This window comes from Vulpes vulpes, chromosome 8 (genome assembly GCF_048418805.1).
Source record: "Vulpes vulpes isolate BD-2025 chromosome 8, VulVul3, whole genome shotgun sequence".
Taxonomy (NCBI): Eukaryota; Metazoa; Chordata; class Mammalia; order Carnivora; family Canidae; genus Vulpes; species Vulpes vulpes.
Window position 1 is genome coordinate 76984522 of NC_132787.1, and position 140144 is coordinate 77124665.

Consider the following 140144-nt stretch of genomic DNA (forward strand, 5'->3'; position numbering starts at 1 on the left):
GGAGCTGGAAGAACTGGCCCGGACCCAAGTGAGAAGGGACCAGTGACCCCACTGGGCAGGCAGGAGTCAGAGAGAGGCCCCGGAAGTGGAAGAGGGTGGGAGTGTTTGGAGTAGGGAGGAGGGTGGGAGTGTTTGGAGTAGGGAGGAGGGTGGGAGTGTTTGGAGTAGGGAGGAACACAAAGGCAAAGGCAGAGGACTGTGGGTTCCAACCAGTGGGTGATGAATCTCTGTACCCCCTGGGTGGGCTTAAGAGTTTTGCAGTATCCGTTCTGATTCAAGCTCTACCTCCAATAGGCTGTGTGGCCATGGCAGGTCATTCAGCATCTTCTGGCCTCGGTTTATTCATCTGTAAAGTGGATTATCCTCCACCTCAGATCAGATGAAGTAACTGGTCTGACATGCCACATTTGGGCAAGCATTTCTAAATTCTTGCTGCTCATGAAATCTGCTGGGACAGGTGTGAGGACAGTGCGATGGGCTAGACCGCATATGAATTGTCCTTGAGAAGCTTAAACTCTACTGGGAAAAAAATAGCATTTTGCATTTATAAATATTTAGAGCTTAAAAAGTGTTCTTTAAGACATTGGCTTCACACCAAGCCCGGATGATGGGTAGAGTGGGAGTATTCGTTTTTGGCAGATGCCACACAGCTCAGGCGACCTCAGGTGTGGTTGGCTTAGAGGCACTTAATAAGTTAGTGGTGGGCCTAGAATTTGGGCTTCATTCCCCCAAACCTGGATCAGGCTTAGGGAGCTTAAGGAGGCCTTGATTTTCTGCCTCTGGGCCCAGCACTTTCCACATCTTCTCAGTATGTCTGATCAGTTGGGTAAAGAATATGTTGGCAAAGGCTGGCCTGTCCCTGGCAGGGTGTCATTCTCATCTCTGTCTCCCCTCAGGGCGGTTCTGTGCTGGGGCAGCAGCTTCAGGAGGAAGCCCAGAGGCTTCAAAACCTCTATCAGGAGCAGGTCCTCCCTCAGCAGAGCCTTGTGGTAAGTGTGCTAGCCCAGGGAGCCTGGAACTTGGGGAAGAAGAGAGGCAGGGAGGGGTAAAAGAGGAGGGAGGGGCAGCAATGTTCCTTCTCTGTGCATCCCTTCCCTTAATCAGCGCTGCTCTCTTCTCCACAGGCTAAGCTCAACCTCACCGTCAGGGCCCTGGCATCTTCAGCCCCGAACCTCCAGGTGGCTGCCAGGGATGGGGAGGAGGGGTGGTGGAGCAGGTGGACAACAGAGGGGAAAAGGAAGTAAGGGCCCTGCTAGCTTGGGGTCTTGTCTACTCTGTTGAGTCCCACTGGAGGTTGAGGGTAGGGGGTGGGAAGAAATGTGGGTGGATAGCAGATCCTTAAAGACCACTGTCTTTGGCCTCTGTGTCTTAGGTCCTAACACCCCCAACCCGAGGTGAGTGTGTGTGTGTCTGTGTATGTGTGTGTGTGTGTGTGTGTGTGTGTGTGTGTGTGTGTGTGTGTGACATGTTGGATTAATAGATGGATGAGTGAATGCATGGCTGTTCCCTGACTGAGCAGGGCACTGAATCAAGCCTCTCTCCTTTCCCTCAGATGGAAACCTCTAGTGTCTTGGACAAGGTCGCTTACCTAAAAGGAGAGTTGCCTACCTGGACCACCAGTATCTTGAGGAATGTGAGTGGGAGATGGGACGGGGCAGGAGGGTTGCCACATAGTCAGAGATGGACTCAGGTGCTAAAGCACGTGGAGCTTCCACCCAGACTTCTCCAGCCCTGTCCCCTCACCCTGGCTCCCAGGAAACCCAGCTTGGCCTGTGCTGTTGGTGTCAAGCATGGGGGATGGGGGTGCTGGTTCCTGGGACATCTGTCAGCCTTGGGCTCCTCTCTTTCCTGCAGGAAAGTGAGTGTTTCCTGATCCGGGAGATGGGTTACTTTTCCCAGTACGTGGCCTGGGTAAGAGAGGAGGTGAGTGGGAGTCCAGGACCTCCTGACCTGAAGCAGGCTCCTCGTCGCACCGGCTCTTCACACTGTTGCATCCCTTTTCTGTCTCCTACGGCCCCTCGGGGTGCCCTAGCTCTTCAGCTTTGAACCCAAACTCCCAAATCTGACAACTGCACCCCTACTTCCTGGTGGGGCTCTGCTCACTCAGCCTCTGCCACAGCCCTTCTCTGAGGCCTGGGTGCAAGCTGGGCCAGCCATGGCTCTCTAGAACATGCTGTCCACACCTTGCCCCCACGTCCTTCCTCATGCCGGACCCTTTGCCCAGTTCTCCAACCACACCTCCCCCTGAATGCCTATGCTGACATGGCCTCTGCAAGCTATCCAGTGCCCACACTAGTCAGGTGTGGTCCTGCTGAACCCCGAGTGTGCATGTGTATGTGCACGTGTATGCGGTGCGTGCGTGTGTGTGTGTGTGCATGCAAACATGGGAGTAGGGCCTCTCCAGTGAGAGTATGAATTTAGAAAAACGTCCTGGGCACATAGTAGGGGCTTAATACAGGCTGGTGAATGGGATGGAAAAGGCAGGAGTAGAGCAATGAGCCAGTGGCAGTGTGCTTCATCTCTATGTCTCTGCATCCACATGTCTGAGTACAGCTGTGCAGTGGCTCTCACCTGTGCCACTGGACCTGTCACTGTCCCTGTCAGCTTCTTTCTCTGAATATGGGGTGTACACCCATGGGTCTGAGTGTCTCTGCATGTACCTGCCTCGTGTTGACACTGCAGGTGACTCAGCACATTGCCACCTGCCAGCCTCTCTCCGGAGCCCTGGACAATGGCCGTGTGATCCTGTGTGACATGATGGCTGACCCCTGGGTGAGTGCCTCCAGCTCATAAGGGCTCATGGACATTGAGGCCCCCAGGAAGGGGCAGCATGAGCAGGGCCTGTGGTGAAGCGGGAGCCCTACCCCCAGGCCTACGCACCAGGCCTTCCCCTCAGCCCTGAGAATGCTTCCCTGTGCCTCACTGAGTCAGTGGGAGGACGTCTCTGCCTAGCCACAGCGAGCTGACCTCACATCCTCTGTTCTAGAATGCCTTCTGGTTCTGCCTGGCTTGGTGCACCTTCTTTCTGATCCCCAGCATCATCTTTGCTGTCAAGACCTCCAAATACCTTCATCCCGTTTGGAAACGCCTCAGGTGAGGAGGCTGCCAGGACTGAGGGGAACAGCAAGGGTCCAGGAAGGTCTAGTTGCTGGGTACTGACCCCTGCCACCCCCCCCCCCCCCGAGACCTCGCCAGTAGAGGAGGCTCACGCCTAGCTTAGCTCTGAAGAGTCACACACTCTGAGGAACTCCAGGACTAGAAAGTCCTTTCATATGTCCGCCCCATATCCTTCTTGCTGCAACACATCCACCCAGGCACAGCTTTTTGGAATTTTTCATACCCCTGGAAAACTTCTGAGGTGGGAAGATCAGGGCTCTGGGCTTGTACCTGTGTCAGGGCTGAAGGTCTATGCCTGCAGGCTCACTCACTCTCTTCGTGTGATGTCACAGCTCCACCAGCTCAGAGGAGACTCAGCTCTTCCACATCCCCCGGGTCACCTCCCTGAAGCTATAGGACCCAAGAAGGTGAGTTTCCACACCTCTCCATTCCTTGGTGCCAGGAGTGGGGAGTAGGAAGGGAAGGGAAGGGTTTGGGATCTGGGGTCTCTAAGGCCCAGGAGGGCAGGAAGGTTCTGAGACTTGGTGGGGTCTGAGTGTTAGATCTGGCCCATCCAGCCTGAGCCCTGCCGTCCCTATCTTCCCCCTCACCTGTTGGGTTCTTAATCCATAACAGGGATATTTGCTGCAAGGTGATGCCTGGGGCTGCCTTCCTTCAGCCCTGGCCTGGACCAGAGGACTTCTGTTGTTCTTGCTCACAGCCCAGACTGGCATCAGGCCTGGATTGCCTTTCAACTTTTGTCACCTGACCCCATTTTTCCTATTTCTTTCCCACCCCCTTGATGTTCATGAACCCCTTTTTTCATTCCCAAAAGCGCACTTAACTTTCGTTGAGCTACAGGAGCCAATAGCTTCTTCCAAGTGTTGATCCCTTATCCTCCTCGTGCAACATATTAGCACCAGGAAGAGCCTGTTCTCCACCTATTAGAACTGCCTCCTCACCCATGCGTGAGACAGAGGCCCTGTCCAACCCCATTCTGTCACTAGCTGCTCACCCCCTGTCCATGCCTCTCCCACTCCTCTCTAAGCTCCTGCCCCTTTCTGTCCTCTGACCTGCCTACCTGGCCCAGCTTCACTCTGCCCCAGCCCTCACATCCTCCCCCCAGGGAAACCTCTTTCCCTGCTTTGTCCCCTTTCTACCTTATCCCACTACCTTGCTGGTACCCAGGGACCCCTCCTCCCCAACCAAACTAATCACGTAAAGCCACCAAGCAGGCAAGGGTCCACCAGGGCTCTGCCTCATGGCCCTGGAGTGCTCCACTGCCCAGGGACCTGGACCCCCCCACAGGCCCTGGTCTGGATTTCTGGCCACCCCATGGGGTGAGGGAGGCCTATCTGAAGGCTGAGCCCCTTGCCTGCACCCTGGGATGGAAAGAGTGCTGTCATCCTGCAGCTCCTCTCTAAGCACTGGCTCCCTAGGAAGGGACCTGCGACTTGGGCCAGAGCGGGGGGTCACCCCCGGCTCCCCAAAAAGTAATCTCTTCGACAATCACCACTCAGCTTTCCAGGGGATCTCAGATCTGGTGGCCACAATTGGATTTTGAACTGTGGCCCTTACTCCTTCTATTCTATGCATGAAGCCTAGTCTATCCCTGTGCCCTTTTTGCATGCTGGATGCTGAGTTCCAGAAATGGAAAAGGAGGAAGAAAGAAAAGAGATGGACAAAACCTCAGATTCATTAAAGTATTCTCACTTCCTAAGCCATGGCCTTGGATCTTTGATACCAGCCCAGGCTAGGGCCCTATACGTAGTTGGTACTTAATGAGGTTTTTTTTGAAGAGGAGAATCCAAGACTTACCCTAGCAATCAGCAGATGGGGAGTGGGACACTCAAAACAGGCAGACCTGGCTGCACATCCACATGCTTGGTAGCTAGAACATGTTCTGTGTGTTCCCTAGACCTCAGTTTCTCCATTTCTAAATTGGAGAGAATAGTCCTGACTGCCGTCTAGGGCTATGAAAAATGTGACATTGCATGGAAAGCCCTTGGCAGGAGCCTGGCACAAAACAAATGCTCAGATGCTGCATCTTTGATGCAGGCATCCTTGAATGTAGCACAACTGCTTTTTTTTTTTTTTTTTTGGCTTTTCCCAAACCTTTTTGGCTTGTTTCTCATCTGCTACCCTATGCACCCCCCTGTGGCACCCTGAATATCAAGAATGAAACTGATTGGATAAAAATAGAAAGAGAAAACAATTATAAAAAATTTCTGGTTCTCTATCAAAATTCTCTACCTTATCCTTTATATATGTGAACATACTGCACATGGTAATTTTACAGTTTAATAACTTCCTAATATGGAAACTCTGAGTCTGTTTCTAGTGTCTGTTGTTTATCTTGGTTTTTCTAGGTTTTGCCTTGTCTCCTCAATATACTCGGTGATTTCTGATTGAATGGCACACATTATATCTGAAAACCTGTAGAAATAATCTGAGGCATAGGATGAAGTTATCCACCTCCACAAGGATTATGTTTACATGGCTTGGAATGTAACTTGGGATCCCATGTGTTGGGATCTAGCAAACCAGGATTATTTTAATCTACTTTTGGGACTGAGATGATTTGCAGTCCCTTGGAGTGCTGGTTTACTTCCAATTCTTTTATATTCTGGGAGTAGACCTCTTTGGGGTCCCCACACAGCATGAAAGATTTGCCAGGCACCCCCTCCCCTTCATGGGTCTAGTTTCTACCTCTTTAGTCCTAGAGGCTAACAGCTCTGCTCAGCACTTTTGGAGTGTCTTCAGGGATCAGTGGACCTCCCAGGGAGAAAGTAGCCCCAAATTCCAGGCACAGGTGTCTGGGTTTCCTTCTTTTCCAGATCTTGGCCCTATTGATTCTCTACTGCCTTGTTTGCTCTCAGATGCCTCCAATCAGACTTAGAGAAATATTTTGAGTAGCTTTTAAGTTGTCTTTAGTTGGGAATTTAGGCCAAATTACCTAGTTCACCACAATCAGAAGTAGCAGTTCTGCAAAATTAACAGCCCCCCCTGTCATATGCCCCCCCCCAACCTCCATGACTTGGGAAAGGCTGCCACTCATTGAATTTAGGATCCAGAGACCTTCATCCAGCCAACTGAACACTGTTCAAAGGAGCTTGGTTTGGAGAGCATCACTGTAGGCTCTGGTAACTGGGATGGGGGTGGCACTCAGCAGGTGACAGAGACGAAAATAGCCACAGAGAAAAATATATTACATATTTTCCCAGTTTTAAAGTGCTGGAGTCCTAAAATGCTAATCCCACTTTATGTGTGAAACAAAGCCCCTTTGTGGTAACATTCTCATCTGTTTTCATGACATTCTCTGAAGGCAGTAGGGATTTTCATCCTTGTTTCACTGTTGAACAAATGAAGCTCTGGAAAGCTACATGGCAGATTCAAAGTCTCACAAGTTGAAGCCCAGCCAGGCTTTGGATTCAGGTCCCCTGGTCCTGGTGGCCCTGGAGGTTTCCTTCTGGGGCTGCTGCCAGTTTCCATTCCCCACGGGTGTGTGGGAGGGAGGCCCTGTCTCCAAGGAGATTTGATCCAAGTGTCCTTGCTGTCCCTGTGGCAGCAGGGATGACAGATTGAAGGCCCTGGGACTTATGCCAGATGCTCCAGCCTGGCCATCCCAGAGCAAAGGCCCCGTGGGCCATGAGTGCCAGATTCTGCCAAAGAAATGCCACGTGGGCCAGGCCGTCTGAGGTCCCAGCTGGCTGGCCAGGGCAGTTCCAGCTGGCTCCAGTGTGCAAAGGAAGGGCCGTGTGGGAAGGGGCTGCTCAGGCTACCTGAGGGGACAAAGAAGGGTAACATTTATGGAGTTCTGAGAATGAACCAGGAAGTGTGCTAAGTACTTCACATTAATTAGCTCAGATGCAAGCTATTCACCTATTCATGATTGAGAAAACTAAGGCCCAAGGATACTGGATATGAGCTGAATAGAAGGGGCACAACTTATTCAGAGGCATCAACTGATGTTGGTGGCGTTTCCGGCAATATCTGAATTATCTGGAGTCAGCCTGTGTCCCAGCTCTGGGGCATCATGGACAGTGTCCCTCTTTTCCATCCTCCCAGAACCTGGACCTACTTTTCTCTCCTAGTGCCTTGTTTCTGCAAGCCGAAACACCAGGGATTGAAGTGGTGGATGGGCCTTCACACCATGTGCTGCCGGATCAAAGCCTCCTCCCTGTGGTGCACACCCCCCTACCCCCCACGCTCAGTCTTTCCTTGCTCTTCCTGGATGGGCCACTCCTAGAACAGTGAGCATTTGCCCATCTTACAAATGCTGCCCGAACACTGCAGCACCCTGGAGGAAGGTGGGGCGTGTGCTGAGAGCTGACCCACCTCAGCCCTGACCTCTGCCTAAGAGTGATGCAGAGTTTAGGTGGCCCGAAGCCTCACTGCACTGAGGATACCCAAGAGTCAGGTGGTGAGATTGGAGGAGGGATATTTTGAGGTGAGCAGAGTCCAAGGAGAGGGCTGGGATGCCCACCCTTCAGGCCAGAAGGAAGGGGGCTTCAGAGAGCTTCACGGTGGCCCCTGCTGTTTGAGAAATTACATAGACTGTGTCTCACCTCCCCCTGTATACTCTAGAGAGCTGGAGACAGGGTGGCTGCTGTGCTGTTACAGCCAAGGAAGGGACTGCTGGCCCAGGTGAGGGATCATGTGAGGGGGTCGGTGTGGGCTCTTAGACCAGGTCCCAGGAGGCTGCCTGAAGAGTAAACAGACCACAGTGACAGAAGGTGGAGTCCAGGCTCCTTGGCCACCTGAGGCCCCTGTGAAATAGGCTAGCCAGGGGCGTGGCCAGGCCCTGAGGACCCATGGAAGTACCTGCAGGAGGGAGGGGTGTAACTTTAAACCTCCCACAATAGGGCACAGTTGCTGGGCAGCTCCAGGTCCTGTGGGCCACAGCCCCTGCCCTGCCAACCACAGGCCTCACCCCACCAGAATGAGACTGTGTTATATGAGGTGAGGTGATGGAGAACTGTTGCATCCCCCCCCACCAAGCAGCTCCCTGGGCCTGCCACGCTTCCATCCCACCACCCGAGGGCGGGCAGAAAAGAAGAGATTTCAAGGATCAGTGGAAGACACAAATAAAGTGACAGTGACTTTCTAATTCCACAGCTGTGCTGTCTCCGCGTCATGGTGACACCCAGAGTGCTGTGGCAACCAGAAGGAGGCTGTTTTGGGGCAGCATACATTTCTTGAGCTCTTGTGTGGGGAGACCCAGACCCACCTCCACCCAGTGGGGCCTCGCTCACAGGCAGAGGCTCTTGGTAGGCTGAGGGCCCAAACCTGGAAACTGTATTGAGGATCTCTCTCTCTCTCTTTCTCTCTCCCTGCACCACCCCTCTTAGCCAGGGGCAAGCAGAGCCAGAGCCCAAAAATGAACCCAGGAAAAAGATAGAGTGGGGGCTCCATGGAGCCGGGTTCGGAGCACTAGAAGATGAGGAATTGGACTTGCTCACGAGTGGAGAGGATCGTGAGCAACAATTGAGGAAGGTCCAGAAGACCCAAGATTCGTGGGTGGAGGTGGTGTGGACCCCTCACCAAGGGGAGACTAGAGTATAGCCCCCAACCAGCTGAAAGTGCTGCCTCCTCTCAAATGTTGTACACAAGGAAACAGCCTTCCTCCAGGCTTGAAATGATCCCTTCCTCTCCCCCTCCCAAACTCCCCACCCTTGGGTTCCCCCTCCTACCCATCAATGTGAGGAAACCACAGCTGAAACCCGTCAGGCTGAAGTGTCTGCAGCCCACAAGGTGAGGCTCTCTTGCAGCCTTTCTTAATAACCTTTTTTGGGCCTGATACACTGCCAAGGAATCTGTGGAAACTCCCAGACTCTCTCCTGGGGAAAGTTCGCTGATGCCCACAAGCCCGCACCACTGTTAGGGCCTCTCAGCCCCACTGAGGCCCATGTGAGAGGGCAAGGATCATGGCAGGGACACACATACCCCAGATGGTGCTGTGCCACCTCACTGATGACAGCTGCAGTGGGAGGTCCCCAAGGCCCATGGGCATGGGGGCCTGGCAGGGGAGGGCAGCTGGCCTGTTTTGTTGCAGCTCAGAGCTCCTTACCCTGGAAGAAAGCATCGTGAGTAGTGAACGTTTGGTGGGTGTCCCAAGTAGCAAGTGGGTGATGCTGCAGAAGGTGGTGCTGGTCTGGGGACTGGGGTTCTTTGGTTCAGCTTCCTCCCAAGTGAGGCCAGGCCTCTCCCGGGTGACTTAGTGGGGACTTCTTAGCTGATGTATGGAACATGCAAGGTGGGGTGGGTTCTTATCCACATGGTCACTTTGGGATGAAAGGAACAGGCTGTGTATACTGGCTTTGCCACTTTCTGGCCTACAACCCTGGGCAAATCCCTCAACTTTTTTGGGTCTCACCTTCATCATTTGCAAAGTGACATCCCGACACTTTCCTCCCAAGGCCACTGTGAAGACAGAATGCTCGGTGAGTCCCTGCTTGTGGGAGCTTGTTCAGATCAAAGGTGGCAGTGAGCAAGGAGTTGGCCCGGAGAGCTTGGCCTGTGACCAACAGCTTCTCACCTTCTTTCCGGGGCTCCCAGTGGGAGGTCCAGCCTGTCCAGCAGGACAGGACACCTGGGCTGTCTCCTACCCTGGAAACAGTCCTCCTTGCCTCAGTGGCCCAATAACTCCAGACTATTTTCTTCCTCGGAGGATCTGAATGTTGGAGCTAATTGGTTGGCTCAAAAAAAAAGGGGGGGGGGGAGTGAAAATTCTCTCGTGCATGCTGCAAAGGAGGGGGGTGTCTCAGGCTCTGTTTCCATGGGAACTGCTGGCACAGGCTGGTTCCTCAGAGTGCAGAAAAGGGAAACTTGGCAGAGGTTTTGGGCACCTGGCTCCTGGGTAGTTTCCTAGGGCTAAGCAAATGGCCAGGAGTCCACCTCCTGAGGGACAGGAAGGATCCCCCTCCCAAACTCAGGGGCCTTTGCTTCTTTCCTCCACCACCACCATCCTCCAGGAGATTTGGCAAGGTCCCTCGGCCTCCCTAATATTGTCCCAATCTTGGACCCAGGTGGGGACAGATGATGGGCCCTGGAGGGACAGGCTGCCTTGGGATACAAGGAGCACAGGAGGGCTGCCCACTGCACAGCCCCATGTAGGATAAAAGGGAGACAGTTGAGGGTGTGTGTGGGGGGACAGATGAATGAGCTGGAAGGAGCCCTATGTGTAACCCAAGTAATGTGGCCCTGGCGGCTTTACTCTTTCCCGTGGTGAGCCCCCATCAGTGAGGTTAGAGACCCAGAATGATACCCTAGAAAGGATGCCCCAACACCAGGGATGGCCAGAGGATGTCTGCAGGGCAGCTGGAGGGACTCCAGGAAGACCCCAGGCCTCAGTGGAGCCAGATCCCTTTTTTAGCCCATCTGGACTAAATTGGCCTGAGGTTGTCTGTAGGGGCGGCAGGGAGGGAAGGGGCTGGCCTATTCCGGAACAGCCTCAGGGGAGGCCCTCCAGGACCCCCCCCAAACACCTCGTTGGTGCTGGAGCTCTCCGCACCCCCCACTCCACCCTCCTGTGACCAAGGCAGGGGAGCAGGGAGCGTGTGTTAGAGAAAGAGACAGACAGCGGGGGAGGCAGAGAGCCGCCAGCCCCGCAAGCAGGAGCAGGGGGCAGAGCCCAGCGCCAGGCAAAGGGGCTTCGCTAGGCTCAGGGGGTTGGATTAGGAACCATTTCTACCCAGAGTGGGCAGAGAGCCCGGGAGGGGGACTGCGATCTGTCGGAGAGGGAGGGGACGGAGGGGACGGAGGGGAGGGAGGGGAGGGGAAGAGAGAGGAAGGAGGCAGAGCAGAAGGGGTGGAGCGGGGAGAAGCAGGCGGGGCGGGAGGGGTGGGCAGGGGGCGGGCGAGGAGGCGCCTGGAACAATTACGTGTGGGTCCCAGCAAACATGAGGCAGCTGCCAGCCGGCCCCGCAGTCCTGCTCTCAGCTGCGAAGAGGGGAGGCCGGCAACAGTTTCCTCCGGCGCCCAGGATGCATCGGGCGAAGGTAGGCGCCGGCCGGGCTGGGGGCTCGCCCCGGGGTGGGGATGGAGGGCTTCGGTGGCCCTGGACCAGGGAGCCTGGTTGTGCTTGCTCCCTTGACCTCAAGCCCTGTTGTCCCCTGTAGGGTCACTTTTGAAAAAGTAAGTGTTGGGATGCCTAGTCTGGGGAGGCTAGAAGCCTGGGGCCCCCCTCTGGACAGGAGAGGCTTTAGGTGTCTGGGGGATAGAAGCTGGACAAGGGAGGACCTGGGGTCAAGCATGTGGCTGGTGCTGCTCTGTCAGTCCCTGGGGCAAGTGTCAGGGCAGCTGACCCTGACCCCGAGCCCCCCGGGGGCCCACAGCCCTTAGAGGTCGGGGAGGGCTGAGTGCTGGAAGGGGGGCGGTGCCTTAGGTTGAAGGCTGTGAGCAGTGAGTGCTTCTTTTAATTAATTGGGTAATTAATGAACACCACTTCCTAGTGGGCACTGAGCCCCCTGAGCAAGGACACACGATGCTCATGGTTCAGGCTGTACGGGGTTAGTGGGAGGCTGGAGAGAGAAGGCAAAGGACAACGCCTGGGACGGAGTTCAAGAAATAGTAGCAGGGTGTCGGGAAGGCTGAAGAATAATAAGTGAGGAAGAGCGAGGGACAGGGAGAGAAGCCGGTTCCCAGACTACAGTTCACACTCAGAAAATCCATCCTGATGCCTTGCGAGCGCCTCACATGTTTGGGCCAGTCTTGCTTGGGAAGGAAGAGGCAGCCTCAGGCTTAGAGCTGGCTGCTCCTAACAGGACTCCGGCTGGATTGAGCGAGGTGCTTGCATTTCTCTCTCATGCAAAAGTCCAGGAGGGAGGCCAGAGAGGGCTGGCATGGGGGGCCGGGGGGGGACACAGTCAGCCGGGACTCAGGCTCCATCTGTCTCACTGGCCTCCATCCTTGAGGTTACCTTAAAGTCCAACATCGCTGCTGGAGCTCCAGCCAGCACGTGTAGGCAACAGGAAGCAGAAAGAAGGATTGGGAAAGAGCCCTCAAATAAAATCAGGGTTTTGTGAGCAAGGAAGACTAGATATTGGGCTGGCATCTTGCAGTGTCCCCCTACCTTCACCCCCGCAGAGGTGGATTCCTGCCCGCAACCCCTCAAGGACAAGGGGCCCAGAGTTAGCTTGTGGGTGGGTCCAGGCCACATTCCCCAGAGCCTGCCTGGCCTACCCCTGCCCTCTCGGAGCCACCTCCCAGGGATGCCAGGAGGATCAGCAGAGGTGATGACATGAAACCCTTTGAGCCTGGTGACAGGGCACATTGCAAGGTGCCTTCTCTCCTATTACCTCAAGTCTCCCCAGCAATCTTCAGGGCAGGAGCAGAGTGTGACTTGTTACAGGCGTACATGCTACACACTCACTGCACACTCACGCCACAGCCATCACGGGTCCTGAACATCCACAGACCTCGGTATGAGTATGCACGGTACAAGCACGCCCCGTGACTGTGCCCACCGCTGACCTGTGCTGCATGCACGTGCATCTGGCCCTTTCCTTGGCCACTGTGACTCAATACTGCCCTCTGCACCCCCTACAACAGGCTTGGGCCCCAGGGGATCTCACTGTGTCTTGAGCTTGCTGGTGGCCTTCCTGTGGCTGGCCTGGCCAGAGCCTGGAGCGGGTCCCACACTTTCTGGTGCTGGGCCAGGCAGGGGCAGTGGTCCTAAGGAAGCCACTCCTGGGTTCCTCACCAGGGGGATTGTGAAAAATAGTCTTCGACTCTAGTGGTGGCGGGGACTGCAGTTCGGAGCACAGGCTGGGAGTTGGCCTGACTCCTTTGCCCTCAGCCGCCCGTCAGTCATGGTTGGCAGCTGCCCTGAATGACACCCCGTGGGTGTTCAGTCCCGCAGCCTCTCCGTGCAGTCCCTGGCCCTTTGTGGATATCCCGGGAGAGCAGGCACTGCCGCTTCCCCTTCTACAGACACCTAGGCTCTGAGAGGGGAGCAGCTTATGCAGCTTCAGCTCCGTGAGCTCTTAGGGGAAGGGAGCAGAGAGCAGCAGCAGGTCTCCTGTGGCAGGCACAAGCTGCTGTTCCAGGTCTTTAGAGAGTGAGGTCACACGCACTGGGAACCTCTACCTACCCGGCTTCCAGCCTTCTTGCACCGTGCATGTGGGAGGTGGGCCTGAATTTGCTCACCCATTTTCAAAGTGCTCAAAGCCCCAAATTGAGATGGGGAGTGAAGTGGCTCTGGCTGCTGCCCAGGTGGAGTCTGAGAGTAGGACAGGGCTGAGAAGCAGGAGCCCCGAGGTGGCCACTTCTCCCTGCAGGACCTCTCAACAGGCCCACACCCCTGCATTCTCTCCCTGGATCCCTGGGCAGCCCATGAGGTAGCTCTTGGTATTGTACCCACTCTACAGATGAGCACATGGATGTCTGCCCTGGATTGTAAGCTGCCAAGTGTTATGGCTGGAATTTGAATCCTGCTCCACTTACTCCAAAGCCCAGTTTCCTAGGGCTTGGTGGGAGGGCTGAGGGTTCCTGGGAGAAGGCTACAAACAGGGAGTGGCCTGCTTGTAATCTGGGGTCCCCTGGTTTGGCCATGTGACCTTGAGCCAGCCGCAGATCCCTCTCTGGGTTGTAGATCCCGAGCTGCAAAGGAAAGGGCCCCCATCTTTTTGAATTCAGGATCTCTTTTCTGATCAAAATCTTCCACAAGAGTGGGAAGTGCTCTGCTGATTCAGGCTGGCTTGGGGCCCATCTGCTCTCCCTGCCCCTCTCCAAGGCAGCTCTGGGAACGCCTGGGAGCAGCTGTGGAGGGAGCCCTGGATGTGGCCACTGTGAGGGACCTTGTTTGCAACCTTGTTTGTTTTCAAGGCAAAGAAAGGAGGGGGAACTTGGCAAGTCTTCGTCAGCGGGTCCTTGAGACAGGTGGCAGGGAGGAGGATACAGGGGAGGAGCAGGTCACCACCGGGTGCCATTCCCCCACCCCAGCTCCCTATCCCCACCTGATGTGTCCTCTGAACAGGTGCATCTGTCAGCTGTGATCAGCCTCCGTCCTAGGATGCCACAGAGCAGCCGCATCCAGGGAGACAGGAGGAGAACCAAAGGGACTTGCAGGCACCAGAGTTGGAGAGGGGGTAGCTAAGCTGAGCTTAGGCAGGACGGCTGAGAGGAGGCCTGTCCCACCTCCCAGTGCCCAGCCTCTCATCTTTGGTCTCCTACCTCAGGTCCCTGCCCAGCAGCCCCCTAACCCCACATACATGGGCCTGGGTGGTGCTCAGCTGGGCAAAGCAGCTGCTGGTCTTCATGAACCTCATTCCAGCTCTGCCCCCTGCCCCCAGCTGCCCATCCCCACCTCCAACACATGCCTCCAGGGCAAACAAAGGGTAAACCTGCGTCCACCTGCTGCTGGTGCCATGCCTCTGTGCCCAGTGCCCCCGCTGACTCTATTTTAAGATCCTCTCTCAAGACAGACATTCTGAGTAGTGACCTTAGACAGCCAGGTTCCATCCTCGACCTCACCCAGTTGACCCTGTGAGCTTGGGCAGGGTCCATCCCCTCTCTGAGCTTCAGTCTTCCCATTTGGGCCTTAGATACACTCAGCGCCTGCACTGGGCCCTCACCTGAGGCTGGTACCTTGTGCTGACCAGTGAGGGCTGGAAGTAGAGGTGGGGGACACTACCAAAAGTGCCGGGAGGCAGGTCTCATGCCCCATTCCACATGTACACACATATGTCCACTGGCTTGTCACAGAGCCCCCATCCCCAACATTTGGTATTGGAGAGGATGGTGGCCTGCAGAGGTAACATGGCTGTACCTTGTCAGCTGTTAACCTGGCTCTGCATCAGGAGGGTCTGGGCTCAGTCCCACCTCGTTAATGCATTAGCTGTGTGTCCTTGGACAAGTTAGTTGGCTCCTCTGTGCCACGGTCTTCTCATTTTCCTGAGGGGGAATATCAGCAACCTCCTAGATAAATGAGATCTTACACCAGCCTGCTTAGCACAGCCCAGGCATAGGGCAACAGCTCTGTAAATGGTTGGAGAGTTAATGTCACTTTTTTTCTGTTTACTGAGTAGAGCCTGGGAAGAGCACTCCAAAAGGAGTATGTCATCAATGAGCATGCTGAGTCCACTCCTGGGCTGATGAGGCCCCCCTCATGGCCTAGGCAGCACGGGCCAGGTGGGGAGCTTGTGTCCTAGCCCAGGTGGCAGCCATCAGACACAGGGCAGGGATGACCCGGTCCTCCCTTTCCCTGCTCCAGCATATGTGTGCTCGTGCAGGTGTTGGCAGGGACTCAGGACAGTCTCAGCTCCCCCCTCACCAGGCTAGCTGTCTGGCCAGCAGCTGTAGGTGCCCAGGGGTAGGTGGAGAATCGAGGCTCCCCAAAGCCTCCCCACCCCAAATCCTCGGGGCCTGCACGACACGACGCCCACTGCCACTTCCTGCCATCTGTCCCAAGTGATGGAAATAGAGCGAGCAACGAGGAGTGTTTGCTGGGGGAGCCAGCCTGTGCTGTGCAGTCCCCAGGATGGCATTGGGGCAGGGGGCAGGCAGCCCCACATCTGCATGTCCCCAGCTGGCCCAGATTCTGAGGCAGTCCTCCTAGGAGGGAGACTGAGAACCTGAGATCCTCTCCTCCCACAGGCAAGGCCCAGAGAACTTCCCCTTTGGTGGGATGAGCCCTCTAAACCTAGCAACACTTTTAGATCTACTGAGGAGCTTTATAAAAATAGAGCAGCACAGGCCCCACTCAATCAAATAATGTGCCCCCCCCCCCCCCCCCCGCGGCCAGATGTGGGGGAAGCTCCCAGGTGATTCTGATGTGCAGCAGCTGAGCAGAGGGAGTTGGCTGTCTCTCTGGAAATCACTGGGCCATCGCTTGGCCTGTCCCTTTCTCTGGACAGCAGACTTTACTCAGCATCAGAGGGATGGGGAATGTTGATAATCACGCTCCTGCTGGGGCTTTGTATGTCACCTCACTTAACCTTCCCCGTGGTCCTATAAGGGCATATTATTATCCCTATTTTACAGAAGAAACAAAGGTTCAGTGTGGTTGAGTAGCCTAGCCGGGAGATGACAGTCTGGGACTCGGGTCCTCGTCTGGCCGACTTGCAGACCCCTTCCTACTGTACTTGGTGGCCTTAAATAACATTAACCTGCCTGAGATCCCCCTCCCTGGCTAAGCATGTCTTCGGAGCCAGAATCCGGTGGGTCTTGGTGGTCCTTATGCAACATTCATGCTATTTCTCATCCATACTTGTAAATATTTGGGAACAATTAGCAATCACTTTTGCATACGCATTTACTCATATGACATTCCTTCTGAGGAAGGGAGCCTGGATGTTTTTAACTAGTGTTTATCAGGACCCTCCATGGCCTCCAGCCATGTACCCCCAACCCCCAACAGGCTGCCACATGCCCACAGGTAACCCCTGCCAAGCCTTCTCTGGGCTTGACTTTGGGGGTTCTCTGGAGCCCAGCTGACAAGAACCACAGAGGCAGAAGTGGCTGCTTGAAGGTCTTGCCTCGGGATACTCTTAGTGGCTTGATCAGATGAGGCCCCACAAGATGAAGCTGTGCCCACTGGGCCTTTCAGGAGGCTGCAAGGGGTGGGGACTCATGAGGTGGGATGTCTGAGCTCAGATCCTGGTAGTTTGTTTAAAATGATCCGGCGTCTCTCTATGGTGTGGTGGAAACACTCAGCTGATGGTGTTCCTCATGCAGAGTCCAGACCTTGCTCTGGGGCAGCTGGAAGGCATGATGGGTTGTCTGCCTCCTCCGCCTCTGTGGTGACAGATGTCACAGTTACTGGGGAGACCCCTTGTCCCCCCTACCACTACCCACATCTACAGCAGATCCTAAATACCCTCATATCTCTACGACCCACCCCACTGTCTGGGCCTGGCTCAGCACCCCTATTTCCTCCCCTGGATTTGGGCAGTCCTCAAGTTGGCCTCCCACCTCATTGTCCTCCACCCTTCCTCCACTCTCCAGTGGGCCACCTTTCTGAGACAAGTCTGACTGACACTAGCTGGGACTTGAGAGGGAGAGAAGAGTTGGGGTCAGGGTAAGCCCTGGCAGGAGGAGGCATCCCCCAAACCATCCAACTGACAGATCAGAGAACCATCTAGAAGAGTGCTAGCCAATAGAAGTGTCATGTGAGCCACAGGTGTCATGTTAAATGTTCAGGAAGGCACATTAAAGAAAGTTTTTTAAGTGAAATTATTTTTAATATATTTTATTTAACCCAATAAATATTATCATGTTGATAGGCAATCAATATAAAATGATTAATAAGCTATGTTACATTCTTTTAAGTAAGGCTTTTTAAAAAAGATTTTATTTATATTTTCATGTGAGACACAGAGACATAGCAGAGGGAGAAGCAGGCTCCCTGTGGGCAGCCCGATGTGGGATTCAATCTGAGGATCACGACCTGAGCCAAAGGCAGATCCTCAACCACTGAGCCACCCAGGTGCCCCCCAAGTAATCCAGTGTCTATTTGCATTGATGGCACATCTCAATTTGGACTACCCCCATTTCAAGTGTTCAATATCACAGGCAGCCAGAGACCACTGTCTGGGACAGCTCAGACCTGAGGGTCTCAGCATGGCTGCATCGATCGGGCCCCCCTGTCTCCAAGCTTCCTGGCTGTTGGTATTCTGCCTTCACTGACTTTGCCTTACCTACCACAATCTGTGTGATTGTTTTCTATTTTTTCTTTCACTCACATTTTAAATTTCAATAAATTCATTGAAAGGGGGATCTCTAAATCATTATTGTAAATGGAAAGGGGGGGCCATTGATGAAGGTGAAGGTAATGGGAAGGATGCCATGGAAATAAAACACCAGCATTAACCTCACCCCCACCCCCTGTGGCCTGCAGAGACTCTGAGCTGAGGCCACACCCCATCCCTGTAAAAGACAAGATGGAGATAGAGGAGCAGTCAAGGCATCTACTCCCACACCTCCTGGAGTCTAACTCCTGAACCAGATGGGAACATTTCCCAGGTGCCCAGTGGGACAGCTCCACCCCCAGGAACCCATATCCTCCAGCCAAAGCCCACCAGGACACACCTGAAGTTGGACAGTTAGATTGACTCCCCATCCATCCTGAGCGAGAGGACACACACCACGGGGGCTCCAGGCAAGCGTGGTAAGAGGGTGTGAGGAAGAACCTATTCTGGGATATGGGCTTCAGCTGGGGGATTTGAAGGACAGTCTAAGGAACCTCAATAAATTGGTGTGAGCATTAAATAAGACAGCATCTCCACACACCTAACCCAGTGCCTGGTCCACAGCAGGTACATCACCAGCTTGGTGTCCTCTCTGTCCCTCCCCTGCTCCCCACAGACCTAGACTTAGATGTGAGCTGAAACCCACCCCGATCCATCTGGCCACATAGGTGCCGCCAGTCTCAGTTCTGGGTTGTCAGGGAATGGCCCTGCCCACCTGCAGCCTCTGTCCTCCAGGGAACGCATGGGCCTCAAAGAAGGCTGCAGGTCCCTGGCAGCCCGGAATGCCCACACGTGCCAAGTGTGCCAATGGGGACTCCGTGTGACCTCGGGGCACAGATCCTCTGGCTTCATCGGTCTCTGTCATCCAACCCTGGCCACCCCGTGAGGCCCATGGAGGATGGAACATGGATGGCTCCATCCACTGTTGAAATAATGCCAGGATCAAGCAGGAGTGGGAGGAGAGGAATTCTCAATTAAATTAAGAAGAACATCAGGGGACTTTCATCTAGGCATTTGTAAATATTTCTTGAAGTTTTCCAGTGTGTGTATATATTGAATACTCTTTTTTGTTGGTATGTCGGTATTTTTTATTTGAAACTTGACTGAGATCATTGTGGAATCACGTGTGGTTGTGAGAATTAATGTAGAGAGCTCCTGGATGGAGGCTGCAGGCGGAGGGGCAGCGGAGCCAAGACGCCGGGCGAGCCTGCCTGGTGTGTGTGAAGAGCATGGGGCGGGCTGTTAGGGTCAGGGGTGCCCCGCCGACGGGGGCTTTGTAGATTGAACAGAGGCATTGGGGTTTTATTTGAAATGCAGTGAAGCCACTGGGGGTTCTTAGCAGGAGCTAAGATTTAATTCAAGCTGGAGTTTGCTCACTGATTCAGCTCCCTTCAATTCTATCACCTTTTAGAACAGAGGCGTCTTGGGGTGAAGGGGTGGATGTGTCACCTCTCAGGGCTCCCTTCTTTCTATGCCTGGGAGCTTCCAAATCAGGAGCAGGGTGCCCAGAGTGGCCACTAACATTTCCAGACAACCCAGGCGGACCCTCTCCCAGACAGACAAGGGCCAAATATTCCTGAGGATGACCTATGGTCAGGTGTCCCTCCCGCCCTCCCCCATGGTCCTCCTGGCAGTCGTCCACTGTGGGGCCTGTCTCAGCCACTGTGGGCCCTCCTATCCTCTGTGAGGACCCCTCCCCACTTCACAGAGGGAAGCCATCGTAGACCCTGCCTGGGGGCTCACGGGCTCCTGCCCCCACTACGCCCAGCCCCCTGCTTCAGGGAGGACACACATACTGGGGTTCCGTGGTCCGGGAGAGTATTGGACATTCACAGACTGTTACTCTGACATGGTTAGGGGCCTGGGGAACCCCTCAGCCTCCGGGGCCTGGCCCCAGGAAGGCTACGCGGTACAGCCTGCGGCTGGCACCACCTGAACTTTAGAACCAGGAGACCACAAGTACAGAGAGGCCCTGGCGTGCCCCCAAACTTCTCCTGGAGTTCGTATCTTTAAAGTGGGAATGGTGGGGCCTACCTTGTGGGATTGTCATGATGATGAGACCTCATTGAGGCCCAGAATAAAAGGCGCAGCCGGAGCCCTCTGCCCTGCCAGTGGGTCTTCCCAACCTTTCCTGGAGGCCCCCATCCGGGTCTCTCCCCCATTAGTTGGGCCTGGTCTGCACGACAATCCTCATGAGGAGCCACGGGCTCCACGAGGACGGCCCCTGCCAGCCAGCACCGCCAGCATTGTCCTAGGAGAGACAGGGCTCCAAATGACAGCTCCTGGTCCCAATAGAGGCTCTGAGGCCCTCTGCAGTTTTTCCTTCTAACATTTTCCGCTAAGCCCAGCTGCAGAGCCTACGGCAAAGAACTGATGAAGTAATGGAGCACCAGCTGCCCATCTTCCCCCTACCCCCTTCCTGGACAGAAATAAAGGCTTTATTCATTGAAGCCATTTCTCTCCTGAATAGGATCATTAATAATGGAGAAGGTGCCTCTCTGACACAGCCAGGGCAGGACCTATGTGTATGTGTGCGCGTGCTAATATGTGTGTGCATGTGTGTACAGGGGGCGTCCCTCAGCCTCTCTGGTACCCTGAGACCCCGGGCCACCCCTGCTCACCCTCTCTTTCTGCCCCACCAGGCTAGTGTGTGCTTGCCCTCGCTGCAGCTCCAGGCACCGCTGAACCCGCCCATTGCCAGGGCAAATCTCAGAGAAGAGAAGGAATGTGGAGGGTGTTGCTGAGCATGTATGTCTGGGGGGTGGGTTGGAGGCTGACAGCTATAGAGGCAGCACTTGCAACAGAGAAGGCCCCAGAAATCAGGCTAAGGGGTGTGGATGTCACCCTGTCTAGGCAGCCACTTCACCAAAAGCTGACCGAGAGGCAGACTGTCCAGCTCTAAACATGACTGGGCCCATGGAGCCATGAGCCAACCCAGCATCTGGAGTTTTCTCCTGCCTAACAGGAGTCTGTGGGTTGCAGCAGACCAGTTTCCCTCAGTTCAGGGGACATTGGAGGGATTTTCTTCTTCCCCATGTTCAGGAAAGCCATACTGAAAACATGAGAGAGACTTGACGTCCAGATGCTTGCTTTCCTGGCTCCTCTTGCAGCCAGGGAGGAGGCATATGACCTGTGCTGGGACTGCAGATTCCTCTACTCTTAACCTTGAACCTAGAGCTAGGGACTCAACTGAGAAGACCCCCAGAGCAGCCTCCAGGTCCTAGGGGCAACAGGGCCATGAGACCAGTGGGGGTCCCAGGCCCAGAGCCCCCAGGATGGAAGCATGAGCAGCAGGGGCCAGGGTGCTCAGCTGCAGCAGATGAGCTCTCGCTGCCCTCTTTTGGGGGGGTGACTGTGGCTGAGGGCTGGCTGTCCCTCTGCTTGCTCTTTGCTGTGGTTCGTCTTCCAAGCCTGGCTCTGTGTGTTTTCTGGGGAGACTGTGGCTGGCCCAGGCCCTCCTCTGCTGCCAATTCCTTTCCCGTTGTCATCAGCCTGGGTCAGTCTCTGCTTGCGCCTGAGAGCTGACCAATGCAGGGGCTGGGTTTGGGGCCCTGGGTCTGCAGAACTTGCCCAACTGCACGTCTGTATTTTTGCTTTGGGGAGCCACATACTTTTCAGGACTCTACTAAGGTAGCACATGTGAAACTCTACAACCCTGGAAAGATATCACCAACTTGCCACCTTGGTGGTCATTGTCCCAGCCAACCAACCCAACCGCTCAGAACTGGTGCCCATGCAGGGGTGCTTCCTCCTACAGCTGGAACGCAGGCCACATGTCATGGGTCAAGTGAATCTGGGGCAAGACTCTGGGGGGAATGGAGGACAATTTTGCCCAGGAGACTGGGGCCGGCCTGGAGGTCCTCGCTGAGCAAGGGCTCAGGGCTACTCTACCTGTTTCTGCTGCAGGAAGCAATGAAGGTGTCAGATGGCAGCCTCCTGGGGGACCCCGGGCGCACACCGCTAAGCAAGAAGGAGGGCGTCAAGTGGCAGAGGCCCCGGCTCACCCGCCAGGCCCTGATGCGGTGCTGTCTGGTCAAGTGGATCCTATCCAGTGCAGCCCCACAGGGCTCAGGTAGGGGATGGGGCGGGCTGGGATGAGGGCAGGGGTGGGGGTGGGGTGTCTTTTTGGAGCTCTCTTCTATCTGAGTCCTCAGAGGCCACCCTGGGACCCCAGCCCAGGCCATGCCATCTCCATCTTTGTTGGGAGATAATGTTTTCATTCATTCATGCTTTTCCCCATTAATCCAAGCAAGGCACTGAGCTCAAAGCAGGCCCTGTAGAGGGTGGGGACAGAGGATTGGGCTTGTGCTGGGGTGTCCCACCTGGGTTGCTGGGAGGCTAGAGCCAGGCATCAGAGTCTGACAGGCCCGGCTTGCTCTTGCCTACCTTTTGGCGGGTAACCTGGGCAGCTCCTGCCTCCTTCCGAAGTCCTCTGTAAAAAGGATGAGCAGCAATGTGTGCAGAGGCCCAGTGAGGAGGAAACGTCGGTCCTAGTCCCTCTTGGGTCCTGCCCAGGGCACCCCAGCGGCTGTGCTGGCTCTTCACCTCGGGCAGGACTGCGGATGTTCCTGAGGGGCTCAGGCAATGGCTCTCTGTGCTTGCCCTTGGTGCTATTTATTTGCCGAGTGTGACAGAGCAAGGGATGCACAGATGGCCTCATGCAGCCCCTGTTCTCTCACACATACACACGCCACAGTCACACCTGTGCACGCCTACCGACACACCTGTGCCTCCACCACACACCCATGCGCACACCCACCCACCACACACACACACAAGCACATGCACTGCTCACACCCACGTGCATACACCCACATACATGTGATCTCATACACAAGGTGCGCAGGAGAGTCTTAAAGGAAAAAGGCAGCTGTGAGCCCTGACAGCCTGTCCTGTTTGTTGTCTCAGACACTCTCTGTAGGATTTCCAGGGAGCCTCAGGCCTCTGATGGGAAAATGGGCATAAACCAGGGCCCCAGGCTCCCAGGCTGGATGCGGGAAGAGAGAAGGGAAAGGCCGGAGGGGCCCACAGTGGGCCAGGGACTGGCTGCCACTTCCAAGACTCCTGTCCTTTATGGACAATCGCACTTTGGGATGCTCCCAGCCCCTCCTGACCATTCCAGCACCCCCTTCTGCTGTGTCCCAGAGTCCCTGTCACTTTGTGTTTTCAGCCGACCTTTGCTCCAGACTCCTAACCCTTCAACCCTTTACTTCCATTTTGTTCTGTGCTGAGGCCTTTCACAGAAGCACTAGTGCATATGAATATGTATGTGGGGTCCGGGCGCTCCCCAGCTCCCTGGGGTTATGATGGGGGACTAGATTTTGCCTGTGGTGGAAATGTGAAGTCACTAAAAGTTCACACAAACAGCTCACCTGGGAAGCTCACACCTTTACAGTGCTGTTAGTTCTGCAGCAAGGTCAAACAACTCCATTTGCTCTCAGGACAGAAACCCAAGAGCAGAGGTGGGCCACGGCCCTATGGCCCTGTGGTGTGGCCAGCTGTGTGCGCGAAGGGGCCGAGTCTGTTCCAACTGACACAGCTTGTGCTACTTGAGTCTTGAATACCCCGCGGGTCTTGCCCCCCAGGCAGTTTTTTTTTAAGCGGCTCCACATCCAATGTGGGGCTTGAACTGACCCCAAGATCAAGAGTCACGAGTTATATTGAGTGAGCCAGCCAGGCGCCCCCTCCAGGTTTTTCTTTGCAACAGCGCAAGACCATCACCTCAGTGTTCCGCACCGTCTCTTCCTGATCCTCTCCACTCCGCACCCCTGTCTGACCCCCATGCTTCTTCCCTGCTGAGCCCTGTCTCCAACTTCCAACTCTGTAGGCTGGAGTATGATTGGGGCTGGAGTATGATGTGCCACCTCCTAGCTGGGGCTTTTTGCACCCCCAGGTGTGGGTGGACATGGAGGAAAGTAAGCTGGGGGGTGGGTGTGGTATGTTCAAGGTCACAAGAAGACCTTGCATATACCCCACCTTTAGCTCAGGGCAATTCCCGGAGGCCAGGAACCTGTGCTGAACTGTCAGGGTGTGTTTGCTGGACTGGTCACAGCCCAGAGCATTGGGTGCCAGAGTGGGGGTGGGCAGAGCAGGGCCCAGGACGCCATCCACAGTTTGGGCCCAGCCAGGTGCATTGCCCTGCATGGACATGTTCCCCAGACACTGTGCCAGGCACTAGGAGGCCACGTGAAGCATGGGAAAACCAGATCCTATTTCATTGTATGAGGTAGGCACTCATTACTAGTCAACTGAAGCTCAGGGAGGTCACGTGAGTCAGCATGTCACAAGTGTCAGGGGCTGAGCAAGGGCTCTGACCTGGAGCATCTTCCATATGCTCCAGGCAGGGCAACCCCTACCCCCCATGTGTGTCTTCCATGTCTTTTCTCTTGGGGAAACCTGTAGCATCTCTGGAGGCAACAGCCACGTCACAGACTAAGGAGCCAAGACCCCAGGGCCACCCTTGTCTCCATGAGGCATGGCTCCTTGTATGCCCCTCAGGGGTGGCACTGCTGGTGTAGTCACACCGAGGGCTTTGTGTGCATGTGAAATGCTAAACTGTGCACAGATGAGGTGCTTCTGCTCCTTCAGAAGGCTCTGGGTGCAGAGAACAATCGGTGCCATTCAGTGTCGCTCTGTCCTTGAGCTCAGCGAGGCCCGGCCATGGTGTCCTGAGCAGTGGGTGCCTGTGGAAGCCAGGCATAAGGCCAATACCCTACACCCTTGTTGTCAGGGGTTTTTCCATTCAGAAGAAGCAGGTCAGAGAGACAGATTTCTGGAACAGCTTGGAGGAAGAAGCCAAGGCCCAGTAAAGCATACAGATGTCCCCGAGGTTCAGGCGACCTTGTCAGGTGGGGCCCGGGAATCAAGAAGCCAATGGCTGCACCAGCTGCTGCTATGCCTGGCAGTCCCTTCCGGGCTGCGAAGGCCCCACATGGTGTTGGGAGCTGGTCTGCAGCAGTGGCCTCTGAGATGGGCCTGGGAGCCAGGGAGTACAGGGCAGGCGGCATGACGGAGGAGCACCCATCCTAGGCGGAAAAGTGTGTCCCTCAACAACATTGGGGAGCCCATTCTTAGTGACCCAGAGGCTGGGACTCTGACCCACTCTGCGTTGTTTCCCTAGCATCTAAAATTCCTTTCTGTCAGGATACCAGAACATCTCTCTGGGAGCATGGCTACGCCATTAACTGGATAGACCGGCTTCTCAGGTCTGGCTCCCCGTGAAGACAGCAGGACTGGGTTTCTTCAACTATAAAACTATCACAGAATAACCTGGGGTCTTGGCAGCAGACCACTGAATCCAGGCTGGCTGGTTTAATCAGAGAGGTATTTACTCTAGACTGTTGGGAAGTTCACAGCAATTCTGGGGGACCAGAGAAGGAAGCCTGGGCCCTGCCTGCCACCCCAGGAAGTGCCCCCACTTCCCTAGCTGTTCTGGTGGGAACACTGGAGCAGCAGCCACAGGCTCCCATGTGTTATGTGCAACTGTCCTTACACAAACAAATTCTTGCCCCCTCCCCCAAGGCAGAGACCCAAATTTTCATCCACCACCGCATTCATCTCTGGGTAACTCACTTCTCTTGGGATTCCATAAAGCCCATGGTAAGATCATAAAGCCACTGGCACCCTGATTTTAAAAAGTGGTAGTAGAAAGGTATGAGGGCAAAATGTAAATTAACTTGTCTATAATCTGTAAGGATATATAAATATACACTGACAGAATTTTAACATATTTGAAGCACCAAGATATGTGTCACATTGTGTTTCAAACTGAGATGCCAGATCAGATGCAAAGTTTCAAGGATTTATCTGAAAACTGGCCACGTGGCCTTTGAAGCTTTCACCCTTATCAAAAGTTTAGAAAGTTGGATAGTTGGAGTTGCCAGGTGCGGGGAGATGATTAGTGAAGAGGATTTCTCTGGAGAGAGTGTACTGGGTCCAAACTCTGAAGTTGAGAGAGCGATGTTTTGTCACCTAACAAAATACCCCCAAATACCACCATTTTGTTTCCTCTCATGTCTATGGATGAGAAATTTAGGCAGGCTTCCCAGGATGGTTCTCCCACTCCACATGGCATTGACTATGATTATTCACTTGCTTTTGTTTAGTTGGTGGCTGGGCTGGGCCAAGACCGTTCCACACATGTGCCTGTGTCTCTCCACAGAGCTTCTTGGACTTGATCACCACATAGCCGTCCCCAGTATAAGGGGGCTGGCTTCCAAGAGGGGTGTTCCAGTAAGAAAAGGCAAAAGGGCTCTTGAGGCCTAGGATCCAGAACTCACATAGTATCATTTCCACTGAATGTTATTGGTCACAACAAGCCCTAAGCATAGCCCAGATTTGAGGGGAATAGAAATAGACTACCTTTCCATGGAGTTGTGGTAGGAAATTTGTGACTGTCTATAAGGCCTCAGTTAAGGGTCCTTGGTGGAGTGATCCAAACTTTCATTCCCCCGGGATCTGAGTTCTTGGTCATCCTGCCTGTAACATCCCACTAACATTTATCCCTGTATTCGGCAAAATTAATAAATTCCCTGGGGAAGTCAGTAAATTTGGGACATATCACTCCCCTCCCCCACCTCATGTAGCTGCAACCTTCTCCCCTGGATCCTCAGGCTCATTCAAACCAACACCCACTATATCAATTCGGCTAAGTGGTATGAGGAGCCCAAAATGGCCAGGTGGCAGCCTCAGTCTCCAGCCTAGAAGATGCTTCCCTTAAGGAAGAATCCCTAAAACCTCTAATCTGGAGCCCAGAGTATTAGAGATGGGAAGCAAAAATGGAGGAGGGGGTTGTTGAGGGCTGCTATGAGGGCTGACTGTCATCCTCTTGGTTTCTGGATCCATCATTCTGCTAGAGAAGCAGCATATTCAGTAGCACATCCCAGCACCTGAGAGGACAGCATCTGAATAACCTCATGGCTGGTGCTCAGACCAGGTCTACAGTAGGCTCTTCCACTGCTCAGTAAGGCCAGCTGCTTCTGGCTGTGGGGAATATGATAAGGTCAGTGGGTCTTGCAAACACTGGCCTTTGGCCATACTTCTTTGTTATCACATGAGTCCCTTGGTTGGTAGCAATGGTGTGTGGGACACTGTGATGGGTGATGGTGTTGGCAGAAGCAGGGCAGGCAGGGATGAAGGTTCATATGCAGAATGAATGTCAGTTCCAGAGAGGATAAGTGGTGGTCCTGCCAGGAAGAAAGGGTACAGTGTAGCTGACCTGCCAACTGGCGGCTGGCTTGTCACCCTGCTGGCAGGTTGGGTACTCAACAACAGCTGTAGCCACATCAGCCTGGTGAGAAGTTCTTTTACTGAACCCCTAAGTAATCTTAGATCATATGACACTTTGTTGGTGAGCAGTGCCAGGCAGCAAGGAATACAGGCTGCCAGGCCATCTTGTCTACCTGGCTACTGAGCTCTTTCTCAGGCCTGGTGCCCTTTGGACAGCAATTACCATGTTTCCTCTTTCCTTTCCTCCACCACCCTGACTCCTGAACAAATGTTTCTCACAGCTGTCCATGAGTGAGCATAATCCTACCCCAGACCTTCTCTTCTTCCAGGAAATGTGGGCAAGCATATGTATTCAACACTCTGCCCATCAGGAAGATTCCCCTTCTCCATCATCCTTCCCTGCTGAGTGGGCCACCATGTCAACCTACTGTTGGTGCCAGCATTTCTTGTAGCTCCGTCTATAAATTACATATAAATGCTTTTCTCTTCATTTTTAAAAAATATTTTATTTATTCATGAGAGACACAGAGAGAGAGAGAGAGAGAGAGAGGCAGAGACACAGGCAGAGGGAGAAGCAGGCTCCTTGCAGGGAGCCTGACGTGGGACTCGATCCCGGGTCTCCAGGATCAGGCCCTGGGCTGAAGGCAGCGCTAAACTGCTGAGCCACCGGGGCTTCCCTGCTTTTCTCTTCAGATGGTCTTAGGGGCTCCCCATGAGGTCACAGATACGGGTTGAGAGGAAGCTGGCAGTGCAGCAAGTTCCATGGGGGCCTGAGTCACTTGCTATACACTTACCTGAGCCCTTCAGACCCTCTGCTCCTGTGCTCAGACATTGCATCTGCACATGATGATGGAGTGCTGCACACACACGTATAGGCCTTTAGAGCTGAGGGAGAGGTTGATACTCAGTGCCTGATGGGCAGCTGAGGTCCATGCTACCTGGTGTCCCTCAGACATTCCATCTCCATGAGAACCAATAGTGAGCTGCTAGCTCCATGTCAAAAGAAAATCTTTGCCAAAGAAAGCATGGTTTTACTCAAAACCTAGGGAGACCATGGAGTCTACTGGGAACTGTCATTGGCCCTGCAGAGCATGCTACCTTGCCTTAAATGCAGGGTAGGCTACTGAATGTGCACGGTTATCAGGCCCAAGGGGGCAGAGCTGCTTTTTTTTTTTTTTTAGAGATTTTATTTACTTATTCATGAGAAACACACAGAGAGAGAGAGAGAGAGAGAGAGAGGCAGAAACATAGGCAGAGGGAGAAGCAGGCTCCCTACAGGGAACCCAATGGAGGACTCGATCCCGGATCCCAGGATCACACCCTGAGCCTAAAGCAGATGCTCAACCACTGAGCCACCCAGGCATCCCAGGGGCAGAGCTGCCTGTATGCAGCCTGACCTGCTGCACAGCCTCGTCTACTCCCAGTAAAGCAAACAGTCTGGAGCAGCGTGCTTCATGGTGGTACACAGGAAGGCCATCCCACACTGCACTTCCTTTTACCAGCTGGAGTGCAAGGTGCAAGAGTTTGTCTTTCACTTTGGAGGGAATATTTTGACTTGGCTGCACTTGCATATAACAGAAACCCCAAATAACAGTGGCTTAATTTAGACAGAAATATGAGAAATCTGGGTTAAGCAGTGGCTGGCACTAGTTTAGCAGCTTGGGAATGTCAGAATCAAGGTTTTTTTGGGGGTATTTTTGTCCTTTTCCTCACAGCCCCAAAGTAGTTGCTTTGGCTCCAGCCATAATGGCTTCATCCTAGGCAAGGGGAAGGAGAAACTGGGTGGAAGGAGGAAATGGTAGTGCCTATATCAGGAAAGCACACTCTCAGGGAAATCTCTGGAAGATTTATGCCTGCATATCACTGGCCAGAACTGAGCCACCTTGACTGAAAGGAAGTGGGGGAATGTTGGTTTTTAAAACTGGGCACATTTCCACCTCCAATAGAATCTGAATTCTGTAGGTAAAAAAGAGAAGGAGAACGAGTACTGACATGGCATTCTCGGCCACACATACCTTGTGAGGTTGTTTTGATGACTGAATGCACTGGTGGCCAGAAGGATCTGAGCAAACTGCCTGGTACATATTAGGTGCCCAGCAAGTGTGGGGCTGAGGGGGAGGGACAGCAGTTTCTGCCCGGTCATATATTTGTTTTCCTCTACCCTTCTCGTCAGAGGGACCCCTTCCCATGTCCCCATTCTCCACTCTAGGACATCAACAGCACTGTAGTCTGGTGTCAGTGAGCAGAGACCAGAGGTCAAGAAATAGCCAAAGTCAGGGCCTCACCCACCCCCCCAGCTCTGCCCAGGGCCCCCTGACCCCTGAGCTTCCCAGGCAGAAGCCTGGATGGGAGCAGGCTGCTCCCTTTCTGGCTGCAGAGAAGCCCTGGGACATGGGTGAGGCCCCTTGCAGTGAGATCACACTCTCACCCAAATATCACACCAGTGGCACCTCCTCCACTGGTGCTGAGAGCTCAGAAGCAATGCCCAACCCCACCCTCACCCCCTTCCCAGCCCAAGAAGCTGCAGGAGCCCTTCTGTCTCCAGGAAGAGTGAACTCTGGGGTCCTGGGAAGCCAGAGCCAGGCACAAGGTGAAGGGGCTGGCCTGAGGATAGGAGTAGAGGCTGCTACAGGAGGTGCTGGTCAGGCCCTGGGGGCTCTGCGCTGAGGGCTGAGGGGCAGGTGGTCCTGGGGAAGGCTGAGGGAGCAGGAGGCAGAAACAGAGGACAGAGAAGGGAAGGGAAGTCCAGAGAGGCCAAGACACTGAGGGTCAGGTTGAGACCAAGACAGTGGGGAGAGAACATTCTAAAGGAAGGCTCTGAATGTCAGGTTGGAGAGAGGCAGGCAGAGAACAGAGCAGGCTGGGGGTGGCCTGCACTGTGGCTGGTCACACAGAGCTGAGGGCAGGAGCTGGGGCCCCCAGGATGGGGCCAGGCCCAGGAGTGGTGGGGCGCCGGGAGACCCCAGGCCCAGCCCGGGGGCCTGCTCTGAGGCTTCAGGAGTGCCACCATGGCTGCAAGAAACACCTGGGAGACATCATCAGCTTCTTCTTCCGCTTCATCTCTGGGAACCTGGCTCGAGGTGAGGGCTGCTTTGATAGGACCAGCTAAGGGAGCAAAAAGAAGCAGGTTTGGGACTCAGGACCAATGTGCCTGCCTCGAGTGGGGCAGGGGCAATCAGAGGGGGCAGTGGCCCTGAGAGCAGAGCTGGAAGGAACCCCCTGGCTCGGGGAGCCCTGCCCTCTGACCTGCAGGCCGTGAGTCCCAAGCCAGGGCTCCTGTACTCTTCGGGCCTGGGGAGGGAAAGGAGGTGGGAGGGGGTTTCCTTCTCCAGGTGCACAGACTCAGGCTCAGCCTGGCTGGGAGGGAGCAGGAGGCTTTGGGGCCAGCCCACCTGCCTTGCACACACTGATCCCCTCACCCCGGCCTCTCCCCTCTTTCCTCCCCTCCCCAGAGCCCTCTCCTGCTCCACCAAAGAGATGTGTGACTCCTGCAGTGAGGAGTGAGGGAAGTGCTTGATCAGTGACCACCATATTTTAAAATCTATAAAACCAACCAACCTGGAATTTTTGGCAGGGATACAATGGGGCCTCCAGGCTCAGGACTGGGGAGGAGCCCTGTGTGGGAGTGACAGGTGCCACTTCTCCTCTGCCTCCTCTGCCCCTCATCAGGATGAGTGCTCAAGGGCTAAGCAGGACAAAGACCCAGGATCAGCCATGGGGACCAGAAGGCAGGCACAGGGAGAGGGGCTTCTGTGCTTCGGGACTTGGTGTTTTCTTGGCCAGGTGTGCTGGGGAAGGTGGTGTTGGGAGCTCCAGACACTGAAAGGGGAAACCTCAACAGCTCCAGGCTTCTGGGTCCTTTTGTCTTATCCTGTTATTGGAGGGATATGAAGGAAATTAGGCTAAAGTAATTGCATGATTCTCTAAAGAGATATCAAATGAAATCCCTAACACATAAACATGAGTCAGTGTAGACATGTGATATATTGGCTTTCTAGCCAAAGATGAAAAAAAAAAAAGTACTTTCTGCTGCCTAAAGATGTTCAGAGACACTGAGGGACAATGTGCCAATACTGAGTGGGGCTGGACAAACGCTTGACCTTTTGTCCCCTCTCTGGAGGGTAGGGGCATTGTCCCTTGCTCTTCCTCCCTGCCCTGCCCTGAGCATCTGGCACAAAGCCTGGAACATGAAATCCTTGTCAAATTAATGAATAATATTTTAAGAAGAATAAAAGCACAAAATTTAGCATATAATCAAACATCAGTCATCTCAAAATCGATCAAATAGTAATGGTTTTAAATACTCAAAAGCTGGGATACCTGGGTGGCTCAGTGGTTGAGCATCTGCCTTTGGCTCAGGGTCCTAGGATTGAGTCCCACATCAGGCTCCCCACAGGGAGCCTGCTTCTCCCTCTGCCTATGTCTCTGTCTCTCTCTGTGTGTCTCTCATGAATAAATGAAATCTTAAAAAATAAATACTCAAAAGCTATAATAGATCTCTAGGAATAAGAAGACACGATTCTGATCTAATGAGGTTTGCAGAGGGAGATCAGATGGAGGTCTGAGTCTGAAGCAGGGGTGGCAACCTCACGGGCCTCTAATGGGGGACTCAGGCCAATGTTGCTGCAGGAAGTCGGAGCCCAGTCATAGCCAGCTTTTCAAAAGCAACAGAAGATCTGTCTCTGCTGGGGTTGCCCCTTAGCCCCTCCTCCCACCTGCTGACCTTCCCCACCCCAGGCAGTCACTGTGGGGGACGATGGAACTTTGCAGATGGTAGGCTACTTCTCTGGGAGTGGAGACCCCTGAGGGTCAGGCTTAGTGGGAGAGGGATGTGCCTGGAGTTACCAAGTCTCTGGCCAGGACCTCACTAGTTACTTCTGCTGGTTGGTCCTGCTTGTTCCTGCTGGTTGGTGATCTTGAGCACCTCTCCTGCCATGGCGGCCTGGGCTCTTCACCTGTCCTAGGGGGATATGTGTCACAGTACCTGCTATACAGGGCTACTAGGAGAGTCAGCAAGACCCCTTGCTTACTGGGTTTCAGTGAATGGGAGTCTTTATTACCCAATAGCTTCATGTACCTTTTTCAAACCTTTTTACATGCTTGATCCTCTTGCAGGCTCATGGAGGCTTTTTCTCACTCCCTTTGTGTGTCTCTCTGTCTCAGTCTGTCTTGAAAGGAGGAAAGAGGCTACAGGTCAGTGTCACCTAAGAGTATAATCTGCCTCCCTAGGCTTCAGGCTCCTCATCTGACCAGAAAAAAAAAAGAAAAGAAAAGACACAAAGACTTGAGCTTGCTTGCCTACTTCTGAGCTCCTTCCAGGTCAGGTTGGGATGCTGGTTCTGGGATTCACAGTAAGTGGGGGTACAGGGGACAATCTGGGACCAGGGAGCAAAGGAGGGCAAGAGCAGGCTGGTGTGAACACTGAGATGCTGCTAAAACACAACCTTTGGCCACCAGTGTCTGGAATAAGCCAGTGGAGGTGGTGATTCCTTGTTACCTCTGTCCCTGTCCATCTTCCCTCTGTGAATGCCCTTCACTGTCCTTGGGAGAAATTCTGTTCAGGTCCTGTGGGCATCTTTCAGGTGTTAGTGGGTCCTCAGGGAATCCTGTCTGGGCCAGATCAGAATTCTGATCTTACCCACAGGGTCTGAGGGCGTTCTGCAGAAATGCATCCTCTGCTTCCAGGACCGTCACCTGGTGGGTGTCCAGTTCCCTCCTCTTACCCTGGCTGCCTCTGGCCATTGTAGCCATGGCTGCCCCCTGACCTCCTCCAGGTGTTGGTCAGACCCACCTGGCCCCAGGAACACATGCCCAGACCCCAACAGGCTTCCTGGAAGCCCCTCATTGGACAGAGGACTAAAGCCACCTTGGTGTAGGAGGAGGATAAAATACACAGCACACCAACCAACCTTTCCAGAGATGTTCCCTTTCTCTTCTCCACCAACCTTTTCCTTCTCTGCCCCCTGGTGGGGTGAAGAAGGGTGGATCACAGGACCGGTTACCTAGTCCCTTAGTATGACCTGCAGAGTGGTCTCGGCCATTGGAGCCTCTGCCCAAATTCAAGGAAAGTCACATTTAACACCTGGATTTGAGACATGGAGTCCACGTCAAGACGGGGGAGAGCCCTATCTTCTGAGCCACTCGCCACACACTGCCCAGGCCCAAGGCTCCCAGGGACAAGGCATGGGGCAGTGGCAGGGAAGGGCCAGGAGCCAGGAAAGAGGGCCTGTGCTTCCGATTGAGGACACAAAGCCTTGAGGTTCCAGACAAAGCTGGGCACAGCTGGCTTGCATTGTCAAAGCATCATTCTCTGTGTGTTAAAAATATCGTTCTTCCACAAATAGACAGTGAGTATGTGTCAAGGTTCTATTGAAGTACTTAATAAGGAAACCAGCAGAATGACAAAGCTGATTCAAAAGAGAAAGAAACACAAGGATTTTTAGAGAGGGTGGAAATAAAAGGGACACTGACATATGACCTCTCAGGCTGAAACTAAGAAAGATCCAGGGCAGGGAGACAGCCACCCGAGGGGTTATCTTCTTTGCCAGAGAGAAGAGGAAATCATCACCTCTTATCAGTTTTATAGGCTTGTAAAATGTTTGGGACCTCATCAATTATACTGCCTGCTTCTGCTCCCCTGCAGAGTCTGATGCTCTGGGCAGGCATTGGACAATGCCCTAGCAGGACTGAGAGGCTGTGCAACACTCTCTGCACCTTATTCCCACAGTTTTTAAGCAGAATACCATCTCTGGCACTCACAGCTGATCAAAGGTAAACTGAGGCACGTTAAAAATCTCAAGAGTTTGTTTGAGCATGCATCAATTCAAACAGGGCAGCGCTTACCAGAAGGTGGTTAGGACTGCTCCACGGACAGGAGCGAGGGGAAGGGTTTTATAAGGAAGATACAGAAGTAAAGCAAGGAAATATTTGATCGGCCATGGCTTAATTGGTCGCCTTCTGTGGAAAAGCCCGGTTGGCTGTTTGTGATTGGTTGGTCTTAAATTGCCTTGACTCTGGCTTAGGTTTGGGTTGGGTTGCATAGAGCCAAGGCATTAGAGACACCACAGTCCAGTGGCCTCCTTGTTTCATCTCCTTAACAATTCCTCCCCTTTCGGCCATCCTTCATACATGAGGGATTAACTGACAAATGGACATTACTGGCGCCCTCAGCCACCCTCGGGGTTAAGTTCTGATCTTGTCATGAAACACAGATTATGATGTCAGGATGCGGAAGAACCACGTTTGCTGTTCATCTCATTGTTCATCTTGTTTCTGTTTCTCCAAGCATAGTGAGACCATCTGATGTACTTCTGATGGCTGTGAATCCATATTTCAGACCCTCGAGAGAACACAGTGTGCCAGGGAGATCACAGTGATAACTCTCAGGAGAATAATACCAAGAGATTGAAGTGTGAGAGAATGTGTCTGAAGGGGCATCAACCTGTTTTAGCCAAGTGCTTTGTTTGCTAATTTTTTGTGTTTGAATGTCTGCTATACCGAGGCATCGATCCAGGTACAGCAGAAGGTAACTGCTCTATGGCACAGACTCCTTGCTCAGCCAACAAGCAATTCAACAAGCAAAGCAATTCTGTTATCTAAAACACTTTATCGGCTTAAAATAAAACCATGCCAAGAGGCATATTTTGGGTGGCATCTTTTGCTGCCCTTTATTCCCTCCCTTTGAAATCCCTCCAAGAAGTTTCACAGCCTAGGGTTTGAGTTGGTGGACTGTGCCATCCCACTGAATGCATCGCTTAGTGCTGAGAATAGATCAGTTCAGTTAAATAGTTGTGTCTTATTTCAGAAAGAGGTACCCAGGGGGTTCCCAAACCTAGGCCTAGATGGTGCAATCAGGTGTTTAGTAAAAGGCATTTCTGTGGAAGCAAAAGAAAAACAAAGGTTAATGGTTAGAGAAGAGTATAAACCAGAGCCTAGAGGGGAGCCAATCCAGAAGATTTCTAGATGTTGGGCTCCTAAACATACAACTCAAAGCATCATCTTTTATAGTTTGGACGTCTCTGGTGGTGTCATCCATGATATGGAGAGCTTTCTTTCTTTCTTCTTTAAAGATTTATTTATTTGAGAGAGAATGAGAGTGAGAGAGATCACAGAAGGAGAAGGAGAAGCAGACACCCCATTGAACAAGGAGCTCGATGTAGGGCTCCATCCCAGGACCCTGCAGGGATCATGACCTGAGCCAAAGGCAGAAGCTTAACTGACTGAGCCACCCATGTGCCCCTATGGTGAACTTTCTGAGCAACAGGCACAAAGCTTATCCATACATGAGCCGTTGTGATCATTTCTCTAAAGTTTATATCTAGTTGTCTAGCATTGGTTGGCAGGGCTTCAAGGAAAGGGCAATTTTCGTTCTTAATGAATCTAAGTCAGAGGAAGAAAATTAGAAACATTAGTTTGGAAAGCTGTAGCCAGATTTCAGAGAAAAATCAGAAGAATTTAGGATCCAGGCCAGGTTACAGGTAGATAACAAACCTCAAAGGCAATGAACGGGACTGGAATTTGATATCCACAGGGGTATGTGATAGTTTTCTACAGAAACTATAATTTTACAGAAACATAGTTTTTCTCTCAATTACCCAATTTCTAGTAAAGAAAATTAGACAAATTTGTTTGCAAAATAAGTTGTCTCATTAAATTTGGCCTGATAATTTATATAAGAATGACAAGAATAGTGATTTTACATATATCCTTAAATATAACGTTCCAGTTAAAGCTCGGCCATATCTAAGGGACTTTATTGGATACATTAAGTCATTCCTGGTTTATTAGATTTTTTAAAGCCTCATTAATCTGAGAAGTCAATCCAAGGACTTGCCCAATTGTGCCCTGTTAGGAGAACAGATTCTTATTGAACTTAACAAAAGCCTGCATTGTCTTGAAAAATAAGAACAGCCAGTATGAGTTTCTGGATTCTGGTGGAGTCAGGCAGAGAGAAAAAAATTAATATACTATTATTATTATATATTATGTAATAATAATTTATATGTTCTATATTTGTTTACAAAGAATACTTTACCAAATTGCGGTGTTATAACTTTTTTAAAAAGGAAAAGAAGCATTTTTTAAATCCAGAAAACAAAACGTTGAAAAATCGGCCATGCCTCAAAGTAATAAGATTTATCATTATCCTCATCCCATTCAGTCCCACATCATTAATTCTTTTTATTTTAAAGATTTATTTATTTATTTATTTATTAGAGAGAGAGCAGAGGGAGCAACAGAGGTACAGAATCTCCAACAGATTCCCCACTGAGCACAGAGGCTTACTGAGGGCCCCATCCTATATGACCCTGAGGTCATCAGCTGAGCTGGAATCAAGAGTCTGGATGCGTAACTGACTGAGCCACCTGGGCGCCCCTCAAATCATTAATTCTTGATCCTCAGCAGTTTTACGATGCCATCATTTTTCCCACTACGGCTCTCACAGTTTAGTGGTATAATCTTGAAGTTATTAGGGATCTGTAGCTGGCAGAATTCTTTCCATGAAGCTCTTTGTAAAGGAAGCCCTTCTGCAAAAGCATTGGAGTAAAACAATAACTGTGTATAAATATCAAAAGACTTAAACGTGGCTATGGTTAGGGATGCTTGGGTGGCTCAGTGATTGAACATCTGCCTTTGGCTCAGGGTGTGATCTGGGATCCTGGGATCCAGTCCTGCACTGGGCTCCCTACAGGGAGCCTGCTTCTCCCTCTGCCTGTGTCTCTGCCTTTCTCTCTGTGTTTCTCATGAATAAGTAAATAAAATCTTAAAAAAAAAAAAAAGTGGCCATGGTTAAATATCTGAGGAGAGTTCTTATAATGCTGCTAATGAGGGATTTTCATTATTTCTTTGACATACATTTTAAAATAATAACTAGCATTATGATTGATAACATGATACCAGGACACATGAGATCTCTAGGAATTTCATATAATTTCTGGAACATGTAACATCAGTAACATGTATCCATACAAATATAACTTAAAGAAGGCTTAGCATTACTTCTTTGACAATTCTTTCCACTTAATGTAACACATCAAATAAGCTTAATTTGTTTTATGGCTCTCTTTTTTAAGAAAAGAGAACTAGGGCAGCCCAGGTGGTTCAGCAGTTTAGCGCCGCTTTCTGTCCAGGGTCTGATCCTGGAGACTCCGGATTGAGTCCCATGTCGGGCTCCCTGCATGGAGCCTGCTTCTCCCTCTGCCTGTGTCTCTGCCTCTCTCTCTCTCTCTGTGTCTCTCATGAATAAATAAATAAAATCTTAAAAAAAGAAATAAGAAAAGAGAACTAATCTGTTGAGATGTTCTAGAGTCCTCTGGAGAATTCCAAGGTAGCTTAAGGCCAAAAAGACTTCATGTAGAATTTGATTATAGGAAGTTTATAAAAGGTTTATTTATATCAAAAGGTTTGAAAAGTTGATTAAATATGATCTTGATAATCTAGTCGACCAAAGTGATAAAGACTACTAAGGCAAATGAGGTTTTATGAAATAAACACACACAAAAAAACCTTAGCTCTTTTAATAGTAAAGACTCCTTTCTCCCAATTAATCAAGGACCTTATAAAAAGAACACAAGAAATTACTTTGGTAAAATTCAATCTTTGCTTTCCAGGTGGATTATCCAAAGGTGAAGGAAAACTCTTCAGAATCTCTTATCAAGAGCAGGCCTATCATCCAAGAATACTTTGTTCTTTTAACAAATGAAAGATAATTACATTTTAATTTTGCATAGGCATACTATTACTATTAAAGCTTATTTTAAAAATCCTTCTAATAAATCCATTCGATGTCAGCCAACCTGACCACATGAGATTTTCCTCTCTGTCTCTTCCCACTTTCCAGATTCATTTAGTTTTTGTCCTTCATTCTCTTGCTTCTCATTTTGAAATGACCAGTTAGTCTACTGCAGGGCAAAATAACTCTGTTTTCCCTTAACAAAAACACATTTTCATATTTTATATCTTTTCTTACCAAAAATACGTCCTACTTTCCTTGCATGCAGAGTTGTTTCTCTCATTATTTCTAGTGGTTTTGATTATGTATATCAGACGTTTTAACCCTTAGAAACCCTAATGTCTAGTTAAACTAAGGAGTGAGCACTTGTGGATAGTTATACCAGCATTCTATAGATTGGCAAACTTATTAGTACATTTCATAATTTCTAGGAGCATACTCTTCCTCATAGTAAATTTTTCCACATGGCACAAAACATGTATATTGACAGAAATCTCTTCAGTTGGTCTGCATTAAGAAGCCAAAGGTAGACAAGCCTAGGTTCGAGTAATGAGTCCTCAGTATTTTATCTTATTAGGAAACTATTGAGAAAGGCAGTCTCATGCCCCACAATCTTTGATGGCCACTCCACCACCTAAGAGAGGGCCTTAGGCCTGGAACACTTCCTTACCAAGAGGGAAAAAGCTCACACAGCCTGTGTTGGGCTTATCACCTTTCATGGGCATATCCCTCCTTGTTTACCTTTCTGAGTATTCTTTTGTCTCTGCTTAAAGTGTGTGCATCATATGGTACGTGGACAACCCAGGGTTATATCTGTCCTCCGCAGGGAGGGGCAAGGAGGGATGAGAGGGGTGCTCATAATAGTTCCACTGCAGCATGAGAAGGGTGCTCATAATGGTTCAGTTGCCCTGTATCAGCTACCAGGAGAGACCTCTAGCCTTGCGGGAATGATGTCTACTCTGGAAGCTCATCTTGCTCTGTCTCTTCTCTATGTAAGTGAAGTGTTGTTCCACCTGATGCTTGGCTGATTTGTGTTTTCACTGGCAACTCTGATCCCAAGATGCAGTGGGCAGAAGTGGTTAGAGACCTCTAAGTGGAACTGGTAACCTGTGCTCTGTGCCCTATTCTGTTGGGATTGGTAACAAAAAATAGGTGGGCTTTGAATTGCCTTAAGAGCTGCATTTCTGTTCTTGCAAAGACAAACTGGATTGTAGTCTGACTGATACCAAGGGGCTGGATCCACCCAGCCAGCCACATAATGTTCAACTTGCTTCTTTATATCAGAGAGAATATTTCCAGCTAAGATGGAAATCAAGAGTCCTACATTCTAGATTTAGAGCGGTCTTTGGGATATTTTAACTGTTTCACAAAGGCTTCATATTGCTATCCTTCCCTTTTAGCTTTGAAGGCATTTAAAAAGTTCCTGTCAGGTTCTGAATATAGGTCTCCAGTTTTGCCACCTTCTTGTCCATAAAAGTCCTCTTAAAAAATTCTTTCAAATATCTTAATCAGGCTTGCTTTGGGACAAACAGCAAATATTCCTGGCCATGTTAACTCTTTAAAAGGGACCATTTTGGGCAGCCCAGGTGGCTCAGCAGTTTAGTGCCACCTTCGGCCCAGGGTGTGATCCTGGAGACCTGGGATCAAGTCCTACAGTGGGCTCCCTGCATGGAGCCTGCTTCTCCCTCTGCCTGTGTCTCTACCTCTCTCTGTGTCTCTCATGAATAAATAAATTAAAATTTTTAAAAAATAAAAGGGACCATTTTGATTAATTTAGTCTTAGAAGCTTCTGTATACCAATCCAAAATGCATCTCACTGTTTTGGGGAAGTTTGGGACCTTTTTTTCTCTAGGGCATCTCATAAATGGATAAACTTATTTAGGTTAAAAGTCCCCCACTGTGGCCATTGTAATTCCAGATTTTCTTTGATAAGCTTAACCCCCTTGATCAGACAAATTCAGGGTCTGGGCCCATGATTTTCATGCATTTAGTTAGCCAGAGTCCTAAATGGAGGAGTCCCAGACTCTCTTAACTTGAAAAAAACCTGTTTTCTCCTCTCCTTCCTTTAAAACAAAATTATATTTACCTGAGGCCTCACCCTGGGTTCCATCCTGTTTCAGTAGGATGCAGTCTGGTTGAAGCTGGAGAGCTCATCATGTTTAAGTTGGACCCTGTCTGTTAAAATAAATGCTTAAATGAAGTCAGAGAGCTGATAATGCAAAAGCTGAGAAGCTTCATCTTCTGTGAGGGACTTACCCATGACCTTCATTCAGGCACAGGAAGAAAGCAGTGAGCACACAAGGCTCAGCAGGTTGCCTACACCTAGCTGCTTGCTGCTCCCAAGGCCCACCAGGGTCTCCTTTGGATTCCACTTCTGACACCAGAGCTGTTAAAAGGTAAACTGAGGCCCACTACAATTTTCAAGCTTATTTGAGCCTACATTAATTTGAATCGGGTAATGCCAAACCAAAGATGGTTGAGAGCACTCCATCCATTGGAGCTAGGGGAGAGGTTTTTTTGTTTTGTTTTGTTTTTTAAAGAATATACAGAAGCAAGGCAAGGAACTTATTTGACTGACCATAGCTTAAGCCATTGCCTTATTTGGGAAAGCCTAGTTGGCTCTTTGTGATTTGCTCTTTAGTTTTGTTGTCTCAGATTCAGGTTCCTTGGGCTTAGGTTTTGGTTTGCTTCCACAGGCTACCAAGGCATTAGAGCCATCCCAGCCTAATGGCCTCCTTGTTTGAATACTTTAACATAACTCTGCACAGAGCAAATGGCTTCGTACCTCTCAGCTTCTTCATCTGTAAGAGGGTCATAGGAATAACCAGGTCATGAAGAAGGTTATTGTCAGCTGCACATGAAAACCTTTGCACCGGTGAAGTGGGCTTTTACCTTCTCCATTTAACTACCATGGGGGCTCCCGTACTGGCTGGCTGTGTACTGGTGTGTGACTTTGGGCACGTGACGTGGTCTCTATGAACCTGTTTCCTTAGCCACTGAACAGGTACGATAGTGGTTTCAAGGGTTCTACCAGAGCCTGTAAAAGACAAGAGCAGTGCTACTCCTTGTGATTTCAGTGGCAGGGCTGAGATCATGGGGACTTACTGTGTGACTCACAGCTTCAATTTCTTCCTTTCTGGGCTTCAGTTTCCTTATCTGGGAAGTAAGAGCTGGAGAGGGCAATTTTCAAGGTCAAGGACCAATTATAAATTTTGTGCTTTCCCCCCAAACTCTTTAACCAGACACAGGGACCTGGGAACTTGGTGTGCATTTTTGGGTCCTGGATCCTGGGCAAGGTCTGCCTTAGGACTACTGCCCACTCCTGTCCTTTCCTGGCTAGATGTTCTCTCCAGGTCCTGAAAGACTCTGTGCCCTTTTGCCACTCAAAGAGCCTCCCAAACCTCTCCCCAGGGCCTTGCTAAGGAATGAACTTCAGTTCATTAAAAGCCAACTGTGAGTAGTTTGATGCTCTTCCTCGGCTTGAGTGGGGAAGGCTCTCCAGACAGATATGATGGGCTGCTGAGGTCCCTGCCTCTGCCTGCCTGGCCTCCCCCTTGCCTGCTTCCAAATGGTCAGATCAGAATGGGTAGGAGAGGGGTGGCTGGGGATGCAAAGAGAGGGTTGGCAGGAAAGGCACTGACTGGGAAGGTGAGCGGGGGGTGCCCCACAGCATCAAGGGCACCACACACACACACACACACACTATGCTGGGAAAGAGTTCTGGCACAGGAATGTGGTGATGGGGCCCAAGTCCCTGTCCTCTTGGGTGGAGGCGGGTTGGGGGTGATTTGGGGTGGTGGGGAGGAAAAACAGGAATAGCTTCCAGATGCTCCAGGATGGGAGGAAATGTTTGTGCTGGCCTGTGGCTGCTCAGGAAAAATAAAATCTTGGTGACTGAGCGACTGAGGCTCCAGGCAGATGGTCACAGGCTGGATTGCCTGGTGGATTGGCCCAGCCCCTTCCTGCTCCCCTCCACACACCAAGGGTAAGATCTCCCTTGGGGCAGGTATTTCCCCATAAATCCACCAGGGGGCAGCAGGAACACACGTCTGCCACACCGGACCATTTTAATCTTTAGTCACCAGCTCCGCATTCTCCTGACACCAGCTCTTCCCGCTTCCCCTCCTGCCTCCGCAGTTTCTCACCTTTGGAGCATAGGGACAGAGGGATCTGGAGTTCCTGGGCTTCCACCTCCCTTTCCGGACACATCGTGGCTCCTGATGTCCTGAGCTAAGCCCAGGACAGGCTAGGATCCTCTCCCCAGCAGGCCTCCCCTCCTGTCTGCTGCCCATGACGGGCCTGCCCCAGGCGCTAGGACTCAGTGTGCCTTCGGGTGGCAATTGTTCCTTCTTGGATCATCCCCAGAGGCCTCAGGAAGGCAGAGTGACTCCTAGTTGTTACATAGGCAAGCCGTCTTTAGCCATCCTCCTCGGGTGTGGATCAGGGGACAGATTCAGGAAGGGGTCGTGTCCATACCCTGGGCTTGTGTCTGATGTGGGGTGGCGGGTTACCTACAGTGATCTAATACGGATGCTTCCCAAAGCAGACAGAGCAGGCTCCTGACCACCCATCGTAGGCTGGTACAGGTTTCCCAAGTGAAATGAAGAAAGATAGGTGGTGAACTGACTGTAAACTAACTGTATTCCCTTTCAGTGGTTCACATCTTCATTTCTTCTGAAATAATGCTGAAGAGAGATGGCAGCTAGGATTTTTAACATATTTTTTTAAATGATCTTGCATTGCAAAATAAAGATGAAACGTTTATGGCCTCTTCCAAATTTGCGGGGAAACATGAAGGGGTCTATACAAGCCTGACTAACGCTGGCTGGTGGAGAGGGGGGCTCCAGTGGTGGGGGTGGTAGGCAGAGGCCAGGGACAAGGTGGGGAGGGCGGATGTCTTGGCTGCGACCTGGGAGAACATTCTCTCCACCACTCTTCAGAGCAAGGGGCAGCCCTGAAGCAATTCACAGGCTTGGGGCTCCCCCTCTGGTGGCCAAGAGCTGTCTGTCCCAGAGAATTGGGCCTGAGCGGCAACCAGAATCCTGGTAATAGAGTGAGGAGTGGCAGATGACACAGTCCTCAGAATAGTGCAACCGGAGCAGGTGAATGAGTGTGAGGGAGTGAGTGGAAGGAAGAAAGGAACAACCAAGGAAGCAATCATTTAGGAGTATTGACCCGCATAGTCCATCAGGAGGGAGGAAGCCTCATACCACCCTCAAGTTTTCAAAAAGAGAACAGCAGTGAATGGAAGGGTTGGCAGAAACCAGTAAGCCGTGAGCATCTTGGGACCTGAGCACGGTGACTGCATGTGGAGGGGCCCCAGCCAGGGAGGAGGCTCATGGGGCCAAGGCCACCATCATCCCCTACCCCTAAATGGAAGGGCCGCTCAAGGAGCCTGGGGACACAGGTCAGGCTGGTGGAGAGGGCAGGGCCTTGGGCTGGAGTATGCAGGCCCAGGGAAGACAGACTCCCCCCACCCCTTTTCCTGACCCAAAGCCAGTGGTCCCAGCAGAGAGCACCAGAGCGTAGTCCTCATTACTGCTCACTCCTTGCTTCCTTTTCTCACTTCTGCCTCTCCCATCTGAGGTCTCTCCCTGGAGGTAGCCCCTGCAGGGCATACTCCACTCAGCAAGCAGCCAGAGGAGACTTTGCAAACGTAAGTGAGTCATCCTCCTGCCCAAACCCTTCAGTGGTTTCCCTTGAACCTTAAATAAATTCAGGGCCCTGCTCTTCCTCAGCAGTGTGTCAGTGCCTGCATCCTCTCCACCTAGAGCATCTGCACAGGTGGTCTTTCTCCCCCTTCAGGCTTCCGTTTAAACATCACCTCCTCAGGGGACTGGCCCCATCATGTCACCGCAGGGCCAGCACACACCAGGTGCCTGACCAAACAGCATTCTGTGAAGACTGCTCTTGGTTTTGGGGATTCCAGCCAGACTGTCCACTAGGCCTCAAGCTTTCCTGCATATGCAGAAGTAGCAAGACTTCAGGAGGCTGCCCATCCAATTCAGTTCCAGGGATCAACTTGCCCACCATTAATGGCCAATGGCCACCCAGGATACCATTGTCCCCCTTGCATTTAAGGATCCCAATCCAATGGCTCTGAGGTGACATATAGGCTCCCTGCCCGCCCTTCAAGGAAATGCACGTGCTTGTACCCAATATGCTTCGAGGTAGGGTCACTGTCTCTGTTTATAGCCAGTTTGCAGAGAGGCTTCTGAGCGCTGGCTATGGCCAGAACAAGAGGCTGGGGGAGGTGAGAAGGGAACTGCAGGGGGCAGAGCATACTCCCTGGGCCCTCAGCTATCCTTACTCTGACCCAGCTTGGTGAACATCACCATAAACCCCACCTTCTCAGAGCACCTGAGACTTGGGGAAAATCTTGCCCATCTGTCCATCCGTCCATCCATCCATCCATCCATCCATCCAGTATACATCCACGAAGCACCGCTGAGCCTGGCACAGGTTGGGAGGGAAGAGGAGCTGGGAGGCCTTCCCTTCTGCCCTCCCCCACCTTGCAAGGCCTTCTCTGAGCGCTACCCTCACACACCTGGGAAGCTGCCGTGGTTGGGCTACAGGGCCAGGCTTGAGCTGGCAGTATTTGGGGACCCGCTGCCAGCCTGTGCTCGACAAACCTGGAGCTTCAGGAGCCCTGCATCTTCCGGAGGGATGGGAGCAGAAGCAAGGCTCTAGGTCTGGTTTGTCCTTGCCACCTCCCCCACAACCCCCCATCTTCCCTGGGCCTGGGAAAATGAAGCAAATAATGGTGGCAGACTCTACACCTCCCCATTCCCTGGGGCCACAACCCCCCATCTTCCCTGGGCCTGGGAAAATGAAGCAAATAATGGTGGCAGACTCTACACCACCCCATTCCCTGGGGCCTTCATCTTGGGCCAACTTAGTTCCCAAGGCACAAAAGGGGAAACTGAGGCCTGGAAAGGAAATGGGAGCTGTCCAAGGTCATGTAGCTCTGGGAACTCTCAGGTCAATGCTCTTTTCTCTACACCCCACCCCCCAACCTCCACCCCATAAACTGTCTTAGCCTCAGGGTCCGGGCTTGAGAAGCACAAGGGGCCAAGAGAGAGGCTGAGGGCTCTGTCCCAGCACTTGGAAGAGGCAGGTAGAGTACGCTGTGGGCAGCTGCGCCATTTCCAAGCACTGAATATGCACAAGGGAAGTAGTTGAGTTGAGTCTGTGGGAAGGCTGGAAGCCAAAATGTGTGGCTTGGCTGCACTTGTACGTGCGTGCTTGGGTGTGTGTGAGTGTGTGCACACACTTGCGACCCACATGCCCTTTATGATCAGGGTGGGCTTTGGGACTGCCTGTGTGTTGGGTAAGGTGTCAGGTGCTATTATTAAAGCAACATCCTCAGTCCTCGACCAGGAGGTCCCTAGAGATGGCCAACTGACCCCTGGCCTGTGCAAGCCCCCTCAGAGCCAGGATCTCAGGGCCAGTGGGCAGAACACGCCCTGGCAGAGGAGTAAACAGAAGCCGGCTTCTCCAGCTGTGGCCTTTGCCAGTATGTAGATGTGTCCTCGGGCATGTAGGCTGCTGGCTGGGGGCCAGGCCACCTCTTGGTGGTGGAGATGCCATAGAAGAGGAGAGGGCAGAGAGCGGGTCTCAGCATAGCCCAGAGGTTTCTAGAAAGGGTAGGAGGGGCCTGGACTGTAGGTCTGGCTCTGCTGCTTACCAGCTGTATGACCTAGGGCAAGTCACTTTACCTCTCTGAGCCTTAGTTTCCTTGTCAGTAAAATGAGGAGTGACGACAGAACTTTCCTTTCTAGGCTGAGGCAAGGATTGAGTAAGATACAGACATAACGTAGGAGTGCCCAGCACACGATGAGTGCACAGTAAATGCTCTGGCTCCTGGCTTGAGGCTGAGCCTCAGAGTGGCCCCAGCCTGCCGCGACACACTGATATGGCTGTCATCGAGAGTACCTGGCTTCTGAGACTCAGCCTCATCTTGCATTTTAATTAAGAGTCCAGGGTAAGACCAGGACACCAGCATCTGCTCACATGCAGTCCTCCACCCGGACCCACTGGGCCTGGGCCCGCCTGACTCACACTTGACAGTGTCAGCCACCCTGGGTGTTGCACTGGGAGCGCTCACGCGCCCCGAGGTGGGCCTCAGCAGCCCATTTTACAGATGAGTCCTGTGGTTCCGGGAGGTTGGGCAACCTGCCCAGGGTGACCTAGCCAGGAGCGCCCGGCTGTATCTGATTCCGCAGCCCGTGCGCTTGGGGAGCCTCTGCATGGGGGACACCGGGAGGAGCTCGAAGCTGCAGCCCTGGGTGGGCCTGCGGGGGGCCGCCGGGCAGGGACCCCTGTGTTAAGTGCGTGGCTGGCGCACACATTCACAGTTAAGCCGAGTAAATATTTACAGCCATTATTGCAATTGATTGCCTTCGATCCTGTGTGCTGCTGTGAGAGAGGCCTGCTTACTCATGCTTTCTTAAAAACAGCCTCTTCTCTCACACGTCTTTAATAATTCAGCTCCTAATTGTCTCCAAACGCAAACCTGAAAATGCTAACTCAGGGCCTTTGTCCCTGGGCTGCTCCATCTCCCGTCCTCCTTGCTGGGGGTTGGGGGGGGGGGGGACTCACCCCTTTTCTGCGGCAGACCCAGGCCTCCAGGCCCCGCCTGTGACCGCTTCCGGGAGGGGCTCAGCCTGCTGGCTGCCAGTGTGCCCCACCTCTGGCTGTTGGCAGCAGCCCTGAGCAAGAGAGCCTTGGAGTAACTGAGTTGCAGGGCTGAGTGGGGAGGAGTCAGGAGCAGGAAGGTGTGGCTGTGGCTCCCCAGGGAGCCCTGCAGGCTGAAGAGTAAGGGGGGCAGGAGGGAGGACCTGGGGGCAGCTTGAGGTGACCACGGAGGCCAACCCTGAAAGGGTCTCACTTGAGACCAGTGCCCTCAAGGGACACACTTGAGGCCAGAAACTGCTCCTGCCCTGGGCTAGGCGGGTAGGTGGCTGGTGTTGCTCCCTGGCACCCCCTGGGGGCCATCTCCATAACGGGGAGTCTGGGAGAGTGGATGGTGTCCCAGACCTGCCCTCCTGGCAGCGTGACTGGGGCTCCTAATAGCACCACTCTGAGCTCTACTTCCCTTCTTCCTCCAGGCCCAATCACGGGAACACAGGGGTTCTAAGAACATTTGCCTAACCTTCCCCCTAAGCAGAACATCTGCCCGCTGAAATCCTCATGGCTATGAGGGCCAGGTCCGGTGAGGCAGACACCATGGCAGGTGCAGCAAGGAGGGAACCGGTCTGTGATGGCCCGACCTGGCCCAGTGGCCAACACTGCAGAGGGTCTCTGGGCCAGAGCACCAGGACTGTGGCTCTCAGTCCCTGTGAGGTCCCTGGGCTTAAGAGGGATCCATATAAACATAGGGGACTCCTCCATCCTCCAGCTCCAGGCCAAGACCACCCAGCTGTACATTCATTTATCAAGCTATCAAGCTTTTTGGCCAGGTGCTGTCCTGGGCCCTGGGGAAGTAGAAGGGATCTAAGATCAAAATCTCTTTAGTTTATAGGCTATAAAATGAGGCTGATATATAAATTATATATTTGAAAGTAATAGGGCTCCAGAAATTACACAGCACAAGGAAAAGGGGCAGAGGGCTCAGGGAAGGGCTTGGAGGGAATGTGTGACATTTGAACAGAGATGTGAAGCGGGGAGAGAAGAGCCTAAGGGAAAGCTTTTCAGGTGAAGGGACGGCATAGGCCAAAGCCAGAGGTGGGGGCAAGTGAACATGTCTGGAGAACTGGGAGATGCTCAAAGAGGTCACGGGTCAGGGCAGAGTAGAGAGGATCTGTGTGAAGCCCAATGTGGGAGGCTTTAGCTGTTGGTGGGAGTAAGGCGGAACCCAGGGATTTGAGCAGAGCAGTGTAGGGAGCCCAGGAGCCACCTCCAGCTCTGAGCCAACCCTCCTGCTGCTGCTGTGGGAGGGTGGCAGTGTGCTTGTGGCAATCAGGCACACAAGCTGGGGCAAGGTGCAAGTGATGGAGGTGATGAGAAGGAGGCTGGTCCTGAAGGCATTTGAGGGTGGAGCTGAAAGGATTTGCCAACAGATAAGTGGTAGGATGTAAGAGAAAGAGAGGAGGTTAAAGATAATGGTGAGGTCAAGATATTTGTCCTGAGCATCTGGAGATCTAAGCAATTGTTCAGGGTGGTGGGAAACGGAGGAGCAGGCCTGGCGTGGGATGCGGGAGGTGGAGTGCTGGAGGTGGTTCCTCAGCTGTAGCTCATTAAGTTTGAGACATCTAAGGACATTCTAATAGAAGTGTTGAGGCAGTTGGCAGTTGGGACATGGGATACTTGGGGACTGGAGAGAGAAAGTTGGGGACTGAAGAGAGAAAGTTGAGAATACACGGGATTTTTAATTTAATTTTATTTATTTATGAGAGACACACAGAGAGAGGGGCAGAGACATAGGCAGAGGGAGAAGCAGGCTCCCTGCAGGGAGAGACTGATGTGGGACTTGATCCTGGAACTCCAGGATCACGCCCTGAGGGAGGGCAGATGCTCAACCGCTGAGCCATCCAGGCATCCCCATACATGGGGTTTAAAGCCAAGGGCCTAGCCAGGTACACACACGGAAAGGTCTCTGGCTCCTATGCCCATCCCCTGACATCTGCAGAAGGTTTCTATTGTTTATTCTATTCAAAAAAGCACTTATCCATGTTCTGGAAAGTGACTTTCATCTTGTTCTAACCATTGGTTGTGATGAGGGCCCCCAGGTTTTCATGCTTCTTGATCTCTATGTGGGCCCTTGGCACTGCTAGGCCTAGCATAGCAGGAGTACCCACTGGCCAGGGCAGGCACTTGGCCCATCCGGGCCAATGAGAACCCTTTCCAGATCCTTTGACAGTGAATGGCCCTGTGTCTGGAGCAGAGATACAGTGACACAGAGGCATGGCAGCTTCTAGTACCCAAGAATAGAGCCATGTGGAAGAAGCCATTTGGGTGTGAGAGGTGGAGAACAGTCTGAACCCACGTTTCTGGTCATTCCTGTCCTTTTTCTCTTCCTGTGGTTTGGTTTAAGAGTAAATAAATCCCTTTGCCTGAGCCAATTTGATCAAGGGAGCCCTAATCTCAGCCATCAGATGGAGAGAAGAGGCAGGGACAAGAGCGCCTGGGGAGGTTCAGAACACAAGGGCAACACAGATTCTCCTAAGCCCTGGGAAGACTGACTACCCCCAACCAGGCCTACAAGGAGCACAGGACACACAGGTAACCGGTTTCAGAGGCCAGGGCCACATGCAGTGCTGATTGAGGTCAGTACTGACAGATCAGTACTGGTGATCTGATACTACTGAGTGCATCGTTTAAATAGATATATAGGGCCTGTATGGGTTCACCTGGATTCCTGACAGAGGTCTGACTATTGGTTTCCTTGATTGTTGATTCCTCCACTAAGAAACTTAGGGAAACAATGAATATATGGGTGAGGTTCATGCACAGCCAAGTTGGGTGGTTTTGGGGTTTGTGGTTCAGGGCCTCCTCCCCATCCTTTCCTTGTATTCTGGGTACAGCCTCCACGAGGGCCCTTGTTTGGGACCCAGTAAAGCATCCCTACCAAAGGATAAACCAAATGGCACACAACTGTGGAGCAGGATCCAGTGGGCATCTCTGCTTGGGAGCTTGGCGAGTATCACCTTCACACTTCCTCATTGCATACACCCTGGGAAAGGAGGTGGTTAGGAGGATTGAGAGCCTGCAGGTACTTTACTTACATTAGATAAGGGAGATCAGGCCAAGTGACCACAGTACACACTTGCTTCCAGTTCTCCCTGGAGGGACAGAAAAGATAACCAGAAAAGAATGAAGAGGGGTACCTTTGGTGAGCCAGAAATTGTGAGGAATCCCCAAAAAGGCAGAAAGCAGATGGGATCACACCAAAGAGAGAAGCCAAGGAAAACATAGTGCAAAGGTGTGTCGAAAATGCCGTGGCTTTCAGACTTGGGTAGGTGGCGACAGAGGGCAGAAGGGGTGCAGAAGTAGGATCTTCCGGGGAAGAAACCCCCTCGCCCCTCCACCAATCCCTTGTCTTTGCACAAGGGTGCCTACCCCGGATCAGAGCTAAGTTTGGGCATGTGGACTCATGTGGCATGAGCAGTGCCCAGGGTGCCTGGCAATGTTCAGGGAGCACGGAGAGCCTAGTCCCAGAAGACGAGCCACAGGTACACCCTATGCATCAGCCACCCCACCCTGCCTCACCCTCCCTCCAGGGATAGAGCCACATGTACTTTACACGTAGACCCTGGACCAGTGCCTGAGAGCCACCCAACATTTGAGGAAAACCAACACCATCAAAGAGAGGCATTAAGCTCAGAGAAATGAAGAAGCAACACCCAAATCAACAAGAGTTATACTAAGACAAACAAAAGCAAAAGAACAGAATAAGGATCATAAATGCCCTCAGAGATCCAAGAGAATATTATATACGTACAAGAGAATTACAATCTTGGAAGGAAAGCGGATTGCTGAAATATGGGAATGTGTCCTGGATGAGTGAATAGCAGAATGGTTGCCCTAAAAAACAAATTAATGAGCTTGACTCTGTAGCCTAGAATTTCCATCAAGTTATAATTACTGAAAGAGAAAAAGATGAAAATATGACAAAGAATTGAGTCATGGGGCAGTTCTCGCAGTTTCAACTTGCAACTAAGAGGAATAAACAGGGATGGAGAGAACAGAGAGGAGGAAATACCTGTTCAGAGAAACTATGGGAGTCATTTCATTTACTCTTCCAGCAATGCAGTGAGGGACCCCGGGGAGAATGAAGTGATTTCCCTGGGGCCCCACAGCTATCCAGAGGATCCACTCCTGGTTCAGCCTCCCCCCTCCCCACTGAGCTGGGGGCCACACTAAAGGAAACGTGCTGGCTGTCCTGAGAGCTGACATGGTAGGATAGTGTTTCTCCAAGTGGGGCCCATGGGATAGTAGCATATGGCACGTGATCAGGGAGCCTGTGGTCAAATACATTTGAGAAGTACTAGTCAGATGAGAGTAAACAAATTTTGTTTTTGTGACCTTTGGGAAGACTTTTGGCCTCGACTTTCCTATCTGTTCAGTGGGACTCATAATTACATCCCCGGCTGTCTCCCAGGGTTTTTTTTTTTTTTTTTAAAGATAGATTTATTTATTTATTTATTTATTTATTTATTTATTCATGATAGACAGACAGAGAGAGAGAGAGAGGCAGAGACAGAAGCAGGCTCCATGCCGGGAGCCCGAGGTGGGACTCGATCCCGGGACTACAGGATTGCACCCTGGGCCAAAGGCAGGTGCTAAACCTCTGAGCCACCCAGGGATCCCCTGTCTTCTAGGTTTTAAGGCTCAAAAGAAACAATGCGTGTGACATTGCATGTACGATTGTACAAATATAAACTATCCTGGCTTGTGTGAGTCCCGTCCCTAAGCCCTCTGTCTACTTGTGCTTCAGCCTGTGATGTGCAGCTGTACAGACTCAGCTTCTCAAACATCATTTGGAAATTTGCTCCCCAGAGTCTATTCTTTCGGTAAAAAGGCTTGTGGTGAGAGGAGACAAGGGTGTTCACTGCAGGGCATGTGTGTCTGAGCCTTGAGCCCTGGCCCTCAGGTAAAGCAGGACAGCTGGAATCCATCTGCCACCATGTCAGCAGGAGTGGGGCTGTGTGTGTGCCTCCCACCCCTCAGGCTGCTGCCCTGTGTCTTCTAGATACTTAAATCTGGGGGGCTGAGGGCTGAAGAAGGAGACTTGACCAAGGAGTTGAGAGGCCTGGGCTCTTGTCCCCACTATGCTACTGTGTGACTTCACAGCCCCCTGCTGGGTCTTACTTGTTTCATCTGTGAAATGAAAGGAAATCACTGCAGCCTCTCCTACCCCCAACCTGGTCATGCAGCAGCTAGAGAGGTCATTATAAGGAAGAAGGCAGGGCAGGGACAGCAGAGGAGGGAACAAATGCCTCATTGCCCTTGAGATAAAGCCCTTTCTGAACCCTTACCTTGACCCTTGACTTCCTGGCCTCTGGCTGGCCCTGCCTCTGTCCCCTGATCCTATGGCCTCTTAATACCAGTTTGCAGTCTGACCCACCCGCACCCTCCCAACCTTGACCTGCTCGCTCCAGGTCACACTCTCCTGCCCTGGAGCTACATGGTCAAATCCTCTTGACATTCCTCTTTGCCTTCAGACCTGGGCTTGGAAGTGTTCCAGCTCCTCTGGGAAATCTGTCCTGGGCCTTGGGTTGAGATGGAGATCTCCGCAATATGTCTTCCACCACCGTCTTTGGCCTGCCCCATTATAATTATCTCACAATCTGTCTCCCCCTCTAGAATGTATGCTCCTTGAAGCCAGCAGCCACGTGTGACATGTTTAATGCTGTATATTCTAGGCACAGAATAGACAGTAAAATATTTGTTGAATGAATAAATGCATGAATGAGCCTGGCCTCCTTCTAATTCTGAAATCCTATGTCTCTCTGGATTGAAGAGAGTTTCTTTTTATTTTTTTTTTCTTTAGATTTTATTTATTTATTCATGAGACACACACACACACACACACACACACACACACACACACACACAGAGGCAGAGACACAGGCAGAGGAAGAAGTAGGCTCCCTGCAAGGAGCCCCACATGGGACTTGATCCCCAGTCTCCAGGATCACGCCCTGAGCTGAAGGTGGCGCTAAACCACTGAGCCACTGGGGTTTCCTTTTGAAACCCTGAAAAGAGTTTCAAAAACCACTTTTCCTCCTCTGGGCCTAGCAAACAGACTTCTCTGGTTCCTGATCCCTCTTGTACAATGGCCTTGCAAGCCATCTGAGAAGGGAGATGTTGGACTGTTGCTGAGGACCTTCTTGGAGCCCTATGCTTCTGGAGAGTACTAGGAGGGGCAATTCCTGCATTGTTAGTCATGAGTGGGAATAGTAACAGAGGTGTGAAAATGAGACAATGTTATGCACATGAGTGTCTAGGAGAGTGGCTGGCATATATTAAATGCTCAGTATATGAAGCTGCTACTATTCTTATTCTCCAATTCCTTCACTTCACTGAGCTCAGGGAGAAGTATGGATTGGCTGACTTCCCAGCTTGAGGGAGGAGGCAAGGGTGGATCTCAGATCTGGGATTTTCAGCTCCCAGCCCAGGGCTCTGGCTTCTCCACTGCTGCTTCCCATCTCAGACCCCAAGGTTTTGGTTCCAAGCCATTCGTCTGCATCAAGCTGATGCAGGGCATCTGGAATCAGCACACCTCCCTGAGCTGCCAGAGGCCACTACAAGAGCTGAGACACCAACACCAAGCATCCCGGATGGAAATTCCCCAAGACACCCTTGGGCCCTCAGCTTGAGAACAAACAAAGAAATGCTTATGTCCAGACTTCTTCACAGATCAGCAGCAAGGATATGACTTCAGAGCACTTAGCATCAGTGTCATAAAACATGAGGATTGATGACCCCGTGTGACTGGGGTGAATGCCAGGGAGAACAACCAGACTCGGAGTTGGCCAACAATGCTTCCTGTGTATATTTGGTGCACAGGGTCCCGGCCTAGATTCAGCAGAGCATTAAAATGACATGATGCTAATTAACATGGGCATGGAGCCCCTGTCATGTGCATGGGTACACCTGATTCTCACGACAATATGACGGGGTGGGCCAGGGGCTAAGGAATGTTTATCCCCCTTTGGAGATGAGGAAACCAAGGCCCAGGGAGGTGAGAAGCAATATAGGTTAGGTGATACAGCCTTTGATCTCCTGATTACCTGATTCTCTTGCCAACACAGAGAGGTGGGAAAGCCAAGTTCAGCCAAGAAAAATTCATTTGCCCAAAGAAACATGGTTGACATTGTATAAACTATAAGTGTCTGCAGTGAGGTTGCTTAGAAGAACTATACATGGCCTTAACCAGTCCTATCATCCTGAGACTGGTTGGTTCATCTGGCCTGGACCTGTAGGGTAAGAAAAGACATAGGAAGAGACTATAATTCCTCCAAATGATAAAGGGAATAGGAATCTTCTATCACAGGGATGTAAGGAGTGGCATAAGGGGCTCTGAAGACAAGGCACCCTCAATTGCCTCTTTCCAAAACCTGTTCACTATTGCTAGACTCTTGTGAATCCTTGGGACAGTAGATGGAGATTTGGATATGCCTTGTGTGCAGATACAGGAATGAAGAGAGATCCTCTCTTCCTGGCCAATGTGTAATCAAACATGGTCATTGGGTAATTGAAAGAGTTTTCCTAAGTAGGCAGTGAAGAGTCTACTGTTTCATAGTGACAGTTGGAGACATGTCCACATGCCAAGCAGCTCAGTTCTCTCATGCCTTCTCAGTCATTCTAGACCATGAGAATCATAAGAAGAAGAATTGCTCAATTAAGGAACATGAAGTTCCTTTCCTTCCAGAGACCACTGGTCCTATTCTGGGGATTCTCAAGATGCTGAGAGATCCCATGATGCCTGTGAAGGGCAAAAGCTTATTCCCAGAGGCTGATTCCGACATGGTAAACTCCATCTCTATAGCTAGTGGAATGTGTCTACTGATGACAAAAATCTCTCAGTTTTTGTGTAACTCAGAGTATCTTGACTTGCCCTTCATTTTTGAAAGACATTTTTACTGGGTATTGAATTATAGGTTGACCAGTTATTTCTCTTTGAGCACTTTCAAAAAATGTTATTCCACTATATTCTGGCTTCTATGGTTTTTGTCACGAATACCATCATTTGTATTATGTCCCTGAATGTCTTTTTTTTCTCTAGATGCCTTTGAGATTTTTTCTCTACCTTTAGTGTTCAGCTGTTTGACCATTATATGCCTAGCTGTGGTCTTCTTTGTATTTATTCTACTTTGTGTTTTTTTTTTAGAGCTTATTGAAAACACAATTTGATATCTTTCATGAATTTTGGGAATTTTTCTGCCATTGCTTCTTCAAATTCTGATTCTGTCTCTTGCTCTCTCTCTGCTTCTTCTGGGACTCCAATTACACATTTGTTGGGCTTATTTACTTTGTCCCACATCTTCCTTATATTCTTTTCTGTTTTTTTTTTCTCTGACGTTCATTTATAGTCCATTCACACTTACTGTAATTATTGATGTGGTTGGATTTTCATAGGTCATTTGCTACTTGTTTTCTATTTGTCTCTTTTTTATTCTCTGTTCTTCCTTTACTGCCATCTGTACTGTGAAACATATATTTTTAGTGTATCATTTTAATTCCTCTGTTGGTTTTTAACACTGAATTATTTCTACTTCCTCGCTTAGTAGATCTTTTGGGGATTATGATATAATTTTAATTTATAACAGTTTACTTCAGAATAATATTAACTTAATTCCAGTAAAATATAAAAGCATTCCTCCAATATATTTTCTTTTTTCTCTCCTCCCATATGCTATTAACATCACATATATCACATTCATATATGTTATAAGCCAACGCATACAGTGTTATAAGTATTGGTTTGTGCAAACATATCTTTTAAAGAAATTAAGAGTAAAAACAAGAAAAAGTTATATCTACTCAGTCTTTTTTTCTTAAAAGATTTTATTTATTTATTTATTTATTTATTTATTTATTTATTTATTTATTTAACAAAGAGAGCACCAGCAGTGGGAGCAGTAAGCAGAGGAAGAGAGAGAAGCAGGCTCCCTGTGGAGCAGGGAGCCCAATATGGAGCTCAATCCCAGCACCCTGGCATCATGACCTGAGCCAAAGAGAGATGCCCAACTAACTGAGCCCCCCAGGTACCCCTTCTTAAAATACTTTATTTGCAAGGGGAGAAGAAGAGGAGGATGAAGAGGGACACACAGACTCCTCACTGAGTGCAGAGCCCAACGGGGGGCTCAAAATTAAGAGTTGGACACTCAACCAACAGAGCCACTAGGTGCTCCTTTACTCACTCTTTTACATTTTTTCACAGAATATAAGTTGCTGGCACCCTTCATTTTCCCCCCTGTGGATTTGAATTACTTTCTTTCAGCCTGAGGGACTTCCTTAAGTATTTTATTATTTTTTTATTTTTTTTTTATTTTTTAAGATTGTATTTATTTATTCATGAGAGAGAGAGAGAGAGGCAGAGACACAGGCAGGGGGAGAAGCAGGTTCTCTGCAGGAAGCCCAATGCAAAATTCAATCCCAGGACCCCGGGATCACAAACTGAGCTGAAGACAGATGCTCAACCACTGAGCCCCCCAGGTGTACCGCTTTAGTATTTCTTCTAAGGCAAGTCTGCTAGCAATGCACTCTGTCTTTGTTTGTCTGGGAATGTCTTTATTTTGTCTTCATTTCTGAAGGATGGTTTTAGCTAGATGAAGAATTTTTGGTTGATAGTTTTTTTTTTTCTTTCAGCTCCTTGAGTATGTCATTCTACTGATTTCCAGCTATTTCCATTATTTCAAATGAGAAGACAGCTCTTAATCATATTTTTCCCAGTGTGTGATGTGTCATTTTTCTCTTGCTGCTTTCAAGATTTTCTCTTTGTCTTTGTATTTCAACTGTTTGATTGTGATGTATATGGGTAGTGATATCTTCATGTTTACCACATTTGGAGTTTTTTGAGCTTCTTGTATATGGAGATTTATGTTTTCCATCAAATTTGGGAATTTTTGGCTATTATTTATTCACAGGTTTTCTTTGCTTCTCTTTCACTCTCTTCTTTTCTTCCAGGACTCTCAATCACATTTATGTTAGTATATTTAATATTGGCCTACAGGTATCTTAGAATCATTTCATTTTTCTTCAATTTTTTTTCTCTTTGTTCTTCAGATTGGATAATTTCTATTGATCTATCTTCAAGTTTACTGATTCTTTTTTTCTGCTAGCTCATATCTGCTATTGAGTCCCTCTAATGAATTTTTAAATTTCAGTTATTTCACTTCTCATCTCCAGAATTTCCATTCATTTCTTTTATATTTCTGCCACTATATTGAGATTCTTCATTCACTATGTCATTGATCACACTTTAAGTCTTTAAATATGGCTCTTTAGTTCTTTGAATATATTTACGATAGCTGCTTTGAAGTTTTTCACTGCTAAATCCAACATCTCACCATACTCAGAGACAGTTTCTACTGACTATTTATTTCTGAAGCATGAGTCACATTTTCTTGTTTCTTGGCATGTCTTGCAATTTTTATTTAACACTGGGTCAGGCATATGTGCAGCTTCATGTGGTAGATGGTGTCTGCTTCCTCTGCAGGTCACCTGTGTTGTCAGGGTTGGAGGCAGTGAGAGACAGATGTGGGTTCCAGCTTGTTTTCACTTTTTCTCACTTCATATCCATCCTTTTCCCCTCTATTCTGATCCTGCTGACCTCCAGCAACTTCGGGCATATATAGAGACAACAGCCTTCCATGGACTTCTTACCCAGCACCCCCAATTGCATAAGGTCTTGTTCTTATTATAAAGCCTCTATTCCTTATCACTCTATATTCTATGTTCTATATCTATATTCTGGATCAGTCATAGTGGTTTTGCTTCCATGATCAATCCTAATGATGCAAATTTCCAATTCTCTGTTGAAATTTAAGCTTCACCTTTTCATTCATTTTGTCCATTTCTTTTTCTATTTTTGAAAACATACTAATTATAGTTATTGTGAAGTCCTTATCTACAAACTCCAAAATCTCAGTCATACCTGTGTTTCTATAAAGTTCATGATCAGCCACTTTTCCTTCTTCTACACATGTCTCATACTTTTTTATCGCATGCTGAATGATATGCTTGTTATGCATGTGAATGATATGTTGCATGGGCTCTGGGTTAGCTTCTGTCCCTTGAAAGAGTGTTGAGTTTAGTTTTGGCAGGCAGTTAATCTCCTGGCAAACCACACTCATCCTGTGAAAGCTTGCATTTAGGCTTTGCTAAGGTATATCTGTTTTAACTTTCTTCTTATTTATAGAATGTAGCTCTTAAGTCACTGTTGTAATTCTAAAGTATGGCCTTTCTGGGACCTAAACAGAAAGCCTAAGTTGTTCACCAGTTATTTGGCTGAGCTCAACCTTCAGTATTTCCTCAGGCTTGTATAAATTCCAAAATCTCTGTTTAGCTATTAGTTCCCTCAGCCACTATTCTCTATAAGCCCTCTTGGAGTCTCTCTATGCTCATGAAGAGCCTAACAATTGACCAAGGGATCCAAGAGATGTTTTCATAGGGGTCTGTTCCTTCTCTGTAGCTCCCTCATTTCCAGACACTTGCCCTCTCAAATCATGGCTGCCTTAGCAATCCTGAAGTCTGATCTCTATTTCCTCCATCCAGTGTGACCACCATGCTAGGAGGTTTTGCTGCCCGGCATTTTGGAAAATGTGCTCAGAAATAAAGAAGAAGTGAATGTGGGGATCATGTAATAGGATTCTCAAGGATCATTGCCCTATGTTAATTGATGTCCAGTGCCCACATATAGTTGCTTTACATGTTTTGTCCAGATTTTATAGTTGTTTCCATCGATAAGGCAAATGTGATGCCAGCTACTTCATCATAATTGGAATCTTCCTTTTCTGCACTCAATAGGGCTGAGAGAGGTAATGTCATTTGTATAGGTAAAACACAGATGTGTTCAAACTCACCTATGTTCTTGCTTATTCTCTGAGTGTCGATAACATGTACAATGAATTCCTTTCTCTGTGATAATAACAGAAGCTTCAGCCCTTACTGAATACCTCAAAAGGGTGAAAGGCACTGTTCTAAGTACTTTACATGCAGTAATTTATTTTACACTCATAATCACTCTGTGACATGGGTATTATCATTCTCATTTATAGTTGCAGAAACTGAGTCTTGTTGAAGCTAAGTTACTTGCCCAAGGTCACATGGCTAATAAGTGGAAAGCTAGGGTTTGAACCCAGGCAGTTTGTCTTCAAAGTCTGCACTATTAAGCAATATGCTACACAGTCATTTAAAAACAATCTCGGGCAACCCCAGTAGCTTAGCGGTTTAGCACCACCGTCAACCTGGGGTGTGATCCTGGAGATCCAGAATTGAGTCCCACATCAGGCTCCCTGCGTGGAGCCTGCTTCTCCCTCTGCCTGTGTCTCTGCCTCTCTGTGTGTGTGTCTCTCATGAATAAATAAATAAAATCTTTTAAAAAACCCAATCTCAATATTTAAAAACTTGTTATAGAGGCACCTGTGTGGCACAGTTGGTTAAGTGTCCAACTCTTGGTTTGGCTCAGGCCATGATCTCAGGCTCATGGGATCAAGCCCCATGTTGGACTTCACACTCAGCATGGAGTCTGCTTCAGATTCTTTCTCCCTCTCTCTCTCTGCCCCTCCCATTCATGCTCTCCCTTGCGCTCTCTCTCAAATAAATAAATAAATAAATCTTTGAAAAAGAATTTCTTGTTATAAGTTAAAAGAAAAATCACTGTAGGAGCAGAGCCTTAAAAATTAGGCTCTGCTAGGCTGCATTTGGAATATGCAGAATCTATAGGCTTCCTTCATTTCTGTCAATGAAGTTCCCTCCTTTCCAGTTCTTCAGCCTTTACCAAGGTGCAGGCAACCTTCATCTTTCACCCAAGCTCTTCCCTGTCCTCATCATAGGCTTCTCTGCCTACAGGCTTGTTCTTAAAGCAGCAGGGCCAGAGAGGAAAGGCAGGAAGCTAAGCTAAGGAGTGCTGGTGAGGACTGGGGCCAAGAAAACCAACCCAACCATTGGGCTGGAGGATAGAATAACCTGGAGGTGGTGAGGAGAGCAGCAGAACAAAGAGCTGCATTCCTCAGCTGGGGACTGAACATTTATTTTTTATTTTTATTTTTTTTAAAGATTTCATTTATTTATTCACAGGAGACACACAGAGAGGCAGAGATATAGGCAGAGGGAGAAGCAGGCTCCATGCAGGAAGCCCGATGCGGGACTCGATCCCAGGACTCTAGGATCACGCTGTGGGATGAAGGCAGACACTAAACCGCCAAGCCACCCAAGGACCCCCTGGGGACTGAACATTTAGAAGGAAGCTCCAAGTAGCAAGAGTGGCATCTGGCAACTGGCAAGTAGCAGGCAGACATTAGGCAAGGCAGGGGCCCAACAGAGTCAGTGGTCAGCACACGAGGTGGATGGGGGGGCAGGGGTTGTGGGGCACATCACTCATTTCTCTGTGGTACTGCCTTCAGGATATATTCAAACCCCAGCTTTGCCTCTTATCAGTGGTGAGCACCTCTGATATACACAGTGGTATATATCTCTTAAGCCTCAGTTTCTCCTCAGCTTCATGGAACAGAAAACCTGAGTAATGGTGACTTAAATGAGATCAAGATTTAGTTTTCTCAAGCAATAACAAATCCAGATGAATGTAGTTGTTAGGTTTAGTTTGGCAGCTCAAGTCATCATAATTCAGTAAACTGTGTCCTTCTCTCCTGGCTCTAGGTATAGCTATCATAACCCATTCCAGAAAGAAGTGAAGAGAAATAGCCAAAAAAGGGCATATGACACTGAGTCTGTCCCACTCCTTCAAGGTGGTTTCCTAGGAGCCCCACTCAATGACTTCTGCTTATAGCTCACTGGCCCAAACTGTGTCATATGGCCACCTCTAGCCACAAAGGAAGCTGGGAATGTAGTTTTTCAGCAGAGTGCATTGTTGCCCTCAACAAGATTAAGATTGTGTTAGAGAGAAAGAAGGGAAGAATAGATCCTAAGTCTATGCAACCAGAAGTCTCTGCCACAGGGGTAATGGTGTTATTTCCTCCATAATTAGGGTCGACATGAAGATGAAACCAGGTAATTCTTGTAAAGAATCTCTCAGATACCTGGCTCAGTCCATAGCAGGGAATATTCTCAAATTTGAGGAATTTTTCAAATAGCCCACCTAAGAAAGTTCTCCACAAGAAATTGACTGTAGAGTGCTCACCAGGACCACCCACAAAGTGAGGGCACAATAAATATTTGTGGCATTGTCTTATCTAAGCCCCATCCAAGGAGAGAGCATTCGTTGAGACTGGTGAAACATAGTCTGAAGTAGGGCGTTGGGAAGTGTGCCCTCCTCTGGGACCATAGAGCTTTCCAAGTTTTCTGCTAGTGCAAGTTAGGAAGGCCAAGAGTTATTGTGGGTCTTGATTATTCACAGGATTTTTGGGGCCAGACTTCTACCACACGGTAATTCCCTCAAAGACTTGGTCAGTTTCTGGTCCATTTTCTTCTAGTTGGTTCTGTGTTCAGTGACCACTACCAAAGTTCTTTTCTGAATACAGTTCTCCCATAGCTACTTTATTTCTTGGCTTTCTTGTTCTACCCATTTCTGTCTCTCACTTGAGGCCGTTTCTGTTTGCCTGAAAATTTGGCTGATAAATCTTAAAGGACCTTTGAAAAATGCTTTCTGCAACCATCTCATTTCTGTTGTTTGGTCCAAAAGTATTTCCTTTTCCAACATTGTGAAGACTTCAATATCTCATATCTTCTTCTTCCTTTCTACCTCTATTTTCTTTTATTTTTTTTTAAAAAAAAGATTTTATTTATTCATTTGAGAAAGAGAGAGAGTGCAAGCATGCAGAGGGAAGGGCGGAGGGAGAAGCAGGCTCCCCACTGAGCAGGGTCTGATCCCAGGACACTAGGATCATGACCTGAGCTGAAGGCAGACGCTTAACTGACTGAGCCACGCAGGCACCCCTCTACCTCTATTTTCAAAATAGCCAGCTCTCACCTCACTTCATTTCTTTCTTTAAGAGATTTTTAAAAGTTTCTTTCTCCCTTAACATCTCAGGGTGAGTGCTCCAGCTTGGTGGACGGTTCTGTTCCATGTGGTCATTCAGGGAGTCAAGTCCCTTCCACCTTGTAGCTCCACCCCCTCCTCCCCTTCCAGACTTGTCATCATCTGCATGGCTGAGGCTGGTCATCGACATGTCTGGGTCCCAGCCAGCAAGAAAAGAGAAGAATGATAAGGAGACTCACTCACTGACAAGGCCTCCATCCCCAGAGCAGCACCCATCCTTTCTACTGTTAAGAACTTAGTCATATGGCCACAACTAATTGCAAAAGGGTCTGAGAAATGCTGTCACCACTGAGCAACCATGTGCCTAGTTAAAGCTTTTTTACTATAGAAGAGAGGCAAATGAATTTTGGTGGAGAGCTAACAGTATTTTCTACAGTAGTGCTCTCATTCCTCTTGCCAACAAGAGATTTAGGCATGACACGTGAAATAATTCCAGCCACGAAACACAAGGAAGTGTTCATGAGAAGCTTAATGGGTAAGTCTTCTTCACTATAAAAAAGAGAGAGAGAGACATAGGAAGAGATGAACTTGTCTTTTCCAGGACACTGTCATGTTAGGATGTGATGTCTAGAACTAGGCATCCATCTTGTGTCATGAGGGGAGCTGGTTGTGGGTAAGGTTGACTCCTATCCTATGGTGTCCCCTCCAAGGTGTTTCTGGCTCTGAGGAAGTGGGCATCTATAGGAACAGAGTCCCTCATGCTTGTCTTGGGTTGCTTTCACATCCATTGGCTTGTTGATTCTCACAGCTCATTGTTTGACAGGCAGGTAAATGTCACCAAGCGAACCCACATTATAAGAAGGAAAGGGAATCTCAGAGAGGTGGTGTGCCTTGGCTAACTCTGCTGGTTAGGGTTAGAACTAGGGATGTGGCCCTGGTTCTCTTGGGCTTCCAGTCTGGTGCTCTTGTTAGTGATACCAAGACAGCCTCTGCTGAAATAATTGGAGGAAAAGCATTGTCTGACATCCCATTAGTTATCTATAAATACATTGAGGCAGGTGCTACTTATACCTTCAGAAAATTTACAGTCTGGTGGGAGAACAGAAGCAAATAAACGAACACATAAGTAAATAGCTAAACTCACATTTTGAGACCTGCAAAGAGGGAAGGGGACTAGCAGAGACTAATAAAGGCAAACAGGTCAGGGAAGACACTCCACAGAAGTGACATTTAAGCTGGGACCCAAAGGACAAGTAGGCACTAATTAGCTGGGTGAAAAGGAAGAGGAGGAAGAGGAAGTAGAGCCTGCAGATCTCAGGGAAGAGCATGTGCAGAGATCTGGAGCCTTGGGCCTATTCAGGTAGCTGCAGGTGTGGCTGGGGTCATGTGAACAAGGGAAAGGAGGACCACACTGGTGTAGAGGGGCAAGGCAGGATTGAATTAAAATCGCAGGCTATGGAGCTAGAATATTTGAGTTCAAATCCTGATACTGTGTAGTATAAGCTGTGTGCCCTTAAGCAAAGAATTAGCCACTCTGTGCTTCAATTTCTTCTTCTTGTCAAGTCCCTGCCTTACTGGGAGCTGCGAGAAATGAAGATAAATGGTATTGTACTGCCTGGTACATAGTGAATTCTTAGTAAATGTCAGCTGCTCTTATAGGTCATATTAAGGATTTGGTCTTTGTTCTATGAGTAATGGGGGTTGCATCAATCAAGACCCTTTGGTTGCAAGGAACAGCAGCCCACCTCACATTGGGGTAAGCAACAATAGGGAGACTTACTGGCTCATGTAACTGAAAGATATATAGGTTTAGGTGTGCCATTAGGCACAGCCGGGTCAAGGCATATAACATTGTCAACTGGGCTGAGGCCATTCATATTTTGTTCTGCTTTCTCAAGAAATAACTTCATTCTCCAGCCTGCTGGCCCCACATGGTGCCAGGGTGGCCATTCAGCTGCCACAGTGAAAAAGAGCATCTCTCTCCTGCTTTCCCAGGGCCAGTCATAGAGGTATCTCATTGTCCTGGCTCCTAGCTGGTGAGCTATGGCAGCTGCAGCTACCTGGTGACAGTGGAGCCGAGAGGAATGAGCAAGAGGCACAGTGCCAGGGTTTGTTGGTAGACTGGGCAGGAGTGGGCCAGGAAGATTCCAGGCTAACCCAGGGTTTGGGCCTGAGCAGCTAAGACAAGGAGTGTGAAGGAGGGGCAGGTTTAGGGAAGGTTGATAGTTTAGCTTCGAATGCATTGCATTTGAGGGGCCTTGGGACATCCATGGGGAAGAGTCCTAGAGGCATTTCTTTGGGATGAGGAACTCTACTCATGGACATTCTTGTCTGGTTCCTATGAATATGAGAAGGAGAGATAAATTGAATAATGACTATTCTGTCGACTAGAATGCTCTAGAACCAAGGGTGGCTTGTTCTCTGCAGGAGTTGAGAACTTGCTGAGCTGTTTGCTGGGCATGGGTCCCTCAAACAGTATGTGTGGCCCAGTCTCTCCTTTAAAAGTCAAAAGATCTTTTGACATCCTTGGGCAGCTGGATGGTTAGTAGGCTGGGGCACCCAACTAATGTTGGTCAATCTGACATGGTGCCACCCCACAGAAGCTGACAGTGCAGTGTGGTAAGAGATGAGAAGCACGAGATGACATGGAAGATGTCTGGGCAGACAGCCAAAACACAATGGCAGAATGGCATGGCCCAGGCAGCGGAGGCCATGGCGGTTCTGAGGAGAAGGGGGTTGATGCAGGGCTGGCATAAGCTGGGGAGGCTTCCTGGAGGTGGAACTGGAGTGGTATCAATATTCTAGGCATAGGAAGACCATGACCTCAGGTGTGGGGTGCAAGGCTAGGTTTGGGGTGTGCCCCAGCCTTCCCCAAACAGCTGGAGGTCTAAAAACTTTCTAAACTGGGCCAGGACACCAGAGCTCCCAGAGCCTCCCAGACATCCTGAGGTCTTCAAGTGAGAGCTCAGGACTCTCCAGCCTTCTACTATCACCTGGGGTGGAGCGAGTGGCTCTCTCCACATCGCCCCTCATCTTTGCCCACTCCTAAGGCAGTCCTCAGCACCCCGCGCTGTGGAGATTTCTCTGGATGTGCCCCTCCCCTAAGGCAGGGAGCTGGCGGGGAGCCCTGTCAACACCCAGAATGCCCCCTGCCACAGGAGGCACTTGGGGGATATTAGGGAGGGGGCAGGTGGGAAAGGCCTGGCCTGGCACTTCATCGGTGTGGGGAGGATGTATGGGGTCTAGGGGCTTGTCTGCCAGCTTCTCTGCCCAGGTCCTGTGGAAGTGGAGAGTGTGATGGGGCCATCAGCCCAGCCTCAGTGGACCTGGCTGGCCCTAGAACTGGCATGCACCAAGCTAGTGAGTGAGCGGGGGAGTCAGCTTCCCATCCATTAGGCCCATGGCCCAGGCTGCTAATGCCGAGCGGACATTCTGCTCTCATCCCTGGTATCCACTTAGGCATCGTTAATATTTTACACCGCATAGCCAGGGGATCAATGTCTCATTTATAGCTCAGTGTTTATGAGCAGTCATTGAAGCTTTCCCAGGGAAGATGCTCAGGAGCACCAGGGGAAACTGAGGCAGGGAAGGAGGGGTGGACCAGCCTCAGGAAGACCCTTCATATGGCTTCCTTTGCTTGCCCACTTCTCTATCCCCCTATCTATCTCACATCTGGTACCCTGTACATACCCCGCTCCAAGAACACATCTTAAGGAGCCATCAGAGCCTGTGACACAGGCCAGCCCTTGTCTCACTTGATCCTTTACAAGCCCCTCCCTGGAGAGGCTGGCTTGTCATCCCCATTTTAGGCAACAGGCTTAGAGAGGTTAATGTACTTTTAACCAGACCATTGATTGAGGATTAGTGGCAACTAGCTGGGACCTACAGGCTAGACTTCACTCAGCTCGTAAAGTGTGTAAATTAGAGTACAGGAGGGGTTTGAGCCTTTCTAGACTTAATACACTTTAGCAACTCATGTGCTGCCACAGAGCCATGCTCTCTGGCGATCATTGGCGTCTCTGCTTAGAACTCTTGCTTTGGTCAGTGGAGGCTCACCACATGCCCACTTAAATGCAATTGAAAGCTGTGCATTTACAGTTCTTTAAAAATATCTCCAATAACTCAGACTTTTAACCAGGTGTGTTAAATACTGAGGTGGAACCACACAGGCCAGAAGAAACCCAGCAGCCTCTCTCCCCTCCTCTTCCACTGGAAACCGTGCGGTATGCTGGGCCACGACTGCTCTGGAACCCAGGAGACCTGGGCTGCACCTGCGCCCCTTCCCTAGTCCACCCTCTAGGTCTTGGTTTCCTTAACTGGAAAGTGGGCAAGAGAAAGCCCACCGCGGCGGCCCTTAAGGATTACAAGTAAACATAAAGGCTTGGTTCCTGTATGCCAGCTCCAGAGGGACCCTTGGCCGTGCACACTCCGGCTCTCCCGTCCCCCTCCCCCCCCCCCCCCCCCCGGCCACCCGGGCACCAAGGGGGCACAGAACACATTCAGCATTTGTTGAACGAATGACCGAGTGGGTAGCAGAGGCTCACGATGGAAGCTACTAGTGCTCGGGCCCTAGGTCCAAGCAGGCGTGGAGCGGGGCTGGATTTCCCCTCCCCTAAGGCAGCGGGAGCGGGAGAACTGGAGAACTTGGCGTGCGAAGCAGCCCCTGCTTCCCGCCCTCTAAGGCCCGGGCGCGGGCGAGGACGCCTGCTGAGAGCCGTGCCCGCCGGAGGGCAGCAGAGAGCCGCGGCTCCTGCCTGGGGTCCGCGAGTTCGCGGACTTGGGAGGGTTCCCGGGCTCCGCCCTGCCACGCCCACTCCTCTCGCTTGGCTTTCTCCTTCCTCTCGGACCCAGCGCCCCCGGGCTGGAGGGAGCGGTCCACAAACGAGCTGGCGCTCCTGGGCACTGCCCGCGCGTTGCACCTGGCATCCCTTTAGCTCTTTCCTACAGCCGGAAAGGCAGGCATGCACCAGCCCCTCCGTGTGGAGGAGGAGTCTGCAAGTCCGTGACTCGACCAAGGTCATGCTGCAGAATCAGGGGTGGAACTCGGTTCCGTAGTCTCTAATGCCAAAACCCACACTTCTCCAAAAGCCTGGCGCGCACGTGCGTTTCCGGAACTGGGTAACTTTGGATACCAACTTTTTGCATTTGCATCGGGGGCCAGACCAGGGCCAAGTTCAGTCTCGAGCGGAGAGCTGACGGTGCGGGAAACAGCCCGGGGCGAGAGGGTTTCCCGACCCCCGAAGGCCGGCTCCGCTGGCGGGCGGGGCGGGGCGCGGTGGGGGCGGGCTCCGCACCCCTCAGCCCGGAGTCTGGAGCCCCGACTCCTCGCGGCTGAGCGGTGCTGCGGCTCCCTTCCTCTCTGGCCCGCGGCGCCCCCCGCGCCCTCCCCAGCCACTCCGCCCCGCACCGGTAGGTGGAGGTACCCGCCGGCCGCGCGGCCTCCCGGGGGCGGGCTGGGCGGCGGTGGCGGAGCGCCAGGCGCGGTCGGGGGGCTGGGCCGCGCGGGGCGGGGCCACCTCCCTCCGCCCCTTCCCGGGCTGGCGCGGGGGGGCCGCGGGGACGCCTCCTCGGGTGGTCGCCGCGCCTAGGCCAATGAGCGCGCGGGGAGCCGCGATGGAGGCTGGGGCGGCCGGGAGCGCCCGGGACCCCCGCCGCCGCCGCGCCCCCGCGCCCCCGCGCCCGCGGGGCTGGAGAGGGGGCGAAGGAGGCGCGGCGCCTCGCCGGCCATGGAGGCGTCTCTGGCCCGCGTCGGCCGCCCGAGCTGCGCTCCGCGCCGCCGCCGCCGCGCCTCGAAGTTTGCCGGCTGACTCGGAAAGTTGCGCTCGGGCTCCGCCGCCGCGCCGCGTCCACCTCCGGGCCTGCCCAGTCCGCCGCCGCCCTCCGCGGGGCCGCGGCCCCGTCCACACCCGCAGCCCCGCCTGCCGGGGGATGTGAGCCGCGGCCTCCCCCAGAGGCCGCGCGGGCTGCACCGGCCCCGGCGCCTCCCGAGGCTCGCGCGGGCGAGGGGCACGGCCCGGCCCCAGGAGCTCGGGTCGCCATGGGCATCCAGGGCATGGAGCTGTGCGCCATGGCCGTGGTGGTGCTGCTGTTCATCGCCGTCCTCAAGCAGTTCGGCATCCTGGAGCCCATGTCCATGGAAGGTAACGCGTGGCCCCGCGCGCTCCGCCGGGCCCCGGTGCGCAGGGAGGGAGCCGCAGTCGCGCTCCGGGGCACGGGTCCGCGGGTCTGGCCCGGGCGGCCCTGCCCCCGCCGCCTTGGCCGCCGTCCCCTCGGACTCCCGAGGGCTGGTCCAGGACTAAGCGGACGGAGGCCAGGGGCTCCGAGGGGCTCCAGAGGGGCCGGAGCTGCGGCGCTTGGGGTGGGCGTGAGCTAGATGCCTGGTGACACCCTGAGCCACCCTAGGCCTGCGGGTCCTGGCCGCCCCGGGTGAGCATAGCCAGCCTGGGCCTCCCGTTGGCGGGAGGTGGCTCAGGGTGAGGATGACTGGAAGGATCTTCATCCCAGGGTGAAGATGGTGGCAAGTGATAAGAGACCTCAGCCACATCATGGGACTGCCCCTTTCGCTTCCACCCGCATCCCTAGGCAAGGCTCAGGCCCACGGGATCAGTAACCAAATCCTCAGGCGCCACATTTCTGTCCCAATAAAATATTAACTGAGGAGACAGACCTGCTCTTAAGTCAGACAGTGGACAGCCTCCCTGGGACCCCTGAGAGGCACCCTGGGAGCTGCTTCCCAACCTTGGATACCTCCCTAAGACTTCTGAGCAGGTTAGGAGGAGGAGCCCCTCTAGGGCACACCCATTCTGAAGGGGACCTTGACCCACTGGGATGTAACTCCCCCTCTACCCAGTTCCCCGGAGGCAGTTGCAGCCCCTACCTCTGTACTGTGCAGACGGGCTGGCCTGTCCTGTGCCTGTTACCTATGCTCCCTTGCTGTCCTCTCAGGGGAGGATGGGCTTCCTGCCTGCCTCAGCACTCTGCTGACCTTGCCAGGCTCCTGCTCCCGGGACTGAAACCCAGAGGTCTAGGCAGGAGAGGAGGGAAGAACGTGTCCTTGCCTCTGAACTGCCTGGCAGCTCCTCCAGCCTGAGGATGTGCCCCAAACCCCCGCCAAGGGCTACCAAGGACGGGAAGGGGCACAGGGCCTGGAAGCAAGGCCCTTCCTCCATTTTGCCTTTGGAACCTAAAGCAGACTCTTTACCTGACATCCATGACTGTGTGCCCCTAAGAAGCCATCAGGCTCCATCACACCTCTTCTGGATGAGTTCTCCTGCCCAGAGAGAAGAGACATATTCAAGGTGGTTCTGAGAGGTGCCACTGTAAGCTTTAAATTTTACTTGGAGAGGAAAATTGCCCAAGCGAGGCCTGTGCTTGTCTGGATGCTGACCCTGACTGGGGAATCCAGTACAGGGGATTTGGTGGGAAACGGATTTGCTCTGGATGAGGTAGAGGGATAAGCATCCTGCACTACTGTGCCCCTGAGGACCTATGCCTCCCATAGGGCACTAGTCTGTCCTGTAACCCCTCTCCTTTGCCCATGTGAAGTCTGTGATGGGTGTGAGGAGTGGTTGGTACTCAGGGAAGCCATGGCCCCTAATGGATCTTCCCCATTTCCTGGCCCCTCTCAGGTCACCAAGGGGCTGAGAGCACTCATGGCCTCATTCTACTTGGTACTGCAAAACCTTCCTGAGTGAGCCAGTTCCCTCACAGGGCTGGGCCTATGAAATGTGCTGTTGTGATTTCTAAGGAAAGGGGATTTCTTTACAAAGAAAGAAAATACTTGGCTGGTATGCACAAGACTACAGATGCTGGATTCAACCTGCTAAAAAACCCACTTGGGGCTCTACTGAGTTTCTCTTTGCTGGTGCAGTTGCCCACTTGGGCCCCCTTGGAGTTCTGATGTCTCGATGTAGTGAGAGGAGTGTAGAGCCTCAGTGTCAGCCAGGTCTTAGCTGGGATCCTGTCACTCACACATGCTGGCTAGATAAGCTCCCTTCACCTTTCTGAACCTCAATTTTATTACCTGTAAAGTGGGCTGTGTGGCAGACTTATAGCACCATTCTTGGCGTATAAGAGCACAAACTTTGTGAACCATTGACATCATGAGTGATTAGCAATGGAGTGATTACTCGTAGTGACAGGACTGATTCATGGTCAAAAAGATTCTCTCACTCAAATGGGCCTCCTCTCCTGCATCAGAGGGAGGGAGTTATAAGTTCCAGTGTTCCATGTTGATGGGAAGTGGTGTCCTTTAAGTAAGTGCCTGGCAGGCCCATTGGCCAGGCAGCGTCTGAGGGTCAGTGTCTGAGGGAGCCCAGGCCTTGTGGCCCCAGCCTGGTTGGGAGCTGGTACTGAGGGAAGAGAGCTGGTGCCCAGCTCCCCGCAGGCATGCGTGGATTCAGTCGTGTGTCTCCTGTCCTCCCGGAGCCTCCGTAGTTCCCATCTGTGAGCCGCCAGGGTTATGATGCCCCTGGGATTGTTAGGAACTAATGGATCTGGGTTCTAGGCATGCAGCCTTCTAGAAGTACATGCAGAGGCTGAAAGGCCCTCTGTCTGCTTCTGGGTGACTCCGTGGGGCAGTTCCAGCCTGGTTTGGCCACTAGCTTACCAAGTGACTTTGGTGCATTAAATATTCTTAAGCCTTAATTTCCTTATCTGTAGAATGAGGACAAAAGAATATGTTCCGCTATCTGCTTCACAGGGGTGTAGTGAACTAAAGCACTGCACAACTTAAAAGCTGAACTCAAGTCTAAGGGACTCACAGGGTGGGTGGGGCACACAGGTACAAAGTGACTCGGGGCTGGGAACACTTGGTGCTTGTCTGCAAGCCCTGACACCAGACCTTTTTGTCTACATTTGTGCCCAAGGCTTGACTTTGGTCACTGCCTCTTATCTCAGTTCACATATCCTAAGTTCTAGACGAGTAGCTCTCAACTGAGGGCAATTTTGCTCTCCAGTGGAAATTTGGTAATGTCTGAAGACATTTTTGATCATCACAATTGGGGAGAGGGTACTATGGGCATCTAGCAGGTAGAGGCCAGCAATGCTGCTAAACATCCCACAATGAACAGGATGGCCCCCACAAGAAAAAACGATTAGGCCCCAGTGTCAGTAGGGAGGTTGAGAAACCTTGTTCTGGAAGGAGCACTGGGAGCTAGGTGGCCAGGAGCTAGGACAGCTGCTTCTCAGCCTTGACTTACTCACTGACATGCTGTCATTAACTTGGACAAGTCACTTTTCTTACCTGAGCTCTGTTTGCTCATCTGTAATGGGGTGTTTGTTGGAGGGGAGGTACCATCTCGCCTGGGAACAATCCCTGACCCTCCTGGCTCCCTGCCCCTGTGGCTTGTGTTAGGTGATGCTCTTCTGAGATTTTCTGTGTCCACATCCTCACCCCACCTGGGCTTTCTGAGGGGGTCAGTGACTTGTGTATATACACTTGTGACCCTAGAGTGTGCCTATCACTCCCTGGTAAACAGCGGGTATTGAGTAAGTGTAAATTATATGCCATCACCAGCATACATTCTCTGGGCACCCTTTGTGTGCCAGGCTGTATGAGACCCCACCAGGAGCACAGGTAACGCAGAGTCTTGGCCCTCCCCTTAGGATACCCCTGGGCAGATGCCCTCTGAGGGGAGGACCCTCTGGCTGGGGGTGGGGACAGGGAGGCGGAATTGTTACAGGGGGTGTGTAGGTGGGTGAAGAGACAGAGGCGTGAAGAGGAGAATGGGGGGCGCCCAGGTGGAGGTATGCATGGCCAGCCCGACTCACCAGCCCTCTGCAGTGGCCCTCTGTGCACAGCTGCCTGCAGAGCCCTGGCAGGCACAGGTGGCCTGGGAACCTGCACGGTCCGCAGCTGACTCCGGGCTCCAAGCAAGGCCCAAGGGAGTGGCAGTTACTCCTGCTCTTTCTCTTGCTCATCTTCTCCATCCAGCACCCTCTTCTGCCTTTGCTGAGGCCTGCGGTTACTACATATCCTGGCTGCCCTTTCTCTTGGCAGGGTCTCCCATGCTCTATAACCTGCAAGTCCCTTGGCCTAGGTGGCCTCTAGGCAGTTTCCAGATCTGATGCTGATAGTAGTGGCAGCAGCCCACATCTAGTGAGTTCTCTCCTGGGGTGTATTGTAATCTTGTCCTCAACAGCAGGCCCATTCTAGAGATGAGGAAGCTGAGGCTCGGGGAGGCTAAGTCACTAAACTGAGGTTACCCAGCCAGGGAGTGGCAGAGCCAGGACTTTTACAAACTCCGGCACACCCGTCCTGGATGCCTCTCTAACTCCACACCACCGAGGAGCCATAGACACGTCCCAGCCTCTTACAGCACGTGTCAGCAACCCAGAGCGGAGACAGCTGCCTGGGTACAAATCCAAAGTGTCCCTTGTTGAGCCTAAGTGTGTGGCTGTGTGCAAACTCGTAAAGCAATGCCCAGCACAGAGTAAGCACTTTATAAGTATTACCTCTTGTTACTTCTTGCCAAAAATGCCCTGGCTCCAGTTCCCCCCAGTGTCATACATCACTACCGTGTACTAGAAGTTAGTGGGAGAGGCGGATGCACTTGACAGGTCCTTCGTCGTGATAGGCGGACTTCCTTATGTGCTCTGTGAGGTCCACCCAACTGGATGGCCGGAGACTCCCGGGCTGGGCCCTGGGAAAGGGAAGGGGAGAGGTGGGCTCCAGGTGGGTGGCTTCTGTGGGGCAGGGAGGTGGTCTGGAGCTGAGCCTGAGCCTGATGCTGCTGTAGGATGGGGGATTTGAACAAAGCCCCTTCCCTGCCCCCCTGAGTGCCTCAGTTGTGGTGTATCTAGTGGTTTCATAGCCCCTTAGCCATGGAATCTCGGACAGAGTCTTAAATAGAAGCCCAGTACCACTGACAGAAAAGGTACTGCTAGCATTGGAAGGGGAATCTTGCCCTGCAGTGGTCTCTGGGGCTCCTCGGGGGGACCTCCAGGTCTAGGGGTCACCTGACCAGCAGGGGCTATCAGGGCTGACATCTGCCAGCCAGGTAGGAGGGATTGGAGCCAGCCAGTGTGGACAGCACTGTGAAAGAGTTTTGCTGCAATGGGGAACTGGGATGGGTGCTGGCTGGCAAGCAAGAAGGTGCAAGAGAAGGTCTTATAGCCGCTTCCAGGGGAGCCTGGCAAAGGTGAAGGCAGCCCAGGGGGCTTCACCAGGCTCATGCACTCAGGAGGCAAAAAAAATGCCTCTCACCCAGGACCTGGTGCATCTTTGATTTGGAACCACCTTTTCCAAGTCCCTACAGGTGCATCCTGCCCAGAAGGGGCCATGTGGCATGGGGTCAGGATCAAGGACTGGAACTTCAGCTCCCTGGGAGGAGAGCCCAGTTTGTGATTTGTCAGGTTGTTGTATAACTTGGAGACATTTTGCTTTAGAACGCCAACAATAACAACAACAATTTTTTAAGAACAAATTTTTAAAAGCCTCATGCTTTCACTCCTTTAACAAAATATTTGTTTGATGGAGAGGTTATCATGATGGGGGGTAAATAGTGTCCAGGACAAGCCTCTGGAAGGGCGAGAGGAAGGCTGAGCCCAGGGAGAGGTGAAAGGGAGACAGGAGAAACAGGCCAACTTCCCAATCTGGCCAAGTACAGCTCCTCAGGGGTTTGTAGGAAAACTGTAGAAAATGCTTGTTTAGATCCATTAATCACCAGACCCCCCTGTAATTGCAGAGGGTGATGTGACACCCCTGGCAGGTCCTAAGAGGTCTGGCTGCATCTCTGCTGAAACAAAGCAGGGGGATAAGCCTGGGATTTCTCTTGTGGATGAGCCAGGAGAGGTCTCCAGTGTCCCCTGAGAGCACATGGGGTGCCTGGCATTGGGCCAGATGCTGTGGGAGTCAAGATGAAGAAGCCAGGTCCCCTGTACCTAAGACAGTTCCAGACAGTTCCAGTTCCTTGGTACATATGTGTGTAGAGGGGGTGAAAAGAAAGGGGGAGTTGGGATGGGGGTAAGGGGGTGAGATCTCCCTTCTTCTTCTTGTAAGACCACCAATCCTATTGGATGAGTGCCGCCCCCTAGGACTTCATCTTACCATAATTACCTCCCAAGCTGTATCTCCAAATATAGTCACATTGGCTTAAGGCTTCAACATACGAATTTTGGGGAGATACAACTCAGTCCATAGCACCCGTAAACATAGAAGTATGCATCTGGCGGGGAATCATAGCCAAATGAAGAAAAGTAGAACAGAGATGAGAGAAAGATAGGCATGGTGGGGGGTGGCACCTCAGAGGAGGTAACATTTGAACAGATGAAGGAGGTGTGGGTTCTGAGGGAAAAGCAGTTGAGTGAGAGAGGATAGCAACTGGGGGCCCTGCAGAGGGAATGTGGTGGGCTGGAGGGGTGCAAGGGGCCAGAATGGCTGGAGCAGAGGGAGCACAGGCAGAGACATGAAAGATGAGGTCAGAGCTGGGCCGGGGAAGGGGCCTGGGGGTAGCGTGCATTTATTGGCTATTTACTGTTGGGTTTTTTTTTTTTAAGATTTTATTTATTTATTCATGAGAGACCCAGAAAGAGGCAGAGACATAGGCAGAAGGAGAAGCAGGCTCCCTGCGGGGAGCCCGATGCAGGACTGGATCCCGGGACCCCAGGATCACGACCTGAGCCGAAGGCAGGTGCTTAACCACTGAGCCACCCAGGTTATTGGTTATTTTTATATTCAGAGCTTGGGGGAGGCTGTTGAACAGAGGAATGCACAGGGCATGTTTTCAGCAGCTTCCTTCAGCACTATTTGCAAACTAGACCTAGGGGACCCAGGGCAGAAGCAGGGCAACACACCAGAAGAGGTGATGGAGCCTTGGACCAGCGTGGGGCCAGTGGAAGTAGCAGAAGGTCTAGAGGTGAGGTGCATATTGAGAGTTAGAGCTGGCTGGCCACACGTGTGGGTTGAGCGCTGGGAGGAAGGTCTGCGCCCAGAGTTTTGGCCTAAGCTCCCAACAGGATGAAGTTGCCGTCCCCTGAGCTGGGGAAGGCTGTGGGTGGAACAGGTTCTGGGAGGAAGATCAGGAGCTCAGTTTGGAAATGCTCCATTTGAGAACCACCTAGACATCCAAGTGCAGATGGCAAGCAGGCGAGTGAGTCTGGAGCTGCGGGCAAAGTTAGCCCACATTCCCCAAAGGAGACTTGACTTTTAAAGAAGCTTTCAGATTTTGCAGATTTAATAAATGTTACCTTTTTTTCCTTGTTGTTCTCAGATGTGTTTTTCATGCTAATTATTTTGAACACCTCTTTGTGTACCTATCACCTTTTTCAGTTTGCTCATCTCTAACTTGCCCATGTATATCCTTCAGCCATTTCTTTTGGGATTGCTGTCTTTTTCTTATCTTCCAAATGTCCTATTTTGTCCAGACCACAGGTATATTCTCTCTCTCTCGTTTTCTCTTGCTCTGGGTACTTAAAAAAATTTATTATTATTTTTTAATTTTTATTTATTTATTAGAGAGAGAATGAGCTCAAGTGAGGGAGGAGCGCAGAGGGAGAGGACCTCAAGCATACTCCATTCTGAGTGCAGTGCCCCACACGGGGCTTGATCTCACAATCCTGAGGTCACCACCTGAGCCTAAATCAAGAGCCTGACACTCAACTGACTGAGCCACTCAGGCGCCCCTCTAATTACTTTTAAACATTTTAGTTAACCTCTAACAAATTCAAATATACATTTGATACATATATTAAAAAGAATAATAAACACTAATGAGCTACCTTCCCCACCCCCAGAACTAGGACCCCACCAGCCTGCCTCTCTCTGAGTTTCTCCCCTCCCACCCCACAGAGATTACCACTAGCCAGATTTGCACCTGTGGTTACTGGATTTTTGTTCTTATATATAATTTTATTTCTTACTATCCCTCCCTACAAATTATTTGGTTATTCTTGGATTTGAATTTTGCAACAAACGGAATCACACTGGTCTCCTAGGACTGGTTTTTCATCCAATAATCCGTTTCTAGGACGCATCCATATTGCTGTGTGTTATGGTTCACTCACTGCTATAGGACATTTCATCCAGTGGATGGCCCACAGTCTATGTATCTGCTTTATTAACAGCGAGCAAGTTGATTCAAGCTACTGTTATTGTAGAGTGTTGGGGTGGTGGCTCTTCTGCAAGTCTCCTGGGCATTGTTTCTCTAGCACTCTGTCTAGGGGAGGGTTACCTCACCGTAGGGTATGCAGATGTGTGCAGCATTAGAATGAAAATGCAAATACTTCCCCACTGTGCCTGCTTGTACCAGTTATGCATGCGCCCTAGCATGCTGAAAAGTTACCGTTGTACCTGGGTGGCTCAGTCAGTTAGGCATCTGCCTTCGGCTCAGGTCATGGTCCTGGGGTCCTGGGATGGAGCCCCATGTGCTCAGCAGGAAGTCTGCTTTTCCCTCTCTCTCTTCTCCTTACCCCCTGAAAGTACTCTCGCTTGCCCTGTCTCTCTCTCTCAAATGAATAAATTTAAAAATCTTAAAAAAAAAAATTACCATTGACTTCCTTCCTCTCCCCAGCCAGCACTTAGCATTGGTCAGCCTTCTAATTTCATTTTATTATTTCCTGCCAATCTGGCTGTTGCATTTTCAATGTAATTTGCATTTTCCTTTTTATTAATGAGGTTGAGCCATCTTTCATACATTTATTCATCTTTCCCAGTTTCCTTTTTTGATGATTACTCTAGATAGTCTTCTTTTGACTATTTTAAACACTGTACACTGTCTTCTCCCATTCTGCTGAGTGTCTAGAACTGTTCATGCTGCCCTTTTTTGAATAGAAATCTTTAATTGTGATGTAATCAAATTCATCAATTTTTTTCCTTGATGGTTTGAACATTTGGAGCTTGAAGAAATCTTTCCCCATCCTTAGGTAAGCAAGAGATTCTTTTACATTTTAACTCTATAACTTACCTTTCACATTTGGGTCTCTAGTTTATCTAGAGCCCACTTTTGCATGTGGCGTAAGAAAGGGATCCAGGGGGTATCTGGGTGACTCAGTGGTTGAGCATTTGCCTTTGGCTCAGGTCATGAACCCCAGGTCCTGGGATCAAGTCTGCATCGGGCTCCCTGCATGGAGTCTACTGTTCCCCTCTGCCTATGCCTCTGCCTCTCTCTCGTTGTCTCTTATGAATAAATAAATAAAATCTTTTAAAAAGGGAGGGTATCCAGTTTTCTATGCTGAGCCAGTTTTCCTAAAACCACCTACTAGACAATTTGAGACTTCCACAAATCTTCTGTGATGTTCCTGCTATACCTCAGTCTCTTTGAGCTCTCTGGTCTGTTTTTTGGTGTGTTTGTCTGTTCTTATACCAGCCACACAACTTTTTATTATAGTGACTATGTGTATGTATTAGCATTTCATAGGGGAAAAATCCTTCTTTTCCTTTCTAGATTTTTATGGATTTTTGTTCCTCCATATACATTTCAGAGTAATTTTATCAAGGTCCTCAAAAAGCCCAACTGGATTTTTAATTGAGATTGTGTGGAATTTACAGATTCCTGTGGGGGAGAAGTGGCATCTTTATATTATGTGGTCCTATCTAAGATGGAATGTCTCATTTATTCAGATTACCTTTCTATATAGAAACCCTTTGAGTTTTGGTTAATACTTAGATAGTTTTGAGTTTTTATTGCTATCATGAATTGGTATATTTTTAATTATATTTTATAGGTGGTTATTACTAGAGTAGAAAATTGCTATTGATTTTTGTAAATTAATCTTATGTCTGGCAACCTTACTAACTCTCATGTATATTAATTCTTTTGGTCCCTGTAGGGACCAAACATCTACAAGTAATGTTAGTTTTATCCTTTACTTCCCAATTATTATATTATTTCTTTCTTTCTTTCTTGAAATTTCCTTAGAGCATTGGCAGGATATCAATTAGTGGTGATTGTAGCCAACCTTGGCCAGTCCCAAATCTTAAAGGGAATGTGTCTAAGCCTCTGACATTCAATCTAATATTTTCTGTAAATAAATATGTAACTTGCAAATATAAGCTACATCAAGTTAAGAAAGTTCCCTTTAATCCTAGTTTGCTTAAAGTTTTTGTTTGTTTAATTACAAAGAGATGTGAATGTTTATCAAATACCTTTTCTGTATTAAGGTTTTCTTTTTTTTTTTTTAATTTTTATTTATTTATGATAGTCACACAGAGAGAGAGAGAGAGAGAGAGGCAGAGACACAGGCAGAGGGAGAAGCAGGCTCCATGCACCGGGAGCCTGACGTGGGATTCGATCCCGGGTCTCCAGGATCGTGCCCTGGGCCAAACGCAGGCGCCAAACCGCTGCGCCACCCAGGGATCCCTGTATTAAGGTTTTCATGTGATTTTTCCCTCCACAGAAAACCTTGATCATGGTGTACTGGTTTTTAGTACAATTGGATTCAATTAGCTAATATTTTGTTTGAGGTTATATCAAAAGTGAAATGGGCATGTAATTTTCTCTGTTTGCTATTCCAGCTTTATTGAGATATAATTGACATTTAACATTGTATAGGGGCACCTGGCTCCATTTGTTGAGCATCCAAATCTTGATTTCAACTCAGGTCATGATCTCAGGTTGTGGGATCAATCCCCAAGTGGGGCTCTGCATTCAGATGCAATTTGCTTGGGATTCTCTTCCTTTGCCCCCCCCCCCAATAAATAAATAAATAAATAAATAAATAAATAAATAAATAAATAAATAAATAACAAAAATTATATAAATTTATGAAATTGTTACTATAATAAGGTTAATTAATGCATCCATAATCTCACATAATTACCCTTTTGTGTGCAGGGGGGTAGTGAGAACATTTAAGATCTATTATTTTAGCAACTTTTAAGTACACAACACAGTATTATTAACTATAGTCAACATGCTTTACATAGACCCCCATAACTTACTCATTTGGTAACTGCAAGTTTGTGCCCTGTGACCAATACCTCCTCGTTTCCCCCATCCCTCTGCCCTGGCAAACACCAATCTACTCTCTGTGTCTATAAATTTGGTTTTTTTTTTAGATTCCACATGTACATGAGATCATATAGTATTTGTCTTTCTATGCCCTGACTTACTTCACTTAGCATTATGCCCTCAAGGTCCATCCAGTGTCACTGTAATTTTCATTCTTATATGGCCTTTCTATGATTTAGGAGTCAGGACTAGTATATTGATCACTGGCCTAGCAATATGGGGATCACTGGTGATTCTTTAAAAAGCATTTTGTGTGGACTGGTGGGGTCAGTGCCCCATAGGACTAAGTTCAAGGGAGAATAAGAGATGAAGTAGAGACAGTGAGTTAAAGAAGAGAAGAAAGAAATAGCTGGAAGGGACAGTAGGGTCAAGGAAGAAATAGAAGCAAATTTGGGAATTTTTGTTTTATTTTTTGACCCTTAGGGATAGAGGATTAAGTTATTTCATATTCTTTAGTTCGTGGGACATTATCAGTTTTGACTCATTTAAAACACCTTTCTTATTTTATTTTTTCCCTTTATCCCCCCATTTCCTTCTACTTATTTTAGTTTCTATTTCATTTGTTTCTAATCTACATACAGTAGAGTTCCCCTTTTTTGGTGTCCAGTTCTATGAATTTTGACAAATGCATAGTAATGTAACCACTGCTACAGTCAAGGTATAGAACAATTCCATCACACAAAAGAATCTCTCCTGCTGCCTTTTTTGTCATCTACATGTCCCTTGTGCCACAGCCCCTGCACCCACTGATAGATTGTCTTTCCCTATGATTTCCATGATTTTATCTTTTCCAGAATGTCACTTAAGTGGAGTCATACATTGCATGGTCTGGATTTGTTCACTTAGCTAGTGCGTTTGAGGTCCATCCATGTTGCTGAACCAATAAAGGTATTCTAATGTATGAATGCCAACACACTGTTTATCCATTCACTGGTTGAAGGCCATTCCGGTTATTTCCAGCTTTGGGTGATTGCAAATGAAGTTGCTCTACATATTTGCATAAATAGTATTGTGTAACTATAATAGGTTTCGTTTCATTTCGGTACCCAGGAGTAGGAATTCTGGGTTGCATGGCCAAGTGTATGTTTCTAAGAAACTGCCAAACAATGATTTCTAGACAGGCAGTACCATTTTCATTCCCACCAGCAAAGTGTAATGGTTTCAGTTACTCCACATCCTTACCAGCCCTTGGTATTGTCAATATTTGTCAGTTAAGTGATTCTAAGAGGTATGTAGTAGTATTTCCTTGCGGTTTTAATTTGTATTTCCACAATTGCAGGTGGTGTTAAGCACCTTTTTATATGCTTGTTTGCCACCTGTAAGTCCTGTAGGTCAAGTGTCTGGATAAAGTTCTTCATATAATCTGGATATATGATTTGCAAATATTTTCTCCTAGTCTGTAGTTTACCTTTTTATCTCTTTTATTTCTTGAAGAGTGAAAGTTTTGTTATTAAAAAGTACGGTTTATCACAAAATAAAACCAAATCAAAAGTGCAACTTATCAGTTTTTCTTTTGTGGATCATGCTATTGGTATTGTGTCTAAGAACTCTTTTCTTAAACCTAGGCCATAAAGATTTCCTCCTATTTTTTTCCTGAAAGTTTTATAGTTTTATGTCTTATGTTTAAATCAAATCTGTGCTCTGTTTTGAGTTAATTTTTGTATGAGACGTACGGCCCATGTACCATGGATATATATATACCATACATGGGGTCCTGGCCTATGGCTTGCTTATTGGGTTTCTTAATAACTTTATTGGTTTTTCCTCTATGTTTGTCTGTTTCTTTTTCACTGATTTTCACTCCTATTTTTATTATCTCCTTTTTTCTAATAACTTTGAGCTTAATTTGCTCCTTTCCTGGATTCTGAAAAGTGTAGATCTAGAAATTTATATCATTGACTTTATATCTTTTTCCATGGTAATGAAGTAATTTAAAGCTCTGAATTTCCCTCTGAAGGCCAGTTTACCTGAATCCAGAAAATTTTGGTATGTTGAATTTATATGATCATTCAGTGCAAAATATTTCAAGACTCTCCTTGTGATTTTCCTTCTCCGACTTATGGGCATATTAGAAGTGTGTTAATTTCCAAGAATTTGGGATTTTTTACCTATCTCGTTTTTTTGGGTTTTTTTGGACTTTGATTTAATACCATTGTGGTCAGAGTTTTGCTTTATATTCCAGCATCTGATATATGTGGGAAGCACAGGATGTGCTCCTGAGAAGAATGTGTATCCTAGTTGTTAGGCATAGGGTACTATAAATATTAATTTGATCAAATTCGTTGATAGTGTTTTTCAAATCTTGTGTATCTTTACTTGTACCATTTACTGGAAAAAGGTGTTAAGATCTTCAACCTTAACTGTGGTTTATCTGTTTCTCCTTTTAGTTTTGAATTTTTTTGCTTCACATATTTTAAAGTTATTGGATATATGTATATATTTCATATTGCTCTGTCTTCTTGATGAATTAATCCTTGTATCATTATAAAATGTTGCTCTTTGTCTTTAGTAGTACCCTTTGTCTTGAAGTCTACTTTTTCTATTACTAATAGAGCCACAGCAGTTTTCTTATCCCATTCCACTCTTTCACTTTCCATCTGTTGCTGTGATTTAAGGGTATCCTTTTTATAAGTAGCCTATAGTTGGGTCTTGCTTTTTCATCCACTCTGAAATGTCTGCCTCTTAGTTGAAGTAAGCAACTGATTTTTAACATCCATTTATGCTGCTGTGTCCCTTCAATCTACTGCATGGTCTGTGGTGTGCACCCCCCCATGTTGTGCCCACCCATCCTGCCTGTGATGGACTCCTGGGAGGTCTCCAGCATCCCTGTCAAAAATACCATTGCCATGAACATCCTTGCACAGCCCCCTGGCTGGCTCAGATTCTATTTGGGATGTTTACCCAGAGTAGACTGGCTGGCTTGCAAGGTTTGCCTATACTTAATTTGACTAAGGATTGCCAGATTTAACAATATGTCCACATGGTGATGGGAATGATCCAGAAGGGAGAGCAAAAAGATGATGAGGAAGGAGGAAAGAGTGGGGAGGCTTGGTGCAGCCACATGCTCGAAAGAGTGGGGCTGGGACCCACTGTACAGGTGGAGGGGTTTACCTCAGCTGGGAACCTGGGCAGTTCATTCCCAGAGAAGGAGGGAAAGCAGTTGTTTGGGCCACTACAGGTAGATGAGTAGATGTCGGGGTGGGAGCTTGGAGAAGTTTTCTTCTGTGGCTTCTGTTTTCTCAGTGATCTAGGAAGCAACCTGACAAAGGATGGGGGTGGAGGCACTGGGAATTAAGAGAGAAGGAAGGTATGAAAAAGTTGTCTTGGAGATCAGGAGCATGGATGGCCCAAGGCAATAGAGCCTGATTGCTGGGCACTTTGCAGGGCATGGTGGCCCTTAGCGAGAGGTAGCGGTACTCATGGGAGGGGCCTGGGTTCAGGGCAGCTCCAGGCAGGGCTCAGTGGACTCCGGTTAGCAGTGTTCCTTGTCTGGTACTGCGCTGGGCTCTGTGGGCACAAGATGGGCAGTGCAGGGAGGCTCACAGTGCTCACCCTGCAGGGGGAGCCAGTGAGCAGCTATGAGATAATCATGGGCTTCCAGGGGCCACCAGGGGAGGCCAGGGGTGGTGACAGTGCCCTGGGGATGGTGCTCTCCATTTCAGTGGGAAGTTCTGTAATTATATGAACATGCCTTTTAGCAAGGCGCTCAGTGCTGTTCTGTCTATAGCTTGATTTTGTGTTGTAGAAGTAATTCATACTGTACCAAAAGAAATAAGAAAAATGTAAAAAAAAAATCATAAATAAAAAAGTAAAGAACACCTGAAATTTGCCTCCCCCACCAAAGGTAATCATGGTCCTTCCCCTATGGGCCTGTGAGGTCTGACCTCCTACTTAAATGTGAATGACACTGTCACACCAAATGCAGCCAAACAGCAGCATGTTAGGCTGGATGGGCCAAAAGTGGTGACCTCCTCATTCCTGAGAGAAATCAGAGAGGGCAGCATGGAGGAGGTAGTCCAGGAATTGGGTCTCAAAGGCTGAGGTCCCTTGAGTTTGTCTTGCTGTCTTTCTTCCTCCCATCTCCCTTTGTTTAGTGTCTCTCTAGAATAAGGCCAGCTCCCACCCCCATCCCACATGTGGCTGAGAGGGTGGACACAGTCTAGATGAGGCAAGTGGGAGGTGGGGGCTACTCCCTGTGAGGAGCAGAGTAGCCATGAGGCACAACTCCTGAGTGTGTGTCATTCTACCACAGCCGCGCCATTTGTGCAGTGCACAGCCTGTGAGGCCAAACGTGGTAGTCATGTAAGGAGAGTCCCTCCACCCCTACTTTAGCCCATGGCCTGGTGCCCACACCGGAACAAGAGGAGGAGCAGGGGCACTTGTTCCACCCACCCTGGGTCTCTGCCCCCTTCCAGATAGCAGCGACAGCGAGCTGGAGCTGTCCACGGTGCGCCACCAGCCAGAGGGACTGGACCAGCTGCAGGCACAGACCAAGTTCACCAAGAAGGAGCTACAGTCCCTCTACAGGGGCTTCAAAAACGTGAGTGTTACCCATCCTTCCGGGAGAGGCCCTGATCCACTTCGCCCTCCTGTCCCAGGCTCCAGGAAGGAGGAACGCTGGCCCAGAGAGACCTTCTAGAAACTTCTCCATGGCACAGCAAATATCCTAGGGGCCTTTATAGATCTTATGTTTTGTGGAAGAGCTATCTGGGGGTGGGTCATGTCCCAGAATCAGTATTCTGAAGGCACCATCCTCCTTTCTGTGTGTTCCCAGTCCTGGTACAGGGGAGGAGTGTGGAGGAACCAACTGCCACTGTCCCACCCACTTATCCCTCCTGCATTACCATGCCCCAACACCAGTTTTTCCCCAGTTCCCAGGCTCATAGAGCTCAGGTGGCAGTATCCCCAGAGGGAGGAGAGAAGCCAGGCTCTGTGGAGTTTGGGCATGGGGCTGGGGATGGCCAAGGTCGCTGAAGGGTGGCTCCCTGCCGCAGGAGTGTCCCACGGGCCTGGTGGATGAAGACACCTTCAAGCTCATTTACTCCCAGTTCTTCCCTCAGGGAGGTGAGTCTGAGGCCAGGCCCCCTGGCTCTCCCCCAAACCCCCCATGGCCCCACTGTGGCAGCTCTACAAACAGTAGGTGTCACTTTTACTGGGAGGGGATCCTTGCCTTTGGCCTTTTTGCCTGCCGGAGGCCTGGTGTTGCCTCTGCCCTGTCGGAAGGGCAGGGAAGTCCAGCTCAGGATGCAGCTGGACCCCACAGCGGGGCTGCCTGGAGTGGGAGACCCAGAACACCCCAGTGCTCACCCTTGCTCTCCCCAGATGCCACCACTTACGCACACTTCCTCTTCAACGCCTTCGATGCCGATGGGAATGGGGCCATCCACTTTGAGGTAGGTCCCCCTTGACCCCTCCTGTATCCCCTGCCCCCTGTAGCCCTTGAGGGGAAGGTGGGGGGTCTCTCTGCCCTGGTGCCTCTCTTGGGCCTTTCAGAGGCCCAGACAAAATCCTGGGCATAAATGGTCCAGGGTGTCATCCCGAGAAGGAGCAGACTATGCTCAGCTGGCCCTGGGCCTAACTGTGGACTTAGGGAAATGTGACGTTGCCGCCTGGCCACCCTGTTCTCACTCATCCTCCTCTTCCATTCCAGCCCCACCAAGCCAAAGGAGCATCTAAGGCACTCTGAGGTGGTAGGAACCCAATGCGAATTGGCATTTGGAAAGGGGGCGAGGCTTCCTCTGGGGTCTGTGCTCCTGGCAGGGTTTCAGACACTCAGCCCCAGAATTTAGCCCTGGCCACAAAACAGGTGGGGCAGCCAGCCTGAGCAGAGCGGCAAGTGTAGCGTGCTGTGGCGTGCCTGCCTCAGACAGCTGCCCCCCAGGAGGGCCCTGCCGGGACTGTGTGGGGCAGGCGAGCAGGCTGGCCGAGCTGTGGGCTCCACCTCGGCTTGGCCACACGGGACCCATTGAGAGAGGCCCCGTCTGTGGAGCCCAAGCCCCTAAAAATAGCTGCAGGCGAAAAGCTGAAACCTCTTTGGACGGGAGAACCTTGCTGAGAGCCCGGCCTGATCGATAACCACCCTGCTCCGCTTCCAGGGCCAAGGGCAGCTGACAGGAAGGCAGAGGAACAGGCAGGCGGGCTCAGAAAGCCCCTGGACGAGCCGGGGTGTAATAATAACCTGTCGGTAATGCCTCTCAGTTTATTTTTATGCCTCGGCCAGCCTGCACACTGACACGGGGGCCGAGCGGGCGGGGCAGCCCGAGGCCACAGCCTTGCCCTGGGACCGCAGGGGCCCCCTCCCTCCCCAGGCTGCAGTCTCGGGGCTGCCGCCTGTGTAAGTGTACGCTGTCATCATCTTTTCTGTCTTCGCTAATACCTGCACACGGTAAAAACCCAAGCACCGCAACGGTAGACGGGGAGAACTGATTGTCCTCCACTGTGACCAGGCTCTTGTGTATCCTTTGGGGGGCAGTTAAGATTTCCAGGAATGAAGTGTGAAGAGGAATCTGTGAGGAACCCAGGCAGGGCTTTGCGAGATAGTTTTCCTTGTTCAGAAATCAGCTGATCGAACAGCTCACCAGAGTCCCATTGTACGCCCCCATGGGTATCAGGAGGGTCCTGTGGTCTTTGCTCTCGCTCCCCTGAGGGAGGGGTCTTGTGGTCCCTTTGAGGTGGTGGGTGGTGGGTCTCTGTGGGGTGTGCATCAGTGGCTTAGTTGCCGGCACTGCTGCTGAAGCCCATCTGCTGGGCGCCTTCTCAGAAAGTCAGGCATCTCTGGCATCATCCCGGGCCTTCTTCATGCTTCTTTGCCATGAAATCAGGTCCTCTGGTTTCACATGGGTATGCTTGTTTATCTTGAAGACCTTCTTGATTTCAGTGTTCTTCTCTAGGAAAGCTTTTTCAGAGAGGAGGGCACATATGTCCCCAAGGACCTTCCAATCAGCAGGGCCTAATGCTGGGTGCACCAAGGTTTGGGATTCCTGTGACAGGAAGGACTGCAAGAGGTGGGGGTGACTCTGGGCCTACCGGAGACTGAATCTTTCCATGTGCCCCTAAAACAAAGTCAGGTCAGCTTATTGATATTTATAATGATCCCAATTCTTGTTATAGATTCTTGAGAGAAAAGACACATGTTAGCTAAAATGTATTGATGTGGTAAAAAAAATTTCAGTTCCCTACCCTTACCAAAAAGAGTACCAGAAAACAAAACGGCACACAGGCCAACCTCATCTTTGCCAAGTGGGAACAGCGGTCCCATGTCCCACCTCGGGCCCGCCTGCTATTCTGTTCCTCTTGGGTCCTCTGGGGTTTGCTCACAGGAGGGAGCCTGGTGTTGGCCTCCGCAGCCCAGGCACAGCCTTGTGCTTACAGGTGGTGGTGGGCCAGAACCCACCATGCCATCCAGGGCCTTTCTCATTCAACCCACTCATTGTGCCAGCACACTGCTGCTCCTTTGGAGAGTTGGGGCCAGTCATGTCTGGAGGAAGGTGTGGCCGCCTCTCCCTGAGCTCCCTCTGCGGTAACCCACTCCCTGTGTCATTCGTTGGCTAAACCTCATGTGACTGCAGTAACCAGAGAGGATGCAAGCCCATAATCACACACTGTGTTCCCCCTGCTCCCAGCTGAGCTCCTGCTATGTGTGCTCTACTGGAGCACATCTCCATTCTCCATTTTCATGTTCTTATGTGCACCTAGGGGTGTCTTAGCCTGGGAATGGAGACCTGTATCACTGTGCCACAGCAGAGCCCCTCATCCTCCCCCTCCCCAGGCTCTGCCTCTGGGACAGCCGCGGACCAGGGGCTGTGGATGTGATGGACTTCATCTGCCTTGGAGTTAAGATCAAGGAGTTACAACTAGTGACAGTCTCATATGAAATTGCCCTTGTAGGGCTGGACATTTAGAACTACCAGGTACTCTGGCTTGCGCTGGCAGGACATGGGGTCATCTGTGTGTTATGGAGGATGAGCCAGTGGCCTCGCAGGGGACATTCCCACTCATCTCTGTGCTAGTTCCATCCCCACTGTTCTACCTACACGCTCAGGGACACAGAATGGAGACGTTCCTTGGCTGTGGCTGACTAGGAGGGCTCTCAGGCGGCAGGCCTGGGATTATGAAGATAAGACGGAGTGAGGGGCAGTGCTGCTGGCACCCTCCTGTGGCCTACATGAGAAGCGAGGCCCTGTGCAGTCCTCCCTATTCCCTGCTGCCTTGAGTGGGGCTCCATACCTTTGCCTCAATCCCTAGGACGTGATTTCAGGGACATCGTACCTCTTCACTAAATCATGCACAAGCTTTAGGGATGATCCCCCAAACCTGGGCATGTAAGAACTATCATCTGTTTCTCCTGTTTCTCCATTTTCGTGTTCTTTACTTACAATCACATGGCTGACTTTATGAGCCCAGCAGATTTACAGGATGGGCTTTGGAAACCCAGCAGTGAACCACCAACCCACACAGCTGTTGTAGCCAGTTGCCATTGTTTGTGTCCATGACTCCTAGGCACATACGTGTTGCCCTTTCCTGGCTGCCCGGTCTCAGACTTCCGGCTCGCTGTTTGGGGGTGGGGGTAAGGAGTTGGACCTCCCATGTGCATACATGCCTTTCCTATCATCCCCTGGCTTTCTGGAACTGTAGGATTCAGGCAAAACAAGGATGGTGGTTTACTCTCATGGCGTGAATTGGATGCCCAGCGGAGTGAGTCTTCTGATAAACTGAGTCTGTTGTCCTTTCTCTCGCACCTATTGTCATTTTGCCTCCAGTGAACAATGGTCCTGATATTTGACTTGCCTGGGGGTGTGATCTCATCATTAATTCATCCCCAGGCCTTTCTCCAGTCATTGGAACAGGCATCTCCTGGGAGACGGGGCTAGCTCCCCAGGCTGTTTCCCCAGGCTTGGGTCTCCTGGTTCCAGAATTCCTCATCTTCTCCTGTTTTATCCTCTTTCTTCAGGGGTGCAGCTTCTAGCAGCTTTCTGCAGCTTCCTATGAAAGAGTATATGGGAGGTCACTTAGCTGTCTGGAAGCATCTTCACTGTATTCTTGCTCTTGCTTGATACATTGTGTTGGACCAAAAGCTGTTGCTGCCAAAGGCAAAGCATCCTGCATCCTGACCCTGTGTACAGGGCCTGATTTTGTTTTTTTCTGTTTGGCTGGGTTTTTCTCTCTGAAAGCTTGTAGGATCCTGTTTTTGCACCCGGTTTGCTGAAATGCCATCTGACTGGTACCTGCAGGCAGCACTGCGGGCTGTTTCCACTGTGCGTGGCCTCGGCAGGAGCTGGACACTCCCCCAGCCTTCCATTCTGGGGAGTCCTTCCGTACTTCTCTGGTCTGCTTTCCTCCATTTCCTCTGTGTCTCCCTGGAACTCCTGCTGTACGAGCAGTGGTTCCTCCATGGTGGATCTCTTGTGATCCTCTTTTCTGTTTTCCAGCTTTTTTGCCTTTTTCACACAACTTTACAGAAGATTCCACTTGCTCTTCCAAACCTTCTTCTGAGGCTGTCATTTTGCTTTCTTATTTTTAATTTCCAAGAGCTCTTTCTTGTTTTCAATCATTCCCATTTTGTAGCATGCTATTTGTATTTTAGGGGTGACAGATTTCTAATCTCTGCTTCTAGTAATTTTTGTTGAGGTTTTTTTCCTCCTGGAATAAATTTTGTTCCTCCAGATTGCTTCCCTATTTCCCTTTGTCTCTCTCAGGTACAGGCCTCAGAGTCAGAAAATCTGATGTTTGAGTGGCAGCCCAGCCCTTTGGGGCACAGCCGGGGCTCCCTGCAGTCTATCATCCTCCACTCCCTGATCGAGACAGCCCTTCTCTGTTTCCTTCTCTCAGAATAACCTGGGAGGACCCCATGGGGCAGGGAAGGCTCAACCTGCAGGCTTTCCGGGAAGTAGAAGAAAGGGCTTGCTTTCTACCAACTGTTAGAGCAGTTGGACTTTTCACACGGATGCTGCTGGAACATTCATGTCTTGTAACATTATAATAAATTATCTGCCATGCCTCAGAAGTGACTGCAGCACACGGGTATGTCACAACCCCAGAGCTGAGCACTGTTAGTTTAGCTTTTAAACTCTAAGTTTTCAAAAAAAAAAAAATAAATAAATAAACTCTAAGTTTTCAAGCACCTTGACATGCAGATACTTGGTAAACTAAAAGTAGAGCACTCCTCTTTGTTAGAAGAGCACCCCCAGGTCTTCTCTATCAGTAGCCGTGCATTAAATGGGTCTAAGACACGATGAATTTGAATATCTTTATTTGAGATCAGTACCAACCACCATGCCATCCCCAATACACACACACACACACACACACACACACACGCTCACACACCCGTACATACACGCACATGCACATACTCACACGGTGTTGACCTAACAGACACCGTCTGCCTGCACTATAACACAGGCTCCTCGTGTAGAGGCGTGAAGCCACATAGAAAACTGGAAATAAAATCTGGGCTCTGGGCTGTCACTCCTCACCCTCCCCTCCCTCCTTAGGACTTTGTGGTCGGCCTCTCCATCCTCCTGCGAGGAACAGTCCATGAGAAGCTGAAGTGGGCCTTTAACCTCTATGACATTAACAAGGACGGCTATATCACCAAAGAGGTACAGGATGGGGGGGCTCCCTGCCCCTCTCCCTCACTGCTGCTTCACACTCCCAGCCTCTCTCCTCTACTCTCCTGCTGTCCCAGCTGTCCTGTCTCCCTTTCCTGTTCAGAGACATGACTCTCAGCCCAGCGCTGGAGGGGAGAGCAGCTAGGGGGGGCTCTCTTCCTCTCCAGGCTCTTGTTCATGGACACCTGGGTGCAGGGAGCATGGAGCTTGTGTGGCCCTCACTATACATCTTGAACTAGTTCAACAAATGTTCTTAGATTATTCTTTCTCACAGGGAAGTCCTGAGGGAGACACAAGTGGAGAAGCTGGGGACAGAGGGCAGGAGGAGCTGGCCTTGGCTTCCACCAGTCAAGGGGGCAGTGTGGTCCCTTAAGGCAGGTGGGAGTCCTCACCATAGGCCTACAATCAGGTTTTGGTTAGCCCAATCATTTTTTGGTATATGAAATAGTCGCTATAGTTTCAAATTTTAGAGATGGCACATCAAAATCTCTCTCCAACTTCTGGAGTCAGAGGCTTGCACTGCCTACGCTAGATGGGAGTGAGCTCATCTCTCTCCAGCTGGGGCACCCTCCTGCTCACTCACTGCTGCCCTGGAGGTGCCGTCCACCCTCTGATGGGGCCCCTTCCCTTGGGCCCTGGTACCTCCTTACGTCCTTGCAGCCAGGCTCATGCCAGCCCCTCTGGCCTCCAGGAGATGCTGGCCATTATGAAGTCCATCTATGACATGATGGGCCGCCACACCTACCCTATCCTGCGGGAGGACGCACCTCTGGAGCACGTGGAGAGGTTCTTCCAGGTGAGAGCTCTAGCCCCGGACTTGAGGGGAAGGGCAGATAGAGGAGGGAGGGGTTCCTCCTCTTAGGACAACCCTGCAAGCCACTCCCCTCTGTGAGCCCCCGTCCTGCCATGAGGAGGTTAAACTTGCATCCCCTACCTGGTCAGGATCCCAGTGAACAAATGAAAACATCATCCCCACTCCCCGATCCACTGAACCTCATCTCAGGGCAGGCCAGGGCTTGTGGATTCAATGGGGCTGACACACCAGGCCAGTGTTCTGGTGCCTTCCAAGAGCCCTCCCAGCTCCTCCAGAAAAACAATGCAAGAGGACTGGGGTTGGGAGTAACCTTGCTCTGTGTCCAGGGCGAGAAAGGGACTAAAGTTTCCACCTCCCATGTACTGGTGGTCCCTGTGCCTTGGTAGCCCCATCTGCCCTGGCTGCCTGTCAGGGAGATGAGGGGGTCAGAGGAGCATGGGGATGCATTCTGGGAAGTGTAAGCCCAAGGAAGCTGCTGGGAAATGGCTGGGTGTGGGGAGCAGGCTGGCGAGATGCCAGAGAGGTCAGCTGTGCCACAACGGTAGCTGAGGAGGGCACTTTATATGGCCTGGATCCAGAGTACAAGCCAGAGGGGACAAGTTGGGATGGAGCAGACCCAGAGACTCACTGAGGGCTTGGCTTGAGTTGCAGAAAATGGACCGGAATCAAGATGGGGTGGTGACCATTGATGAATTCCTGGAGACCTGTCAGAAGGTAGGTGGCATTAGGGGTTGAGGATACTCAGGGTCCCCTGCCAGTCCCCAAACCCCTCCTAACCTCCAAACTCCATGTTTGCACTTTCCTCTGAGCCCGTCCCATTGCCACCAGCTCCTGCCAGCCCTCAGTCCAAGGGCATGCCATTCCTCAGACTGCCCCATAATGCCTCACATCAGAGGGGACAGACATGGGCCAATGGGAGGATGATGGGCCCTGTGGCCCTCAGTACAGGGTCACACTGTGATCAAGGTGCCTGGAGGATCCCCCAGCATTGCCATGGATCTTCCTCTTCAGAGCACCCTTGGGGCCTGTGACCTGTGCTTCCACTGGCCTTAGCCACCAGCATCACTCCCAGATTGGCCTCTCAGGTATCTCTGGCCTCCATCTGAGTGCAGCCAGGGAAATGTGTCCATCAGCAAGTAAGAAGCCCCCAGATGGGCTTGCAGTCAGACTCTGGGGCTGAAGACAGGCTGGGCCTGACCAGCTGCCCCTTCACTCAGTGAGACAGAGTGATCACTGTAGGGTTCCGAGTACCCAGCAAGAATCTGCTCAAGGTAGGAGCAATTTGGGCACTGCCCTGCCCTGTCCACCCAGGGTCTGACCAGGCCTCTCATCCCTCTTCTCTCTCCACACAGGATGAGAACATCATGAGCTCCATGCAGCTGTTTGAGAACGTCATCTAGGACATGTCGGTGGGGAGGGGTCCTTGGGTGGCCACTGCCACCTCTGCCCCCAAAGAAATCTCAGTCCTGCCAGGAGCAGCCTCCATGAGAAACTTTTTTTCTAATATATTTGCAAAACGTGAACAGTTTCCTCTAGACACACACACACACACACACACACACACACAGAGCCCATTCCTTTGGGCTGGTAGAGGGGGTGCAGAGGTCAGGGAGGGACTGAGTCTGGCTGGGAGTTGGATCCAGGTGATGGGAGCCAGACTACCCCAGCCAGCCCCTGTCTAGGCCCGGGGGGGTGGGGCTGCCTCTGGAGGGGGCACTGAAACAGCAGTGTTTGCAGGCTGCTGGCCATGGGGTGCTGCCAGGAAGGAGCTCAAGATCCCCTACAGCAGAGGGTCCGGTCTCCAAAATAAAGGCCCCTCTGGTGTGTGTCCCCTTGCCCCTCCCTCCTACTACCTTTCCTTCTCACCACACATGGGCCAAGTTCTGGGAGCTACTCTGGCCTTCTTGTCCTTTAACCACTCCCTGCCCACTGACTGCACTCCCAGGACTTCACCACAGGACAAGAGGGGGCAGGCAGCGGGATCAAGAGAATTGGGACTAGGAGAGAGAGGTAGTAATGGAGACAGCCTGCTGTTTCCTGGAAATGCTTCCTTGGATTCCCAGGAATTGCCTGCCACTCCACTGGCAAGCCCCAGTGGTAAGGGGCCACTGGACACTTTTTTCCATCCTGGGAAGGGGGCCTTTCAGGCTCAGGGATTGGGTTTCTTGGTGGAGAATCAGGGGGACTGTCTGCCAAGTCCACTGAAATGGAAGAAGCCTTCCCTGCCCTAGGCCTAGCTCAGTGGGAATGAAGTGGGTGGGGCCACCGTACCCCTCTGGCACTAGAGTATTCCACCCCAAGGTCATTATAGGTTCTAAGAAGAGGTCACAAGGCTCAGGGACTGGCAGCCAGGGAGCCCAGGTGGCAGAGCAGGCCTCCTTTCTGAGCAGCTCACCTTCCGCGGCCCCCCACTACCACTTCCTGATTAGGGTCCTCTAGCAGTGTGGTCACCCCTCTCTACACAGCTCATCCAACCCCATACACAAAGCACAAGCACCCAGAGCAGCTCAGGTGGCAGCCCACAATGCAAGCCAAGGACACTTGTTCCAAGATCAGGCCCTCCTAGTGGGCTGAGGCCTGGGTTGCGATGGCCCCGATGCAGGTAGCTCTGGGCAGGAAGCATAGGGTCAGTTCTGTACCTCAGAGCAGTGCGGGCTCGAAGCCCGTCCCCAGCCCAGCCCGGCCCAGCTCACCAACGTTCAAAAGCACAAACCGTAGGGACTCTCCCTGTCTGGGTTCTGCTCTGGGGATGGAGGCTGATGTCAGCCTGAAGGCAGAGCCAAGAATGAGAACTGAGGGGCCTGAGGCAGAGTGGTAGGTCAACAGAAACCTCCAGGAAAGAGAGAGAGGCTGCTCTCATTGGCTCAGGCCTCCCCAAGAAGGAACCCAGTACCCCCCCGGTAGCGTGGGCCTTTCTGAGGAACATTCCCGTACAATACATTCCACCGGCTGCCACCCCCTCTCTGCTCAGGCCTGGCCCAAGGGTGAGCAGGGCCCTCAAAGGAAAGGTGGAATGGCGGAGGCCATGGCAATTGGCCTGGTTTGTCCACAGGGACCCCCTGGCATCCACACCACACAGGTGGCCCTCTCCCTCAGAGTTGTACTGACACCCCATCTCCAGTTTGACTGGGGTGGAGGAGTCTTTCTTCCCTCCTCCAGGAGGGCATCAGCTTTCCCTGGCTCAGGGATCTTCTCCCCCTCCGCCCACCCCCAGCCCCTCCCAGCTGGTGTAGCTGTGCTTCTAAGGGGCCGAGGCCATAGGAGAGTGTCACCACCATGCCCCTGCCCCCTCTTGGCCTTGGGCCAGACTGGCTGCACGTCCAAGCAGGAGGGGTCTGTCTCCCACACTGGGATGCGGACTGGCCGCATGTCTGCATGGCAGAAGCGTCTCCCTTGGGTGCAGCCTGGGAAGGTGGTTCCTGTTCTCAGCGCCCACCAATATTCAGTCCTGTATATTTTAATAAAATAAACTTGACAAAGAAGAGGGACTTTTGTTGGCTTTATCCCAACTCTGGATTTCAGTCCAGCCCCTCCTATCCCTGCTGCTATTAGCCATGGCTCCTGCCCAGTGCGGTGCTCGTAAATGTTTAACATTCCCTGAATTGTAGCATTGCCAATTTCCATGCTCATTTTATTTCAAGCTCCCACTGTGATGTCACTGAAGGTGGAGCCAGGAAGAGATGCCCACAGTTGGGAAGCCTTTACCAGAAGCTCCAGCCCTGCAACCTCTGCAAAGCCAGTGGAGCAGGCTGACTTTTTGAGGTGCCATTTGTATTTCATTCCCAGACCTTTTTTTTTTTTTCCAGTTCCAAGAAGTCCTTTCTGCTGTGTCCCCTTGGCTGGAGGGTGCAGGTTACAGGGCAGAAGCAGAATCTGCCTGAAGACATCTTTTTTTTTCCTGGCTTTATTTTCAAAAGTGTAAACTCGTGAGAGTTTATGCTAGGGGAGGAGTAAGAAATGAGAACCTGGCAGGTAGGAGAGGAAGGGGTTTTCCCAACTCAAGGATGGGGAGGAGGGGGATCCCTGGGTGGCGCAGCGGTTTGGCGCCTGCCTTTGGCCCAGGGCGCGATCCTGGAGACCCGGGATCGAGTCCCACATCAGGCTCCCGGTGCATGGAGCCTGCTTCTCCCTCCGCCTGTGTCTCTGCCTCTCTCTCTCTCTCTCTCTCTCTCTGTGACTATCATAAATAAATTAAAAAAAAAAAAAAAAAGGATGGGGAGGAGGGAAGTTCCGGGGTGATCTGCAGTGCTTTAAGAACCAGACCCCATACCATGTGACATCACCTCCACAGTGAACACAGACCCAAGCCTCCATGAGTCACCAGGTTTGGCTGATGGGGCATCTCAGCAGTAGTTGGGAGGACAGATGACAGGAATCCACTTCCACCACCACACACACCAAAGTCTCCACTCCACTTGTACCCCAGGGGCTTGGCACAATCCAGGTAAGGAAGCCCTGAACTTACTGTCCAGGATGAGATATCCTGCATTTGCCATGGGCTAACCACCATGCTGAGCATGTTCACTCTGGTCACAGCCTAAAGGGCACAGATGGGAAAGCTGAGTTAAAAGATATTAGGACCGCTCAGTCATTGAAGAATGGAACCAAGCAGGTAGCTCTAGGCTGGGTTTAAGCACTGAATTGCCTACTTCATGATGGTCTACAGAGCTGAGAGTTGGGAAAGCCCATCTATCCATCATCCATCCGTGATCCATTCTCCATCATCATCTATTTGTATATCTGTTTTTCCACTCATTTCCTCAGCACCTTCCTGACCTGGACACAGTACATAGGTGGTGACCAGGCTATGCCTTCTGTGTAGCTGGGTGGCAGTGAGGAATCCAAAGGAGCCCTGGGATCAGGGATAGAAGATAGTCCTGACCTGAGCCATAACATTTATGTGGCCTTGGACAAGTCTCATCCTCTCTCTCTCTCTCTCTTTCTCTCTCTCTCTCTGGATATTGGTGTAGACGAGAGGAGGGAACACTTTCCAACTCATTTTAAGGAGTGGTATTACCTGGATTTTTTTTTTTTTAATATCAGTCATGGATAGGATAAGAAAGAAAAATCACAGGACATTCTCAACTACAAAAGAAAGATGTAAAAAATCAGAATATCAGTAAACTCATTTCAACAATGTATGTTATATGTACATGGTATATGTAATATAACAGATTTGGGTTTATCCCAGAAATGCAAGGTTTAAATAAAAAATATAGGCACTTTAGTTTCCAATAACATAGAGTGTCTAGGTAACTAGATTATTCCTTCTACTAAAAACAACCAAAAATCTAGAATAAAATAATTTCTTAGATGCATCATTGAACTGGGCAAAAGGTAAAGCATTCTTGAACCAGGAACTAAGTGGATGTGGAAATTTAGAAATGTAAGTAGAGCCCTGAAAGGAATTTTTTTTAAGCAGGTGAGCTTGGCTGTGTTTGGTTTCACATCTTTCCAAAGCCTAAGGTATAAGAGATAAAGCCCAGGAACGATCTGGGTGAGGAGTCTATCAAGAAATCCTTTCTATAGTGAACTGGGGGCCCCAGTTACACCCTTGAAGATAAAGAGTGTGAAATAGAGGCAAATCCAGCCATTCCTACCCTCTCTCCCAGGAGGCTGCAAGAAAAGTTGACTACCTCAAGCCCCCAATAAAACAGTGGGAAAACCTACCCCTAAAATTAGGTGCCTAGGTAGCTCAGTCAGTTGAACATCCAACTCTTGATTTCAGCTCTTGGGGTCATGGGACCGAGCCATGCGCTGGACTCTGCAGTCAGTTGGGAGTCGGCTTGAGATTCTCCCTCTCCCTCTGCATCCGGCCCCTGTGCTCACATTCTCTAAAATAAACAAATAAATAAATCTTTAAAAATATATATATTAGGAAACATGAGCTAAACTTTATGTGAGTTTGCAGCCCAAATTCACACAGAAAAGATGATTGAGAATGTAATTTGTAGTGATATCTGTAAAGTCAAAGGAAAATGAGCAGATTTTAATCAACAATGACTTAGTATTCAAAGAAATAAGCATCATAAGTGAGGTTTACCAGAAACAACAGGCTGCATCAACAACCTAGAGGTCTCCAGATAATGGAATTACCAGACACAAGCAGAAATGACTATATTTAATATGTTAATAGAAATAAAAGCCAAACTTGAAAATGCATGTAGAAAACACTATATTGAATGCCTAATCATATCTTAAAAAAAGAATCAAAAAATATTTTTATGACTGAGTATATATTATGACTAAATTTAAAATTCAAGGAATGGGTTTAGCAGTAAATCAGACCCAGCTGACAAAAGAATCAGTGACTTGAAAATCTAAATCTAGAGAAATTATTCAAATTGCAGCTCAAACAGAAATAGAATATATAGAGGTAAATAGAGAATATAGAGCAAGAAAGTAAACCTTCAATCTCAATGGATTCCCGTAAAGAAATGGGAATGGCCAATAAGTTCCAGACTTGACTAACACTTTTAGCCATTATTCTCCCAGCAGAAGGGGACAAGTGTTAAGGAATTGACTCACATGATTGTGGGGGCTGGCAAGTCTGAAATCTGCAGGGCAAGGTGGCAGGCTGGACACCCAGGCAAGAGTTGAAGTTACAGTCTTGTAACTTCAAAACTCACAGGGCAGGCCAGAAGGGTAGAACTTGGAGCAAAATTTCTGTGGTAGTCTTGAGGTAGATTACTTCTTCTAGGAAACCTGTTTTTTCTCTTATAAAGACTTTTGACTGACTGAATAGGGCCACCCACATTCAGACTTTTGACTGACTGAATAGGGCCACCCACCCACATTCTGGTGGGTATCCTTCTTAAAGTCTACTGATTTTTTTTAAAGATTTTTTATTTATTTATGAGAGAGAAAGAGAGCACAAGTAGGGGGAGCAGCAGGCAGAGGGAGAGGGAGAAGCAGGCTCTCCAGCAAGCAGCGAGCCCAATGTGGGGCTCAATCCCAGGATCCCGGGATCATGACGTGAGCCAAAGGCAGGCACTCAACTGACTGAGCCACCCAGGCACCCCAAAGTCTACTGATTGTAAATAGTAAGTTCATCACAGTATACCTTCATAGTGACATTTAGACTAGTATTAGGCACCATCGTTTAGACAAGTTGACACAGAAGATTCATCATGACAGACACCCATACACTAAGAAAATCAAACAAGTTCCAAGCAGGCTAAATAAAAGGAGAGACTGTCACCTAAGACATAGTATACTGAAACTGCAGAACACCAAAGACAAAGATCACCAAGCCAGCCAGATAGGAAAGAGCAACAGACTGACAAATGACATCTCATTGGTAACAATGAGGCTAAAAGACGGTGGAATACCTTCTGTTTGTTCAAAATATCTGCCAACCTGGAATTTTAGACTGGGCAACATAAAAATGTTTTCAGACAAATAGACACTAAAGAAAATCTGAGAGATTTACTTTATCTCCCCCAGCTACAAGGTCTGAGGTGCAAGGAGCATGAAGAGCCCAGAGAGCAGTAAATATGTCCATTCCCCTGCTCCAAGCACTGGCTCTGTAGAACTTGGCTGCTCGCTGCCTCTACTTCCCTGATGTGTGCAGTGTGTCTTTCTGCTACCAAACCTCTTTCCCTCTGGAGAGCACAATCTTGCTGCCCCCAGAGGAATTACTTGTACTGTAGACCAATCCTTCCCCCCTGTCACCCCATCCTGCTGGATGTGGTTTTTCACTGGCAGAGCCATCAGCAACCTATGAATTGGCTGTCATGGGACAGGTGTCAGGGCTAGTCCAGTCAGCTTTGTGGGCCAGGATGAAGTGACTCCCAACCAGTAATCGACAGAAGTCCAGACTAGAAGGGGTGGAGCTGCCCAAGGTAGTTGGGGTGCTGGGGATTGAGGGAGGCTTCTTATGGAAATCTCCTCCTCCCTTCTACCCCGCCCAAGGTAGAGAAGAGCTGTGTCCTTACACATTCCCATAACATCCAGACATGCTACGCCTCTGAGGCCCTGTGACATTTAGAGCATAGGGTTCACGCTTTGGTTTTGGAGCTTTGTTTCATCCTAAACAGATCAGTTTACTTTGCTGAGCTTCAGTTTCCATACTGTAAAATGAGCAGAAAAACAATCCTCCAACTGAATTGTTACAATGATTAAATACGAATATTTACTAGCCTCTTGATAAATACAAACATCCTTCTTACTCTACTGAAGTTTTTGTGTCTTTTTTCCCTTCTATAGAAGGGTGACTCCTATCAATAGGCCTCCAAAGAAAGGACAGATGTTTCTTTTTTTTTTAATTTTTATTTATTTATGATAGTCACATAGAGAGAGAGAGAGGCAGAGACACAGGCGGAGGAAGAAGCAGGCTCCATGCACCGGGAGCCCGATGTGGGATTCGATCCCGGGTCTCCAGGATCGCGCCCTGGGCCAAAGGCAGGCGCCAAACCGCTGCGCCACCCAGGGATCCCCAGGACAGATGTTTCAAAAGGAGTTTCCAGATATTAGAAATAAACATGTATTGGTTCCCAGTTTCCCTGGTAACTTCCAAAGCCTATTCGAGGACCAGGCGGCTAAGTCAGGCCACATCAGGCAACCTGCTGTCCACATGTCCCATCCTCCTGCCACCACTCACTGAGTGGTCACACCGACCTGCCCTAGACAGGAGAGAGGACACAGAGCAAGGCAGAGGGTCCTGTAGCCAGGCTTGTCTCATTCACTCACACTGGCCTATCCAGGAAGCCCCTCCTTGTTACCTTTATTACAGGGAATGGGAAAAGAGGCCTGAGACACTGGGTTAGGAACCCATACCATGGCCCATCATGTTCTGCTGCACAGCTTTCCAGAGTAATGACCAGCCTACAATTTAGAAGATGCATGGCTTCTCTTTTTCTCCGCTATGTGGAGGTTTTATTGGGAACACCTTTTGCTTGTGATTACAAGTGCTGTGCTACCCGTTGACCATCAAGGGGTGACTGCACCCCCAAATGGGCCTCCTCACAGAATTCCTGCCCTCAGGTTCCCTGAGGAAACTAATTGGGAGGGGAGCAACATGTCCTTTCTTTTGCAGCCCAAAGATATTTTCCTATTTCTGCCTCATTCTCCACATGGTTTTTCTTCAGAAAACTGACTTGATCAAGTAGTAATTACACAAGAGTCTACTGAGCTGGGTGCTGGGTGAGAGGACACATAGTCCCTATTTTATTAACCAGGACACACATAACTCCTCATCAGACTACATAACTGTTACCACACTGAACTGCTTTAATTCCAGCCCACAGCAAGTAAGTTAATGTTTGGGCTCACAGGTTAGCCTTGCCCGTGAGGCTTTTGAAGATCCTGGAAAAAGGCTTGAAAAACCCAATGGCACCCTTTAGGGCCTAGAAACCAGACAGGAGATGATAGTTTGTCACAGAAACATCTAGGCTGTCAGAGACCCTAGGGGAAGGAGTCATGTAGAGCAGGCTTCAAGCAGCTGAGAGTGTGATCCTGACAACCAAACTTTGAAACAACCACACCCTCCCCTATAAACACTTGTGAGGACTGAGGTCTATTTGCAATCTCTCAGCACTCTTCTGTCGCCAACCTTTGCTCAGTTGCCCTGGAGCCCTCAGTAACAGCAACACTGTCCAAGTTCACCCTGCCCCAGAGGCTCCCAAAGTTGCAGAGCTGTCTCTCCTCTGTGAGCTTCTAATCATTGTTTGTCTGCTTTGGGTGGTTTTCTGCATCCCCCTTCACACCAGGCAGTGACACTCTAGTAATCCTCTTCCCTGCCCTGCCAAGTTCCACATTCCTTAGTCTCCACCAAGGGAGCCATCATTCTACATTTATTAGACACCTTCCACACACCAGGTGTGGGCTGCAATGTGAGGAGACCACTGTGGATAAGCCACAGTCTCTGCCTTTGGGAAATTCAAGTCCTCTGGGGACCCAGAAGGCAAAAAGTCCAAGGCAGTGATTCAGATCATGAGGCAAAGTTACCAAGAGGCACACAATGAGGTGGGCATGGGGTGGGGGACAAAGTTCTTCCAGAAGGATTGCTGGAGGACCTGTACTTCCCATAGAATTGTGAGTAAAACTAGAAACAGGGTCAAACTGAGGAACTGAGGGACTTTCCTCAGGTTAAACATTTGTGGTGTCCATTTAGAGTGGCTGGGAGCCTCTTTTCCCTGTCTGTCCTGCCTTCCCCGACACAGTCCAGACAGGAGCTGTGCCGCAGTCAGTTAGGCTTTGAGAGCTAGTGTTAGGCCCTCCTCAAGCCAAGTTCTGTCATCCTGGACACAGTTCCTTGTTCTTTGCAATGCCCCATTAACCTTCTCCATCCCAGACAAGCCTCCAAGGCCTCCAGACACTGCTGCCAACCCAAAGTGGGTACTGGGCCCCCCTCCCTGCCCCCTCGCCCACTCATATGAGCCCTAACCCTTCAGATTAGGGGCATACCAGAGGCCAGTCTTCTCTGGTTTCACATGGGCCAGCTAGAATCACATGGACTTTGTCTGAACTAGCGTGTTGTAAAGAGAACGGGCAGAATCTAGCTGCCTGCAGGGTTCAGAGATTAGAGAAGAGTGGGGTATAGGTAGGGTCCAATCTGCACAGAGAATGGTGCCTGCGGGCCAGAACCAGAGATAGTGTGGCCAGGAGTAACCTCTCCCTAAGCAGGGCCAAGATGAGATCTGTAAGAAACTCTCTGCCCATTGCACCCACATCCCTCCCCATTCATGCAAGAAATTGCACATATCTTAAAGGGGAAGATCTTATAGGGTTTAATTAGACCTTCCTCAGAGCTGAGAGGTCCCAGAGAAGGGGCAGTGTAATGAGACTGGCCTGAGAGGCCCTGGAAGGGCTTCAGGCTCCTTCTGACCAGGCACTTGGGCGCAGCCTTGTCTTGGGTGCCGGTGGCACCAGTCAGGGGACTGTCCAAACCACAAGCCTCCCTCTGGCGGCTGTCCTGACTGCCGAGCGCCATCAGTCCTAGAACAGGGCTCCCTGACAACTGCCATGTACTTTTTCATCCGTTTCTCCAGCAGGAAGCCCCAGCTTCCCTCTAACTCACCCTGCACCTTGATCTGGACACAGGGCGCCTCTCCTCAGCTCTCTTAGCTGGCTTGGAGCATTACCGAGTCCTCCTGTGAACGCAGGGTCTACGTCTACGACTTCACTCTCGCGGGCGTCCCTGGGCACCATGGGGACGAGGAAGGTCGCCTGCCTTCCACCTCCCGGGCAGCCTCCCTCTCCTGCCGGCGGTAACCTGCGAGCCTCCCCTGGGGAGACCTCCTTGACTCCTCCTCCTCAAAGCCTGGAGGGCCCCATCACCTCCAAGGCCAGACTAAGCCAATCGCGGCGATGCCTTTCCCTGTCTGTGATTGGCCGAGGGGCGGGCACCTGACCCGATTACAGCCAATGAGGTCCAGGCAGACACGTGCTGGGCATGCTGGGAAAGACGCCGCCGTCTCCCGGAAGCTGGGGGTGACTTAGCGGTGTAGCTGTTCCTGCGGCTCTGTTGACCCTGCGGGGAGCAGCAGGAGCGAAGCTTGTGCAGAAGATGGCCTGGCTGAGGGGTGCAGAGAGAAAACGAGGCCCGGGGAGGGCGAGTGGAGGTGGGGGGTGGCCCTTGAGCTCAAAATCAAACTACCTTAATAAGCCCCTCCCAGTCTCTAGACTCTGCTTATGAGCCACTAGTAGGGATCCCCTCCTCACCCCCCCCCCGCCCCACCTCCTACCCCTTAGCCAGCTAGAACTGGGTTGACTGGCATTTATACTGAAAAATTCTCAGTTGCTGTGGCCCGTAACACCAAGCCCAGCGGTGGGGTGGTGAACGTGCTCTCCAGACTCCAGCAGGCCCTGAAGGAAGGAGGGTCCAGGGCCGGCGTGCCTGCTGCTGTCTCTCCTGCCAGACTGTGGGCATCTTGGAAGCGGGCACCATCGTGTTCCCTCCTGGGGCCCAGGAGCGGCACTGTGGCTGGCACATGGGGGAAGGGAGTGGTCCGTAAGGCTGCGGAACTGAAGGTTCAAGGGAAGGAGGCGGCAGCAGACAGCCCAGGGTAGGGCCAGGTGTCAAAGCCCTGAGCCTCCCACAGCACCAGAGTCTCTTTGAAACATCTCCTCAGGCCTGCACTGTAGGGTCCCTCAGCCTGAGCACTCACGCCAGCCCAGTCCCTCTTTCTTCCATTTTTCCTTTCCTGAGCAATTCTGGCTGTTCTGACCCAGGAGGAGAGCAAATGAAGCCAGGCGGTACTTTTTCCTGGTTTTGAGAAATTACCAAATACAGTAAAATCTCCAGAAACTAAAAATAAAGCCCCAAAGAGCAAGCCGTCAGTCCCGGACAGCCAACTGCCAGCCCAACCAGTATTGTGAAATCCTCAAGTTCCCTGCTTTGTTGACAAACTTCCCCAGCCCCGAGTGCACAGAGCAAATGGGGCCCAGAAGGAGGAGACCGTGGTCTCTAACTTGTGTCTCCTGCCCCCACCCCAGGCCACATCCCCTGTGTGTGAGACAGGCATCTTCACTCCAGCTCCCACCCATCCTAGCCCCCAGCCCATTGCTTCATCATTCATTTGTTCCCTGAAAAAACAAGCAACAACTGTTGTACACTCAGCACTCTGCTGCTGTTTGAGGATAAAATGGCAGAATATTGACAAACCCTTCCTTGGTGGAGCCTACAATTTCTTCAAGACAAGGCATTAATAAAGTAACTCATTCAAAAGCGTTTAAATTTACAACCAGTGGGCAGCCCCGGTGGCGCAGCGGTTTGGCACCGCCTTTAGCCCAGGGTGGGATCCTGGAGTCCTGGGATCGAGCCCCACGTCAGGCTCCCTGCATGGAGCCTGCTTCTCCCTCTGCCTGTGTGTCTCTGTCTCTGTCTGTCTGTCTGTCTGTCTCTCTCTCTCTCTCTCTATGTCTCTCATGAATAAATAAATAAAATCTTTTTAAAAATTTTACAATCAGTGCTACAATCACAAAGGTGAGGTCTGTGGTTTTGCGAGAACTTTACAACAGTCCACATGACCTCAGGAGGCTTCCTAAGGAGTGGCATTTGAGCTGAATCTGAAGAAAGAGTAGGAGTGAGCCAGGTTAAAGGGCTGTGGTGCGGGAGGGAGACAGTGCTACCCAGAACTGGGCTACATGGATGGGGCTTGGAGTCAGGAATCCTGAGTGTAAATGCAGGTAAAATGGAGAGGTCCTCTGAAGGCTTGGGCCTCAGCCCGAGAGCAGCAGGAAGCCACTGATGAGTGTCCTGTCAAGTCAGTGTTTTGAAAATGTCCCTCTGGCCGGAGCATGGATGCCAAATTGGAGGGGGCCAGAGAAGATGCAGGGAAACCAGAGAGGGGGCTGTTGTGGTCTGCTACTGCAGCATAGCAGTCCTTGGTTGTTACCACATCTCTCAGTGATGCTTGTGCAGGGTCTCTCTTGCACTTAAGTTAGACAGTGGCTGGGGTGGGAGTCATCTGATAATTGAAGGTTATGGCAAATAGGGATGCTATATGGAGCCTTTGGAAAGCACGGATCAGAGAATCATCACGGTCCAGGTTCTAGGACTGTGGAGCACATCTATATACCCTCTTGTGAAATATCTATTCTCACTTTGAGAACAGCTCTGGCTTGCTGTTGGGGTTTGTTAGAGACTCAGCACCTAATCATGGGATATTAGGTGGCCGTGCATTCTGAGCTTCCCAAATAATCTGGGTGTTGTTGAGCCCCCCAGTTATAACGTAGGACGTGTGCAGCATCAATCTGCATCAAATGGAAATGGTAGCTAAGAGTCCAAGCTCAAGCAGGTGTGGAAGATACAACTAAGTTGCATGAACAGTTGAAGTAGATTCTTTTCACACCAACTCCAGTTCCCACATGCGGGGCTTTTTTTTTTTTTTTTTTTTTTTTTTTTTTTTTTATGAGAGAGAGAGAGAGGCAGAGACACAGGCAGAGGGAGAAGCAGGCCCCATGCAGGAAGCCCAACGTGGGACTCGATCCTGGATCTCCAGAATCACACCCGGGGCTGAAGGCGGCGCTAAACCGCCGAGCCACCGGGGCTGCCCATGCAGGGCTTTTTCTCAACCATATGCAGAGGTTCCTGGAATGGTCTTTGGGATCAGTTTATTGAAGATGAAAAAACTCAAGCATAGTTTACAGATGGATCTGGATGATTTGATGCTAGTACTTCCCAAAAGATAGAAGGCAGCACAACATGACTCTCATTCAGGGATGACCTTGAAGGTCAGTGGTAAAGAAAAATCTTCCTTGTGGTTGGAACTTTGGGCAACATGTTTGATTTTCTGGAGTGAGAAATGGCCAGAGGTATGAATCTACTGGTTATTGACTCAAGATTCAGTCATTAATGGTTTGGCCATGTGGTCAAGGACTTGGAAAGAACAGGAATGGAAGATTGAGGTAATAGGGTTCTCTAGAGAACAGAACCAACATTGGTAGATGAATAGATTTTTTTTAAAAGATTTATTTATTAGACAGAGTGAGCATACACATAGAGGGAGAGAGAAACTTAAGCAGAGTCTGTACTAAGTGTGGAGCCCAACATGGGGCTTGATTGCACAACCCTGAGATTATGACCTGAGCTGAAACTAAGAGTTAGACACTTAACTGATTGCATCACCAGGTGCCCCGATAGATATTTTAAGGAATTGGCTTATACGATTGTGGAGGCTTTGTGTGTCCAAAATCTAATGGAGTAGGCCAGCAGGCTCGAGACTCTGAGAAGAGCTGCAGTTTGAGTTGAAAGGCCATCTGCTGGCAAAATTCCTTCTTGGTGGGAGTGGGTGAGTATCAGTCTTTGTTCTGTTAAGGCCTTCAATGGAATGGCACATGCACACTGTGGAGGGCAGTCTGCTTTACTCAAACTCCACTGATTTAAATCTTAATTTTATCCAAAGAACACTCTCACAAAAACAGAATAATGTTTAACCAAAGTTCTGGGCACCATGGCCAAGCCAACTTGATAAGTAAATTACCATCACAATTGATGAAAAGTAAGTCTGGAGAAGAGGTATGTGGATGGACCTCCCTGAAAGGACACAGACTTTGAAGATAGTGTACATGTAAATGCCCACCAAAAGGCATCTGTTGCAGAGGAGACACTTAAAAATAGATGGACAAAAATGGCATACTCTGAATGTTAGTTAGCCTCACTCCCCGCCACCCTAGTGCTTGCTCAGTGGGCCCATGAACAGAGTGACCGGGATGGCAGGAATAGGGTCCATGGCATGGTCTCCGCAATGTGTACTTCCTCTTAACCATGACTGATCTAACACCGCTGCCGAGTGCTAATCTGCAGAGACAAGTGCTAATCCCTGGTATGGCACCATTACTTGTGGGCACCAGCTAGCCATCTGGTGGCAGATGGATTACATTGCTCCATCATGGAAGGGGCAGAGATTTGCCTTACAGGACCCATATTAGTAGTAAAGTTTAATGAAAAATACAACAATATCAAAGGTTAATGAAAAAGTATAGAAACCAAAATAGGCAGGATGACTGAGGGCTCAAACCTTTTGGGAATGAGAGTTTAGGTCACTCCTTTAGGTAAAGAACCTTGATCAGTTGAGGTTCTCATTTAGGGCAGGGGAAATACAGAATGTACAGTGAAAGAAGAAAGCTAGCAATATTGGTTACAGCCTTGTGACAAATTACAGAAAGAATTGTAGTAGTTTTGCTTCTTTTTTTGAGTTTTTCTTCATTGATTTTTTAATCATTTTTTTCATCATGATACTTTTAAATTCCCATCCCCCTATCCCCCACCTCCCTTTTTGTAATCACCAGTTCTCTACACTTAAGAGTCTGTTTCTTGGTTTGTCTCTCTGTTTCCTTTGCTCATTTGTTTTGTCACTTAAATTCCACATATGAATGGGATCATATGATATTTGTCTTTCTCTGACTTATTTCTAACTGACTTATTTCTAACTGATTTCTCTAGCTCTATCATGTTGTCGCAAATGGCAAGATTTCATTCTTTTTTTTAAAGATTTTATTTATTCATGAGACACACACACACACACACACACAGAGACAGAGAGAGAGAGAGAGAGAGAGAGAGAGAGAGAAGCAGGCTCCATGCAGAGAGCCTGGATTCGATCCCAGGTCTCCAGGATCACACCCTGGGCTGAAGGCAGCACTAAACCACTGAGCCACCTGGGCTGCCTGATTTCATTCTTTTTAATGACCAAATAATATTCTATTGTGTACGCACATGCGCAACACACACACACACACACACACACACACACACACACACACACCACTTCTTTGTCCATTCATCTGTCGATGGAAACCTGGACTGCTTCCATTGTTTGGCTATCGTGAATAGTGCTGCAATAAACATAGGGGGTGCATGTATTCCTTTGAATAATTTGTGTTTTTGTATTTTCTGGGTATATACTCAGTAGTGTGATTACTGGATCATAGGGTAGTTCTATTTTTAATTTTTTGAGTAACTTCCATACTCTTCCACAGTGGCTGCACCAGTTTGCATTCCTACCAGCAGTGCACAGGGTTCCTTTTTCTCCACATCATTACCAATACTTGTTTCTTGTGTTTTTGATTTTAGCCATTCTGACAGGTATGAGGTGCTGTCTCCCTGTAGTTGTGATTTGCATTTCCCTGATGATGAGTGATGTTGAGCATCTTTTGATGTACCTATTGGCCATCTAGATGTCTTCTTTGGAAATATCTGTTCATGTCTCTGCCCATTTTTTATTGGATTGTTTTCTGGTTATTGGGTTGTATCAGTTCTTTGTATATTTTGTATACTAACTCTTTATTGGAGACATCATTTGCAAATGTCTCCTCTCATACAGTATGTTGCCTTTTAGTTTTGTTTATGATAGTTACTTTTGCTGCATAGAAATTGTTTATTTTGATGTAGTCCCAGTAGTTTATTTTTGCTTTTATTTCCTCTGCCTCAGGAGACATATCTAGAGAAATGTTGCTGTGGCTGATGTCAGATTATTGCCTGTGCTCTCTTCTAGGATTTTTATGGTTTCAGGTCTCACGTTTAGGTATTGATCCATTTTGAGTTTATTTTTTTGTGTATAGTGAAAGAAAGTGGTCCAGTTTCATCCTTTTGCATGTGGCTGTTCAATTTTCTCAACACCATTTGTTGAAGAGACAGTCTTTTTCTCATTGCATATTCTTTCCTCCTTTGTCAAAGATTAATTGACCATATAGTTGTGCATTTATTTCTGGGTTTTCTGTTCTATTCCATTGATCTATGTGTCTCTTTTTATGCCAGTACCATACTGTTTTGAAAACTATGACTTTGTAATATAACTTGAAGTCTGGAAATGTGATACCTCCAGTTTTGTTTTTCCTTTAAAAAATTGCTTTGATATTTGAAATCTTACATGGTTCCATACTAATTTTAGGATTCTTCTAGTTCTGTGAGAAGTTTTGCTTTTCTATTTGACTGTTATGTTTGGATAGGCTAACCATTTGTTCTTCTCTCCTTGCCAATTTTCCTTTATACACCAGTTATCAGAACTTAATTTTACATTTTAGGCAACAGAATATTCTAATCCAGAGCTGATGCTAAAGTTAAGGAACAATTAACATAGCTGGTGATGGATACCATGACTCTTGGGGAAAGAGTGAGACCTTCTTCACTCCTAAGAAGCATAACCCCATATTAGATAACAATCAGTTGTTTTCTTGATGTACAGAACCCAAATGTGTGTCACGGGTGCATATGGAAGCAGAGTCGTCAAAGGGTTGGACTGTGCCAGTTACCTATTTATTGTTTGGCAGCTTGAGATTCACCTTTTTTTGCCTACTCTATAAAAATGGATGCAGGCTCTTTAAATATTTTCTCCTTGCCAGCTGACGCTGAAGCATTGTCTGCAGAGGGCACTGGAGAGACATTTTAGGAGGAAAGGATTTTGCTTTCTGGTTTCAGCATTCTCACTAGACAGACTCCTGCAGCATGGGCAACTTCTCCAGCACCAGGATCCTGTAGCATTCCCCACTTCCCCAGTGCCCGCTCCTGCAGTACCTGGTACCAGTAGCCCCCGTCGCCAGCAGCCTTCCTTGGCACCCCATCCCTCAAGTGGCTTTATAACAGAGTGCTTGCAGTAAAATGTGGCCAGTACCCTAGAGGGCTGATTTTAAGTGAGCTCCAGATTTCTAGTTGATTTCACCAGTCTAGCACTAAACATCTCTGCTGTCTCCAACAAGGTCTGGATCTCAGCCCTGGCGGGTTTCTTCCTTGGGTTTAGTCTTAAGGGTTTGACTTCTCTTTGTATCTGATACTTTTATATTCTTCAGAGTCTTACTGGGCAATCCCTCATGGCTCGATCCCGTTATAGTTAACACTTCCTTATATTAAACTTAAATCTGTTCAAATTATCATGGAATTTCTTTCCTGATTGGACTCAGACAGATACACTTGTCTTGAGGGAGCCAAAAAGAGGCTCTACCACCTTTTATTACCTAGCTGTTATTGTGTCCTCCCAAAACTCAAACACTGAAGTCCCAACCTCTAGTACCTCAGAACTGTATTTGGAGATAGGTCTTTTAATGAGGTAATTAAATTAAAATGAAGCTTTTAGGGTGGGCCCTAATCCAGTGTAACTAGTGTCCTCATAAGAAGAGGAAAGTAGGACACACAGACACAAGGGGTGCATGCATAGAGGGGCGACCATGTAAAAAGCCAGTAAGAAGGTAGTCATCTACAGGCTAAGGAGAGAGGCCTGAGAAGAATCCAACCTGCCAACATCTTAATCTCAGATCTCCAACCTCCAAAACTGTGAGAAAACAAATGTCTGTTCTTTAAGCCACCAATCTTATGGCAGCCCCCAGCAGATTAATACACTAGCCGCGCAGTCAGGCAGGGTCATCCACCACGCTCTATTTCGTAGAAATGAGTCACTAAGTTCAGCCCCACGGAAAAGGGGATGGAAATAGATACCCCTTATTGATGAAGGAGCATCAGAGAATTTGTGGACATATTTTAAAATCATTACAAAGGCATAGCAGGAAGGCAGCCGGATAGAATATAATAGTCATTTGGCTTTGGATGCTGGGAAGTCTAACAATTCAGATTTGGGGGAGGTACTGTTGCTAGGACATGAAGATGGGTTGGAAATGGAAGTGAGAGTGTGGGAAGCAAAAAGACTGAATTCTGGTTTGGGAACTGCCCAGCTGGACAGAGGGTCCTGACATTGCCGGAGAGACAAAGATCATGTCTGATGTGGAAAAGTCATAAACTCAGTCTTGGACATATTGTTTATGGTGCTTTGGAGACATCAAAATGGAGATGTACAATAGTCACTTGGATTCATGAGAGACTTCTTTCTTTGGTAATAATTAAACCATCATGCATGAAAAAGATTGCTTAGGAATACTACTGAGTGAGAAGAAGGTAAGGAGCATGCCTTGAGAGATGCCAACATCCACAGGTTGGACAGAGGAAGGGAAGTCTGAATGAGACTGAGATGGAGGAGGGAACTAAAGTGTGTTATAGCTGGAGACTTACCAGTTCAGATCATGTATGGCTGCAAGTAGCAGGGATCCAAAATAACAGTGGCTTAAAAAAAGATTTTTTCTTTCACTTGTGTGAAAGACCAAAACCCCCATCTGTCACCCCTAGCAACCATTAATCTGTTCTCCATCTCTGTAATTTTGAGATGTTCTATAAATGGTATCATACAGAATGTGACCTTTTGAGATTGGCCTTTTTCACTCAGCATAATCCCCTTGAGATCTATGCAAGTTATTGTGGATATCCAAAGTTGTTTCCTTTTTATTGTTCACGGTATGGATGTACCCACATTTTGTTTAGCCAGTCACCTATTGTAAAACATTTTGGTTGTTTCCATAGTTTTAGCCATTACAAATAGAACTGCTATGAACAATCATGTATAGGTTTTCATTTCTCTGGGATAAATGCCCAGGATTACAGTTTCTGGGCCATATGGTAAATGCATGTTTAGTTTTTAAGAAACAGCCAAACTGTATTCTGGAGTGTCTATAGCATTTGACATTCCCATCAGCAAGATATAAGAGATCCAGTTATCTGCATCCTTTCTAGCATTTGCTATTGCCACTATTTTTTTAAATTGTTCTAATAATTGTTCAGTGAAGGCTCATTGTGGTCTTAATTTGCATCCCCCTGATCTCTATAGAGATGTTGAACATCTTTTCATGTGATCATATGCCATCTGTTTAGTTTCTTCAGTGAAACATCTCTTCGTGTCTATCCATTTTGTAATTAGATTGTTTTTATAATCTCTGTTGATTTTTCAGGGTTTTTCTTTTTCTTTTTTTTAACTGAAGTGTAGTTGACTTTATTTTACATTAGTTTCGGGTATACAACCTAGTGATTAGACAAGTCTGTATGCTGTGGCAGTTTTTACGTATCCTAGATACGAGTTCTTTGTCAGATATACAGTTTGCAGATATTTTTCTTTGCCTGCAGTTTGTTCTTTCATCCTCTTAACATCCTTTTGCAGAGCAAAAGTTTTCAATTATGATGAAGTCTACTACTTGGTGTTTTTTTCCCCTGTATTATGCTTTTTGGGGTAATATCTAAGAACCTTTCACTAAGCCATATGTCTCAAAGATTTTCCCCTATATTTTCTTCTAAAAACTTGATAACTTTACATTTTAAATTTAACTCTGTGGTCCATGGGACCCCTGGGTGGCTCAGCGGTTGGGCGGCTGCCTTAGGCTCAGGTTGTGATCCCAGGACCTGGGATCGAGTCACACTTCGGGGTCCTGTGAGGAGCCTGCTTCTCCCTCTGCCTGTGTCTCTGCCTCTCTCTCTCTGTGTGTATCTCTCATGAATAAATAAATGAATCTTTAAAAATAAATAAATCTGTGATCCATTTTAAGTTAAATTTTGTATAAGATATGAAATTTGAGTCAATGTTCATTTTTAAAGAGATGGATGTCCAGTTGTTCAGCACCATTTCTTGCAAAGACTATCTTTCCTCCATTGAATTGCTTTTGTATCTTTCTCAAAAACCAGATGAGCATATTTCTGTGGGTCCATTTATGAGTTCTTTTTTCTGTTCCATTGATCTGTCTGTTCCTCTGCTAATACCACATAATTTTGATTAGAGTAACTACATGATAAGTCTTGAAATCAGGTTGACTGATTATTCTCACTTTATTATTCTTTTGCAAAATTGTTTTTTTTAAGTTTTGGGGTTTTTTTTGAGGATTTTATTTATTTATTCATGAAAGAGAAAGAGAGAGAGAGGCAGAGACATAGGCTGAGGGAGAAGCAGGCTCCCTTCAAGGAGCCCGATGCAGGACTCAATCCCAGATCCCAGGATCACGCCCTGGGCCAAAGGCTGATGCTCAACACTGAGCCACCCAGGCATCCCTGCAAAAGTGTTTATTCTAATTCCTTTGCCTTTCAATGCAAATTTTAGAATAGTCTTGCTAAAAATCTATGGGACATAGGTAGGAATGTATTAAACCTGTATATCAGTTTGTGGAGAATTAACATCTTCACTATGTTAAGCCTTCCAATCTATGAACATGGTATGTGTCTCATTATTTTGATCTTTTATTTCTTTAAGATTTTATTTATTTATTTATGAGACACACACACACGCACACACACACAGAGGCAGAGACACAGGGAGAGGGAGAAGCAAGCTCCATGCAGGGAGCCTAATGTGAGACTCGATCCAGGGACTCCAGGATCATGCCCTGGGCCAAAGGCAGGCGCTAAACCGGTGAGCCACCCAGGGATCCCTGATCTTTTATTTCTTTTATCAGTGCTTTATAGTTTTTAGCATACAGGTCCTACAAATGTTTTGTTAGATTTGCACCTAAGTATTTATTTTTGAGCAAATAATACTATATTTTTTAATTTCAGGATGCACATTTTCATTGCTAGTATATAGAAGTACAGTTGATCTTGTACTCTGTGGCCTTCTTGAATTCACATATTATTCCCAGGAGGTTTTCCCTCCACTATGAATTTTCTATGAAGACAACCATTTCATTTGCAAATAGAGATAGTTTCTTTCTTATTTTCCAATCTTTATGCTTTTTTCCCCCTTTCATTGCCTTATTACACTAGCTAGAATTTCCAGTACTGTGATAATTCAGAGTGGTAGCAGGATGCCTAGGTGGCTCAGTCCATAGGTGTCTAACTCTTGATTTCAGCTCAGGTCATGATCTCAGGGTCTTGAGATGGAGTCCCAAGACAGGCTCTGCGCTCAGCAAGGAGTCTGCTTGAGTTTCTCTCTCTCCCTCTGCCCTTTCACTTACTTGTGCTAAACATACATACATACATACTTAAAAAAAAAAAAAGATTGGTAGGAATGAGAATTCTCTCTTTGTTCCCAATTTTAGGGGGAAATTCAATTTTTCACCATTACCTATGATGTTAACTGTAGGCTTTTTGTTAGATATTCCTTATTAGAATAAGGAATTCTCTGAGAGTATTTGTCATGAATGGGTGTTGAATTCTGTCAAATTTTTCTACATTAATATGACTTTGTGATTTTTTTTAGCTTATTAACATGGTGGATCTATTGAGTAATTTTTAAATATTGAACATGCCTTGCATTCCTGGAATAAACCCTATTTGATCATGGCAGAGAATTTTCTTTCTATATTGCTGAATTATATTTGCTAATATTTTGTTAGGGACTTTTGCATCTGCATTCATGGGAAATATTGGTTTGTAGTTTCCTTTTTCTTTTTTGGTACTGTCTTTGTTTTCTGATATTGGGTAATACTAGCTTCATAAAATGAATTGAGACATGTTCCTTCCTATTTTCTGAAATAGATTATGTAGAATTGGTGTGCATTCTTTAAACATTTGGTAGAATTCTCCAATGAAACAGTCTGGGACCGAATGTTTCTTTTTTAGGAGTTTTAAGTTGCAAATTCAATTTGCTTAATAGATACGGTGCTATCCAAATTATCTCTTTCATTTTGGGTGAATTGTGATGGGCTGTATTTCAAGGAACTGATCCATTTCATTGAGGTTGTCAAATTTATGTATGTAGATTTGTTCATAGTATCCTCTTACTATCTTTCTGATGATGTCTTTCTTGTCCAGAAGCAGAAGTCCTCTCCTTGGCATTTGGAAGGTGTGGTCCCAAACCTTTGCCTAAGTTATGTATTCCCCTGTCGCCCTGTCTCCCTGATCCTTACATGATGGGTCTCCTGACTGGGGTTTATGCCAGGCTCTCTCTACCACAGTCTTCCTGATCAGATTTACCCTCATTTCTATCCATATGCAGACCTCTTCCTTCAAGCTAGACTAGAACCCTAAGTTCCTAGACCTGTGTCTCCACCTGCCTACCCTGCAGTGCTCCCTTGAATGTGTTACAGGCACATTAAATACAGCCCATCCAAAACTGAGTTCACCATCCTCTCCCCAGATCTGCTGCCCCTCTAGAACCCTAGTCTCCACGAATGGCAGTACCATTTACTGGCCAGAGACCTAGGAATTGGCCTTGGACCTCCTCCCCCTTTCACACCTACTTCTTGTCATCATCATTGAGGGCTGTCAGTTCTACACTGTAAACATCTCTGGATTCTTACCATCTTTGCTACACACCAAGCCACCCACCTGCACCATTGCTGTCACCTGCATCACTCTTATCCGGACACTTTGCCTTGGAAGAGTAGTCAGAGCAAAAGTTCTCAAATGCACATCTAACCACGGCACACCCCGTGAGGTCTCCTGTGTACTTAGATAAGGCTCAGACTCCCTTTCTTGGGACAAGTAAAGCCCTGGATGATCTGGCCCATGGTTAAGTCTTAGGCATCTTGCCCTGATCCCTTTGTAAGTCTCCCTAAGCCAGCGGCCCACAACCCTACTGGATTGTAACTGCCTGTTTAATTAAACAGCATGTGCACTAGAATGCCTGTTCTTTGATTCTGGAGGTTATGCTTCCCACTCTCCTGCCCTAGGCCCAACACAGTGTATGTGAAGATAAGGCTGCTTGGAAATGGGAGTAAAGGTTGCACTTGGGGTCAAAATCGCTGGTTCCACTACTCACACTCCTCGTGCCACCTTGAGCAAAGCACTTCCGCCTCGGGTTTCCCATATGTAGAATGGGTGCAATCATTCTTCCTCTTTTCAGTGATATAATCAGAAAACAAATATTCGTCGCTGTGAACCAGGACGCCGTAATTTGGTCTCCTCCACCACCTTTTCCCAACAATCTAAATGGTGCCTGGCCCGAAGCAGGACCCAACGCAGGTGGCCGCAGATTTTCAGGAAGCTCTCGCTGTCAGATCGCTGCAGGTGCAGGGAGCCTCAAGTGTCCGGGAATTTTGCCTCAGGCAAAGGTTGGCCCCACAGGCACCAGCTCCGCCCAGACGTCTGAGGAAACCCCAGAGAGACCAGCTGCCCTCTGGCGCGAGGCCCGCCCCCTCCCTGACTCGGCTTCCGGGCAGGATGAGGCGCCCTGCTATTGGCTGTTGCTCTCTGACGTCACCAGGGAGCGCCCGCCTGTGCGAAAGTGTCGGAGCAGCCGCCGCGCGCGCTGCGCTCGCAGATCCCTGGGCGGAGTCGCGGTGCAGGTGTGCAGGCGCCTGCTGACCTTTGCCCCCAACCCCGTGAGCCCAAACCCGACAGCTCAGGGCGCTTGGCAAGACCGGCCGCCGCGGCCAGGTAGGTTGGGGGTGTGGGCCAGGCCGGGTCTCAGCCTCCCTCCAGGTCTGCCGCTGAGGTGGGCACGGGCTCCGGATCCTGGGCCGCTGCAGATTACAGGGACCGGGTGGGCCCTCGTGAGGTCCCGCTGAGCGCCGGGGACTGAGCTGGGGGACTGGTGCAGGGGGCCGAGCAAACGTGGTGGAACGTGCCGCCCCTTGTCTCTCAGACTGCGAGGCTTGTGTGTTTCTGCCTGGAATCTCCGCCTCTTTGCCTAAGGACCCTTTTCTAAGAGTTGAATTGAGCTCGTGCTCTGTTGCACGGTGGTAATTACCGCAAAAGCACCAGAGCCACTTTCTAATTCGTACTTTGGCAGATGATTTCTTTAAGCTTCATTCCTGCTTCTGTAAAATGGGACGTTGTACCAGAGAGGATTGCTATCGGGCAGAATGAGAACCTGACCGTACCTGTCATGTAGGAAGGGCATAGTCCGTGGGGCCCGGGGTAATCTCGGAGAGCAGGTGACCAGCCTTATCCCTGAAGCAGCAGCCAGCCTGTGACCACGTTTTCCCCGGCTGACAGTAGACAAGGTGTCCATGGGCCTCTAGATGTGTTGGAGGTCCAACCCCCACCACCTCTTGAATACTTTAGCCCAAGCCAAGAATTTCAGTGTCACCTGCACTTGGATTCAAGTCCCGGCTCTTTTCTCTCCTAGGGAACTTGGACAAATCCCTTCATCTTTCTAAGCCTGTTTTTTTCATCTGAAGTGGGGCTAACAGTACCTACCTTCCACAATTGTCAAGAGAATCTAATCAGGCATCGTAGGTAAAGCACTTAAAATAAGACCTGGCATTCATTGAGAGCAGTAACTATTTCATCAGTGTGTGGAGTGTCTGCATGCATTTTGGTTTTAACCGATTTTTTTGACAGCATGGTTGTATAAGACAGGAGGGTGGAAATTTCAAAGCTCCTGGTTTTCTGGTTGAACTCCTTGGCCACTGCAGTGGTCAGATCAGTGACCTGGGTCTAATGAGTCTTTAACTGAACATGGCAAGTTGAACCATCAGGTGAGGACCAGGAATCTGGGACTACCTCCACGTGCCTGAGCATAAAGGGTTACTTTTTAAAGCAAGACCATGCAGGGCAGGGACTGTTTGGAATGAAGGACAAACTTAGAAACAAGAGGGATGCTTGGGTGGCTCAGTGGTGGAGTATCTGCCTTTGGCTCCTGGGATCAAGTCCTGTATCGGGCTCCCTGCAGGGAGCCTGCTTCTCCCTCTGCCTATGTCTCTGCCTCTCTGTGTGTCTCTCATGAATAAATAAATAAAATCTTTAAAAAAAAAACAAGAGAATGGGGTTTGTCTTTGAGTAAAGCCTATAACTCAAAACAGGACCTGAGCCCTGTTGATACCTTCTAAGTGATTTGAGAAGGGAAGACACAGCCATGTTGACAATCACCAAGCTTTCCTAAGTAGTGAAAAGTCAATGCAGACTTCTCACACTTGCTCATTCAGCAGAGTGTAGTATAAGGCCTTCTGTGTGCCGGGTACAGTGCTGGGCACTGTGGACTCAGCAGTGAAAGAGACAGATGTAGTCCCAGAACCCAGAGAGGAGACAGCCCAGTGATGCTATCAGGCTTATAGGTCCTGCTCTTTGTCTACAGCCTCTTCCCTCAGGTAGCCTGAACTTCAGCAGGAGAAACTAAATAATTACTGTCTGGAGAGGTTTGTGCGGGCTGCTTCTAGAAGGCTACGTAGGATAGCCTGGTAGGGGTTTGGACTTGGTAATGTGAGCAGTAGAAAGCATTTTCAGTAGAGGGGTAATAGGATCAAACTGGCATTTTTATGCCAGTGGGGGTGCCTGGGTGGCTCAGTTGGTTAAGCGTCTGCCTTTGCCTCAGGTCATGATCTCAAGGTCCTGGGATCAGCCCTGCATCGGGATCCCTGCTCAGCAGGGATTGTACTTCTTCCTCTCCCTCTGCTCCTCCCCCTGCCCACGCACACATGCATTCTCTCTCTCAAATAAAATCTCAAATAGATAAATAATAGATAAATGCATGCATGCATGCCTATGAAAGCTGTGAAGCCAGTTTCACCAGTGGTCACTTGTCCATGCAGGGCCCTACTCTTAGCTAATTTCTAGTCCTGCGTATTTTAGCTCAGCACAACACAACTTCCTGGGAGAAACTAGACAAAGGCAGGATACTTTATCTTCACAGCAGCAGTCCCAGTTGTTGGGTCTTACTTACGACATCAGTTGTTCACATCAGTCTCTCCTGAGAGCAGGATGGCAGAGCCGAGGGTGTCTGATCTCTAGTTTGCCCAGTGCCTTGGTGGTGCCAGGTACAGTGTAAGCCTTCAGAAAGCACTGGTTGAAGGAATGCTGGAATCCCTGCCATCTAGATTAATGCCTGGCATGAAGTAGTCCTCTAGAAATGTTTCATTCCACACATTGAATTGAGCAAAAAATCACATTATAAAGTGTAACAGGGTGAAACAACTAATAAATGTGGACCACTTCCAGGAGTGTGCCGTGTCAGGCAGGGATGGCTGATGAGGCCAAAGGGCTTGGGCTGCAGCTCAGAGAACTATGGATCCTGCTGGTGGTTTCAGTGTCCTCTGTCCCCTAGGACCCATGTTTTTCTTCATAGGTTCTGATGCTGGTCTCCTGTAGAAAGTTGCTCACAACTCTGCTGCAGGCGCAGAAGTGGCCCTTTCAACCCTCCAGAAATATGAGACTGGTACAGTTCCAAGCACCCCACCTGTTGGGACCTCACCTGGGCTTGGAGTCAGGGAATGGCGGGGGGGTCATCAATCTCAACACCTTTGACCCCACACTGCCCAAGACGATGATGGAGTTCCTGGAGCAGGGAGAGGCTACTCTCTCAGTGGCAAGAAGGTAAATCAGCAGGCAGCATAGCCCTACAATGGCTGCCGTGCTACCCCTCCCCCTTCCCACCCCTATTCCTGCCCTGGGAAATAACCACTCTTTTGCAAGTGAGGAGGGTAACCCTACCTTTCCTTTCTCACCTATTCTTTTAGTGAAGAGCCTTAGAAATCTTGTATGACATCCTCAGGCCCAGGGATGGTGATTAACTATCTCAATGCCACACGTTCAGTGATGGAGCCAGAACTCTCTCCTTTGTCACACTGCCTTCCCTAGGGGATTAAGTTCCTGTCTACCTGAGGAGTCTGGGACCTGGGCTCCCAGGAGGCATCTTGGGAAGCTTGAGGGAGTCTTTGAACGCTTGGCTCCTTAGAGGAGAGAGGACTGCAAAGAGATGTTCTTAAAGGTGGTTCTTGGGTTTGGGCTAGATTAGGTAGGGACTTCCCTCAAGCCAGGAGCTGTATGGAATCTGATAAACAGTAAATTAAGAACCAATTTAGTTATTATTTTTACATATTAAACTGGTAAAAATACAAATGTTTTAACAGCGCAATGTTGGTAACAAGTATGTTTCCTATATTGTCATGGTCACGAAAGATTGGAAACTACTTCCATGTCCCTCATCAGGTAATTGGGTGTATCTGTACTGTGCAAGGTATACACAGTCATATCAAAAAAGGGGAAAGCTGTATACTGTTCTGCAGATATCTCCCAAAAATATAAATTTTTAAAAGATGTATTTAGCGTACTGTCATTTGTGTAAAAAAAAGCACAGGAGGAGAAGAGTATATATAGAGAGCAAACATGAAGAGCTCCATAGGACATAGTAGCTGTGTCCAAGGATGGAGAAGGGTAACTAGGAGAAGGGGTGGAAGAGAGGGCTTTCCAATCCCCTTACATGACATGTATTACCTAATGGGAGAAAGGAAATCAACACTGTGCTGATAACAGTGATCTGATATCAAAGGATAATAGCTGGGTTTGATTTGCATACTGATTGTGATGGTTGATAGATCTAGAAGATATATTTATTTGAAAAAGCAAAACTTGCAGCTGCAGTAGTACCTACCACCTCAGCATGCCCAAGCGTTGCCGGCCTGTTCCTAATCAGTCCTTCTCTTCTGCTCTGGTCTCTGCAGAGCTTTGGCTGCCCAGTTGCCAGTCCTACCACGGTCAGAGGTGACCTTCCTGGCCCCAGTCACACGGCCAGACAAGGTGGTATGTGTGGGAATGAATTATGTAGACCACTGCAAAGAGCAGAATGTTCCTGTGCCAAAGGAGCCTATCATCTTCAGCAAGTTTGCCAGCTCCATCGTGGGGCCCTATGATGAGGTCATCCTCCCACCAGAGAGCCAGGTCAGTGCCTCCTAATAGGCCCCCTGAGTCAAGGGCCCAGCATAGGGGGCTTAGCACTCAGCATCCAGCCTAAAGGAGCTACCTGTTGCTTAGTAGTGCATTCAGCAGAAACTACAGGGGATTATTCAGTGTAAGGCTGGTCTCAGGTAAAAAAAAAAAAAAAAAAAAAGAGAGAGAGAGATCAACATATTGCAAAAATATACCTTATTTTTTTTCAAAAATTCCGCATGCAGCTTCTAAGAATAAGTACAATGTCCTATGTGACATGTCCTAATAACCACTATCACCACTAAGAAAATTAACATGAATAATACCTAATATGTAGTCTAATTGGGAATATTCCCAGTGTCCGCAAAGATGACTTTTTTGCTTGTTGAACCAGGATCTTTCAAGGCCACGCAGTGTACTTGGTTATGTCTCTTTAGTGCTTTTAGTCTGGAACAGGGATCACAGACTTTTTCAAAGGGTCAATCAGTAAATAATAGACTGTGAATGCCACAGAGTGTCTGTTGCAACAACTCATCTTTGCCCCTGTCATGTGAAAGCAGCTGTGGTTGATACATAAATGAGTGAACATGGCTGTGTTCCAGAAAAACTATTTGTAAAAGGACCCAGCTAGCTGGATCTGGCCCATGGGCCATAGTTTACTGACTTCTGATATCAAACAATCCCCCTGCCCTTTTCTTTCATGCCACTGACTTGGAAGAATCCTGGCAGGTTGTTTTTAGCATATCCACACTCTGTTTCCTCATGATTAGATTTAGGTTAGACATTTTTGTCAAGAATTCTACACAGGTGTTAGTTCACTTGGGCTGCTGGAACAAAATACCACAGACTAGGGGCTTTTATTTTTTATTTACTTTTTTTTTTTTTTTTTTTTTTTTTTGACTAGGGGCTTTTAAACCACAGAAATTTATTTCTGGAGGCTGGGAATACAGGATCAGGTGCCGATACATTTGGTGCTTGTTGAGAGCTGACTTCCTGGTTCATAGGTGACTGTGTTTTTGCGGTTTTCTCACATGGAAGCTCTCTGGGATCTCTTTTATAAGGACATTTAACCCTATTCATTAGGGCTTTGCCTTCATCACCTAGTCACTTCCCAAAGGCTCTGCCTCCTAGTATCATCACATTGGGGGTTGGGCTTCAAGATTTTGGGGGTAGGGGTATATGCAGTCTGAAGCACCAGATGTGCACTGCACCCCATTGGGAGGCTTATGTCAGATGGTCCTAAAGTTTGGTCACTTGGCTTATTTGACATTCACTAGATCTCTTCATGGGAAAGGTGCATTTCACTGTGATAATTAATAAACAGCCTACAGGGTGGGAAGCTGAGACCCTGTGACTACCTTTTGCCCCACAGCGTTTCATCCAGGAGCCTCACCTGAATCTATTATTGTATTGGGGGTTAGAAAAAGGCTTTTTTCTTTTTTTTAAATCATGCTGCCTTCTACTATTAGCTGGCATTCTGTGAAGGAAAGCTTCCTCCCTTCTTTCTTTACTCCTTTCCCCTTAGTAGCACTGTGTATTCCTGATTTTCATTTTTATCCAATATGTTGTAGTCCATCATTTATATTCCTTTTTATACTTAAATGGTCTCAATTTGGCCAGTGGTTGGCTTCAAGTTGGTCCCAGGCCTGTCACTTTTTGGGTACTTCCTTGCTTTCTGGCCAAGATATTCCAGGCTCATCTTGTACCATCTTGGACCTGGGATTAGCCATTTCTGCCAAGGAACCTAGTTCTGTACAGCAGGGAGCAATGCTAGAGACCAGGTGTCAGGTGTGCTCAGAGCAATTCTGCTTGTTACCATTAGAAAGAGCAGGCAGTTTCAAAGGCTAAGTTGTATCTATCTTATAGTTGCATTTTGCTGATTATGGGAAAGGCTAAGCATGGTTTCCTTTTTCTGTGGCTGTGCCCATTTAAGTGAGTTAATACCTGAAAGCACTTAGGATGCTATTGGCACACAGTAAGGTTAGCTATTACTTGGTATTCATTCTTTTTTGAAAGCATCAAGTGACTTGTAAATTCAGTGCCCAGACTCGTGTTGTCTTTTTTTAATTTATAATCTCTACATTCAATATGGGGTTCAAACTCACAACCCCAAGATCAGGAGTCACATGCTGTACCAACTGAGCCAGCCAGGCGTCCCTCATGTTGCCTTCCATCTGTAGTCACAGTGGGGAGCTGTGCTGCCTGCCACTGCCCACGTTTTTTGGTCTACAAGCCACACTTCCCCCTCTCGTTCCTACATCTGGCTCATGGTAATGACAACTGTGGGCCCACAGCCAACCACACTGTTGAGAGACCTAGGCCCTGAAGCACAGTGTGCAGCCCCTCAGCATGAGCCCCCCACAGAGCCAGGCAGTTCACTGCTCCTTTCTCTATAGGAGGTGGACTGGGAGGTGGAGCTGGCTGTGGTCATTGGAAAGAAAGGCAAGCGTATCAAGGTAAGGTGGAAGAGGCACCAGCTGTCTCTGGCATTGGGAAACGGTCAGCACCTACCTGCTCCCTGACTGCCTTGTTCCTTACCTGTCTTTGGCTAGTTCTGGCAACTAACATGGGATGAAGGCTTTATTATGGGGATTGATATCACCATGATGCTCTAACTTCCAATCTGGCCAAATCCCCTGTCTCCTAAAGGCCACAGATGCCATGGCACATGTGGCCGGCTTCACTGTGGCTCACGATGTAAGTGCTCGTGACTGGCAAATGAGACGCAACGGAAAGCAGTGGCTGCTGGGAAAAACCTTTGACACCTTCTGCCCCCTGGGCCCTGCCTTGGTGACCAAGGACAGTATAGCAGGTAGGTCTTGGATAGCCCACATGGGGACTCTTCCTGCTCTTGCGTGGATATGTCGGAGTAAACGAAAAGCCACACGCAGGAAATTGGAGGTGGCATTGCACAGGCCTCCTTCCATGTTCCTCACCCTAGAGGTGGTATAACTTCCTCTAGCTGCCACTATCCATGAGCATCTTTAAGTTGGAAAGAAGCAGAAGTTGGCTGTTGAGCATTGGAAAATGGCTGTCAAAAGCCGGTGCCTTTTCCCCAGTAAGGGAGAGGTGAGAGCACAACAGGACCCCCACAGCAAGTGTTACCAGGGTAGCGCCAGTTCTAGTGGTGCTACCACTAGAAGCAAGGGCACAGTGAGTCCGGAGGAAGGCCCATGATTAAGAGGGCAGAGCACAGCCATTTGTGTGGGGGCACGTCCATACAGTCCAGCTTTACACCACCCCATGCAGACAACATCAGTAAAGTGAACTTGTGTTTGGCTGCTCTGAGGGGTCGGGGGTAAGCGTATAAAGCGAAAAAGATGAAAGTGCTCATTAGTCTGGACACTGGTAGAAGTAAGCAGTCCCTTGCTCCCCTGCCGTCAGGTGCAGGAGGCGTCAGTGCCCCTGCCTGGGTGGTTACCCTGCTGCAGTTGACAGCCTCTGCTGGGGATAGAGGAGAGTCTGGGCCATCCCCTTCTTAACCCACCCAGCTGACCACTGGCAGATGCTCTGCTAGATGATGGATGCATGAGGACCTGAGAAGGCCAATGTCCATACAGAAAGTTCCAGAGTATGGAGTGCTGACTGGGCATAAAATGCCAGGAACACATGCAGGGAGACAAAGCAGACAGACCTTTCACCTGGCCAGTCACAAAGCCACCCTGTGCATTTGCTTTCTGAGTAAAGGGAGGGGTTTGAGGGAAAACAAGGAAAACCTCAAGGTGGTGCTTTTACACTTTTCAGATCCACACAACTTAAAGATCTGCTGCCGAGTGAATGGGGAGGTGGTCCAGAGCAGCAATACCAACCAGATGGTATTTAAGACGGAAGAGCTGATAGCTTGGGTCTCCCAGTAAGTGGGATGGAGCTCTATTCCACACACCCACCTGAGGCTGAGCCTCCCAGCCCTGGCTCTGGCCACCGCAGTCCTTGGTCTCACCTGCCTCTTTTGCCCCAGGTTCGTCACTCTTTACCCAGGGGATGTCATCCTGACTGGGACCCCCCCAGGTGTTGGTGTATTCAGGAAACCTCCAGTTTTTCTCAAGGTAGGTTGATTAAAGGCTGGAAGGGAACAAAGACCCAGAATTCCAGGCAGGCTTGAGAAATCCACGCCTGTGTGAGGCCAAAGGACTAACATACTCCTGGCCTGCTCTGTTCCAGAAGGGCGATGAAGTTCAGTGTGAAATTGAAGAACTAGGCATCATCATCAACAAGGTTGTGTGATGACTCTCCCAGAGGCCCTGGACTTAACAGGTGGGACATCCATTCCCACACAGTGTCAGCTGCCTCTTCCAGGCAGAGGGAGAGGAAGCTGGCTTTCCTTGTCAATAAAATTCTCAGCCAAAGCAGCAGCTTGGCTTCTGCTATAGTTTGTCATCTTTTAGGGTTTCAGGGAATAAGACTGGGCACTCTCACAGGGTGGGAAAGGAGAGAGTAGATAACCCAAAAAAGACACTCCTGGGCTTGGGAATAAGACTTGTCCGGTCCCTTTGTTTAACACACCAAAGGATGGAAAATGCAAGAGACAGCAAGGGACAATGAAGCACAAAAGATTTTATAGTTCAGGTAAGGGTATGCACCGCACCACCACCACCACCACCACCCCCAGCCCCAGTCTGTCTTCTGGGTCCAGGACACAGCCATGTTCTGGGGCTGAGAAGTCTCAGCATAGGCTCCACCCCGCACAGTTCTAGCTACAGATGAACTGCCGGATGAACTGTTCCAGCTTCTCCTGATTTTCCCGGCTGGTGAATGTAGGGGAAAGGTAGAGCATGGGGCCTGCAGGGCTGGGTGTCTGCTGTAGCACCTGGGCCACAAGGGAAGGGCTGTGAGTGCTCATCATGGGGACTGTGCCTGTCTCCAGCAAACTGCAGAGACACCTCAGGACCCTTAGGCCTTAGTGTTTGAGTGCAAGAAACTCGAGAGTAGGATTAGACAGTGGTTTAAGAGACTATGAGGGCCAGGAAAACTGTCCTACCTTCAACTGCCACCACCAAACCTATTCTTGGGAGACACTAGGTAACCAGCAGGGTGGGCACAGCTAGGCTGCTCTGGGCAGCTCTATCAGGGTATAGGGATAGGAGGATGGTGAGACTGGCTCCTCTTACCCCCAGGTCTCTGAAGGTCCAGATAGCACTGATAGCAAGATTTGGGTCTGCACACTCTGGAAGGAAGAAAGAAGTAAAAGCTTTAGGGAGAAGCTGGGAACCACTGGGCCCAGGCTTCTCCTGTGCTGAAAGGAGGAGCTAGTCAAGGATAGGGCTCAGACTAGATGTGAGGACCCTCTCTACTGTACAACCCTCCTTCCTGGAGTTGCGTGATGTCATTGCCCAGCAGGGGGCAGCAGCCACCGGCAAACCCTTCCCTGCCTCTGGGGAGCCTGGGCTGGCTACTTGGAACTCACCAAAGAACCCTTCCTCCTGGGCATTGGCCTGTAAGAACTGCAAGAGCTGCTCGGTGTAGCCCAACTCTGTGGGAGAGAGAAGACGTAGGCCTGGGGCCCCAACCCTGTGCTGTCAGCCTCCCCATGTAGCTGGCTAGGGAAGCATGGGCCCTACCCGTATCAGGCAGCTGTCCCTGGTGGAGGAAAGTAGCAGCCTGTGCAAAGGCCTTGAGCAGCGGGCTAAGCAGGCGGCAGAGGAAAAGGAAGAAGTCAGGGCAGCGTGACTGCTGACTGAGCTGGAGGGGGACAGACCAGAGTGAGGGCAGCTCCCAACAGGGCTGCCTGCCCCCCAGCCCCAACATGGCTTCTCCCAACTTACCCTGAAGTACCGGCCCTCAGCTTCCTCGAAGTCATCACTGTCACTATCAGTAAAGTCCCCACTCGGTTTCCACAGCAGCTTTGCACTTAAACGCTGCCGCCCTGTGTCACAAGCTGGCCGGGAGCCCGGGGTCTGGGGGCCGTGGGAGCCATTGGTCCCTGACAGGTTCAGCCCTGAGCCCCCTACTTCCCTAAACCAGGTACATGGCAGACCAGGCATGCAGAGGTGAGAACAAACCAGCAAAGGCAGACCTAGGGAGCCCAAAAGGATCCCCAGGGCCATGCCAGACCACAGCACCTGCTGAGACAACTTGCAGGGTGAGAAGAGGTGTGCACTGACCCTCAAGGGCCACAGCTCTGTGGACAAGAACTGGGCAGGGCAGGAGGCATGCAGAGAACCCCAGAGGTACAAGTGTCCAGGCCTGTCCTAATCAGACAGATGTGACAAAGCCCAAGGCAACGGCGGCAGAGGCAGGACCTAGGCCTCCCTGCTTGCTGGGCCAGGGGCACGCCCTCCCCACAGCATGCTGGGGTAGGAGGAGTCTGGGGCATTTGTCACTAGGGGTGGGAGCAGGTGGCCAAGCCCCACACTGGGGCTTTGTCTCCAGCTGCCCTGCCTACCTCCTCAGCAACCAGGAGCCCACACTGGATGAGACGGTCCAGCACTTCCTGACAGTAGCAGTAGGAAGACTGGCAGGGCTGAGGAGAAAAGCATTCGTGTGGCCTCAGGAGAACCAAATGATGGGCAGGAGCCTGGCCAGAAGCAGGGCAAGGGAGACCGACCAACATAGGAGGACCTAGGGGGAGGGACTGGGCAGGCACGGGCCCCTCTCGTCAACCAAGATGGGGAGGCCCAAGACCATGCAGGGCTGGGGGGAGAGACCTGACCTGCAGCAGCAGCAGGTCCTGTGGCAGCAAGTGCAGCAACAGGAGGATCTGGCGGTACAGCTCGTTCTGGCTCAGTAGCTCAATGCCCTGTAGCTCCCAGGGCCCCTCAGGTGGTACTCTGCCTGCCAGCAGCCCGCGAACAGCACAGGCTAGGGAAGGAAAGGGCCGGGCAAAAGGGCGGAAGCCAGTTGCCTCATCCCTATGCACATCCCACCCAGCCCAAGCCCTAGGGACTCACCACCCACAGCCTCACTCAGGAAGGCAGGCAACAGCTCCGCGCTCAGGCGTGCCAGGTGTGTGAGACCTGGGCCCAGCCGAGGAACTACCAGCAAGTCCCCCTGCTGGACGTGCAGCAGGGCCACATGTGCCTGTAGCAGGCTCAGTGTGTGTTGCACAAGGCACCGCAACTGCCCTGAGAAGCCCACGTCAAAGCCACGCAGCAGCGTCTCCTCTGTCAGCCAGGAGAACTCCCCTAGGAGCTGTGACAGGAACACACCCTGGGGGGTGGAGGGGGCAGGGCAGTGCAGGAGTTGAACAGGATGCTCACACCCCTCCCGCAGCCTCCTACCATTCCCGTTCCCTACCTTCTGGTGCTTGAAGAGCAGCAGTGTAGCCATGATGGCCGTGCTCATTACTGCCGAGCTTGTCACGCTGGCTGGGACGGGGAATGGGAAATGCTGGTCAGGGCCTAAAGGCCAGTGGTCTAGTCCCTTCACACCGCCCCAGCAAGTCTTCCTAGTCAAGAGCATTCCTCCCACAGCCCCCTGGCAGCAGCCACACCCCACACATACAACTCCACCCCAGGTAAGGGGAGAGAAGGCCTGGTCCTCAAGTGCCACACTTCCTGTGGAAAACCAACGTTTATCAAATACACGCTGGGAGCTCTGGGATCTTCCTTCCTCTCACAGGCCCACTCACCAACCCAGTCTGCCACAGAAGAGGCACTGAATAGTAATAAAATTGGTAATACAGTTCTGGGTACAGAGGGTGCTCTTAAGTCCCTTACGTACATAATTCTGTGCAGCTGACATCACCTTCATTTACAACTAAGGAGACAAGACTCTGGTGAAGTGATGAGCCCAAGGCAGAGCCAGGTATGGCTCATTCAGCCATCTACCCCCTACACAGTGCACCCTCCACAGCCTAGCCAACCTGTGTGCATTTAGTGGCTCCCTCAGGTTGTCCCTGGCTTCCCTGCTCCCCGAGAGCAGAGCGGGTTCCACTCCTCTTCACATGTCCCAAGTGGGCCACACAGGAGTGCACGTGCAGAAAACCATTGGAAATGGAGGGGCCCAAAGACTCGCCGACCCAGTAGAGCAACTGCTCAGGAGCCTTCTCTAAAAGGTCCAGACCTAGCCCTCACCATTCAGGACATGACGGCTCAGCCTCCTGACCAGGAGCTGGTCCTCTTCCTTAAGTGCCAGAAGGAGCCCAGTTGCTGGAGTCCAGTCTTGTTCTTTCTCAGTGTCTGGGACAACAGTACTGGGATAGAGACATAGATCACAGGATAAACAGACCAAACTTAAAAGCAGTTATGGGGAAGCCCAGAGCTTTCTCAAAGGTGAATGTGTTTCCCCATCCCCACTCCCAAGGCAAGAGGTGGCTCCGGTAACTCTAACCCTTTCCAGGTCTGTGTGCCATCTCCCACGGTCAGATTATAGGCAAGGAGGGGTGCCTGGCTCTGTCTAGATGACCCATGGATATCTGGAGAGGGAAGGCTGGAGCTGGTGATGTGTTTGTGGGTATGGGGGAAGGGGGTGCCAGCTCACAAGCTGGGGCCGAAGGGCTGCCTGCCTTGCCCCCGAGACTCATACACTCCCCTGCCCCTACCATTGGCCCAGCACGATGGGCTGCAGCAGCTGCTCCAGGGTCTGCCTGCTGCCCCAGCAGCTTCTGGCGTTGATGGTGTATTCCTGTCCAGGACAAGGCTTTTAGGTGGCCTGCCCTGGCCCACTAGGAAACCTGCACATGGCCCACCTGAGATAGGCAAGGCTATCCCTGCAGAGGCTGAGGGCCAGGCCACCAGAAGCCCTGGGACACCACTGTGTGGCACCAGTACCCCAGGTAATCCCAAGCCTTGCCCAGCAGGCTGCATACCTGTAGGGAGAAGGGCTGTGCCAGATGCACACGGACACAGACCCTGGGGCTGTGGCCCCAGCTTCGTAGGCTCCGCAGGACAGCTAGAGCTCCTGTCCACAACCCCAGTGGGGCCAAGGCCTGCAGAGAGGGAGACGTTGAGTGAGCAAACTGCCTGGGGGAACTGTTTTCTGCTCCGCTTTATTTGGGCCCCCAACTGGTACATGATCATGACCTCTGCAAGCTCATTTTCTCATCCATGAAACAGGAGAAATCCCTCTCTCTCTTTTGAAGATGAAATGACCAGATAACTATCATAGCATTAGCAAGTGCCACAGGATGATGACTGGAGAATTCCTTTGCACTGTCCCCTTAATTCTAACCCTAAGAGGAGACGGCCAGAGGACACAATAATGTGTCTACTTGGGGGAGTCACCAGGGGCCGAACTCACATGGAATACATCACAGGGTGCATCTGGAACCAGGTCATAGGTGATGGCCACTGGCACTAGCATGGCATCTGGGACGACACCCACCTGGACAGCCTGTACTACCAGTCCCAGCCAGGTCTGGCCCAGGGCTGATAGCCGAGGCCCCTGGGCCCCAGGCAGCTCCTCCAGGAATATGAGCAAGGGCTGCCTGGTGACCAACAGCTGCTCTATAGCCTGGAAGGGGGTTGGGAGAGGCAGGTATCAAGGCCAGAACAGCAACAAGCCCCTGTATCCTGGTCTGGCCCCACTGGTACCACTGGGGGCACTTACGGCATGGACGACAGCCCTTGCAAGGACCCCCTCAGAGCTGTCCAAAGTGAGGTTGGCCTCTGGGGGCAAGAAAAGCCCCCCAAGCTTCTTTAGCAGAGCTCTGTGGGGTATAAGGCAAAGCTTGATGAGAGATGGGGCTCAGGAGATGGGACCAGGCAGGAGGCTAGTAAGAGCCTCGGCCCACCATGGCCAGCCTGGGTCCTGCCTGAACACCCTGAAGCCAGGCATGACCCTAGGGCTCATAGCTGACCCCGTCTGAGCCCCATAGGCTGAGATGGCTGAGAGTTGGGAGCAGAGAGGCCAAGAAGAGGGCCTCTGGGAAGCTCCTGCCAGCACCACCTCCATACACATCCCCACCCACTCTTGCCCCAGGTTAGGGACTTCACCTCTATACGTGTAGGAGCACCAGGCTTTTACCTGAGGGCAGGGGAGCAGGTGCGGGGGTCCCAAGCCACTCGGAGCACACCCAGGCCTTGGGAGAACAGCACAAAGGGCAGCAGGATCCCATCCAGGAGTGACTTGTGGGTAGAGAGGAAGACAAGCGGCAAGCCCTGCTTGGGGAGAGCCAGAGGGAAGTGCCAATCCGCCCCCACCCTGAAGATCCAGGAAGCTGAAACCCAGCACCTCCAGACCCAGGGCAGCCCCAGAGGGAGGAAGGGTTCAGCTGAGCAGTTCTTTCTCTGAGCACATTTCCCAAAAGTAGAGGAGTTCTGTCAACAACTTTTAAGGTAATGCACTGATGTAATGGTTGTTAAGACCATGATGAAAAGACGTTAGAGGAAGCCCCATGGGAGCAAGACCGTGAGACACGACGAGAAGGTCGTCAAAGAGCAGTGGATTTTTCCCACCAGCTGATGGGGCTGGTCCTAACTTAGGGCTTGAACTAGCCTCTGCTCCTCTGTTCCCGCCATCCCCATCCCAAAGGAGGGCGGGCCTTACTGCCTGGGCGGCCTTGTGGACCATCTTCATCTGGCCCTTGTGGAGCTGCACGTTCAGGAAGACACAGTTCAGGAACCGCAGCAGTGCCCAGCTGAACAGCCTGGAGAGTGACACCCAGTCTGAGGTGTGTCAGGGCCACACCCACAGAGCAGGGCCCTTGGCACCTCAAGAGGCTACCCAGCACTCCTGGAGGCAAATGCTGTTACCATCTCCACTTTATGGAAGAAGGAAGTGAGGCTTCTACAGAAGCTGCCGAATAGCAGAGAAAGCTAAGAAGTGGTGATATGGAGATTAGAAGGGAGGCCTGACACCAAAGCCCACACCTGTGAGATGCAGTTACTTTCCCAAGACCTCATGGTGCAACTACCTCAAATCAGCTTCAGAGCATCTTCCTGCCTCCATTTACCCCAAAAGAAATTAGAGGACCAAGACTCCCTTCAGGCATAACCTTGCCTGGTCTTTGAAAAATGCTGGGAAAGATGAAATACAAAAAGGAGGGATTTAGTGATTCTTAAAAAAAGGATAACTGAAAGGACCAAGTCTCTGATGAGGCATTCCCCAGAGGCCTGATGAGGGGGACTGGTGAAGAGAGAAGCATAGATGCAAGCAGCACAGAGATGTGGTGGACAAGCAGCATGCTCTAACCAATGGCTTCTACTTCTCCATGAAGCATGAGATGGGGGCATCAGTTGACAGCAGGTAAATGTGAGGAGGAGTAGTCTGGATCAGTCTTGGCAGATGCTATGTGCCTCTTTGAAAATCTCAAAGGAAACATTCGGCTGCTTAGGTACAGAGAGGCAGGTAGGTGGGTTCAAACAAAACCAGTGACTCCTTTGCAAGGGCATTATCATCATGATGAGCCCTGGAATCAAAGCAAGGTCAAGAGAGAATAAACAAGAGGAGGGGTAATGGCTGGTATAAAGGTGGTCAGGTCAAGGGACTGGAAGTCTCAGCAAAGTCCAAGAATTGTCACATGGAGGAGCTGGTCAAAGTTCCCGACCTCTACTTCATGTCCTAACTAAGCAGTTGACCTCTGAGCACCTTCAAGATAGCTGAGCCCACCATGCAGCCCTGTGCCTTCTTTCCCTCAGTGACTCATTCATCTCTTGGTTTTATTTATTTATTTTTTTAAAGATTTTATTTATTTATTCATGAGACACACACAGAGGGAGAGAGAGACACAGGCACAGGCAGAGGGAGAAGCAGGCTCCACGCAGGCAGCCCGACGTGGGACTCAATCCCCTGTCTCCAGGATCACGCCCTTGGCTGAAGGTGGCGCTAAACCGATGAGCCGCCCGGGGTACCCTATCTCTTGGTTTTAAACATCATCTACATGCCAAAGCTTTGCAAATCTATGTTCCTAGCCCCAACCTCTTCTGAGCTTCAGACTCAAAAGCAACTGCCTCTTCAGTGTCTCCACCAGCATGTCAGGTATCTGAAACTTTTTATGTCCAAAACATCCTTTGTGGGCCAAACTCACTCCTCCCCAAGATTGCCCCCTCCATCCACACCACCAGGTCCTCTACCAGAAACCTGGCTCTCCCGTGATTTCTCCCTTTTCCCCTCATTGCCCCCAACCTCACCCTTCCATCCATCAGTGAGTCCTGTGAATTTCACATTGGTCTTTGAATCATTTTTCCTACCCCTACTGTCACCACCCCATGCCTCATCATGGCATCTTACCTGGACTAACAGCTTCCCAGACAGTCTTCTGTTCACTACTCTTGATCCTGATTAATCTTGTTAGCATTTCCTGCTTAAAACCTTTCCATTGGTTTTCACTGCACTTAGAAATCAAATCCAAACTTCCTAAATGGTCCTGTATGTCTTGTCCCTTCTACCTCTCAATTTCGTCTCCAACAGCTCTCTCCCTCACTCGCCAGCTTCCAACCACAGCTTCTTGAGAAAACCTGGCCCTTTTCCTATGTCCATAGCTCATGCTAGTCCCTCTAGTAGGATTCTTCCCTCCACCCTTGCCCCCTCAAGGTTGGCTCCTTCCCCCTTTTGTCCCTTACAAGTCTCTTCCTTGCCCACTACTATTTTCAATCTTAGCCCTTGTTCTGTCCTTCTTGCAGCGATGTTTACCCTGTCTTGTGCATACTTCCATTCTCCAGAACAGTACCCTGCATCTAAGAGGAGCTCAGACCTGTGTCAGATGAGTGCAGGAGGGAGCATGGGGGCTTATAAGATGGGGGAACCAGCCACTGCATCTCTCTCCACAGGAACCTGATCTGGGGAGAGGAAAAAGGATGGAGAGGGAACTGGAGTCTGGGCCACAAACAGGGGCTCCTAGGGTGACTCCCAAGACCCTCTTCCCAGGATAGACAACACCAGGCCAGCAATGGTGAGAACCTGGGCTGAAAGCTGGCTCAGTTCAAAGCCTCACCCAATACCTGACTGGTCCCATCCAGAAGCCAGCTGTCCTTGAAAGATCTCACAATGTCCAGATCAGGGGCTCCCTCTGGTAAGCATATCATCCAACTTCCCAAGAGAGGAGTGCAATCTTTCCCCAAACCTAGCCAACACCCACTCTTTAGAAGGGCAGATGCCCCAGCCCAGAGAAGAGTGCTCCTCAACACAGTTACCTGAGCAGGAAGGGGCAGAGTGGAGCCTGGAGATGACCCAGGATGCGCTGTACCTCTTTCTTCGCAAGGCCTGGCACCTGGCCTTCCCCAGCCCCTGCTGGGACCCTCCCTGAGATGACATTCTGCACCCTGTGGTGTGAGGGGGAGTGGTATCAGGCTGGGACAGGCCTAAGTTCTCCCAGATAACTTCCCTTAGCACCACAGCATCCCCAGAGCACAGACTCCAGTATTTATCCTCCATCTTTAAGGAGGGGTCCTGGGCAAAGTTAACACTCTAGAATACAGCCCTCTAAACCACCCCCACCTGGAGTGCTAGTCATCCTTTCGAGGGTCTCAGAAGTGCCAGCCAGACTCCAATCCCTGCTTCCTCACCCAGTGTTTTCAATGATCTTCTGTGGGGCATCCCGACAGGGCGGTATGTGCTGCTCCAGTGACCATAAGAAATAGCAGAGCCTCCGAACCAGCCAGCCCCGAAACCTGGACACAGAGCAGGAAGGGTGGTGATCTTTCAGAGGGCCTATTATACCCCATTAGGGTCTACAGCAGGTATTCCACCAGGAAGGGATCACACCCGAGTCCCACGGCCTGGGAACACCTAAGTTTGGCTTATCACAGAGCAGGAAGCAGCAGTACTTGCCCATCTGTGTCCCATTGCCTCCCCTCTCCCTAGTGAGTGGGATACAGGTTTAGGGCCTAACACACAGTGGGCAATCCATAAATGCTCACAGAAGAAATTGCAGGAGAGCTCCAAGCTTGCCTCTCCCCACCTGTGGGTATGGAGCAGAGGGCAGGGCCCCTTCTTTTTCCACCAAAGGAAAAAATAATGACACCACAAAACAGGGCCCCAGCAGCCCTGCACCCAAGGACCCTGCCCACCACCCTCCCCTACCTCCCAGCTCTGACTACCTGGTGTTCTCCTCCTTCACCAGGATCACATTGCAGAAGCCTAGATCCATTATGCTTCTGTGGAAGAGGGACTCCTGCATGAGAGGGGCCAGGGACAGCATGTACTTAGGGGCCATCACAAACCAACACAGGAAAGCCCTTGCTCTATATTCTGTAGGCTTTACCTGATGGAGTATGGAATATACCAGGAGACAAAATTACAGCACAGCATTTCACTTCTCAGATCCTGAGACTCACTCAGGAGAAAGGGTCTCATATAGTCAAAATAGAAGTGCTGCATGCTCTACAGAACACCCTCTTGGAGAATAGCATATAATCTCTAAGAGTTTCTTTTGTTAAGAGCAGAGAACATGTAGCCCGGATCTGTACCAGGACCCTGGGGCTCCTTGACACCAGTGCATGGTATGGATGCATGAGGTCTTCAAGCATGTTGAGTGCTATATGACTTTAAGTGGGCAGTGTCCCCAGAACTGAACAAGACTCATGCAGGCCTGGCCAGACTCTAGCCCTCTGGCCATGCCCTATCTCCTCTCTTTGTACTTCCCCACCCAACTCTCGCAGGCCTGGAAGGCAGCCCAGACCAACAACACAACCAACACCAGTGCATCCAGTCCCCTGAAAGAGGAGAGACAAGAGCAGAGGCATGGGTAGAGGAGAGCTAAACATAAAGGAAGCTGCTTCCCAGAGCCGTGGCTCCCATAGTCAAGCTTCCCCAAGTTTCCCTGGTGAGGCCCAGTCCTACCATCACTCACCCAGCTCTTGGGAGTGCAGGTCTGGCAGCAGCGACCCACAAAGGGGCGATATTTCCCCAGAAATGGGGTAACAGTCTCCAGCTTCATCCCAAAGCCTGAGGACCACAAACTGGTCTGGAAAAGGGCCACAGGAAGAAATTAGAGGACTCAAAATCCCTGGAAAAAGAAGGCAGCTCCAGAAGTGAGGGGACATATGAGGTAAGATGAGAGGACAGAATATTGGGAATAGGAGGGGCCACCCTACCTCCTGGGTGTTCTGGGTGTTCCTCTGCTGGGTTTGAAGTCTGGCCTCCAACATGGTATCCATGGGGGCCTATAACATCTGGGAACTAGCCACTTCTGCCTCCCTCTCTCTCTCCACAGGAACCTGACCTGGAGAGGAAGAAGGATAGAGTGGGAACTGGAGTTTGGGCCACAACAGAAGTTCTTAGAGTGGCCCTCCCGACCACCCTCCCACCCCCAGGAAAAACAGACAACATCCTAGCCAGCAGTGGTGAGAAGCTGGGCTGGAAGCTGCAGGGAACCTGGCTCAGATCAAAGCCCCACCCCATATCCAACAGGTCCCACAAAGGAACCAAAAGGTCTGTGTCCAGATCAGGGACGCCCTCAGGCTAACATGAAGAGTATCAGCTGTCTTATCATCAACAGCCCCCCTACCATCTCAAAGCACAGATGGGAGCTGTAATGGAGACTGAGAACACAGTCTCCATTATGTGCACAGGGAAAGAACAAGGCTGGATTGGCAGGAAGGAGGCATCAGACTGCAAAGAGGAACAGGACTGTTGCCATAGGGCCACCAGGTCCTCCTCAGCGGCTCTTCTCTCTTGTACCACAAAGAGAGCACTTGATCCATCCGATCGTTACAGGAGTGTAGGCACAAGGTACAAGGCGGGGGATGCTTGGAGAGTCAGAACACAGAGAAATGCCATATAGGTATCTCATCAGCTCCTCCTTTCCACCACAATATTCCCCTGAACTAACAACATCTTCCAAGAAACATCACTGAACCCCTCCCAGCCTAGAAACTGTGGATACTAAAAAACCCCTCTATCCTGAGTCCTCACCATGTCCCTGATGGGTGGGATGATCCAATTATTTATGTTACCCCATCCCACAATGCACATCCATGGGGAAGTGCCTTCTTCCCTCTTCCTTCCCCACCATCCCACCAAATTCTGTCCTGGGTGTTCTTGGTGGCTCTATATGGCTCTAAATCCATGATGCCTCTGGATTGCTGTCTAGTTTTTTCCTCTTCCTTGGTTCCCCTAGCCCAGGCTTGCTGGGCAAGAAGCCTCCTCCAGTACCAAGGTTTCATTTCCTCATATCATCTGAAAGTCTCCTGGGGGCAAGAGCTGCAGTGGACACATCTCCATATGCACAGGGATCAGCCCTGCACAGAGAAGGGATCCAGGAAGTGCTAGATGAGACTGTAACTTCTTCTCCCAGAATTCCTCTGGTCTCTGCCTCTCCCCAGTTAGCACAGTTTAGAACTATGAAGCCAATAGGTAGGAGGATCGATATTCCTCAGTGCACAAGCTCTGCTAGACTCATTCCAAATGCACTTCCTACTTTGAAAAACATTCTCACAGCCCCACTCACAGACATTTGGCACAGGGAGTCCCCAAGCCAGGCTGCAATTTGAGGGGCTCTACCTATTTTGCAAAGGAGGAGGTCTGCTCCCCAGCCTCAGACCATCTCCATTCTCAAAATCAAATCCCATTAGATCTGTGCTAACCCTAAAGGGGTAACATAAAAGACAAAGCAAGAGGTAACTCCCATTTACCAAGTCAACTCAGCTTAGAAGCTCTAGAGGTCAGTTCTGGAATAGATCTAATGTTCAAGTCCCCAAAATGGGGATGCCTATTAGTTTGTAGCTCCTGCCTGGACACCTCCACGGCAGAGGTGGTAAAATGGCATCCCAAGGGCCAAATATAGCTCATAGGTGTATTTTCTTTGGCCATAAAACATTCTAAAACTTGATGATTTAACCTCAACATTTAAGTGTAGTAAACTTGTGAGCAGCCCTGGTGGCTAAGCGGTTTGGCGCCGCCTTGGCCCAGGGCGTACTCCTGGAGACCCGAAATCGAGTCCTGCGTCGGGCTCCCTGCATGGAGCCTGCTTCTCCCTCTGCCTGTGCCTGTGCCTCTCTCTCTCTCTCTCATGAATAAATAAAATCTAAAAAAAGAAAAAGAAAGAAACTAGTAAACTTGTTTTACTAGAAAAGGGGGTTTCTAGCTGCTGTTATTATTTTAAAAATCGAAACCCTTGGGGATCCCTGGATGACTCAGCGGTTTGGCGCCTAAGGCCCAGGGCGTGACCCTGGAGACCCGGGATCGGGTTCATGTAGAGCTCCCTGCATGGAGCCTGTTTCTCCCTCGGCCTGTGTTTCCGCTTCTCTCTCGGTCTCTCATGAATGAATGAATAAACAAACAAACCGAACCTCCAAACCTGAGACCTGGCATCCCTGGCTTGCACCCCGCAGGGCCTGGGCTGGCTGGAGCCCCGCAGCGTCACGTGCCTTCCCATTTGCCAACATCACCCACACCTGCCGCCTGGCCCGGGCGCGCAGCACAGTCTGCGGCCCTTCATCGAGAGATAACACCCAAATCTGGTCGCTGTTCGGAATGACTGTTCCCTACAGAGAACCACGGCTCGAACATGGCGCGCCCGGGGAGGGGGAGGGGAGAGGGAGGAGGGCTCAGAACTACAGCCTCTCACCAGACCCCTGGCAGGGTTCCCCGAGCTGCCCCAAGACAGAAGGAAGGGCGCCTGCGTCCGAGGCGGGGTCGAACGTCGGACCTGGCGCCTCCCCTCGGTCTGCGCTGACCGGAGGCCGCTGGCGGACCCCACAGAGGGACGCATTAGTCGGCAGGCCCTGCAAGGTCGGCCCTCCGTCCAACTCTTGCCAACCCCAGAAAGGTCGTCCGGGCGGGCTCCCAAAGCGGGAAGGCCCCTGGACCGCCCTAGGCCCGGTCCGACCGGGCCCAGCGCGGGAGCAACCCCACGGCTCTCACCTCACGCCCGCCGCCAACTCCCGCCAAAGCAGCCGGCCCGCGAGGCAGCCGGAAAGCACAGCCTGCCCGGCTCCGCGTTCCCGGCTGAAAGCCAGCCCCGCTTAGCCAATTGGGACGCGCGCCGGGCTCGAAGCCCCGCCCCTGGCGTCCGCACCACCGCGCCAAGCTGTGCACGGCGTGGCCACGTGACCGTGTGCGGCGCTGCCCCCAGCAGGGCACCGGCGGGCACGGACCTGCTGCAGGCTGCGTGCCAGACCTCGTTTGCTCTCCCCGGGAGGCCGCGCGGGCGCGTGGAGACCTCTGGAGACGCCCTTGAGACCCAGGGGTACCCCAGGATCTAGGGCAGCCAGGTTCTAAGGAAAGAGTTTCTCGGGATACACACGGCCTCCAAGCTGAAGTTCAGAGTCTAGCAAAATCCCAGGTTGGGAACATGTAGGAGAGAGAGAATCACCAGGAGCGAGTTACGGATGGTGGGAACACAGGCCACCCAGTGTCATTTCCCTACTTGGGTAGAACTCTACAGCATAGTCAGGGAGGTGTGTGTGGGTCACCCGGATTTCAGCGGGCCTTGTGACCAGTGCGTTTATTGGTGTGGGTTATTTGAAACTCCTGTCTCGACCGTAAGCTTCAGGTGAGTGAAGACTGTATTAGTTCATTCATCTTTTTTTTTTTTTTTAAGATTTTATTCTTTTATTCATGGTAGACATAGAGAGAGAGACAGAGACACAGGCAGAGGGAGAAGCAGGCTCCATGCCAGGAGCCCAATGTGGGACTCCATCCCGGGATTCCAGGATCATACCCTGGGCGGAAGGCAGGCGCCAAACCGTTGAGCCACCCAGGGATCCCCGCTTCATTCATCTTTTGACTGTCCCCAACACACAGCAGGGGAGCAGCAGGTAGCAGGCAAACCACAGAATAAATGAGGGAAGGAATGACTGCTGCGTCCCCACACTGCACCCCTGCAATGAGCTTATGTGTCACACAAGAGATTCCCAGGTTCAGAACATTGTTGACACTGCATGAGCAAAACCACATGGAAGCCTGGCTGGGTGGGAGGGAAGGTGGTTCACATCCCTCCTCCTTGACTCACCACCCCTCATCATTCCCTCCAGAGTATAACCATCTCAATGCCTTCTTTGTGCCACTTTGTGTGTAGCTACCCAGGCCATATATTTTGTGTCCACTGACTTTAACCTGGGTTTGTGGTGTCCTGTCAGCACTTGCAAAATCCATGTTTTCCATCTTGCTTTCTTTTGTGTCTGGGTGCACTGGCCACAACTAGACCTTGAGATTCTGAAGCAGAAACAAATTAAAAAAAAAAACAAACCCAAAAGTTGTTATTTATTATTATTTCAAAGTTTGTGAGGTGCCTCCTAAGAGTACTGACTTGAATTTGCCTGACACCTCCTTTGTTCTGGGGATACTATCTGTATAGGGAGTTGAATTTCACAGTTGTCTGGGGTAAGTTCCCACCTCTCCTCCTGAAGGAGATTTGTTGTTGAGATGTAGCCCCGAGCATCCCTAAGATGCTTCAGACTGGAAAATTGCACAGATTGTGACAGCAGAAACCAGGTGTGTCAGCGAGCAGAGTTCTGTTCTTGGTCATGTTGCTTCTTTGGAAGAAATGTGTTTTGTTTTTGTTGTTTGCTATAATTTGCACATTTGAAAGGAAGCATCACTTCTCAGACCTGGATCAGAATTGAGGTATTGAGGACTCAGTGTACTTTTCTTCAAGAAGGCACAGAAAACCTGGGGCTGCTGTGCAGCCAGAACTGCAGGCCAGCTGCTTTGGAGAACAACTGGGGCTGGCCTGATGTTGGAAAAAACAGAGAAGCTCCTTTGGGCTTGGTCCTACCCAATCTGGACTGGAACTCAGGAGCCCCACCCTGGGTTCAGGCCAGATCCCATCAGCCAGCATGTCCCGATGCATATAGCTGACTCCCTGGGCCCAGAGAGACAAAGGCCCTCCCTGTGGTTGGCAGCCCACCAGTGTTCCCTGAATGAGATGGGCCTTCCTGCTGTATATCATCTGGAAAAGAGGACTTAGGCTGGCATTCATCTAGGCAAAGGGCCTCTGGCCCCCCTCTCTGGGGCTTGTCACAGAGTTTGGAGAAAGGGCCTCTTTCTCAGATTATCACCACCACATCCATCCTCCCCAGTCTAGGAGCTCAACACAGTCACTGTTAGAGGTAACCATTGGTTGTGTTCTGCATTGTACTTCCTTTCTATTATTCCAGAAACTTCCATAAAGTCTTATTAAATATTGCAGTAAACAACACAGCTGAGAATGGAGGAGTGGAATCTTGGTACTGCTGGCTGGGAAGTAGGAGAATGGATGCTGGGAAGCTGCAAACAGATGCTCACAATACAGGCCACCTGCTCCCTGGCCAAGGTTGACAGTTCTGTGGAGGAAAACTGGAGCCAAGAACCTGGGTTGGGGGTGGGGGTGGGGAGTGGGGAATGGGTAGTGGGAATATGAAGTCCTTGTGTAATAATAGGAATCTGGGATTCTGTGAAGACCAGAATAGTGTGAAAAATTAAGGAGTGGATGGCCTGAGGGAGGAAGGTATTTTGTATTATAGGACTCTGTCTTCCACCCTAATATTTTCATCAACAACTTAAATATTGACCCAGAAGGCACATAAAACAATAAGAATAAAGGGTACTTGCTGACAGAATTAGGATACAAAGAGATTCTGAGAAAAGGGATATTAGGACCAAAAAGAGCTCCAACATAAGAGTGTCTAGTGATGCTGAGGAATAACAGTTGAGTAGAGTGAGCAGAAAGCTGGACTTGTTGTTGTGGTCTCTCTGTTCAATGGGACTCTTTTCCTTTCCACTGTTTGTAATTCAAACCCAAGCCGAAAGATAATGGGCTGGCCCACATAACTAGAAAGTGTAGGTGTGTTACCTTCTGGCATAGCTAGATCCAGTGATCAAACGATGTTGTTAGTCTCTGATTCTCATGTCTGTACTACTTGTCTCTGATTGGTTTTATTCTTCCTTACAGTTCTCTCCTATACCAAGATGGTTGCCAGCAATCCAAGACTTACACCCACCTGCCTTAGCAACCTTAGAAAGAAATAAATGCCTGTATCCCAACATCCATATGAAAACCCTAGGAAAGACTAATTGGTCCTGCTAGGATCGTCTGCCCACCCTCTGGACCAATCACTGTCTAGGGAATATGGTGCCATATTGGCTCCACCTAGACCATTTTTCAAAGTGAAGGAAACAAGTTGATTGACCACCACAGCAGGAATGGAATGTGGAGAGGTTGGTTTCCTCAGGCAACAGGTGCTGGCTGACAAGAGCAACATGCCCATCATGGTTTCTGCTTCTGACTTACCAACACTAGGCTGGTACCATTTGTCTGGTCTCTGCTGTATTCCAGGGACCAGCACTGTGGACTCTTGATAAATGTTTATTGAATGATGAGTGAACTTCCTTCTCTGAGAACCTTAGTTCTCTTCTTCTGTTGAATGGGAGTAATATTCTGTATACTTATTTCACATGGTTGGAATGTGGCTCAGGAAGACTGTGGAGTGCATGGGTTTGGAAACACGTGTTCAATCTTCCAAATATCACTGATGGTGGTGAACCAGCCAATGCCATCATGTGATGCTGGCCAGGGCAACCCTGGGGAAAGACAGGAGTTATTCTGTTGTTCTATGATCCCCTTGACTCTTGCCCCCACCTCAGGGGAGCCTAACCCTTCTGAATGGGAGGCTCAACTTCTCACCATATGCATTTCCTCCACCATACTTGGGTTTTGTCTACCCAGAGAACACAGGTTCTGTAATGGTGTTTCCTTCCTATTGCCCATCTTGATTGAAAAATGGAGGAAGTGGTGCTGAGGAACATTCCAGACCCATTCTTTCTTCCTCCTTGGAGATTTCCTCCATAGCACTGATTTAGCAAACTTCATCCATTGCCTGTTAATTGCTAGGTGGGAGCAAAGTGTGAA

The 140144-nt window shown here is 50.0% G+C and overlaps 4 protein-coding genes and 1 long non-coding RNA gene across 13 annotated transcripts in view; 4 read left to right on the top strand and 1 right to left on the bottom strand.

Annotated features, from left to right (window-relative positions):
- PROM2 (prominin 2) overlaps window positions 1–8206 on the top strand; it is a 16563-nt gene extending 8357 nt beyond the window's left edge. Inside the window, exons 16-24 of one of the 2 annotated variants that reach the window (XM_072767173.1) lie at window positions 1–28; window positions 897–989; window positions 1125–1178; window positions 1553–1633; window positions 1855–1923; window positions 2683–2772; window positions 2987–3093; window positions 3450–3524; window positions 7191–8206. The exon at window positions 1–28 is cut by the window's left edge and continues 44 nt beyond it. In XM_072767173.1, the coding sequence (XP_072623274.1) occupies window positions 1–28; window positions 897–989; window positions 1125–1178; window positions 1553–1633; window positions 1855–1923; window positions 2683–2772; window positions 2987–3093; window positions 3450–3513 (586 nt within the window). In that variant the 3' untranslated portion in view covers window positions 3514–3524; window positions 7191–8206. Of the gene's footprint in view, window positions 29–896; window positions 990–1124; window positions 1179–1552; window positions 1634–1854; window positions 1924–2682; window positions 2773–2986; window positions 3094–3449; window positions 3525–3732; window positions 4817–7190 lie in introns of those variants that run through there. The other variant, XM_072767172.1, reaches the window with a different exon arrangement.
- Window positions 8207–10883: 2677 nt separating this feature from the next.
- On the top strand, window positions 10884–93209 carry KCNIP3 (potassium voltage-gated channel interacting protein 3). 2 transcript variants are annotated; one of them, XM_025994324.2, is made up of 9 exons: window positions 10884–11096; window positions 21693–21858; window positions 82719–82843; window positions 83298–83367; window positions 83626–83696; window positions 88797–88904; window positions 89605–89709; window positions 90379–90441; window positions 91080–93209. In XM_025994324.2, the coding sequence occupies exons 1-9, from the start codon at window positions 10998–11000 to the stop codon at window positions 91125–91127; spliced, it is 855 nt and encodes a 284-aa protein (XP_025850109.1). In that variant the 5' UTR covers window positions 10884–10997; the 3' UTR covers window positions 91128–93209. The 2 variants fall into 2 exon arrangements, with proteins under 2 accessions (XP_025850109.1, XP_025850110.1); XM_025994325.2 differs by lacking the exons at window positions 10884–11096; window positions 21693–21858 and adding an exon at window positions 67309–67494.
- A 20883-nt stretch (window positions 93210–114092) lies between these two features.
- LOC112916622 (oxaloacetate tautomerase FAHD2A, mitochondrial) lies at window positions 114093–122847 on the top strand. 2 transcript variants are annotated; one of them, XM_025994323.2, is made up of 9 exons: window positions 114099–114286; window positions 114981–115090; window positions 116916–117163; window positions 118291–118507; window positions 120892–120951; window positions 121145–121307; window positions 122240–122348; window positions 122454–122541; window positions 122657–122847. In XM_025994323.2, exons 3-9 carry the CDS (start codon window positions 116922–116924, stop codon window positions 122717–122719), a joined length of 942 nt encoding a protein of 313 aa, XP_025850108.1. In that variant the 5' UTR covers window positions 114099–114286; window positions 114981–115090; window positions 116916–116921; the 3' UTR covers window positions 122720–122847. The 2 variants fall into 2 exon arrangements, with proteins under 2 accessions (XP_025850107.1, XP_025850108.1); XM_025994322.2 differs by lacking the exon at window positions 114981–115090 and having other exon boundaries at window positions 114093–114286.
- A 182-nt stretch (window positions 122848–123029) lies between these two features.
- Window positions 123030–136318, bottom strand: GPAT2 (glycerol-3-phosphate acyltransferase 2, mitochondrial). 6 transcript variants are annotated; one of them, XM_025994321.2, is made up of 22 exons: window positions 136178–136318; window positions 133408–133535; window positions 133164–133277; window positions 132412–132485; window positions 131878–131982; window positions 131506–131634; window positions 128921–129020; window positions 128399–128532; window positions 127982–128081; window positions 127673–127885; window positions 127242–127361; window positions 126975–127057; window positions 126508–126626; window positions 125729–125799; window positions 125383–125641; window positions 125145–125293; window positions 124878–124955; window positions 124258–124389; window positions 124054–124174; window positions 123900–123965; window positions 123604–123659; window positions 123030–123302 (listed from the first exon to the last, which is right to left on the bottom strand). In XM_025994321.2, exons 2-22 carry the CDS (start codon window positions 133468–133470, stop codon window positions 123186–123188), a joined length of 2403 nt encoding a protein of 800 aa, XP_025850106.1. In that variant the 5' UTR covers window positions 133471–133535; window positions 136178–136318; the 3' UTR covers window positions 123030–123185. The 6 variants fall into 6 exon arrangements, with proteins under 6 accessions (XP_025850106.1, XP_072623278.1, XP_072623275.1 ...); XM_072767177.1 differs by having other exon boundaries at window positions 128399–128499; window positions 136178–136306; XM_072767174.1 differs by having other exon boundaries at window positions 128399–128535; window positions 136178–136280.
- Window positions 136319–136368: 50 nt separating this feature from the next.
- Window positions 136369–140144, top strand: part of LOC140600002 (uncharacterized) — a 3902-nt gene continuing 126 nt past the window's right edge. The window contains exons 1-2 of the long non-coding RNA XR_012003143.1: window positions 136369–136808; window positions 139188–140144. The exon at window positions 139188–140144 is cut by the window's right edge and continues 126 nt beyond it. This is a non-coding gene — a long non-coding RNA (uncharacterized lncRNA). The remainder of the gene's footprint in view (window positions 136809–139187) is intronic.

Coding starts and splice junctions, on each gene's coding strand:
- LOC112916622 (XM_025994322.2), top strand. CDS start 116,922: ATGCTGGTCTCCTGTAGAAAGTTGCTCACAACTCTGCTGCAGGCGCAG. Junction 118,508..120,891: donor TCCTCCCACCAGAGAGCCAG/GTCAGTGCCTCC, acceptor CTTTCTCTATAG/GAGGTGGACTGGGAGGTGGA. Junction 122,542..122,656: donor AACCTCCAGTTTTTCTCAAG/GTAGGTTGATTA, acceptor GCTCTGTTCCAG/AAGGGCGATGAAGTTCAGTG.
- GPAT2 (XM_072767174.1), bottom strand. CDS start 133,470: ATGGATACCATGTTGGAGGCCAGACTTCAAACCCAGCAGAGGAACACC. Junction 132,486..133,163: donor CCTGCACTCCCAAGAGCTGG/GTGAGTGATGGT, acceptor CCTCTCATGCAG/GAGTCCCTCTTCCACAGAAG. Junction 123,660..123,899: donor CCAGGAGGAAGGGTTCTTTG/GTGAGTTCCAAG, acceptor TCTTCCTTCCAG/AGTGTGCAGACCCAAATCTT.
- KCNIP3 (XM_025994324.2), top strand. CDS start 10,998: ATGAGGCAGCTGCCAGCCGGCCCCGCAGTCCTGCTCTCAGCTGCGAAG. Junction 82,844..83,297: donor TCTACAGGGGCTTCAAAAAC/GTGAGTGTTACC, acceptor TCCCTGCCGCAG/GAGTGTCCCACGGGCCTGGT. Junction 88,905..89,604: donor ACGGCTATATCACCAAAGAG/GTACAGGATGGG, acceptor TCTGGCCTCCAG/GAGATGCTGGCCATTATGAA.